General features: G+C 46.4%; 1 protein-coding gene across 1 annotated transcript; it reads right to left on the bottom strand.

Moving 5' to 3' along the window:
* Nucleotides 1–28,275: 28,275 nt before the first annotated feature.
* Nucleotides 28,276–107,103, bottom strand: LOC138285217 (veficolin-1-like). Its single transcript, XM_069224882.1, has 8 exons — nt 106,905–107,103; nt 105,905–106,045; nt 88,154–88,216; nt 78,037–78,093; nt 64,716–64,849; nt 42,871–43,000; nt 35,855–35,989; nt 28,276–31,282 (listed from the first exon to the last, which is right to left on the bottom strand). Exons 1-8 carry the CDS (start codon nt 107,083–107,085, stop codon nt 31,035–31,037), a joined length of 1,089 nt encoding a protein of 362 aa, XP_069080983.1. The 5' UTR covers nt 107,086–107,103; the 3' UTR covers nt 28,276–31,034.
* Nucleotides 107,104–144,179: the final 37,076 nt, after the last annotated feature.

The raw sequence follows: 144,179 nt of genomic DNA, 5'->3' as shown, positions 1-144,179 counted from the left end.
AATTCATCTAATTTCTGGGAGATGGAGGCCAAATCAAATTTCCCACGATCCAAAGATGAGCTGGTCACAGCATTTTCTTCTTTACGAGTTTCAGGATGTAAAAGTGAGTCACAGTCATGGGACCCCCCCAATCTCTATCAAAGGTCCATAGTGGTTAAAACAAGGAATATCAGAGGACACCAAGACCTCAGGACTTAAAGGGAGATGGGGGGGGCGTTCCCCCAGTTGGAGGACACCCTATAGGAGCCAGATCATTACGCGGAGGGATTCTTAATGCAGGAGGAGAGATTGGTCTCAGTACTTGAGGTGCCTTATTTAATTCATTCTCTACAGGAGGATTAGACAATTGTGGCTTTTTCTTGAATATATCGGGAATCTTTTTGGCGGAAGTAACAGCAGTACATGACATGTAGACGGAAAGATGGAATTGCCTCTCAAAATAGCTTCCACCATTTCAAATAAAGAAACAATGTCTTCCAGGGGATTAGTTCCTTTGTTTGGCTGGCCACTAATTTTGCTATTAGACCGCTTTTTAGATTTTTTAATACCACTGGGATGTGCGGGTGCATCCACTGCCTTGCGTTTCCCCATTCCTATTCAGTCAAAATATAAGAAACAAAAGCAAAGCCCGGTCAACCTCCTTAAACAAAGACTTACTTCCCAGGGGTTAGATGGTACGCCCAGCCCAGCCTCTGTTGGGGAGATGACGGGCGTAGATGGGCCCATCTTGGCCCGGTCTTCGCCCAGGCACGTCCCGCCCTGCGTGCAGGTGATGCGCTTAAATGCACCTGGAGGAGCTGGGGAAGCTGGGGGATGTAGTCCCACCCCAGGAATGCCTGTGCCAGTATACAGGTGCCCAGTAAGCAGCGCTTCCTGCACTGCGTGCAGCCAATGCGCTTAAAAGCACCTGGTGGGAGCTGGGGAAGCTGGGGGATGTAGCCCCACCCCAGGAATGCCAGTGCCGGTATGAAGGTGCCCAGTAAGCAGCACGTCCCCAACTGTTAGTCCTTTAGAGTCTACTACTACTCTCCCAGCAATAGATAGGTTTAAAATATATGATGAATACTTACACGAAGAGAAAGAACTTTCTCCTAATGTCTTCTATCGCTTATTATTGTGTGAGTATGTTGATGTAATGGATGCGAAAGATTGTAATGTCTGTACGCAGATTCCAAGCTCTGTTGAGGAGGGAATTGCTTATCATAGTTTACCGCTTACTGATGCTACAAGCTGTCTTTTACTAACAAGATTCTATAACCAGGAATATATTCAATATTACTTTTCTAACTATGATGTAGTATTTTCTTTTGTACCTATAATTAGATGTTTAAGTAGAATAGCGAAGGATAATGACATCGTTTTAGGAAGGGGTTTCTTTCAACCTACATTAACATTTGGAATGGCGTTCACGCACCACAATAATCTTACCTGTTTACTTTCACCTGTAGAAAATAAGTTTATAGGTAACACGAAAGATAGGAGAAGAACAATCAAAGCTAAAATAGATAAGGGAGTAGTTCACTGCAGACCTGGGATTGATCATGCTTTCACTGACATCACTAAACAAGGGAAGTTAGCATTAGATGTACAACATGTAGGAAAGCTTTGTATGTATAGGCTGCAAAGTTACTTTGAAAGAATATATGTGGGTACGAGTGAATGTAGACATGTGTTTATGTTTCAGAGTAAATTAAATTTCATGTTAAATGGTCAGGATCCTATTATATCCTATCCTAGTCAGGAGCATGTTATATTTGTGAGAAGAATGCTTATTATTGTCTTCCTAGAGGATGGTATGGCACATGTTATTTGGGACTAGTCTTTCCGAAAATTTACCAATTGGAAGACTTAAGTAACTTTCCTAAATTTACTGAAATACAAACAAGACACAAGCGAGAATCGGTTTCTAGCATTGTGTGAGACATATTTTGAGCAATAATTTCTTCAGTGGGAGTTGTTCTGAATTCAATAAAAATGCAGAAGTTCTCTACAGTAGTGGATAACATGTTAATGGATTATTCAGGAGCTAGTCTCTTCTTAGATACTGAAATGGCTGCTACAAGAGCTATGGCTCTTCAGAACCGCCTTGCGTTAGACACTCTTTTAGCAAAAGAGGGTGGAGTTTGCAACTTACTTGGTCCGCGTCACTGTTGTTCAGACATACCAGACAATAGTAAATTGGTTAGAGGTTTGATTAACAATTTAACAAAAGATAAAACAGAACTAAAAGAATTAACTGAAACTACTATTTGGGAAAAAAACTGGCAAGGGAATTGCTTCAGTGGGAAATTGGCTTGGCAACTTGAGAGAAGGTATTATATTTAAATTAGTCAAATGGATTTCGATTATGGTGTTTTGTCTAATTGGAATTTGGGGAATATATAAAATATATCAAACAATTAAAGGAGGAAGATTTGAAAAGAATGAGAGGAGGGTCGAAAAATTACGGAGAAAGAAAATTTATAAAAAGGTGAATGAATCAAGATTCTGAATTATGAAATGAAATAAATACATTCATTTGGGTTTTTTGTGTGATGACATATATAGTCATCAGAGGAGGGATTGTGAGAGCTGAGATTTTCTTGATACATTTTTAATATTTACATAATTATACTTACAGATTAATGTGTGAAATAATCTAAAAATAAAATTGTGTTTACGAGAATTGTGACTAACTTAATGGCCATCATCTTATTTAAGGCCTACATTTTGTCCATGCTAACTTAAGCTGATGAAATAATTTTGTCTATACAAGCGAGTGTATTTCTTAACTAAAATAAATGTCAGAATTAAACATGTATTTAGTTGCCTCTGCTGAAGTAGAAGCAGATGCAAGATCACTGTGTAATGCAAGCTGTATAAAATGTTTCTAGTGTGTTCCGTAGTCTGACTGACTTCATTGTTTGTAGTTATGTTTCTAACTCGTATGTCTTTCCTCAAAGGAAACTTAATGATGTGGTAACAATTTGTAATCGTTTTCCTGTGACTTCATATTCCAGTGGAGTGAAAACAAAGGATCCACAGATGAAACTGGAGAAGAGGAAATGCAGGATACAAATGTATCAGTTTAGATTTCATCAATGAAATAACAGCAAATAGAAGAGCTTAGAATAAACAAATTGTATAATTTCGATATCTTTTAATGTTCTGATTGGTCATAACTTTCTCCCTAATGCTTTATCCAATCATTTTCATTTAACAAGTTTAATTTAATGATCAGTCACCATTGACTGTGGGTCATTCGCTCATTCTTCTTTGGTATTTCCGTGTAGCTTGAATTCTAGGGAATTACTTTATGATCTGTCACTTTGACATTTCATGTTTTCCAGATAGATTTTTGACATTGTAATACTTTATTAGTTTATGTCTTTTCAATGCTGAACCTATGCTTAGATGGTTTAGTGTATCTTATAGTCCAAATAAATTCTAAACCATCACCCCTACCCTTATTCCTGTTGCTGACCTGATGTTGGTGCCTTATGTCCCACTGATGAAGTAGACGTTGTTACTGATTACCGTAGTGATTTGGTAAATGTTTGAGCTGTGAATTGTTATTTGTCTTTTGTTTTTCAGGTACCAGCTGCAAATGTGTATTTACTGCTGCTTATTTTTTATAGCGCCACAGTTAGATGTTTTCTAAATTTATGTTACTAAAGCTTTTACATGAAGCCCAACATGTTGATGGTATTTAGTGGTTAGTGAGGCGTTACTCACATGCTCATGAATAGTCATTGATATTTTTGTCTTATTGATTATCAGATGTATTCAATTTCTCTTTCTCAGATTCTGTTACTATGGTTTTGTGTAATAACCATTGAGATTATTTGTTTTTTGCTTTGTTTAAACGTAGATATATCCGGCGTTCGAATCAGCCATTGTTGTTTCTGTATATGTATCATTTATGTTAATTTCCGTGACCTTAGCGTTGTTAGGGAAATAAATTATTAACTTCTTAATAAACTGGTGTGGTTATTGAAGTTGAATTGATTAACATAAGTTATATGTGATGTCTATGAAGTATTTCAAATTACATTATTCTTAAAGCAGATCCGGTTTGATTCATCGACCTAGTGTGTGAAATCCACAATCTAGTCTCTTGTGACTAAAATATAGCTTTCTCCACGTCAACAGTTCCCACCCAAATATATTAGTCATTTTAAGTAAACACGTGGGATGATTAGATCAAGGAAACCCTCATCTGAAGTCGTCCTTGTGGGGGCAGGTCTAACTTCACAAGTGGTAGCTGGAAGTAAACAGCATCACCAGATAAAGGCACCAGAGGCCGACGGGTCACAGGAGGACACCCTGCAATGAAACAAGAAGTGCAGGAGTCCAGGGCAGACCCGACCTGAGCACCACGACCACAGAAGCCACATCTGCAGGAGCACAAGGGTTGATGAGGCATCTCCGAGCACAGCGCAGGGTTTGAACTACAGGCACGGAGAGGAGAAACTATGAGACTCATTTAGCTTTCTAAGATCTAGACCCCATCGATGTTCACACTTCTTGAAAGGAGTAGGGAGAGAGATTACGGGATTTTACTAAAGGAGAAGAACACGTCAAACACGGAGAGGCAGAAGAACCCTTTAAGATATAACCCGAGGGCTATCTGGGCAGACAGAATTATGACAATGAATATTATGACCAAATATAATTTATTTTAAACAACGATTGAGAAAAAAGTAAATTCCAAAATTCATTTGAGAGCACCCCGCCTTCACAGCAGCAGCAGAAGCGGAACCCCTGGGAAAGGAACACTTATGCGACCACAGGGCCTACAGCATGATGTCTGGAGGCTTTGGGTAGGTGCAGAAGCGAGGCCTCCACTGCGGCGGACGGAAGAGGACTTGGTGACATTATGCCGGGTAGCTTGGGGACTTCTCTTTGTGTTCACAGCTGAACCATTTTTAGCAGGGGCGTAGCTTGGTCACAATGACTAGGGGGGCGTCTTAGCTTTAGATTTCCCTACAATTGCACTGTTAAATGAAGTTAAAATGCATTATACAACAAGCAGGGCGCACAAAAGGGGCTTAAGGGGCAGGGGAAAGGTAGAGTAATGTGTATTGGTGGCTGAGAGCGCATTATTTGGTGAAATAACCAAAAAATGTTAAGTCTTTCCAAACAGAGAGAGAGAGTGTGTGCATTTTTGTCTGTGTGTACAAATTCCTGGTGAAATCTGACAGACACCTCACCATACCTGACTGAAATCATCTGTACCCAACTATTTATCACAAAATACATTTATTAGGGGGGTGTTGTAGCCCCACCCCTGAAGATACGCCCCTGATTTTAGTGACACTAGAGGGATGTCAAGAAATCCGATCATAGCGGTTACTTGCCCTGAACCCCTCTCCTCCATAAACATGTAAAACATGGTCTCTCCCATATTGATGATGTGTGATAACATTGAATGGTCTCCATTGTGACGTGTCTTTGGTATAAAGGGCCGGTAACCAGGGAGCAGCTGCAATGTGCACAAGGATACCAGACCAGGGGGACTACTGATGGTGACTGGAACTGGGAGACTGACGAGCCGTAAGCAGCAGGGTCCTGGCAGCCTCCAAAGAGAAAGGGATGGGGGCAGCATGGGTCAAGGGAACAAGGTGAGTAAATGAATCAAATGAAAACTGAACTGAAAACTAAACTGAAATGAAAACCAAACTGACTTGCAATGAACTTGAAATCCCCATTTACATTAATTTCTAACTTCTTCACCCTATTCATCCAATTCTCAGCCAGCCCAATGCTTCCATTCTATTCATCCTATTTTTCAAATCATTCTCTTTCTCTCCTGTTCCCTTTCTCCTCTTCCCTCCACGCCCCCCACTTCCCTTCATTCTCTAACCCTACCCCCTTTCTGATCTCCACCCAGTCTCTCCCCTTCCACCACTCCTTTTCCATTTCTTTCCCCTCCACTTCCCTCATTTCATGTTACTTCCTTGGTCTATTCTTTTCCCTCCCATTTCATCACCAATTTTTGCCCCATACTCTGCCACTCCATTCTCTAAAATGTCCATTCCTTTCTATTCATATTCCCTTCTCTTATAACCACCCCCTGCACACTCTTGCTTTCTTCCCCATCTCTTTCTTCCCAGCCTTTGTCCATGTCCCACCTTTCACTCCTGATTTCTTCCTTCACTTATCTTTTCTTCTGTACAAAAAACATCCCTACCCTACTATATGCACCATTTCCTTCAACTCCCTTGTTCTTTCCACTTACTTTTCCAGCCTTTCACTCTCCCTCACTCCGCTTCATGTTTTTTCCTTTCACCCCCTCTAGTTTTTCTATCCCCATCCCTCTCCTCTTATTATCGATCCCTACCTTTCTCCCTAGTTTCCCTTCCATTTCAATACCTGCATTATTGTTCTCATTCCCTCACATTCATCCATTCCCCCTTCTTTGTTCTTTCCCTTCACTTTCCCTATAATTACTCTCCCCTTCTCAACCCACCCTTCCCATTGCATTCTCCCTAGTAATCCCCTTTTTCTCGTTAACGTCTCTCATTCCCCCATCCTGTTTCCTTCTCTCCCCACTCCTTATACACTCTACTCCCCCATACCGTCCCGTTCCCTCTCCCTTTCTGTTCGATCCTACATTCTCAGCATTCCCTCTGTTCCCTTTGTCGGCCCCTATCCTCTTTTCTAGTTCAATACTCATCCCTTTCATACCCCACGCCTCTCCACCCCTTCATTTCCTGTTAGTTTTCCTCTTAACTACTATGCCATTCCTTTCTCTCATAGAATCTTATCACTTCCCTTCTCTTTTTACTTTCCTGACCTTTTCCCTTCTATTTCCCTAACCCTTTCCTCTCCCTTTTTATATCCCTTACCTCTCTTCTCTGCATTCCCTCTCCTTTAACGTCCCTCTGCTCTTTTTCACCTCTCTTTTCCCCTTTCTCCCCTCTCCTTTCCCATCCCTTCTTCTCTTTTCTCTCCTCTCCCTCTCTTAACCTCTCTTCCCCATTCCCTCTCCTCTCTTCCTCTCCCCTTTCCTCTCCTGTGTCCTCCCTTCTCACCCCCTCTTCCCCTCTTCAATCTACCTCATCCATTCTGTATACTTTTTTCACTTCACCCGTCCCATTTTCCCCTCCGTCCAGCTACGCTTGCTTCCTATTTTTTCCTGTGTCCATTCCTTTTTCTTTTCCCTTATTTCTTGTCTCCCTTCTTATCCCCAATTCCTTTGCCTTTTCTCTCCTCCCTGCCTGCTTATCTCCCCAGTCTTTTCCCCACTCTTCTCTCTCCTTTCCATTTTTCCTTTCTTTCCTGTCCTCCCTTCTTGCCAGTTACTTTCCTTTCTCTTTTCTCACCATTCCCTTCCTTTTCCTCACCTCTCTTTCCTTTCCTTGTATTTTCTACTTGCCTTTCTTCTTCCCTTTCTTTATTTCCTCTCTTCTCCTCTATCCCTACTCTTGTCTTTAGTCTCCCTAAAAGTCCCCCTCCTTCCTTTATGTTCTACTCACTCATTCCATTTCTTTTTTATCCTCCTCCCTCCCTTTGTGTTGCCCTTCCTTGTTATGTTATGTTATATTATTAGATCTTATATAGCGCCAACTACCCGGAGGCCTCGTAGCGCTGATCAGACTGAAAAATTAGACAGACTGGAGGAATCCTAGACTTCTCTACAGAGGGGGGAACTTACTGGAAGTTAGAATAGCCAGGTTTTAATGGCTTTCCGAAATTCAGTATCCTGGGTCATCATACGAATATTCATAGGTAGAGAGTTCCAAAGTCTGGCTCCCTGGTACTTCAGGGATCTTCCTCCCCAAGATATTCTCTTTAATTTGGGAACCACTACAAGGGCTTTAGAGGCCGATCTCAAAACTCTTGTAGGTGTGTATAATGAAATTAATGATTTTAGATGGTGCGGGCCCCTTTATATAGAGCTCTGTGAAAGAAGCAAAGTGCCTTAAACTTTATCCTTTTTGCTACTGGAAGCCAATGCAATTTAGTCAAAGCTTTCTTAGCTGATGTGGTCCTAAGCAGATTAAAGAGCAGCCGCGCTGCAGCATTTGGTACCACCTGTAGTTTGTTAACCACATAACCTGGAGATCCCAGAAAAAGGCTATTTCCATAATCTAACCTGGATAAAATCAGGGCTTGTACGGCCAGTCTTTTGGCCAATGGCAGAAGCAGGCCAATAACCTTCCTAAGTAACTTGAGTATCCCAAAACAGGTGGCTGACGTTCTCTTAGCCTGATATTCCATGGTGAGTTTGGGATCCAACCAAACTCCCAAGGCTTTAATCTGATCTTTAGGAGGGGGTAAGTAATCTAAATGTATTACTGGCCCTATATTTTTAGCAGGGTTGGCCAGTTTTCCCCAAAACATGATTTCTGTCTTTCCTTTGTTGAGTTGCAGCCTGCTTTCTGTCATCCAAGAAGCGACCGCTTGGAGACAGGCAGGCAAGGCCGAGTTGTCCGCCTCCTTATTGGAGGAAAAGGAGACCACCAGCTGCTTGTCGTCTGCATAGGAAACCAGAGATACCCTAAAAGGTTCTATGACCTCTGCTAGGGGGGTCATGTAAATATTAAAAAGAGTAGGACTCAGAGATGAGCCCTGTGGAAGTCCACATAAAGATTTAAACTGAGCTGAGAGGAAAGAGCGATCCAGAACTTGAAAGGTTCTGTTTTGTAAGAACGAGCTTAACCATTTGAACGCCATTACTTTGATCCCACTATTTCCAATTCTTTGAATAAGTAGATCATGATTGACTGTATCAAATGCCGCGCTCAAATCTAGCATTATAATTACAGTTGGCTGACCTTGGTCCATTCGTTTTCTCGCTTCTTCCGTAACCACAATCATGGCTAATTCAGTGCTATGGCCCGGTCTAAATCCCATTTGAGTTATGTGCAAAATCTTGTGTTCCTCCAAAAAGCTCGATAGTTGTATGTTTACATGCTTATCAATAAGTTTTGCCATCTTAGGAAGGAGCGAGATAGGCCTGTAATTTTTAAATACAGCTCCATTTAGATTAGGCTTCTTTAGTAGGGGCTTGACCACTGCATGTTTCCAGGAATCCGGCACCGTCCCACTTTGTAGCGAGATGTTTAATAGATCCGTTATTACCGGATTTAGCGCTACTCTTCCCTGCATAATTATATGGGGAGGTGCAGGATCTAGTGGGGAGCCCGATTTTAATTTACTGAGAAGCCCCCAAGCTTCTTCCTCAGAGATGGGAAGAAAACTCTGTAGCACATTGTCACCTTCCTTCTTCTCAGTCGCCTGCCCTGAGACTCCCCCTTCTTCCCCTAAGAAGTTTTCATAGATATCCTCAATCTTCTTTAGGAAGAAGGAGGCAAAGTTGTTGCTATGTTCTTCTGAAGCTTCCATTGCTTCCGGGCATGTGGGAATATACATTAGCTCCTTCAGCACACCAAAAATTTATTTTGGAGATCCTGCAGCCTTTTCAATTTTGTCACCATAATGGGTCGCTTGGGCTAATCTGATCTCCTTATGGTACGACCTAATTGAACCTCTATACTCTTCTCTATCTTCCTCCTTTAGTGATTTCCTCCATTTCCTTTCGGTCCTCCTACAGTTCCTTTTTAATGTCATTAAGTGATTGTTGAACCAGGGGGCCTTTCCTCCGTTCTTTTGCCCAGAGGAGGGTGTAAAGGGCAGCACTCTGTCCAGACTGTCGGAAATCCAATCATTAAAAGAGGTAGAGTCTATCTGCCGGTCCCTCATAAAATATTTTTTATTTCTAGTTAGTGAATTGACCCATTCTATTGCCTTTAGTCTGTGCCATTTCCTAATCTTACTGTTAGAGGTTTGATGATGTCCATACCTATTGGTTATCTTAGCCTTTAAGGTGATTAAAAAATGATCGGACCATAATACAGGAGTGGGGGGTAGTGCCACCAGCGATGGAAGATTACTAAACACCAGGTCTAAAGTATGCCCTTTCTCCTGTGTGGGACCACTGATCAATTGGTGTAGTCCTAAAGCTTCCAGATCATTCACTAACCACTTAGTTGCCGTCAGTTCTGAATTATCCACTTGGATATTAAAATCTCCTAATATTGTAAAATTCAGTCTATTGCAAATGAGACCCACCATCCGTTCTGGTAATAGGTTCAGGAATTCATCATATGTCCCCGGAGGACGGTAAAGTAGTACTCCTGTAAATGTGAACGTAGGGTTAAAGGTAAGGGAAAAAATAATTCCCTCACACCCTGCGAGGTCAAGAGGACTGTAGTTAAAAAGAAAGCCTTGTTTAAAAATAATAGCTATTCCCCCTCCTTTCCCTTTGTCTCTATCAGTTCTTGCTATAGCATACCCTTTGGGTAGTGCAAGAGCTAGATCCGGCCCTGAGCCCTCATGGAGCCACGTTTCTGTAACGAAGAGGGCATCTGGTGCCCCCTCGCTCAACAAGAGATTTAGGTCAAGTTTATGTGCTGGTGGAGAGCGGCAGTTTATTAGCTGAATACTCACTTTATGTTTGGAGGGTTCTGCATGATCTAAATCAGGACCCATAGGCTTTTCCAGAGTCCAATCACATCTGGGGCAGGTCCATGTCTCCCCCATTGCGCTGGGACATATGTAGCAGCCCTCTCCTAATCTTTTCCTAAGGTCCTTTAAAACCCCTGATGAATAGGTGTAAATCTCCAGACTCACCATACTCAGTCGGTGTAGGGGGGGTGGCCCCTAGCCCCGTCCTGGCGCGGACCGGCACAGACGGGCTTGCCTTTGGCGTGCAGACGGACGCCGGGACCAGTTTTATTACACCTGGGATGCGGTCCTGGGTTACATTGGACTGATATGTGCCATCAGCCAGGACGTAAGGGAGGTCTCACATAAATCTATCTATCTATCTATCTATCTATCTATCTATCTATCTATCTATCTATCTATCTATCTATCTATCTATCTATCTATCTATCTATCTATCTATCTATCTATCAATATAAATATATATACATATATAAATAGATGTAGCTATAAATAGATGTAGATATTTCCCAGTCGCCATTGGGTAGTTCATTGTTAGGACCTTGTTGCCACAGGAAAAACATGGTTTGCTTATAAATTTAGTCCTGTATGATGAATCTTCACAAAACAAAAATAATGTTCTTCCTCCTTAGCTCTCTCTTGGGTGATCCATCAAGAGGGGACCGAGGAAAAAAAAGGGGGGTCCCCAAATTAATTTTCCATTGGAAAATTAGACAAGGATACAGCCCACATGCCTGAAAGGAATCACACCACATTTGGCACAAAGCTAGATCTTGGTCCAGAAACTATGGTTTTTCTGACTTGGTGTGAATCCGTTTATTAGTTTCTGAGAAATGAAGCCTTAGATATGTTTTGTTTTTTTAATAGGCGCTGCAGATTTGCAGGGGATCTGCGACACCAATTTAAAAAAAAGATGGTTTCCCACCTTTTTGATATAAAACACCTAGGGTGGGGAACGCATACTATTTTTATGGGGAAGGTGGCATTTGGATCCCCTTCTTGAGCCTTCATTAGGCCCTGGGACCTCATCCCCTGGGGCCAGTGTTTTATAAATGGGGAGGAGGCTTGCGGCCACCCTCCATAATCCTCAATGAGGAGCCTAGGACCACATCTCCTGAGCCCAATACTTAAATTGGCAGGAGGACATGCAGCTCCCCTCCCCAAGCCTCAGTCAGGCTGTGAGGACCCCATTCTTCAGGGCCACAATTTTCAAAATGGGAAAGGAGGTGCACAGTCTCCCTCCCAGAGCCATTATATGGCTCTGGGGACCCTGTCTGCCAGAGCCAGCTCAAGGACAGTTTGCCAGGGCCCCCAACCCTCGAGACACAGTTTTTTCCCTGCCTGAGAGCGCAGTCAGGGAAGTGTAATGTGCTCCCATCCAGTGAGAACAGTACGCTGCTCCAGTTGGGTGGGAGCACAGAACTTTTTCACTGCCCACATTCTTAGGCAAGTAAACACAGAATTGCTCCTGCCAGGAAAGCTGCTCCCACAGGGTGGGAGCAATGCCTTCTTCCTCCGCTCCAGTTGTCATTGTAATGTGAGATAAGTGGTGAATTTCAATGGTTTTGTTAGTTTAAAATGTTATGCTTAATCTGACATTTTCACCTAACAATAATGTTCCTTTAACCTTTTTTTTTTAGTGAATTTCAAAGAGCAAAGGTCAGCCTGACAGACACTCCTCATGTTTGAGTCAGGCAGCCGGATGTCGAACATGTGCTCAATGCACTGATGCCTAACTCCCCAGCTTAATAGCTTAAATTTGCTGAGCTGATGATTTCAAAGCCCAGAGGCTGTGACCTCCACAGCCCGGCAAACTTTTCTGTGAGCCTCCCTCTCATGATGGGGGGGGGATATCACTTATTGCCACAGACCTGAATACTTAGGTTTTAAGCCCTGAAGTGTCCATGGCTGACTGTCCATCAGTATTGCTAACCACAGAGTGGGGTAGGCTCAGCGACTCTTACTGACCCCATCTAACTTTGTGACGAGCTAAGGAAGGTTCTCCTCTCTGACTGACCCATAACCAGGTCAGCCAATGAGATGAAGCAGTGGGTTCTCCCTTCTGTTCCTTGCTCAAAGCCTCCAGGAAACAACCAAGGCTTTTGCTTCTTCTTCTCGCAATCCGATGTCATTGCTGCGGCAGGCAAGTCCTTAATGCACGTTGAATAGATGTGCATATGTATGCATGTATCTATATGTACTTGAGTGTTCTGTGAGTAGTAGTGTGTGTGTATATGTGTTTGTGAATGGTGGGAGTATATGTGCATGCTTGTGAATGGGTGTGAGTGAGCGTGTATGTAGATATGTGTGTGCGTGTGGAAGAGAGTGTCAGTGGGTGTGCCTGCCCCCCTACTGCTGTACATTACAGGCTGCCACTGATGCTCACCTCAACTCATATCCACTAAGATAAACTACATTTTCCTGTAAAAGAAATTACTGGTGGTCAAAGCAGCATTTTTGTAATGATGGCATTTTTGGAAGAATCGCCTTACAGGATTTCAGTTTATACTGATCATAAGAATCTCCATCCAAGGTTAGTTCGATAGATCATCTTTTTTATGTTTTTATTTTGAGATTCTCTTTAAGCCAGGAAGTAGAATTCTGTGTGCTAATATGCTCTTGATAAACATTTTGAAGATCCTCCTAAAACACAATCTCTATCCATGTTTTGTCAACATTGAATAATTGGATCCCTCTGGAAGGAAAATCTAAAGTGTTGCAAGCCGATGAAAATATATAACTCTTACAACAATGGTATCCATCAGTGCTCTGGATTCCTGATACAAAAAGAAAGTTGATAATTTCACACAGAGATCGGAGAACAAATTAAACACTGGTTTTATGATCTACCCAATGCCATTCATTTTGATCAAAAGCTAACACTATAATTAGTATAAAGATATTTTTGGTGCCCAGCTACAAAGGGCCTTATTTAGATTTTGGCAGGTGGGATACTCTGTCAAAAATGTTCGCAAATGTCCCTTCCACTGTATTACATGTGCATTGTAGCCCATGATACTTGGAGTACGATGGGTAGGATATTCACCACGTTTTGAAAAAAGCGGATCATCCAGAAAACTCTAAATAAGTCCTAAAGACTGAGATATAATGATATGTAATATGTTCTCTCTATGCAGTTTCTAGGAAACGTACACAAACTTCAAGCCAAATCACTTCAATTCCAGTACCAACCGAACCTTGGACACTGCTCTCAACTAGTTTCATTGCTAATTTATTTAGCTCAGAAAAAAATTACAACTACAGCCGCAGTTGTGGAATATACTATGGCACATTTTCTATCTTCATCAAAATACCCAAAGACAATGAATTATTAACCTGTCTTCCCTGCATCAGGTTTACAGATTACTAAGTGTTCCATCGAAAAAATTTCCTGATCAGGGAACACAGGTTACCTCAATGTTTAGAAAATAAGTTACTCTTTTGCAAATGTAGCTGATATCCCTTCCACTATAAGTGCTGTATATACCATGGCAACCTATTCACCAAACTCTAAAGTAGGAGCTAACTCGTTTACTGCAGTTTGAATCACCATATTCTACTGCATACAATCGCCTTGATGTGTTCAAGATCAACAGTAAGGCTGAAATTAATTGCTTCCTCTTGTGGAGTTTGCATGTAATTCCATACATCCTGCACTCTTAGTTGTTATGTCTATTATCTATTTTCTACCAATAGTTTCCTGGTAGCTTAACATCACCTGCTTTTAAATTCATACAAGAGATAAAAAGGACACAATGAACCTATAAACATCTTTAGCAAGCTTTAATTTCAGTATGTTCAATTGGTCAATTCATATACTCGAACAGCAAGTTCAGGTCAATAAGCTGGTCTGGTTATCTACTCACGCTCATGTTTCTCAAACAAGGAAAGTTAAAGCCAGTTTTAATAAGTCCTTTTCATATATGTAGAGCAAAACAAGTTTTAGTAATAACACTCATTACACTATTAAAATTGGGTTACTCAACATTAAAATAATAATATAGGTTATGTGGCATAAGCCTGTTGGGTCCATTTTAACAATAATATGCAAAAAAACTGTTACCTTAGAAAATACAAATTCTAATTCATACTATTGGGTTAGGCAGTTCAGACACTGATCTGCATTCAACTCAAGGGCTTATGAAATTGTTGGGCAACATGATCATCCAAAAAGATAGACATTGGAAAGCAAGCGCAAAGGAAAATCCATGAGAACTCATTATAAGATCTTATTCAAATCCATCAAGAACTGTTGTAGCAGTCAAGGGATTGAACTATTGAGCATTTAGCATAATCCCTCCTGTTGGCACAGAATTTTTTTGAGATTATTATCCGAGCCCTAAAAAACAGTCATAGGCCAATGCCTAATCATTTGAAACATTTAGGGGCATAATTATACTCTGTTTGCGCCGGAATTGAGTCGTTTTTTTGGACGCAATTCCGACGCAAAACTAACTCCATATTTATACTTTGGCGTTAGACGCGTCTAGCGCCAAAGTCCATGGAGTTTGCGTCATTTTTTAGCGTGGACACTTTGCGTTAATGATATGCAAGGTAGGCGTTCCCGTCTAAAAAATTGACTCCGAGGCATGTGCGCCGTATTTACACTCCCGGGCAAAATTCACGCCCGGGAGTGGGCGGGTCAAAAAAAATGACGTACGGCCGCTTTTGCGCCGTTTTTTAGCGCCTGGTCAGGGCAGGCGTTAAGGGACCTGTGGGATCGGAAGGAGCACAGAGGTGCCCTCCCATGCCCCCAGGGACCCCCCTGTCACCCTTGCCCACCCCAGGAGGACGCCTAAGGATGGAGGGACCCATCCCAGGGACATTAAGGTAAGTTCAGGTAAGTGTTTTTTTTTTATTTTTGTGTGGCATAGGGGGGCCTGATTTGTGCCCCCCTACATGCCACTATGCCCAATGACCATGTCCAGGGGACAGAAGTCCCCTGGGCATGGCCATTGGGCAAGGGGGCATGACTCCTGTCTTTCCTAAGACAGGAGTCATTTCAATGGGGGTTGGGAGTCGAAAAAAATGGCGCAAATCGGGTTGAGGCGAAAAATTTGCCTCAGCCTGACTTGCCCCATTTTTTGGTGCCCAAGCTCCATATCCCCCTACGCCGGCGCTGCCTGGTGCACGTCGTTTTTTTTCACGCACACCAGGCAGCGCCGGCGGCTAACGTCATTGAATAAATACGGCGCCCGCATGGCGCTTCAGAATGCCGTTAGCCGGTGCTAATTTTTTTGACGCAAAACTGCGTTAGCGCAGTTTTGCGTCAAAAAGTATAAATATGGCACTTAGGGGCATATTTATACTCTGTTTGCGCCGGAATTGCGTCGTTTTTTATGACGCAATTCCGACGCAAAACTAACTCCATATTTATACTTTGGCGTTAGACGCGTCTAGCGCCAAAGTCCATGGAGTTTGCATCATTTTTTAGCGTGGACACCTACTTTGCGTTAATGATATGCAAGGTAGGCGTTCCCGTCTAAAAAATTGACTCCGAGGCATGTGCGCCGTATTTACACTCCCGGGCAAAATTCACGCCCGGGAGTGGGCGGGTCAAAAAAAATGACGTACGGCCGCTTTTGCGGCGTTTTTTTGCGCCTGGTCAGGGCAGGCGTTAAGGGACCTGTGGGCTCGGAAGGAGCCCAGAGGTGCCCTCCCATGCCCCCAGGGACCCCCCTGTCACCCTTGCCCACCCCAGGAGGACGCCTAAGGATGGAGGGACCCATCCCAGGGACATTAAGGTAAGTTCAGGTAAGTGTTTTTTTTTTTTTTTTTTGTGGCATAGGGGGGCCTGATTTGTGCCCCCCTACATGCCACTATGCCCAATGACCATGCCCAGGGGACAGAAGTCCCCTGGGCATGGCCATTGGGCAAGGGGGCATGACTCCTGTCTTTGCTAAGACAGGAGTCATTTCAATGGGGGTTGGGAGTCGAAAGAAATGGCGCAAATCGGGTTGAGGCGAAAAATTTGCCTCAGCCTGACTTGCCCCATTTTTTGGCGCCGAAGCTCCCCCTACGCCGGCGCTGCCTGGTGTACGTCGTTTTTTTTCACACACACCAGGCAGCGCCGGCGGCTAACGCCGGCTAACGCCATTGAATAAATACGGCGCCCGCATGGTGCTTCAGAATGGCGTTAGCCGGCGCTAATTTTTTTTACGCAAAACTGCGTTAGTGCAGTTTTGCGTCAAAAAGTATAAATATGGCCCTAAGTATAAAGATAAATCTCCTAGTGCATGTGGGACCCTTAAAAAGACCACATGAACCACTTAAATACCACTAAAATAAAGATAAAGGGCCCAATCCACAAAGGTAAACCTAGACCTAAAGTCTAAGATTACCTATGTGAACTGGGCCGTTAGACTTCAGGACTAAGTTTACCTTTGCGAATCGGGCCCAAAGTGCTCTGTGCATGTTAAGACTAATAAATTGTCTCACGCTATTCACTATCTGAGTTATTATCCAGACCTCAGTGTCCAATCAAAAACCAAGCTGCTGACAACTGTAAACATTTGATAAAATGTTAATGATAAGTGCGTGTTAGACCTAGTCAACCTATAATGATCACAGACCTGATTATACAGTAATGTGCCTTTTTCTAAAAGTTCAATGAATACTGATGTCCTTATTCTTAGCCATGATTGTTTTCATAGGCCCCGAAGTTGCTTATACTGCAGTTGGTCACATTCTGTGTGCTCTCCATCAGGTCTTTAGGACTTCAGTGAAGTGGCATGGGTGGCCAGATTCGCTTTCTGCAACTCTACTAAATCCAAATCTTTTAGCAACCTGTACATCAGTTGCAAATCTATGCCGTACAAACATACTGTAATTTCTGCCTTAATTGCCCTGACACCTAATTGATTAAAACATGGTTGTAGAAGCTGTCTTCTTTGGAACAGTAGTAAAGGAACAATGCAGATCACATGCAATAATGCTCCCTTACTGTCACGGTAGCATGTACATAAAGAAGGAGTGTTCCAGGTTTTATATAATTTAAGAGGTAGCAGTAAGAACCTAATCCACATGTATCTGGCTTGCAAGGATTGTTTCCTATAGGATTAGGAGGTATGGTTGAGGAGTCAGCGAGGAGTATGAGGGTGGTAGTAGCTGTGCTCTGGGCAATTTACTCAGTGACCATACATGTTTCAAATAAGAGTACTGCCTAGCCGTCACCATTACTTGATCATTATAGTGATTATACTCCGTCCTATCGGTCCTACTGTCCCAGATTTCCTTGAGCTGCAACCCGCTTAAAACAGTATTCAAATCTGGAATGCTGTTTCTTATATGAAGTTTCAGATATGCTTGCTGCTCTTTCCAGATCAAAGATTTTAATGTTTCCGAAGAGCATCCTCAGTCAAAACAGTACTTAACGAAGTGAGTATCGGCTAGAAGTGATATGTTGAGCAGACTAAATTCCAGTCCAAGCTGGCTGACCGGTGTGCTCTTAGGCAAACCAAACACTGAACTGATAACACCAGAGGAGATTTTTTCCAGATCAATGGAGCTTTGAGCCCCAAGTTTGAGACCCATAATTTGCGTGCGCCCGTTTTGCACCACATACTTCTAGTACACTATGGCCACTCGGGCTATTTAATCTCTTATTAATCTTCCATAGTTGATTTTGTAGATAGTTAGCACTGGTTATCATTTGCTTTTTTCCGTAAAGTCATTAATTTATCTACTGTAACATCAGATCTACCATTGCATTGGAAGATTCATTCAGTATTACATTTTCCGTTAAAACTCGTTCCTGACCTCTTCCCATACTTTACCGTGGCCAAAACGGACAGGAATCATAACAGATTTGTGATTCAAGAAGATGTTAAAAAAAAGTTACAGTACTTAATCCGATGGAAGGAACATTGGGTGAAGATTGAAATCTAGGGAAATGCATCAAATGGCCAATGCTGCTCATCTTCTCAGAATACTTTTCACACTGAATTATAGTACTGCAGATGTAGTAGTGTCTCTGTCAGACACGTCAGATAAACTTTCACCTCTGCACCTACTATATTGTGGAGACACTACTTTTAACCCAGCGTTTACCTTAAAAGGAAGCTGCCAATCACCGATTTTGCTTCAAAGCTGAAAGCCAGTATTTAAAAGTTGCTAAAGTGTTCTTGTGTTTTTCAAGAGTCCAGTACTTGTCCTCTGTTTCAGCACCTGGGTATTTCCTGCATATCCCACCCAGACTATCAGTGTATTTTATTAATTAATTGTTGTTTTCCACTAAGCCCGCCAAATCTTTCCTGTGGCTATTGCATCCTTGCAAGCCAGCCAACGGGTTTCAGCCTACAGTCACACCATTCTTCAACCGGCTTCTGCTTTGCTTGGACAATCAACACAAATCATCTTCGTCCGATTTTGTTTATTTGGTGGAGCTGACCAAGAAACTCTTCCTGACAGTGTATTTCTTTCACTACTCGCTGCAAGGAATAGTCGAGAGCTGCCACTTCCATATCTGTTGGAAGGGAAAGGAAAGCGAAAGAAGACTAAAATAGAAATGGATATGATATGGTAAAGAAGGGAGGGGAGGTAGGAAGAGAAAGGAATGGAAGGTTCCCAATACAAAGGAAGAAAAGATAAGAGAAGAATGGAAAGTGGAGAAAACGAGGACAGGAAAGGTGAGGCGAGAAGAGAGGAGGAAGGGATAGGGGAAAGGAGAGGAAAACAAATGGATGGGGTAGGGTAAGAGAATGCATAGCGCAGAAGGGAAAGGAAAGAGCATATGGCAGAATATAGATACAGTGAAGGAGAGTAGGATTGTGTTGGGGGGAACGGAAATGAAGTGGCAATTAAATAAATAAAAGCGCGGAGGAGTGAGAGAAGAGAAGAGTAGGGGTAGGTAAAGTGCGCAGGGGGTGGTTGCTTAGAAGGGAGTGGGGAGAGGAGACCAGAGAAGAAGGGCGAGGAGGAAAAGAGAAGAAAAGAGAGGAGAAATCAGAAAGGGAAAGTCTGACTAGAGCAGAATAGAAAGTGGTTGGGAAAGAAGAGGAGAGGGACAGAGATTAAAGAAATGGCTGATGTAAAGGAAAGGGATGGGATAGTAGGTTGGGAAGGGAAGGTCACATTAGGAGATGGAGAACGGAGGGATGCAGCAGAACAGGTGTGGAGGGGGAGCACAAGGGAGAGGAGAGGAAAGGGAAGGAGAAGGAAAGGAATGGAAAGATACAGAAGGGAGAGAAGAGTAGACAAGATTAGAGAAGACGAGTTGAAAGGGAAGGGCATGGACAAGAGACGGAAGCGGATGGACAAAAGATTAAAGGGAGAGAGGAGCAGAAGTGAGAGGAAGAGAGAAGAAGGGAGAGGCGAAGAAGGAAGGGAGAAGAGGTGAGAGGAGGGGCAGGCAAGAGATAAGGAAAGGAAATGGAAAAGAGACTGAAGGGAGAGGAATGGATGGGAAGGTGAGAAGAGAGGGAAGAGGAGAGGGAAGAGGAGAGGGAATGGAAAGTGAGAGGAGAGGAAAAAAAAGATGGTAGATGAAAAGGGATGGAGGAGAGAAGAAAGAAAAGGGAAGATGGGTTGTGAAGGGAGAGGAGAGTAGAGAAGAGAGAATGTGAAGAGAGGAGAGAAAGGGGTATGGAAGGGAGAGGAAGGTAAGGGAAAGGGGATGGGAAGAAAAAGGGGAGGATAGATGAGAGAAGGAAGAGGAGAGGACTGGAAGAAAGAAAAGGGAAGAGAAGAGGGGATGGGAATGGAGAGAAGAAGAGAGAAGTGGAAAGGGAAGAGTGGTTGGGACAGGAGAGAAAAGAAAAGGGAAGATAAGATGGGCGAGGGGAGGAGAGTGAAGGAAGGGGGTATTAGAAGGAAAAGGGGAAGAGGGTGGAAAAGGAGAGAAGAGGAAAGGGGCGAACATAAAGAAGGGAGGTGGTCTGGCATGTGTAAGGACAATGACACTGGTTGTCCGACATGCAGGGCCCCAGCTGAGACGGTAGAACACGTGTGGTTTTTTTGTCCGACTTATGTGACTAGTAGGAAGAGCTGGCTTGTTTCACTGCCGGATTCTGGGTGTAAGGGAGCACCAGGTGGCCCTCGTATTCGGGGTCAGACACAGTTAACTGCTGGTGTATGCTCTGACTCGATTCCTACTGGGTATGTGGAGAAGGTCAATGGTATGTGCTGCTTCTGATGCAGTAGGGCCGGGAGCCAGCCACAAGAGAATATATTTCATGGAAATTACGGTTACTGTTCTTAGTATTTGGGTACTCTATACATTCTGTTTCTATTGTGTCTGGATTGTAACTACCTCCATGGAATGTACAGCATCCTTGGATGGGATGCCCCATTGTTATTAATTGACTTTGTCAAGATTGGATAGATAATTACTGTTTTAACTTTCGTATTTATTTATTATCTTATGCTATTGCGTGTGATTTTATTGTGTTATGCACTTTTATGGCCTAGTGCCGAAATAAAGTATGTATTGATTGATAATGTTAAATATGGCACATTCCTGCCCTCTCCTTCTTATGCAGCCAGCAAGGTGTTTGCTGCGTTGTGTTGCGTGAAAGAATTATAAACATGGACGTTAACTTTTTCTCTCAAATGACCTTGACCAGGCCATGTGTCATCGCATTTACTGTTCAAATACCCCATGTATCTGGCAGGTGGTGCCCTGATGCCCCAGGACCCTCATTGGAGCCCATTTCAACGAAAAAAAGCCTTGTTACCAGTGTGTTCTTTTATAGCGCATTTAAAATATCAACATGTCTTTTCTATTTTATTGGCTACATAGGGACAGAGAGAAAATAGCTGAATGAGCGACGTAGAGAAAGGTGAGGATTCGCTTTATTGATCTTCTAGGCCAATGTACCAACTGAGCCTTGAGGGGATTCGAAGTTGTGAGCTCCAGAGTGCCCACAGATATCTCGGCAGCAGGTATTCAACGCGCTGAGCTATCTTGTGCCGCTGCAGGGCAGCAGCCAGCCATATCTTTGCCGGCTGGTTCTCTCGGGAGTTGCTCCCTGGGCAGCAGCGCTCGCCTATCAGTGCCAGAGGCTCGGGCCTCTGGATATCACCACTGCCTGCTGCTGAGGCAGCAGTCCATATTTATAACGGGTTTCACTGGTATTCACGGGATCATCAGACTTCAGACAATGTTACTTGCTTCACATCTCTGAAGAATTCAGCTGAGGCAGGAGACGGATCCATACAAACGCTTGTGCACTATTGCTCAATGTTCTTGGAGCTCTGTTTTTTAAATACACCATCTCCTACTCATTTTGTAAAGTATCACCTGGGGTAAAATTATCATAAAAATGTAAAGTGTACTTAAAATCTTAAAACAGTTCACCATGTCGCCAAAAAGCCTGGTGTGTGAATTTTGCCTAGCAATCTGCTCATCTTGCCATTCAAACATTGTTTCTGGGGGACATGCATCCCAAAGACACATAATCCTGGATAGTGGTGTGACACTAAGCGGCATATTTATGCTTGTTTTGCGCTGAATTTGCATCATTTTTTTATACGCAAATTCAGTGCAAAACTAACTCCATATTTATAGTTTGGCACTAGACCCGTCTAGCGCCAAATTTATGGAGTTAGAGTCCTTTTTTGGACATGGAAACCTACTTTGCTTCAATGAGATGCAAAGTAGTCATTCCCGTGCAAAAAATGACTCTTTGGCCTTAGCGCCATATTTATCCCCCTGTGTTAAAATGACCTACGGGAGGGAGAGGTCCTGAGCTCGCCCCCCACGACCGCAGCACCAACCTGCTGCCTCCTGCCTCTGTCCCCTGACCACGCTGCTGTTTGCGTGTTCGAGGCCCTCCTCCACCCGCAGGCATCCTCCTGCGCCTCATCCCTGGGGTCTAGTGGGCTCTGACTAGCTTCGCTTGACCCGTGTGCCGCTTCCGCCGTCCCGTAAGTGTTTTTTCATTTTTCTCGCTTTTTCAGCGCCTCGCCGCCGGCGCTTCTGCCCCCTTTGTGCCCCCCTGATTGCTGTCTCCCCGATCGTAAATTGTGCCATACTGTTTTTCTGATTGTGTGATTTTTCTTATTGTATCTGCTCGTATTTTGCTCGTTTTTCAGTGTTTCTGCCCCTTGTGCGCTCCTCGTTCCCTGCCGCTGCCTCCCTGTGGCCCCGCCCCCCTCGCGCCCCCATTTGCCGCTCCCTCCCGCCTCCCGCCTCCCAGCTGCTCCTCCCTCCCCCCTCCCTTCTTAATGGCTGGCGCTGCGCGTCGCGAGTGAGCGACCTCTGACCTGTTTCAGGTCCTGAGCTCGCCCCCCACGACCGCAGCACCAACCTGCTGCCTCCTGCCTCTGTCCCCTGACCACGCTGCTGTTTGCGTGTTCGAGGCCCTCCTCCACCCGCAGGCATCCTCCTGCGCCTCATCCCTGGGGTCTAGTGGGCTCTGACTAGCTTCGCTTGACCCGTGTGCCGCTTCCGCCGTCCCGTAAGTGTTTTTTCATTTTTCTCGCTTTTTCAGCGCCTCGCCGCCGGCGCTTCTGCCCCCTTTGTGCCCCCCTGATTGCTGTCTCCCCGATCGTAAATTGTGCCATACTGTTTTTCTGATTGTGTGATTTTTCTTATTGTATCTGCTCGTATTTTGCTCGTTTTTCAGTGTTTCTGCCCCTTGTGCGCTCCTCGTTCCCTGCCGCTGCCTCCCTGCGGCCCCGCCCCCCTCGCGCCCCCATTTGCCGCTCCCTCCCGCCTCCCGCCTCCCAGCTGCTCCTCCCTCCCCCCTCCCTTCTTAATGGCTGGCGCTGCGCGTCGCGAGTGAGCGACCTCTGACCTGTTTCAGGTCCTGAGCTCGCCCCCCACGACCGCAGCACCAACCTGCTGCCTCCTGCCTCTGTCCCCTGACCACGCTGCTGTTTGCGTGTTCGAGGCCCTCCTCCACCCGCAGGCATCCTCCTGCGCCTCATCCCTGGGGTCTAGTGGGCTCTGACTAGCTTCGCTTGACCCGTGTGCCGCTTCCGCCGTCCCGTAAGTGTTTTTTCATTTTTCTCGCTTTTTCAGCGCCTCGCCGCCGGCGCTTCTGCCCCCTTTGTGCCCCCCTGATTGCTGTCTCCCCGATCGTAAATTGTGCCATACTGTTTTTCTGATTGTGTGATTTTTCTTATTGTATCTGCTCGTATTTTGCTCGTTTTTCAGTGTTTCTGCCCCTTGTGCGCTCCTCGTTCCCTGCCGCTGCCTCCCTGCGGCCCCGCCCCCCTCGCGCCCCCATTTGCCGCTCCCTCCCGCCTCCCGCCTCCCAGCTGCTCCTCCCTCCCCCCTCCCTTCTTAATGGCTGGCGCTGCGCGTCGCGAGTGAGCGACCTCTGACCTGTTTCAGGTCCTGAGCTCGCCCCCCACGACCGCAGCACCAACCTGCTGCCTCCTGCCTCTGTCCCCTGACCACGCTGCTGTTTGCGTGTTCGAGGCCCTCCTCCACCCGCAGGCATCCTCCTGCGCCTCATCCCTGGGGTCTAGTGGGCTCTGACTAGCTTCGCTTGACCCGTGTGCCGCTTCCGCCGTCCCGTAAGTGTTTTTTCATTTTTCTCGCTTTTTCAGCGCCTCGCCGCCGGCGCTTCTGCCCCCTTTGTGCCCCCCTGATTGCTGTCTCCCCGATCGTAAATTGTGCCATACTGTTTTTCTGATTGTGTGATTTTTCTTATTGTATCTGCTCGTATTTTGCTCGTTTTTCAGTGTTTCTGCCCCTTGTGCGCTCCTCGTTCCCTGCCGCTGCCTCCCTGCGGCCCCGCCCCCCTCACGCCCCCATTTGCCGCTCCCTCCGGCCTCCCGCCTCCCAGCTGCTCCTCCCTCCCCCCTCCCTTCTTAATGGCTGGCGCTGCGCGTCAGAGGCAAGCCCGTCTGCGCCCGTCCGCGCCTGGACCACGCCCAGCGCCACACTCCCTGGCCCTCGCGCCCCCCGCATCCGCTACTCGATCAACAAACTCCGCGCCTTCAACTCCGGCCCCTCCACTGAATGCTACCGGGCATCCCCGAAGCACACGAAAGGACCTTTTTCCTGCCGTACCTGCAACTTCTCCTGCACCAGAACGACCATTCCAACTACGAAAACATCCAACCCCAACCACCTGAACTGCATCCTCATCAACACCCGCTCCGCACGAAAACACGCCATCGAGCTCTGGGATTTGCTCGACACCACTGCTCCTGACGTGGCTTTCCTGACCGAAACCTGGTGGAACGACTCCTCGTCTCCGGACATCGCCATCGCCATACCGGACGGCTACAAAATCACCAGAAGAGATCGAACCAACGGAATCGGCGGCGGAATAGCCATCGCTCACAAAGCTACCCTCAAAATCCACACCCACTCGGACGACACCCTCAGGACAGCAGAACACCTCCACTTCCAGATCCACACGGACCCCAACACGACCCTCAGAGGAACCCTCATTTACCGCCCACCAGGACCAAGAGCCCCCTTCAACGACACCATCGCCGACCTTGCAAGCACCCACGCCCTCGCTTCCCCGGATTACATCCTCCTGGGAGATCTGAACTACCATCTGGAAAATGCCAACGACGTCAACACCGCGTCACTGACCTCCAACCTCCTCAACCTCGGTCTCCGACAGCTAGTCAACACGCCTACCCACATCGCCGGTCACACCCTTGACCCCCTCTTCACCTCTAGCAACCACATTTCCTTCAACCACACCTCCGAACTCCACTGGACTGACCATCACTGTGTCCATTTCACCTATAAGAAAACCACAGAGCAACACTGCATCCAGCTACCTCCCCACCGCCGCTGGGGCAAAGTCACCCAAGAACAACTGACCAGCACCCTCAGCAACAACCCTCCACCCGACGCAATCGACCAGAGCACAGCCGCCATCAACCTCCATCAATGGATCCTCGACTGCGCCAACACCCTTGCCCCTCTCAAGAAACCCACCACCATCCAAGGAAAGAAAAAACCAGCCTGGTTCACAGACGATCTCACCACCTCCAAAAGCAACTGCCAGAAGCTCAAAAAGAAATGGATCCAAGAACGCACACCCGACAACCTCGCCGCCCTCAAAAACGCCAACCGCGAACACCACCAACGGATCCGCACCGCCAAGCGCGCCCACTTCACCAAACGCATCAACAACAACACCCACGACTGCAAAGAACTCTTCGGCATCGTGAAGGAACTCTCCAATCCGAAAGCCAACTCCAACGACATCCCGCCCTCCCAGAAACTCTGCGACGATCTCTCCACCTTCTTCCACCAGAAAATCACCACCATCCACGACAGCTTCATCACCGGTTCACCGCCAGACCTCACCCCTGACGTCTCCTCCCGCGACTGCCGCCTCACCGCCTGGACCCACGTGGACGAGGCAGAAACCATAGCAACCATGAACACCATCCACTCAGGCTCCCCCACGGACCCCTGCCCCCACCATGTTTTCAACTCAGCCAACGCCACCATCGCCCCCGAACTCCGCAAGATCATCAACCTATCCTTCACTTCTGCCACCTTCCCGGACAGCTGGAAACACGCAGAAATCCAACCCCTCCTCAAAAAACCCAAGGCTGACCCCAACGACCTCAAAAACTTCCGTCCGATCTCTCTCCTCCCTTTTCCAGCGAAAGTCATCGAGAAGATCGTCAACACTCAGCTCACCCACTTCCTCGAAGACAATTCCATCCTGGACCCCTCACAATCCGGATTCAGACGAAACCACAGCACTGAGACTGCCCTCCTCGCCGCCACAGATGACATCAGACATCAAATGGACAACGGCGAAACCTCAGCCCTCATCCTCCTCGACCTATCAGCCGCTTTTGACACCGTCTGCCACCGCACCCTACTGACCCGCCTCCAAGATGCCGGCATCCAAGATAAAGCCCTCCACTGGATCTCATCCTTCCTCTCCGACAGAACGCAGAGAGTCCGTCTCTCCCCTTTCCGCTCCAAAGCCACCAACCTCATCTGCGGCGTCCCCCAAGGATCCTCCCTCAGTCCCACGTTGTTCAACGTCTACATGGCCCCCCTCGCTCAACTGGCCCGCCAACACCACCTCAGCATCATCTCCTACGCCGACGATACCCAGCTCGTCCTCTCCCTGACCAAAGACCCGCTCACCGCCAAAACAAACCTCCACGAGGGACTAAAATCCATCGCCGATTGGATGAACAACAGTCGCCTGAAACTCAACTCCGACAAGACGGAAGTCCTCATCCTCGGACGCACCCCCTCGGCCTGGAACGACTCATGGTGGCCCTCCGTCCTCGGACTCCCACCCACCCCTGCCAGCCACGCAAGAAACCTCGGCTTCATCCTGGACTCCGCCCTCACCATGTCCAAACAGGTCAGCGCCGTCTCCTCCTCCTGTTTCAACACCCTTCGAATGCTCCGCAGAATCTTCAAGTGGATTCCAACAGAAACCAGAAAGACGGTGACCCAGGCCCTCGTCAGCAGCAGACTTGACTACGGCAACGCACTCTACACAGGCATACCAACCAAAGACATCAAACGCCTCCAACGTATCCAAAATGCCTCCGCCCGAATGATCCTCAACATACCTCGCCGAAGTCACATCTCCCCTCACCTAAAGGAACTCCACTGGCTCCCGGTAGACAAGAGGATAACCTTCAAACTCCTGACCCACGCTCACAAGGCACTTCACAACACCGGACCCTCCTACCTCAACACCAGACTCAACTTCTACACTCCAACACGTCAACTCCGATCCGCCAACCTCGCCCTCGCCATCGTACCCCGAATCCAGCGCAAGACATCCGGCGGCAGATCCTTCTCCTTCCTCGCCGCCAAGACCTGGAACTCTCTCCCCACATCTCTTCGCCAGACCCAGGACCTCCTCACATTCAGAAGGCTCCTCAAGACCTGGCTCTTCGACCGCTAATCCAGCAGCGCTTCCCCCCCCCCCCCCCCCTCAGCGCCTCGAAACCCTGACGGGTACATAGCGCGCTTTATAAATACCATGATTGATTGATTGATTGATAGAGGGGGTCAAAAAATTGTGCAAAGTTAGATTTGCACCATTTTTTAACACCTGGGTCAGGGCAAGCGTTAGGGGACCTGTAGGCCTATTTCCATGATGGAACACCATGGAATAAGCCCACAGGTGCCCTCCCCTGGCCCCAGGGACACCCACACCAGAGGGACAGTGGAGGATGGGGGACCCCATCCCAGGTAAGTATAGGTAAGGACAGGTAAGTATATATATATTTTTTTAAGTTTCATTAGGGACCCTGAAATGGGGCCTCCTACATGGCACTGGGTGCAATGGCCAGGACGAGGGGACCCTGGTCCCCTGTGCTGGCCATTGGGGTGGTGGGCATGACTCCTGTCTTGTCTAAGACAGGAGTCATGTGGTATGGATGGTTTTGCGTCAGAAAATGATTCTAGGCAGGTAAGAGTCATTTTTTTTTGTCTAACCTGCCTAATGTCATTTTTTGGTACAAAATCCCCTTTTTCCATACAACCAGCCCCACCGACTAACGTCATTTTTTTAATGCTAGCCGACCCTTTGCACCATTCCATAAATATGGTGCCCGGCTGGTGCACAGAAATGATGCAAGCAGGTACTAAACTTTTTGGTGCAAAACTGCTTTAGTGCAGTTTTGCACCAAAAAGTATAAATCAGGGCCTTAGTGTATGTTAAAGTTTGGATGCAAACGTCCATCTGCAACAGATGAGCTGTCTGTAGTGAGGCCTGAGCGGTGGGACTTTGGGGTACAGCCCACATTGTGAAAAGGGAGGTAGAGATGCAGATGTGAGACATCTGGAGAACTGTAGCTGTGGTGTCCGGTGCATTAATACAAGAAAACAAATCAGGTAAGCAGCGAATGTAGCTTTGGGTCATACAGCATGCAGAAACAACAGAATGAAAATGAAAACATTCAAAATAATTTGTATTGAGCTCACTCAACAAAGTTAAAATCGCCATGATCTAATTAGCAATGATAAATCTGTGAGTATAGACATCTTTATTCATGCACAGGTCAGATAATATATTTTCTTCTGCTAAGCAAACTAACAGGAGGTTTTCACATCCTTGTTGGTGCGGCTGGCGGAGCCGTGTTCACACCACATTTTTACCTACACCACTTTCGTAATTAAAGAACTAGTATTTTCTGTACATCCACACATCTCCCAGGATCAGAATACTGGAGTACAAATACTGGAGTACTCGTCTCTTCCTCTGGCTTTGAGCGGCCTTCAGAATGACCTGGGTATCCTCAGAAATCACGGACGTACTTTTCATCATTCCTGTTATGTTGTTACACCACAAAGAAAACTGCTTCATAAATATTTTTTGTGTATAATGTTATTTAATACTGCTCCATACACCCTATATAGAGTGGCAAGGCACTTCACAGTAGGTACAAGTGTGGTTAAAGGCATTCTGGTTTAAAACGCACAGCAGAGCTCATTTTCCTTTGCTTTTCAACACAGGAGATCCTTTTATTAGACAGAAACGAGGACAAGGATCTGGAACGGTAGTTTGCAGGTATGATAAAGAACTCCAAAGGTCAGACATAGTTGTCAATAGCAAAATAAAGCGAGTACAGACAGCGCATGTCAAAATGTAATAGTAACATTGAATGAAAACTCAGGAGCATATTTATGGAAGATTTGTGTCGCCCTTGCACTAAACAAGGTAGAACAAGGGCAACACTAAAACTAGAATAATATTTGCTAAGACATGCGATGCTACCTTACTTGGCCCTGTGTCAGTGGCATAACAAAACTTAAGGGAGCCCCCCTGTCCCAGTCGGGGCTCTGCCACCCATGCACAGTGCATGACGGCCTTTGTTACGCCACAGCCCTGCGTGGCTTGGTAAATCTGCAGTAACGCAAGACAGCGCATTTCGCTTTCCATGTGTGGAGCGAGGGTGTTATTACGCATCTACCCATGGATTTTGGCACATTCCCAGATTTACTAAGACTGATAAACCTGTGAATGCGTCAAAATGCTGTACCTTCCCAGGAATGGTGTAATAAAGAGAAATATCTTAATTTCTCCTCGTTCTTTCCTCCTTCAACGTGTGCTGCATTCTGTAGCACACATAGAAAAAGGAGAAAGCTTCAGAGGATTTGCCCCTTCCTGCACAAAAACAATCCTGTCTGCAATCCACGATGGTGCAAGAGTGCCTGTGGTTGGCGCTAGGTGGAAGCTTGTGCGCCAGGGCAGGCAGAGAGCAGGAATGTGCCATATCTCACTAGAATTGGCCCATTCATGCCCTCTCCTTTCCATGCAACACAGCAAGGTGTCTTGCTGCATCGTGTTGCATGAAATAATGATCAATATTACCCTAAATTCTTAGGGAGAAATTTACCATCATTTTGCGCTGGCTTAGTGTCACAAAAGTGATACAAACCCAGTGCATCCTGTTATGCTTGGATTTACTGAGTGTTTACTGTGCGTTGGGAAGTTGCCTAAATTATCACAAATATGTGCAATGCACTATTTTGCCTTACTTTGTGTCAAGGTGGCTTTCCTTGGGTGGGATATGGGTGTTCCCATGTAACCACCCATGTTTTCATAACTAGGATTCTGTTTATTGTTAAAACAGGATACAAATAACAGTGCACTATACAATGCATGACAGCCAGAGCTGGGTCAAACATCGTCTTCTTGGTCATTGGCCAGGGGGTAAAAACATGGATACAACAATAATATAGAACCCCCATGAATAGCCAGTCGCCACAGGAAGATCTGGAGGGCACAACATGTGGAGGGCACAACATGCGGAGCGCTCATTTAGTCATCCTTTGAGAATGAGATTAACATATATAAATGTAAACAATTAACTATAAACAAACAGTAACATAATAAGAGCTCTGCACGGAGTCCCTCAAGGACGAGGGCATTCAAGGGCTGAATGTTGAAAGAGAGTCCAGGAGTTCAGGGAGCGTGAGGTAGACAAGGGGGACAGAAGGGAAATAGGTGCACAGGGCATAAAGGAGGTAGGGGCACCCATGGCTTTTGATGCAAAAGCCTATCGCTAAAATCAGCTAGACATAACTTTGCGGAAAACAACTCAAGGCAGGCAAAAGTCTTGAGAAAAAAATGTTCCTCAAACTTTTCAAAGTTTGTATGTGTGCTGCACCCTATGACAGACATACAAAGTGGGAAAAGTGTAACACTATGTCAGATTATAGTTTTTGTACTGGAAGGGGACAAAGCCATTGTGTTGGCACAAGACAACCAAAATCCGCCAGCGCGGGGACAGAGAAAGTAGAAGATAGTGCAATTTTTCCTTCCCTTTGAGCAAAGCAGAGTATCTCAGCTACTTTGGTTGCTGTGCTGCGTTGTATCAGATCTGAGTAAAGGTCCCCCTTAGTTTTATTAAAGAGAGAAAGAGAGGGTATAATTGCTGCCACATAAACTCTAAGCCATAAAAGAGGAGCCACCACTGACAGTTTTTCCTCTGTGGATAGCAGAAATAAAGAGATGTGGTATGTGGAAATAAACAGCCTGAGATAGGTGAAACAAAACTTGGGAAAGGAAATGGTAGCATTGAGTTATAAAGATAGTGCTGCTAGTAATGGTCAACAAGCTCCTTTTCACCTATGTAATCAGGTTGAGTTGGGCCACTTACATGGATTGGCATTTGCCGGTACCAGAGGGGTTGAAGGCCGCTCTATCTTTCCTCACCTTTTACAAAGGCCTAACCTTCATATCTACATATTTATAAGAGTAATGGTGACCTTTCCCACTGGACCAGTTGATACCGTCAGCGTATGAGGTGTGGTTTCCCCTGTGGTACTTCCCGTTGAGGTTCGAGGTGTGACAGGAAGTGTACCACCAGGCTCCCTTGTACTGAGAGGCGCAGTTATGGCCAGACCGGTCGTTGTCACTGTCCATCGTTGAAAAGGGTGCATTTCTGTGGCCATTCAAAGAGTCTCCTGAGAAAAAGAGTTGCAATTCAGCTGTCATTCTTATGTTTGTCTAGTCTCAAACACGTCACAAAACAAGCATTACCTTATTTAAAGTGCATTTTGATATGACTGTGGTGACATGAATTTGCTTATTATTGTAGTTAACTGTAGACATCAACGGCTATATTTATAACGGGCTGCGTCGTTCCTGCACCCCAAAATGTGGTGCATGTGCAATGGACATTCAAAATGCAACTTATAAAGCCACACAAAGCCACCTTGCGTGGCCCTGAGTGGCTTCAAAAATCTGGGGTAATGCAAGGCAGTGCAAATCGCTGCATTGCGTTACTCTTCCCCAGGGAGGTGTTCCATGGGCGTTGCATGCGTGTTCCCAAGCAAAACCCATGGATTAAGTCACATTCCCGGATTTACCAGAAGTGGTAAACCTGGGAATGCCCCAACATGCTACACCTTCACATGTGTGGCATAATAAGGAGAAATATCTTTAGTTCTCCCTGTTACTTTCTCATTCTGCAGCAAACATAAAAAGAGGAAAATGCCTCATGGGATTGTTTTTGTGCAGGAAGTTGCCCCTTCCTGCACAAAAACAATCCTCTTTATAATTCAGGCACCCATGCACCACGGTGCAAAGGTGCCCTCGTTGGCACCAGGCAGCAAAAACAGTGGCAGCCCAGGGACAAAGTCAGGAATGCACCACATTCTTTTAAATACAGCACATTCCTGCCCATTCTTTGTGATGCAGCGCAGCAAGGTGACTTGCTGCGTCACACTCCTATATATATGCCCCTAAATTTGAATCCTGGTATCGTTTCATCCTTCCAAGTTCCGTTAATTCAACACCATTAAATTTGGTAACAGTAATACTTGTTATTAAAGTGTCTAGTTTTTTGAGAAGCTTTAAAAAAGCATGTTATTGTTTATTATTATTTCTACAGTCCACATTCTGCATCATCCCACTGTAATTACAATTTAAGTGCTTTTCATTTTGTAGATTGCCAGTACAGAATGTGACGTAGGACTGCCATCAGCTAAATGCACACAAGGCAGAGACCGACTAGAATGCCAGATGCTAATGTGGCACCAGCATAATGGGCACTCTCCTTCCATGCTGTCAAACTGAGGCTGGAGGCCAGGTGTTGTGCTGGCCCTTTGAGCATTCTTACCTTGGGCCCCCTGCCTCGTGTTGCTGGCCCTGACCAGAAGCAATGTCATCCCCTGCCGGCCATCACTTTCAGGCCATGGTGAGCATGGTGGGAGGGTGGAAGTATGCACGGGCCTCGCGGGGGATTCTGAGCTAAGCCTCCTAACCCATAAATCCTAAAGCTGTAACTGTAAATCTAAACCTCAGATGAGTAACTCTGTACCCAAGGCCACTGGAATTATGTGACTGTGCAACTGCGGTGATTTTCGCATAATTATAAAGTTGCCACATTTGCCACATAATTAATTATTTGCTGCATAATCTGCAGATCTCAACAAAAAAATGGTTTCTAGCTCAAACGGTTCAATAGTTACTACAAATGCAGCAACGCATAGTGAAGGCCATTTGAAAAGGTTGTCTTGTCACCTTTCTGTAGCTTATTTCTATATTTGGTACTAATGTGGTGCAATTAATACCCAGACAAGTTTACAAATGTCAAAATAATAAAGTAATACTATCACAAAATGTGCTGCATAATTTGTATTTTCTTGATGCATAATTTACTTAACCTTACCACATAATTTGACCCTCCCCTGCCACATAATTCCAGTGCCCTACCTATACCCAAACCTTCCCTCTTATCCCATACCTTTAAGCCCTATTTTTCAAACCGTAACCCTCTACCCATAACGCCTCCTCTTTAAACCTTATTCACTGTAATGCTTTTCCGTAAACCTAAAATCCCTACACTTAATCCTACCACCCAAACCCTCAATCCTACACTTGTAACCTAGCATCCTCAACTTCTGTTCCTTGTACTCATTACCCTAAGCCTCAAACCCTTAACCTTATACACAAAACCCTTAAATGAATACCTTTGTTCTTACACCTTTAACCCATAATCATACTTAAATTCTGTACTTTTAACCCAATACCATGGACTCATAAACCAATACCATTAATAATACTTCATCAATCTCTAGCCCCTTAATCCTGTACCCTTAACCATACAGGGAGTGCAGAATTATTAGGCAAATGAGTATTTTGACCACATCATCCTCTTTATGCATGTTGTCTTACTCCAAGCTGTATAGGCTCGAAAGCCTACTACCAATTAAGCATATTAGGTGATGTGCATCTCTGTAATGAGAAGGGGTGTGGTCTAATGACATCAACACCCTATATCAGGTGTGCATAATTATTAGGCAACTTCCTTTCCTTTGGCAAAATGGGTCAAAAGAAGGACTTGACAGGCTCAGAAAAGTCAAAAATAGTGAGATATCTTGCAGAGGGATGCAGCACTCTTAAAATTGCAAAGCTTCTGAAGCGTGATCATTGAACAATCAAGCGTTTCATTCAAAATAGTCAACAGGGTCGCAAGAAGCGTGTGGAAAAACCAAGGCGCAAAATAACTGCCCATGAACTGAGAAAAGTCAAGCGTGCAGCTGCCACGATGCCACTTGCCACCAGTTTGGCCATATTTCAGAGCTGCAACATCACTGGAGTGCCCAAAAGCACAAGGTGTGCAATACTCAGAGATATGGCCAAGGTAAGAAAGGCTGAAAGACGACCACCACTGAACAAGACACACAAGCTGAAACGTCAAGACTGGGCCAAGAAATATCTCAAGACTGATTTTTCTAAGGTTTTATGGACTGATGAAATGAGAGTGAGTCTTGATGGGCCAGATGGATGGGCCCGTGGCTGGATTGGTAATGGGCAGAGAGCTCCAGTCCGACTCAGACGCCAGCAAGGTGGAGGTGGAGTACTGGTTTGGGCTGGTATCATCAAAGATGAGCTTGTGGGGCCTTTTCGGGTTGAGGATGGAGTCAAGCTCAACTCCCAGTCCTACTGCCAGTTCCTGGAAGACACCTTCTCCAAGCAGTGGTACAGGAAGAAGTCTGCATCCTTCAAGAAAAACATGGTTTTCATGCAGGACAATGCTCCATCACACGCGTCCAAGTACTCCACAGCGTGGCTGGCAAGAAAGGGTATAAAAGAAGGAAATCTAATGACATGGCCTCCTTGTTCACCTGATCTGAACCCCATTGAGAACCTGTGGTCCATCATCAAATGTGAGATTTACAAGGAGGGAAAACAGTACACCTCTCTGAACAGTGTCTGGGAGGCTGTGGTTGCTGCTGCACGCAATGTTGATGGTGAACAGATCAAAACACTGACAGAATCCATGGATGGCAGGCTTTTGAGTGCCCTTGCAAAGTAAGGTGGCTATATTGGTCACTGATTTGTTTTTGTTTTGTTTTTGAATGTCAGAAATGTATATTTGTGAATGTTGAGATGTTATATTGGTTTCACTGGTATTAATAAATAATTGAAATGGGTATATATTTGTTTTTTGTTAAGTTGCCTAATAATTATGCACAGTAATAGTCACCTGCACACACAGATATCCCCCTAACATAGCTAAAACTAAAAACAAACTAAAAACTACTTCCAAAAATATTCAGCTTTGATATTAATGAGTTTTTTGGGTTCATTGAGAACATGGTTGTTGTTCAATAATAAAATTAATCCTCAAAAATACAACTTGCCTAATAATTCTGCACTCCCTGTACATCTCTAGCCCTTTACTTCTAAGCCATGACCCGTTAATGCATAACTCCTGTAAATCAAAACCTTAACTGTAACCCAATCCCTATACTCTTAATGCCTATCCCCATACGTAGCTTCAAATTCTTAACCCCAATACCCTTACCGAAACCCTTAACATCTGAAACCCTTTTACTTAGTCTTTACTTCAATATATTTTGGAAATCTTTTCGAATTTTATATTTTTAGAACTAATAATTGAGAGAGATTATTTTTAGAGCTGTTGATTTGGAATACTTAAGCAATACAGTTGTGGAGATGACCAGTATGACCGGAAGGCCACCTAAGCTCTCATCTATAGTACCTAGGGTATTGTCTAGGCCTACAAACCAAATATAAAAGGGAAACTCATTTACTACTTTTGAGATGTAGTGTCACAGGTGTACCAGTATTACTACTGTATTTTCACGATTTGTTTTTATTGTTTTTGGCCCTTATATAGCATAAGCTTGTGGTGAGCCATGATGCATGCTGTTTCAGAAGCCAACTCTGGAGCATGGTCAACAGTCAACTACTGGATATTTGGGATCGTAGGAAGGTTTTCCATGATGAGTACAGTAGTGCACCTGGGAACAAAAAAACTTACCTGAGGCTGCACTGTGTCCAACATACTAGTTTTGGAATCTGACAGAGGAGATGACTAATACGTGTTCATAGAATGTTAAAACTGTGATCCACTAGACTATCAGAGACACAAATTCATGTGAAGATGCCAGAAAGGACTGAAGGTGTTATAAATGGAAAATGTCACAATATGGCCAAAGACATAGACAATAATACATTCCTATTGCATCTGTCCTCCCCATTTCCTCCATACACAAGCTTACCCATGGTCCCAGCAGAGTAGGCCCCCAAAATCAATTTATACAGTTCTGAAGCACCCAGGATTTTGAAGGTGCTGTATGTTACGAACCCAGACTGTCCCTCAAAGTCTTTGGTGTCGATACGAAGCTGGTACGTTCCTATGAAAAGGCAGAGAGAAAAGAGGGAGACAAGTAAATTGAGACTGTTAGCAACTAAATGTACTAGATGATCTCATGCTTGCTAATTTCACTATTCAAATGTGTGGATAAAACACAAGAAGATAGATTTGTAAGATAGAATACATGCAGGAAAAAAACTGGAAGAATTTCCTACTCTTGGCAACAGTTTTCATCCATCCATCAAATTTGACTGCAGGATTACACCCATTACCATTTTGTTATTGTACTGTTCTGCATGTATGAGCTGAAAATTGTAATAGACTTGAACAAAAAGCCAGCAGAGACTTATCTGCATTTAAGCAGGACTTTATGTCATCCACATCACATCAGAGTAAGAATCATCTACAGCCTCATGATAAGTGACCTGGTGTAATAGGGCGGTAATTCTACACCTGTTGTTACTGATACCAGACGTATCAATAATTCCTGGTAACAGAATTACTGGGGATCACAAGTTAATCTGTTGCTACCTCTGCCAAGATGAAGAAGACCAGGATGTATTTCTTTAAAAACAAAAGCCATTTGTTGTTCCATCTGTTCTCAGTCATTTTCACCCTTTATTTCTTTTTCCTCTTCCCTCCAAAATACTGGAGAAGCATATTAACAGTTTGCTGATCATATCCTTCAACAACTGCTCAACCCTTCCCAGTCTAGATTCCAGCCTCTGCATAGTACAGGAATAGCTCTGTTTCTGGACAACCTAAGGATGGTGGTGGATCAGGGCAAAAGTACCATCCTGACCCTCCTTAGTCTGTCCGCAGCATTCAATACAGTAGCTCATCTTATTTTGCTGTCCAAATTGTTGCCGGTGGTATCCAGGCAAATGCTCTTGCCTAGATCTCATGTCTTCTCACTTATGATACCCAGGCCTCAATCTTCCTTCTTTTCCGTTCAGATTATTGCTCTCTACCTTGTGGGGTTCCTCAGTGCTCTTCTTTGAGCCCCAACTTCTTCCATATTTATGTCACTCCTCTAGCTCAAATTGTTTGGTTCTTGTGAGAAAACAGGGCTGATTGCAGAGGCCCCCTGACATTTTGGCCCCAATTTTCACTTTTTGCTGGTGTTTTCCTGACTCTTATGGTGCCCTGGGTACTGCTGACCAGTCCCAGGGCCAGTTCTCTGTGTAAAATCAGTATGGAAATTAAGCTAATTATAATTGGCTAAGTCAGCCTACATATAAGTCCCTAGTATATGGTAGGGCATGTAGGTTTAGGGACCCCAGCATAGGTGGTGCACTCATAGGTGCACTGCTGAGGTGCCCAGTGTCATTTTAAAGGCAGGCCTTCCTTGTTGGCTCCTTTTAAATTAAAGTTACATGCAAATTCGACTTTGGAATTATAAGTAGTTCCAAAGTCTTAAACTACCTCCTTTTTACATATAAGTCACCCTTAAGGTATGCTGTATGTGTCGCTAGGGCTGAGTGCCATGTAACTATAAGCAGGGACCTTATAAAAATAGCTTTTATAAGCCCTGGTGAGATTAAACAGCCACATTTATTTTTCCCTCATTGTAGTGAATGGCTAAAATGTGGAGACTTTATTTTAATTTATAAAGTTTCCTTAAGTGTCAGATACCTTAAGTTTGGTATCAAATTAATTGTTATAATAAATCCCACAATTTACAATTGTTGGAGTTATTATAACTTGCTCAGGTAAAGAGTTTTAAACTTTACCTGAAAAGTTGCCAACTTCAGCCCTCCAGTGTTTTGCTGCTTTGCTCTGATTGGCCAGCCTCTTCCAGCCTGGCTAGGCTGCCTTGATGAGGTGTGAAGTGCCCTGGCTCAACATAAAGAGATGTTACTGGGGGGAGGAGATCTTCCCTCAGCAGATGGGGAAGCAAGAAGGGGGAGGGCAGCCAAACTAATCTTCAAAGGCAGGGAAAGACCTTTGGAGCAACCCAGCATCTCCCTCACATCCTGCAAACTCAGACAATTGGGTGCCCCCGATTAGATTAGGAGAGGGCAGGAGAAGGGGTTGTTTAAGATTCTTAGCCACACCAGTGGGTGGGCTTAGCCAGATGTAACCTCCAAAAATCACCTTCAGCCATGATGGATTTTTGAGGAATGTTGCTCCCTGGGATTAATTTTTGCCACACTTCCCAGGAAGTGGTGTTCACAGGGGGAAGGACCTTGCATCTGATTGGAGAACCAGGACCCCTCTGTTTGTCACCCAGGAGCAAGGATAAAACTGGCAGACCTGCACCCACACCTCAGATCCCTACCAGATTCCAACAAGTAAGAACTATAGAAGAAGAAGGACTGCCCTGCTGGACCCCTGACCTGCACCTGGACGCTGCACTCAAGAGGACTGCCCCAGCTGCACACTTGGGCTACACCACAAGAAGGACTTGGCCTGGCTTCAACTGGTTCAAGGAGAGACTCCCAGTTTGCTACAGGTGAACAATTGCAAAACAGAGTCCCCTGCACCAACTCCTGAAGAAACTGACCAGCTGACCACTGTCCAGTGGCCGTTTTGGAGTTTGCGCCAGGTGCATTCTGGGAGTTGTAGTCTGCACCCTCAAGGAGCATCTCAGAGCTTCTGGAACCTTGGGATGAGCTGTGGACCTCAAAAGACCCTAAAAAGAACATCTGGAAGAAGATCGAGAAGTTTGGAGATGTTTGGAGAACTTTTGGAAAAAAGCTCCATAAGGGGACTGACACGCCTCGGAAACTCTAGCCGGCTTGCATCAACCATGACCTGGCCTCACTTGCAGGTTCGTTCAGGTGAAGAAAATCTCGAAAAAAGTGACTACGTCTGAACGTAGAAAGTTGACCGGGACCTCCCAGGCAGTGTATCCAAAAAAACCTCGAAAAAATGACTAAGTCCCAAGGTTAAAATCTCCACAGAGTGCTCCCGCAACGCGTATCCGAGGAAGAGTTCCAGAAGGTCGGATTAGAATGGCGACTTGGTCCCACTGAAGAAAATCTCCAGAAAAACGACTAAGTACTAAGGTAAACTTTTGACCGAGGGCTCCATCACGGTCAGCCTTAAACTTTGACTTTGCCCCGATCGAGGTGCGACCAGATGACCAGATTTGCGCTGTCTGTTCCTAAGTGCTAAAAAGCCATAATTCTTTAAAAGTTCATATCTCCGGTTCCCTTTATTCGATTTTATTAGTTGTGGTATCATTTTAAAGCTAAAAATATTTCCTATTTTCATTAATTGGTTATGGATTTTTAAACTGTTTCCAGTGTTTTATTTAATTACTGTTTTGTGATATTTGAATGCTTTACACTTTGGGGGTCATTCTGACCCTGGCGGTCATTGACCGCCAGGGCCAACGACCGCGGGAGCACCGCCAACAGGCTGGCGGTGCTCCCTTGGGCATTCAGACCGCGGCGGTACAGCCGCGGTCAGAAACGGAAAACCGGCGGTGTACCGCCGGTTTCCCGCTGCCCTGAGGAATCCGCCATGGCCGCCATGGGGATTCCGACCCCCTTACCGCCATCCTGTTCCTGGCGGTTTTGGCCGCCAGGAACAGGATGGCGGTAAGGGGTGTCGTGAGGCCCCTGGGGGCCCCACCAAGATTTTCAGTGTCTGCCTTGCAGACACTGAAAATCGCGACGGGTGCAACTGCACCCGTCGCACCCTTCCCACTCCGCCGGCTCCATTCGGAGCCGGCATCCTCGTGGGAAGGGGTTTCCCGCTGGGCGGGCGGGCGGCCTTCTGGCAGTCGCCCACCCGCCCAGCGGGAAACTCAGAATAACCGTGGCGGTCTTCTGACCGCGCAGCGGTATTCTGGCGGCTCCCGCCGGGCCTGCGGTTACCGCGGCCGGCGGGAGTCAGAATGACCCCCTTTGTCTCCTAAGTTAAGCCTTGTCGCTCATTGCCAAGCTACCAAGGGTTGAGCTGGGTTTAATTTATTGAGACCTAACTGGACCTAAGTGGAGGTTAGTTGCCTACTGCTAAGTGTAGGTGCTTACCACCCCCTTATTAATAACCAATTTTCCAACAGTCCTCATACCTCACGCTGATGTCATATGATGATGGCACCCAACACGTCTTTACACTTGATGGTAGTGTTATTTCTTCCCAAGCCCCATTTTACAGTTACCTGCCCAAAGTAGCCTCCTGGATGAATAAAATGGTGAAAACAACTCAGACAAAACATAGGCACTAATCATATGCAGTGTGACTTCTGTTTGGACCTCGGCCAGGTGGTCTTCTAATTTGACAAGATTGCTGCTGCCAATTGTTTGCTATTGCAATTTTGTGCCTTCTCTCTAAAGACTGTTGGAGGAAAGTAGTTCACACCTTCATTCTCTTCAGCTTCAAAACTTTGTGAAAAGCAATAACATCCTTGCCTTGGCCAAAAGTGATTTCAGACAGGGCTGAAGCACAGGGCTCACAGTTCTTTCACCTTGGACGATCTCTGCAGAGGAGCTGATCATGAGGATGTAGGAGTACTTATTCTCCTTGATCTGTCTGCTGCCTTTGATACCATCAACAATCAGCTCCTCTTCCAGAGACTCCACGACATTCTCTGCCGTGGCACATTTTTGTATTTGCTCGCCACCGTTCTGCAGGATCACTCACAGTGATGTACTGTCTAAAGTCTCTTCTCAGATCACAATCTTAAGTGAGGCATCCACAAGGAGCAACTCTCTCCCATTGGCTTTTCAAAATGTATTTGCAGCCCATTGCTTCTCTCCTACACTCCTTAGGCTTTGGGTTCTACAGGTAAACTGACGTTACTCAGCTCTTTTTCAACCTTTCTAAAAATGCTTCCTCTTTTTACATGTTCTCATCTGTCTCAACATGGTTCACTGGTGGATGTCAACAAATCTTTTGATACTGGGTCTATCTAAAACACGTTTTAACCAGCCTTTCTTACCATCTCTAGACGGACCTAAACCAGCCAACTTCACTGGACCTCTAACCTTATCCCGTTCAACCTTGCTATTATATTGGATGAGAAGTTAACCCTAGAACCCCAGATCTCTGCTGATAAGTTCCATATCAAAATCATCAATGCTTTAGTGCAGTCTAGGCTGTATGATAGTACTAGTATCTATTGACAGAGAAATCCTTGAATCATCTTCAGTTTGTTTAAAATGTGACTGCCAGACTTATCATGGCTGCAAGAAGTGGGAACAAATATCCCCTATCTTACATCAACTTCACTGGCTCCCATCAGGAAACATATTTTTTTAAATCTGTACCCATCATTCTTTAAGCTCTATATTCTTCTTCTCCCTTTTCCTTCATTCTAAATCCAGCTGGTTTCACCCTCCTCACTCTTTAAGACCAGCAGGCCATTACTTCTCCAAGTACGGTTACACATAAAGTACCACCGGGGGAAGGCTGATCCCCATAGCAGCAACAAAACTTCGGAGCATACTGCCAAAACTTGTGTTCCTGTGCTTCACAAATAACAAATGTAATGAGCTTTCTCGGTTGTGCTACAGGAATTCCTTATATCTTTTCTTCTCACAGTTCTTGAATAAAGAACTCCAAATGGTCCAAACACAGCTACTTGCCTTCTTTTGAAGGTCCACATCATGCACCTGTTTCATATCTTTTGCCTATACTTTACTGGCTATCTGTTGGGAAGTAAACGGTGTTCAAATCTCTTTGTTCATGCAAAAAAAAAACAGCCTATGGGTTTGGTCCTTACTTACTCCAGTTAAGGTAAAAATGTATGAACTTCTCCACTTTTTGCATTCAGTGCACATTTTTTTGAAGTTCCTGAAATGTACAAAGCCTGGGCAAGAGGCTAGTCTTGAGTCTATGTATTGGAATAAGGAATCTGACCCTCTTTAAAAGGAACAATATTTTTTCTGTATTCGCACGATGTTAAACCCTCACCATTTCCCTATTTCTGTTACTTTTCCCTTTGAGTCTATTGTATGAATAGCACGAGAGCACCCTTCTGGGGTAACCATGCACTCTATAAAACACTCAACCAAATATTTAGTATATGTTGAGGGTGGCAGGAGGTGCTGCTAACTATTTCTGATAAGGTCTTTTCCTTTTGGGAAGGATTTAGAAGATTACTTTGCCAATTTATATTCCCATCAGATCAGGGCAGCTGCAATAAGAACATTCAGAAGATTGACTCTAGGTGATGGTCTCACCAGGAGTCACTGAACCCACCTCGGGCCACGTGGCTGCTAGTGCTTCCAGATACAAGGTAAGAAGTTGCACCATCTGTCCAGGCTATACATGTTCAGAACCAGGGAACTGAGCAAGGCGAGTAGGGGGCGACTGCCATGTTTATGTTTGTGAGAAGAGGACAGCACTGTGCTGGGCCAGAGGCATGCACAACCCTTACCTAGAGAAAGAAGGGGATGTCAACTGTGCATCAGTGGATAGAGCTTTGAGAGATTCCTCACCTCTGCCTATCAGGAGGGGGTGGCATTACATTTGGATCCAAACCCAATGCTAGTGATGTATCACCTGTCAGTGTGAGCAAGAAGGATCACATTGTCTAGAGAAGAAGCAATAGAACCTGGCATGCAACACCACCTGTTAGTCTTTGAGAAGGTGCATTGTGAGTAGGTGCAAAGTACTTGGGATCAGGTCACAGTGTTTGGTGGTGGAACAGCTGGCCTGTGTGTGAGAGGAGGGGACTGTGAGCCAGAACATACTGTCTGAGCGTCAGGGTACAGTCCTTGGCAGTAGAGCACTACAAAAGAGAACTGTGGAAACAGGCACACTGCATGCAGATCTGGGTACAGGGCGTGGCTGTAGCGCGCTTCACCTCTGATAATGAGGCGAATTTTATGTTTCCACATTACTACCTGGACATGCATGGACAGGTTTTGGTAGATGAATAGTCCACCTGTGTCTGTGATGAGGCGAATCGTGAGTAGTGTGGATGTGCACGAAGAGATAGGCCCTGGCAGTGGGAGGCCTCACCTGTACTGGTGATGAGGTGAATGTTGTCATTGCCAAGCCAGAACTCAGACTCCTGTCGACCGAAACCTTTCTTGTAGGCCTCCCAGTCACGGAAGAAATCCACAGATCCATCATGTCGCCTCTGGAACACCTGCAGAAAAGGGAAAACCCAGGAAGCAGCGAATGAGCCTTATTTGCTTTACATGGTACTCCATCATTACATGGAGAAATGTCCTGTCCCGTGTATTTGAAGTTTCATTGGCTGTAATATACTTATAATTCTGTGAGCAGGACAACTGCTTTGTTTTCATCAAAGTAACCAGTCCCCAAACCTCGAAATGAGGCCCTAGATTGGTTCGGTTAGGTCTGGGCCATCTTGTTGACAATCTTGGAATCCTTCACTCAGAATAGAGGCAACTAATTTTGTGCCGTTCATGGGAGGAGCAACAAAGCCATCATGGCCAACTAACGAGAGCCACAATTGGACCGGAAATTCACCAGTCACAGATTTCGAATACAAATCCTTTTTATTGGGGTCACATTTGAAGTAGATAGCTATCATCCATGTTTGAATGAGTGGGAGGTAGGTTTTTACCCACTTGATGTCTTAGCTGATAAAACTTTGAGGTGAAGTTGCACGTCATCAGCCAAATCATGTATGCGGGTATCCTAATTTGTGAGGCATGCCTTAGAAGTTCATAAACAGGTAAAGGATTACTAGTAAGGAGATGGTAGCCTGGTGGATGCCACCAGTGACAGAGAATAGTGGGAATGTGATTGCCTTGGTCTGTATAAATTACTCTCTGTTTCCAGAAAGGAAGTGAACCATTTGAGCGATCAAGGTGAATTTGCAATATTAGGTGATTGGGGTGGTTACAATGGTCATTTGTGGTGAATGTTGCTGACAATTCACGGTAGAGTAGTTGAGATGTCTGTAGCTGTGGATGGAAAATTCAGCTCCGCTGCTGGAGTTCGTGGAGTTTTGCCCACTCTGCCCTCCGCTTGGATTGAAGAGTTCCTGCAAAACTCCACCACCTACTGCATGACAGAACTTTTTCTTGTGCGTGTCTCGTCAATGTTAAGTTGCCAAGCACAAGCGAGAATTTGCAACTCCTAGCATGATTTTGGGGCACTAGAATGCTTCCTGGGGTGATTTCTTTCACAACCGTTCACGTTGAGAAATCTGCGCTCGAGTAGAAAATCTACTTGAGCCGCAGAAAGAAACACCGTCCTCTGGTGCATCGTGTCGTGCCATTTACACTGATTTTACAAAGCAAGGACGCTTCCGGAACTAAAAATGAGTGCACGCAGGTCGAAATGCCCAATTATGCCTGCTCGCAGAATCTTGCTGAGTTTTTGTGCAACTCCTTTAGCTTTGCCGTGGCCTAGGTGTCAGTGATTCTAATCCAAATCCTTATTGGGCAAGGGAATTGATGGGCTTTACCATATTGCAGCATGAATAGATGAGCTTGGAGAGACATTGCTATTGCTCTTCTTTAAGTATTTTTCCAGGATTGCGGTGAATGATTGGGGTGTACTTGGATAGCAACAGTCATGAAGCTACCAAGTTTTAACCGTTACTGGAATGATCCAGTTAACATTGCTGATAATAAGATGTGAGTTCAGAGTGGAGCGATAGTAAATTAGGAGGGGATTATGTCTTTATTTATGAAATAAGAATTTGATGACGTTGTTGATGTCTTCTAAAGATAGTGATTGAAATGAATGCATTGGGACATGTTTCAGTTGGAGACGATGGGATTGTAAGGTCTTTGGTTGGATGCAGGTGGGCTTGATCAATTAGTTATGGGAGGATGAAGAGTTCTGCTGTGAGCGTTAAAGAGGGGGAAGAGGCAGGGCATTTATGGGATGGTGGAGCATCTTAACCAGTGGTTAAGATGGCTAAGTGGGAAAAAAAATTTGTCACCCTGTGGATGAGATACAGATGCATGCAGTGGCGTGGCGTGGGGGGTGCAGGGGGGGCCGGCCGCACCGGGCGCAACATCTTGGAAGAGACTAAATCCACGGGTTAGGGGGCGCAAATTACTTGCCTTGCCCCGGGTTAGGGGGCCCAAATTACTTGCCTTGCCCCGGGTGCTGACAACCCACGCTACGCCACTGGATGCATGTAGTCAGGGCAGAAACGTTGGAACATTGACTGGCAAAATAGCAAATAGAGAAAAGAAGGCAGAGATGCTATTTGTGTGAAATGGATGTGTCACATGGTGTAGGCTTCCTTGTAATTATATGAGGCACTTGATCAGTGAATAGTCAGACCCTGCTGCAAGATCTGACTGCAGAGGATGCAACAGAAAGGGCCAGTTTACATGCATTTGCAAAGCAATGACCAAGTCTGCTGTTAGGTCAGTATGATCTGATGAAACTGAAGACTGGAAAGAGGGTGGTCTTCTGCAGACATGGGCATTGTCAGTAAAACATGTGCTGTGCTGGTCTTCTGCAGTAAAACATGTGCTGTGCTGGTCTTCTGCAGAGATGGGCATTGTCAGTAAAACATGTGCTGTGCAGAAACAGTTAGTAGTTAGCCTTCAACCACTTGCTGTAAGGAGTATATATGGTATACTCTGATGTTTTTAAAACTGAGCTAAGGCAGTCATCAGAACTGGACGGTATGAGGAGAAAACATTATGAGTTATGGGAATTTAATAGGTAACTTTGGAGTTCAAAGAGCGGTAAATCGATGGTAAAGTAAGAATCAATAAAACGGGTAGTTAATGCAGCCCATACCAAATGTTTTATGTCTCTTATTAGCTTTTTCTGAAACTATTTACTCTATTTTTAGACTGTCTGTATGCTGTGAGAGAGAACAGTTAACAAATTATGTTTTGTATACATGAGGAATGCATGAAGTTCTAGTTTGAAAACATCTGAAACTGTGTATTTAACATTCAATTGACTTTGTGTTTTAAATAAAAACCTAAATGGTATACAAGTGTTGTATTAATCAAAACATGGATTTAAGAGTAGTCCATTATTTTGATGTATATGTACCCTGGATCATTGAAACTGTAAATGCACGAGCAGCCCTTATTGACCAGGCATCTGCCACTCAACTAAACAAAATAGACTTCCCATTGAGAACCAAAAACCTGCAAGCACACACTCCTCAATACAAGTGCTATGTAAAAGAATAAATATCACACACATGGCATGCAACTAGACTTGCTATTCCTAACTGAAACTTAGTGGTAGATGACACACCCCCATCATACATGTAGCAGTATCACCTGGATACAAGATTGTGATGCAAAGTCGCCCCAGCAAAGGGTGGTAAGAGCTGCCACCATGCATAGGGAATAAATAAACAATTTTTACCTATGAGAAAATTTGGCACCAGATTGCGGAGCACCTACTGAAACCCTACCAATTGCCCATTGACTCAATTTCGTTCTCGCTTGTCTACTGCCCATCACCACAGAGCACCTGATATGCAAACAATGTCTGTGATTCTGTTGCCAGTCTCAATCTATGCAAGCCAAATCTTATAGTTCAGACTATTTCAAAGCATGACTCAAGAAACTAGCTCAGCTCTCAACAGAACTTCCTTCGGGTCTTTAGACATGACATAGATCTTCAATGAGCCACCACAATCTGCAGAACAGACAACTAGTAGAATTTTCAAGAACAGAAGCATCGTATTAATATGCAGTCCTATTGCAGTAACATGGAGCGACCATCATGTCGTTCATTTCAATATCACGATTCCAGAATATTGCAACCCCAAAAAGGTAACTTCATTCAAGAACTCTAGAATGTACCACTCCTCAAGCATTTAGGTGAAGGTATTAGACGCCCAGTGACTGAGAATATGCATGTGAGAGAATAAAATCTGTGCTGGTTGAGTTGTTGAGACACTAAGTAGAATGAGGCTTTCAGGAATCATTATTGACTAGGGCCCACAGTGCCCTCCATCAAAGGGAAAGGGCAGGAGTGTGCAGTGTCTATGACATACGACACATTCCTGTCCTTTCCCCCTGCAATGATGCACTTTTAGCTGCCTATCACCAATGCAAGGGAGCCTGTGTTTCATGCAGGATTGTTTTTGTGCAGGAAGGGGTACCTTCCTGCCTAAAAACAATCCTGGGAGGCTTTGCCTCTTTCTATAGGCGCTGCAGAAAGAGGAAAAAATGAGGAGATATAGTGATATTTCTTCTTGTTGTGTCTCCCCTGAGGTTTTGGCATACCCCCAGGTTTACAAAGTCTTGTAAATCTGGGGATGCATCAAAATCCATGGGTACTGCGTGGCAACCAGGGCCAGCTCCTACTCCTCCTCAGAGCACATGTATGTTTGGCCAGCCGTCTCGGGCTGGCCAAAAATACATGCGCAGTAGGCTGTCTTAGGCCTGGCAACTGTATTGTTGGGCAGGAGAGAGCCTGCACAGGCTCCCAGTCTGCCTGGGAGCGCCCTGCCTGGTTGCTCCCAGCCAATCCTGTGCCTGCAGCAAGACGGGAGACGAGCAGCGCAGGAGCAGTGAGGAACGAGTTAAGTGTTTTATTTTTTTAATTTATTTTAATGTTTATTATACTCCCCCACCCTGCGTTCCACCCTGCCCCTTCCAAGACCCGCGAGACGCTCCTGGTGGGAACACCCACCTCGATGCTCATGGAACACCTCCTAAGCGCAGAGTAAGGCAACACATCTTACTTATAATGCACTCTGAGCTGTGGTTTCCTCTATAAGTCTTTCGCAATAATGTGGTTCTTACTTTTATTCGGCTTACATTTGCTTATCTTGGGCACTGCCACAAAGGTTTTTCCTTTACTCCTTTTATTATAATGAGTTAGTATTATAAGACTAGTAGGTATGCTATAATTGTGTGTCATTATAACCCAGAAGAAGTAATCGGACGAAACATGTTGGATGTAACAGCAATGCTCAATAAATTTACAAAACATTATCCAGCGCTAATGTGGTTCTAAGCAGTGTATTTTTGGGAAAGTCTCAAGACACAACATTAATTCTGTCTTCTGTTCTCTGTGTGAAGTTATTTTTGATGTGGCATTACAAGTGTCAGTCTGTATCTAAATTAAAATCTTTACATTTTTTGAACTCCATGTACATTATTCTCAACCTTAGGTTGTTGTGTGCTCCAGACTATTTGGGATTTATATTGTTAACAGTTCCTTAGGTAATCATCTTAGTTACACGTTGTGGTAGCAGGGGTGTAGTCTGCTGTAGCACTATTCTTAATTCAAATTTATTAAAAAGGGATTAATTGTATTGGGGATTGTGCAGATGTGTCTCTCTACTGCTACTGTTGTGATGGTATGTGTATCGATTATGGATGAGGCACTTAGGGTGTGGTGATAAGAGGTGCCACACTTGTTTCATAGTCACAACCTAATAAATCAAAGCACTTCCAATGCTGTTGATCATTGTGTCTTCCTGTATTTTGAAAATTGAGACTAAAGAGACTGGTTCCTATGCGACTCCTTGGCTTTCTGTCTCTGTATATTTTGATTGCTGTTGGTTACTACTCAAACCAAATCAAAATAAATTAAGTGTCTGAGGTACTGTGAGGTACAATTACATTTCTTGTAGAATCAATGCATGCATCTTCCAACTGGCAATAGAGTTCAGTGTTGTTCCAAGAGATGCCAATTTATTGAATCAATATTGAGCTGTGTCACAAGACCTTCCCAGCTGTTTTCAATGAGTAATCTGGAGTGTGAAAGATATGGGCGAAGGGATGTTTTGCTCTCAATCTCCTTTTTAGGTGATGAGGTCAAAGGTGAAAAAGAATAAGGTCAGCTTTGCACTGATGGACCATAGAGAAGTAGAAAATGTGGCTTATAAAAAGTATTTTGTTTTGTTGCAGGCAAGCAAGGCCCATTATAAGACCAAAATATGCAGCTGAGGGAAAGGTAGCCACTAGAGTTCTTGGTTCAGTTTGTGATACTGGCTGTGCCATGGAAATGATTTGTTTGTACATACGTGTGGAGTTGATCGGTGGATTTAGGTGAAATATCAGATGGGTGGTACATGATGCTATGTGCCTGAGGAAGGCATCAAACACAGGGGATGTCTAGGCTTGTGAAAAGCTGTAATTTGAATATTGGGTATTCCCGGTTTGGAAAGTACTTTGACGCATTTGCCCCCTCATCGGCATGAACATAAGCTAGGTATGTGTTTGTGCAATAGGAGCATAATAAAAACACTAAGACAAACATTCAGAACACATTACAGAAAACACATACATTCAACACAGCTCATGTGTCGTAGTTGGCTCTCTCTGCACGGTCAACCCTTAACTTTTCTGCCTTCACCTCTCCTATTTTCTGAACTTGCTTTTGTTGGCTTTAGGACCCTGCACACTATTACTGCTAATCAGTGCTAAAGTGTTTTGCTAACTCCCTAAAACATGGTAAAATGTGCTTACACTCAATTGCACATTTAATTTACTTACACATGCATAGTAAAGTGATACTACATGTACCCAGGGCCTATAAATTAAACGCTACTAGTGGGCTTGCATACAGGTATATATATATATATATATATATATATATATATATATATAAAGACCCAGCTGGTGCCGGTCAAATCGTCCTAGCGAGGCCGGTGCACCAAGTGGGAAGCCAGGATCCCGCATAAATCAACAAACAGCTCCGTTATTTCTCATGGACAGCAAAGTGCACTCCAGGACCAGGAATGTTTGAAAGCAAAAGTTTTATTGGCAACGCATTTTGATCATTGAGGTACTTCTCACAGCCATTTTTGAAACCGTGCCAAAGTGCACTCCAGGACCGGGAATGTTTGAAAGCAAACGTTTTACTGGCAGCGCATTTTGATCATTGCAATCTTTCTCACAGCCATTTTGGAAACGGTGCACCACACCCTATTAAAAACTATTTTGCAACCAATAATAAAGTAAGAAAATAGACTTTCACATTCACAGTGATTGAAGAAAGGAGATTTAGGTCCCCATAAACAATTTGCCTTACAATTGGAAACAAACGTAGAACAATCAATGCCAACATTTTTCAATATCCATATTCATGGCATCATCAAAATTAAAAAAGAAATGAAAAATGAGTACATGAATTCATAATCTCAATTGCATTAATTTGAAAACTTATACATACAAATAATTAGAAATAAATAAATTACGGCCAAGTGGTACCAGTTCCTTATTATGCCATCATTAACATCTATCCTTGGCCACTGAATGTTTGTCAGACTATGTTATGATTGATACAAACATTATTAATAACTCCAAAAAATACACACCACAAAGGAGTGGTAAACACCAGCCCTACCACACAAAAGAAATCAATCAAATCCAGATTATACTTTCCCTCATACTTTCTGTGCATCTTCTTATTATGGGACACTTACTATCTCTCAACCAATATAAACAAAAAGTTCCTCATCTGAATTTAATCCTGCAGACGGATAACATATTCTGACTCCAAAATCCTGAGTTTCTTCTACCTGACTCCTCGTTTATTAAGGATGACTGTTCGACCTAGTCCTTTTTACAGGGTTTTCGCCAAACTTTTTGCCTTCCTCCTCCTAATTTTTCTGACCCTTTTTGTTGATGTTAGAACTCTGGGCACTTTACCACTGCTGATCAGTGTTAAAGTACATGTGCTCTCCCTTCTTAACTTGGTATGATTGGCACATTTAATTTACTTGTAAGTCCCTTGTGCAGTGGTATCCTTAAACCCAGGGCCTGTAAATTAAATGCTAGTAGTGGGCCTGCAGCACAGCTTGCACCACCCACGGAAGTATCCTTTCAAACTTGTTTCAGGCTTGCCACCTCAGGGCCTTCATTAGCCGTTTATTGCCACAGGAACCTGGCATCTAAATTTACTTGCCAGACCTGGAACTCCCCTTTACTAAATATAAGTCACCCCTAAGGTAGGCCCTATGGGCAAGGTGCTGTGTGGGTAAGAGTTAGGACATGTGCTTCGTTGTGTGGCCTGTCCTAGTAGTGACAAACAGCCTATTTTGGGTTTATCGCCACTGTAAGTGCTGCCTCCCTCATAGGATAGCATTGGAAATGCCCTAACATATGTCTCATTGGCATTGTCTAATCTATGAAGGATGGGGTAGGCATGTTTGGCATGGTTGTAATGGTAGTGAGAAATGCTGCTTACTGATGTAGGTGGATTTTTTATTACCATTATAGAAATACCACTTTTAGAAAGTGAGCATTTCTCCGTGCTTATGACTCTGGTGGAATGTATGATGGAACAACTAATCTGAGAACCACGTATGCTTGAACAATGCGGTCAGAACTACGACCGAGTTCTTACCATGAATATCTTTACCACGCATGACTTTACAACAATTTTTTGTTGTAAAACCATGGCAAGTAAAGGCATGTGTGGGAACGGCATGTGTGGCTCTAGCATGCCACCCCCCACACCCGCCCTAAGGCCCAAAAGTACCTTGCCCCTAATACTAAAACTACCCCAAACCTCAACGCCAGCCCCTAAAAACAATAATACCCCAACACCCCCACCCACCTTGAGCCCTAAAACTTCCCCCGACCCCCCTCCCCGCCCTAAAAACAATCGACCACCCTCCCCACCCCTAAAAATCAAACTTCCCTGACCTTCCCACCCTGCCCCTAAAAACAAAACTACCTCGACCCCCATCCCTAAAAACAAAACTATCCCACCCGCTCCTAAAATTAAAACTACCCAACCGCCCACCCCTAAAAACAAAACTAACCCCGACCCCACCACCCCACCCCTAAAAACAAACTTCCCCCCACCCTGCCCCTAAAAACCAAACTACCCCGATCCCTCCACTCCCGCCTCTAAAAAACAAAATACCCTGACCCCCCAACCCTGCCCCAAGCCCTTGATCCACCCCACCACTAAAAACTTCCCCCAACCCCACTTACCTAACCAAACTGCCCTGATCCCCCACCCCGACCCTAAAAAACAAAATACCCCAAAACCCCCACACCACCCCTAAAAACCAAACTACCCCAAACCCCCACCCTTTACCCCAAGCCTTTAATCCACCCCACCCCTAAAAACTACCCCCAATCCCACTTTCCTGACCAAACTACCCCGATCCCCCACCCCACCCCTAAAAACGAAACAACCCTGATTCCCCCACCCGCTCCTAATAACAAAACTACCTCGATCCCCCTACCCCGCCCCTGAAAACAAAACTACGCTGATCCCCCATGCCACTCCTAAAAATGAAACTACCACGATCTCCCCACCCCTAAAACCAAACTACTCCAATCCCCCCTCCCCACCCTAAAAATGAAACTACCCCGATCCTCCACCCCGCCCCTAAAAAACAAACTACCCGACCCCCCTGCCCCCACCCAAGCCCTTAATCCCCTCACCCCTAAAAACAACCCCAAACCCAGCCCCAATCCCACTTACCTGACAAAACTACCCTGATCCCCCTCCCCTAAAAACCAAACTACCCCAATCCCCTCACCCCACCCCACCCCTAAAAACAAAACTACCCGACCCCCCAAGCCCTTAATCCATCCCCTAACACTGCCCCACCCCTCACTTACCTGACTGCGTCCTCTCTGCCTTACCCACACATATGTGTAGTCTTACGCTTGCGTTGTAGACTACTTCGTTGTTCTGGAGTCATGGTTCAGGACGTTTCCCCTCTTGTGTTTTGCATCTTGACTCAATCCACATCTGGGGCTTTGAGCATATTTCTCAGACAGTCTGTCACATGGAGGGTGGAGGTGGCACAGAAGGGCATCTGCATACTGAATGGTCTTCCTGGGCTGGGAGAGATAGAGGCGGGGCACGCCTGTAATCATAAGGGCTGTGCCTTGGCCTCACACGAAGGGCTTGTTTACCACCAACTGATGTCTGGAGCCATTTCTGGAGGAGAGAGGGGAAATTCCAAAAACCAGTAAGTTCTGTTTAGAACCCCCTTTCCCACTTTTGTGAAGGCTGCGCAAAATGAGTATAAGTACAGGGACCTGTCCCTAACATTTTTTGCGCACTTCTGGACTTGGGACCAAACCTCTGCCAGAGGGACTACCTGGCTGCACAAAGGACTCATATTGGGACAGATCTTCTTTTGTTGGCCTGCTGCCTGGTGTTTGCTGGGTGTCCTAGCAGCCAGTCTGTTTCTTGATTTAGGGGTTGCCAAAGAACTGTTGCTTTGCCAGGAACCCCCATTAGGATTGACCTTTTTGGCTGGGCTGCAGGAAGGACTGCCCCCTTATTACCAGGACCCTGATGTGCTGGCCTGCCTGCTACCCCTTCTACGACCTGTGCCCAGTGTCCTCCTGGGGCAGTGGGCCTGCCCCCACACCATTCTTGTAAACTCAGGGCCCCAAAAGATTACCTGGACACAACTCTGCTGTGGGACCTTACCCCTTGCGGGTCTGGCAGCAGCATGCTAATTTTGGAGTTGTAGTTCCCTGCTACTCACTATAATTCCCCAGGTCAGCACAGGGCAAGCGCTGCTTCACCGTACTAGATAGGGCGTGTCGAGTGCTTCTAGCTTCAGAGACAGTGGCTGGTGTTTCCCCCAGGGAGGCCCCTCCTGCAAAGGAAATTGCGAAGTGCAGCAATCCTGGGCAGGGTGTTGTGCGGGACACCCACCCCCTGCAAGCATTGCTGTCACCTGACAAGGAGTTGACAGGAAGTTGCCTGGGCCACAACACAATGCCTCCAGCCTGGCGGATCAGTATGAGAGACCGTCACCTCGGATCACTGAAGTCACTGGCCTCCTCTCCCGAGGACTTCCCCTCCAATGAGGCACATTAAGCAGTGCAGCTGCATCCCCCTGGGAGCGGAGGAGGAGAGCTCCGATTCCAAGGTCATTGGAGTTCCTACCGGAGCCTTCCCCTTGCAGGTGCACCGGGTTCTGTGGGCAGTTGCCCTTCCTCGCGTAGCACATTAACCCCCACTCCCCTCCGTTGGCATACTTTTGGCAAGCGGAGGCGCTACCGAAGTGAGCAGCTGCCCTGCGTGTACATGGACTGCTGCTGGGTGATCATCCCACATGCAAGGGACCCAGGGAGGCTTCCCCCATTAGAGGAAACTGTGTGTGAGCCCTCAGGGGGTGGCACACTTTCATGAGCCTCTCTCTCTGATGTGGGGAGGAGGGGTTTGGCCTCCTTTTCCCTCGCAGGATGGGTTGGATGCCCCGTCCTGCTGAGGACAATTTACCATATTTACAGGTGTAGGAGCCCAGAAGCTCCTGTACTCAACATTGGGGATCGGTAATTACTGTATATCCTCTGACGCAAGCACTACTGCACTGCACCCTTTGTGAAGAAGAAGCCTGTTGAGGACACTTCTAGATGTTGCAGTTCACCACAGTTATTCTGCCCCTATTATTTCTCCTCTGTGATGTTTTATGACATTTGAAAATATTTTCCTGTCAGGCGCATCCATGAGGATGTCTTGGCATCCCTGATAATGTGTTTACTACTAAAATAGAAAGGTACACTGTTCCAAAACGGATATATAGTGTGATAAGAATGCAGGGTCGAAAGTAGTCAATGATACCATATTTTGACAGGATTAGGGACACTACCTTTTTCTTCTATGTAGAGTATAGTGGGACATCATTCCAGCATTTACTCTCTATGGTTTTTAATTTTGGCCTGAACCTTTTCCTGATTCATTAAAGTGATGTTTAAGGCTCAGAGCTAATTTTAAATCTCCCTATCTCTCCTACATATATCCACTTATATCCTTTCATAGTCAGTACTTGTTTCAGACCCCAAAAATTTGGCAAACCTCCTACGGTTTAGTACCATCCCGATATCAGGGGTGGTCCGCCAGACATTGCAGCATCGGTCTGACGAGGAGATTGCCCGGTGATGAAGCTTGTCATCCGATTGGGTGCTTGAGGGCTCTCCTCATATCACTGACTACTTTCGACCCTGCATTCTTATCACACTATATATCTTTTTTGGAACAGTGTACCTTTATATTTTAGAGGTTAGTCTCGGGAGACTGTACACTGGACCACTAACCTCCCAGTCCCTCCTCTCGTATTAATGTGTTTACTACACCATGTGCATTGTTGGTAACAGTGGTGATCTGTTTCGAGGAGAGTATTGTTCTATGACATATGCCATAGGGAGATGTTTCCCTTTCATGGGCTTTCAGCGGAATGTTTAATTGTTTGTGCATTCACGTGGATGCCCTCACTCCTGATAATATGTTTATTCTGACTTGTGCATTTTTGAGATAATGACAACCTGACTACTGCTTGTGTTGCAGAATACCAGTAACCTGGATGTTTACTAGACTACTGCTTATTGTTGCAGAGTACTAGTAACCTGTGTGATGGTCTGACAACTGCTTGTTTAGCATGGTATTACTGATACATGTTGTGTTTGGTCTAATGATGTTTTATGCAATACAATTCATTTTTTATATAACTTGTTGTGTTTCCTTTGTGGTGTAGTTATTGTGTCACATGTGTTGTGTGTGTTGTGCAAACGCTTTACACAGTGCCTCTGGGATAAGCCTGACTGCTTGTGCCAAGCTACCAAGGGGTGAGCAGGGTTTATCTTAGGTGTGTACCTCTCTCTTCCTGACTAGAGTGGTGGGTTCAGCCTGGCTTAGGTGCATACCCCAGCCAACCAGAAGCCCCATTTCTAACAATGACCCTGTCGACACCATAAAAAGACAAATCATCAGTATTCCTGTTGTGAACCTGGGATCAATGCCTCGAAACACAGTAGCTTTGGTCAACATTTATGATCACCCACATGTGTCCCAATACCCTCTTCAAAACCAGAAAAATTGTGCTTCCTACATATCAAAAGCCACAAGCGCATACTAGTACATAGATACAAAAGTCACTTCTACAAGTAATAAACTTGTTAATGTATCTGACTTTTCCAGTTGGTAGGGAGTAAGTCTTAGTGTTTTTGCTTGCTCTACACACTTTCAAATGGCCACATTTATAGAAACCATGTTGTTCTGTCAGCCACTCTCCCACATCCTTCCTAAGAGTCAAGCTACTATGCACTATCATGCCCCTCAGGCAGTGGTCTCCAACCTTTTGAATGCTGCACCCCCCAGTTGAAAAAAAAAATCATTGGGGCCCCCCTCAGAATTTTTCACAATTCTTTAATAAAAATGGCAATGTTTAAATATATCTAGACGTATTTAAACATTGCAGTTAAGTACTGTTACCTTTTTAAAAATGCAATAACAAGCTTCTGCTTAAAACAAAGGTACGTTATCTGTGTAATGCTTCTTTTGGCCAGTGTCTGGCACCGCCCTGGGATCAGTTGAGGCCCCCCTAGGTGGGCCCAGCCCCCAGTATGAAGACCACTGCCTTAAGAGAAGGTGATTTCCTGTATGTGACTGAAGGATCTGATGATAGATCACTGCCAATCACTGGGTCGGATTTAACCAAATGCCAATGTTTGTGAATCACCCTTCTAATCAGGTGTGGTTTCACATAATAAGTGCTCATCATATGAATTTGATTAGACACTTTCTTTTTAGCTCTGGGAAAGAGAAGTTCATCTCTAGTGCTCAGCTTCACCTTCTCCTTGGCATCATGCAGAACTTTCCTGGAGTAACACATCGTCCTGAATCTGTCTTCCATCTTATTTTCTTTTTCCTGGTACATGTGAGGGCTACTACAGTTACGCTTTGACCTCAGGATCTCCCCATAGGGGATGCTCCATTTATGCCGGATGGGATGGTGGCTTTAGCCATGTAAAATACTGTTGCCAACCATGGGCTTACGGTACAAGGAGGTATGTATCTCTCCATTTTTAATCTGGATAAAAATATCAAAAAATTCCATTGCCTTATCATCTATCTTTTATGTAAATGCCAAGTTTACATCATTGGAGGAAATATATGTGAAAAAGTAAAAAAAAAAAAGCATGTCTGGTACCTTCCCAAATGATGAACAAATCATCAATATATCTAGTCCACAGGACTATGGGGGTCATTCCGAGCTTGGCGGGCGGCGGGAGCCGCCCGCCAAGCGGGAACCGCCAGAAGACCGTCCCGCGGTCAAAAGACCGCGGCGGTCATTCTGGGTTTCCCACTGGGCTGGCGGGCGACCGCCAAAACGCCGCCCGCCAGCCCAGTGGGAAACACCCTTCTACGAGGAAGCCGGCTCCGAATGGAGCCGGCGGAGTGGAAGGTGTGCGATGGGTGCAGTAGCACCTGTCGCGAATTTCAGTGTCTGCTAAGCAGACACTGAAATTCAAAGTGGGGCCCTCTTACGGGGGCCCCTGCAGTGCCCATGCCATTGGCATGGGCACTGCAGGGGCCCCCAGGGGCCCCACGACACCCCTCACCGCCATCCTGTTCCTGGCAGTCGAAACCGCCAGGAACAGGATGGCGGTGAGGAGGTCGGAATCCCCCATGGCGGCGCAGCAAGCTGCGCCGCCATGGGGGATTCCTCAGGGCAGCGGAAAACCGGCGGGACACCGCCGGTTTTCCGGTTCTGACCGCGGCCATACCGCCGCGGTCAGAATGCCCTCAGGAGCACCGCCAGCCTGTTGGCGGTGCTCCCGCCGACCCCGGCCCCGGCGGTCAAGGACCGCCGGGGTCGGAATGACCCCCTATATGTTTTGTCCAGGGTTCATTGGTGTCAGTTCAGATAACCTGTTCTTTCCACCAACCCATGAAAATGCAGACAAATCTTGGGGCAAAGCAACCGCTCATCACAGCTCAGACCCTTTATCGGTATAATGTCTCATTAAACAAAAATATGTTATTATCATGGCGTTACCTGAGCATCTCAAAAAGCATCATTGAGTGATCATAAAAATGTATTGGCTTGTCTCTAAAAAAATGTTTGCATACAAAAATACCTTATTAATGGTTGATACACGTATAAAGAAAGCAACATCTATCATAACTAGCTAACTGATTGTACCTATCTTTGTATATCTTAGGAAGCAAATAAAAACAAGGAGCTACTTGTTTCTTGACATATAGAAATTGGTATCCCAAAAGGCCGCTATCCCTCCATCAATCGAGCAATGTATGATATTCTACAATAGGCTGTTTGTATGCCTCAAATGTTGTTTACTCATTATCAACTGATCTAACCAGTTGTCTCTCAGCTTCATCAACATATTTCCTGAGGTCCCACAATACAACATTTCCCCCTTAGTCTGAGGGCTTAATCACAATATTAGAAAATTGGAATGTTGGGCGCTCCATTGGAGACAATGGGGTGCTCAGGGCTTTTACTGGCTGGTAAAAGCACGAGCACCAATATTCCAATCTTCTTTGTTCACAGCAACAGCTGTGAACAGAGACTCACGGAGCCGGAGGGGATTTTAATCCCCTCAGGCTCTATGAAGTCTTTGTTTTATTTATGAGAACATTCTTCTTTCTAGTGGCAGAATGTTCTAATAGCCTTAGAACCTGCCGTAGCATGCTCTACCGGCCATTAAAGGCCCTCTCCTTTGTTAAAGGCCCTCACCTTCAGCTCAGGCCTTTAACGCGGGAGCGGGCTTTTGTTGGCCGGTAGAGCCTGCTACGGTTGGTTCTAAGGCTATATTGGGATCCTGCATTAATGTCTTAATTGCTTGCCTTTGTTTCTGTGTCAAATTATCACGTTGGCTGGCCCTGGAATTCTTCCAATTGTAAAAAAGATCCTTCACCACTACATCATGAAAAGTATCAATATTATCATGAGACGTCAAGGGATTAAATATTGACTTTGGTTTGAAAGGATATGGTGAAGTTCTATCAAGTTCTAAATTCAAATCAAATAAAAAATCCATCTCAGTTGCCCAATCCACCCCACCCAATTCAAGTTCCCTCAGAACAGCCAAACCGTCTATGTCACCCAAACATAGGTTATCACATGTTTGTGTCAATATGTCACAAGAAATAGTGTCTTTCCTCCATGTGTTGTCTTGCTGTTTAAAAACCTTCATAAGTTTCAGTTTACGTACTGACAGGACAAAAAGACAGGCCTAATTCCAGAAGAGATTGCTCATCCTCTGTCAAAGTATGTTCAGATAGATTCATAACTGGCAACGATCTTTCTCACCCATTATTTCTGCTTTTGTCTGCCGAGTTGTCCTCCCATGCGGCGTCCTGTTTGTATCTTGACCTCCGGCGTGTCTTTTTCCTTTTCCGTTGGTGTCTACTGTTCCTCTTGGAGGCCTTCTCTGGGGGCCTTTGCTGTAAAAAATGATATTCATCTGCAGCGGTAAGAGGTACAGAATCCTTCTCTGATGTTCGTGGGTGCTCATTCATATCCGAATAGACATTTGAACCAGACTCCGAGATTAGTAGTTCAGGTTGTTTTAAGGCACCCATCTGTTTAAATTGTTTAATGGCTCCATCTAATTTCCTGTCAAAAGTGAGTATCCTACCACACGCATAATCCTGTTTGTCCTGAAGGAACTTGTGTCGCTTTTTCAAATGAATCTCACCCTCATATTTCGAAACTCTGGCCTCCATTTCAGAAATTAATTTCACAATTTCTGCCTGATCTGGATGTTGATCCAAGAAAGCCTTTATCTTAGTAAATTCCTCACAGGTCCTCTCCAATACAATTTTGGCATATTTTGAAAGCATACCCATCATCTGTTTACAAGTTGTGGCCATGAGAGCTGACCATTCCTCCAAAAGCTTTGGTTTAGGGTTTTGGTAGGTGGGGGTGATGAGTAGCATTTCTAATTATTTGTATGTATGGTTTTTCAAATTAATGCATTTTTGTGATTATGAATTATTGTACTCATTTTTCCTTTAGTTTTTAACTTTGATAATACCATGAATATGTATTTTGAAAAATGTTGGAATTGGTTGCTCTAGTATTGTTTCCAATTGTCAGGCAAATAGTTTATGTGGACGTGAGTTTTCTTCCTTCAGTCACTGTGAATGTGAAAATCTGTTTTCTTTCTTTATTGTTGGTTGCAAAATTATTTTTAAAGGGGAGTAGGGCACGGTTTCCAAAATAGCTGTAAGAAGGATCACAATGATCGAGATGCATTGTTAATAAAACTTTTGCTTTCAAACATTCCCGGTGCTGGAGTGCGCTTTGCTGTCCGTGAGAAATAACAGAGCTGTTTGTTGATATATATATATATATATATATATATATAAATATATATATATATATCACTTTAAAAAACTGAGGTTACAGGGACAATATAGTTAGGTTCTGAATTTACTCGTACAAAACCATAGAAATTCAGCAATTATAGAGTTCTTTCAAGTAACTATAACTCGCGTCCTAATGTAACTATAATTCGCGCCTTTACTAGCAGCAGTTGCCAGTTGGTAGCTGTAGTTAGGACCATGTTTCCATAGAAAAAGCTTTTTTTTATTTGCCTATATCTTTGCCACCGTTTGACACATTTTCCCAAAATGTCCCAAACAAAGTGCCCCGGTGATTATTGTTGCATACGGAAAGTTGCAGGGTGATCCATCAAGTGTGGGCCGAGAAACGTGTGGGCAAGAGGTTAAAAAAAGTGCTTAAACCCATATTAATTGCCATAGGAGTTTTGAACACGACTACAGCCCGAACCACTGGATAGAATTACACCAAATTTGGCAGAAAGCTAGCTTTGGGTATGCAGATTACTCTTATTTTGTGTAAATATGTTCAGTAATTTTCAAAACATTAAAGGAAATCCAAATTTGTACATCTGTGGCTGCGATGACATCGTGAATAATGACGAGCTCGTACAGGGAAATGCAGAGCTCTGACTGGCTGTCAACACTTCAAACCAGGAAGTGTTGGCAGCCATCTTGGGACTCAGAAGCCACATCCCAGAAAAAAAGATTAGAAAATAAAACAAGGGGCCAGGGTAGGGACACCCAGACCACTTTGCTCTGGTGTGGGGTCCCAGAGGGATTCCCCCCCAGGAAAAAAAACAAAAAAACAAGTTCAGTCTCCTCGCTTGTTCATTCTGAAGTCCCCGGGTGGGCAATGTCCCGGGGGCATTGCCATTTTGAATGCCTGGGCCCCCCATCCCCCATATCCCAGTGAACGCCATCTCCCCAGGGATACAATCTCATTAAAGGCGGAGGGGTGCCCAGCCCCCCTGCAGCCTCTGGGGCCACTACCTAATTGGGGAACATCTTTTAAAACAGATAGAGGGTCTATTGCTGACCCCCCATCCCTGGAGACCACTAACTCCCCAGGGCTATTCTTGTTGGCGGGAGCTGCACGGCCCCTCATGAGGAACCATTGATGGTCCTGGGGACCGCAACCCCCCCGCCACCCCCGCCATGGCCAGCTCCTGCTGTGTCCTGGGGTCCCCACCCCGTGACATAAGCCACCATGTAAGAGCAAACACTCCGCTTGCAGTGAGGGAGAGCTGTCAAACAGCTCTCTCTCACTGCGGGAAATGGAGGAAACATTGCTCCCACAGAGAGGGTGCTGCTTTAGCAGTGCCCTCTCTGTGACAGCAATGATGACTCCCAAAGGAGGTGGGGAGCCGGATGGGACCACTGGGACCTTCAGGCTCCCCTCCAGGTCCCCAACATTGTGCCTCGATGCCCTGGGGGCACCTAGGTGACATGGCCGGGCCCCAGGGGATGGGGTCTCTGGGTCCCTCCAGTGCACATGTATGTGTGTGTGGCTGGCTGGCTCGGGCTGGCCAAGCATACATGCGCAGTAGGCTCTCCAGCCCAACAGAGTTGCCAGCTTGGGGAGAGCATGCACAGGTTTCCATTCTGCCTGGGAGCACTCTGGCTGGGTGCTCCCAGCCAGTCTGAATGCTGCTTTGAGCAGCATCAGGATTGGCTGAAGGGTAAGCTGGTAGCCTGTGCCTGCAGTGCAGGAAAGGAGCGGCGAGACGGCTGCAGCGGAGAAGCAGGTAAGTGATTTGAATTTTTTTTTAAGCACCCCCATGCTGCCCCATCCCAACAAAGCTCTACAAGCCTGTTGATAATATCATTGATATTGTGACTGTAACATCTGCTGTAAAAGTATTGATCAGATAACTGTGCATGGCGGGGGCGCAATCATACATGCACTCAGACTCATGCGCCCACTCACACGCCCACTCACACACCCACTCAGACACTCATGCACCCACTCAGACCCACTCATAGGCTCACACTCGACTTTCAGACCCACTCAGACACTCACGCACCCACTCACAGAGACAGGCCCTGCGGCCAACCTCCACTGCGCATGGCGCTGGAGATTTTCAACTTCCAAAATAGTGACAAAGTCTGAATGTAGAAATCTTCACCATGACTTCATCCAGCAGCTCCCTGATGATGATGATGATGATGCCTCCTCCCCGGACACCACCAGCTACCTCAGCCCGATGAACTGTTCCATACTCAGACATTTTCTTATAAGTCCAAAGGGAAGCTGAGACCAGGCTCAATCCACCTCCACCTAGTGTTTCCAATTTGCACTCCTTCGTGGTTGTTCATAACTTTCGACTTTAACCTTGTCTTGTGCGACTAGATTGTCATTGTTGGCACTTTTATCTTTTAGGAGCTAGTTTTTACTAAAGACTTCCAAAAATCATAATTCCGGTTCTACAGATTGGAATTATTGATGTTTTGGTGTTCAATAATTCATTATAATGTACCCTTAGGGGCATATTTATACTCTGTTTGCGCCGGAATTTCGTCGTTTTTTTTTTACGCAAAGCTAACTCCATATTTATACTTTGGCGTTAGACCCGTCTAGCGCCAAAGATCTTGGAGTTAGCGTCATTTTTTAGCGTGGACACCTACCTTGCGTTAATGATATGGAAGGTAGGCGTTCCCGTCTAAAAAATTACTCCAAGGCATGTGCGCCTTATTTAAACTCCTGTGCAAAAATGGCGCACGGGAGTGGGCGAGTCAAAAAAAATGACGTCCAGCCACTTTTGCGTCATTTTTTAGCGCCTGGTCAGGGCAGGCGTTAAGGGACCTGTGGGCTCGGAAGGAGCCCAGAGGTGCCCTCCCATGCCCCAGGGACACCCCCTGCCACCCTTGCCCACCCCAGGAGGACACCCAAGGATGGAGGGACCCATCCCAGGGAACTTAAGGTAAGTTCAGGTAAGTAATTTTTTTTTTTTTTTTTTGTGGCATAGGGGGGCCTGATTTGTGCCCCCCTACATGCCACTATGCCCAATGACCATGCCCAGGGGACAGAAGTCCCCTGGGCATGGCCATTGGGCAAGGGGGCAAGACTCCTGTCTTTGCTAAGACAGGAGTCATGTCAATGGAGGGTGGGAGTAAAAAAAAATGGCGCAAATCGGGTTGAGGCAGATTTTTTCCCTCAGACCGACTTGCCCCATTTTTTGACGCCCAAGCTTCATTTTCCCCTACGCCGGCGCTGCCTGGTGTGGGTCATTTTTTTTACGCACACCAGTCAGCTCCGCCGGCTAACGTAATTCCATAAATAAGGCGCCCGCATGGCGCTTTGGAATGGCGTTAGCCGGCGTTAACATTTTTGACGCACAACTGCGTTGGCGCAGTTGTGCGTCATAAAGTATAAATATGGCCCTATGTTTCTAAATTGGTGTGGGATTTTTCTTGTGTTGTGTTTGCACTTTATTACTGTTTGTGTGCTGCAGAAATCCTTTACATGTTGCCTCTAAGTTAAGGTTAACTGCTTTTGTTTCAAGCTACTAGAGGGTTAATCACAAGTTAATTTAGTGATTTGTTGTGCTTTACCCTGGCAAGGATTGTGATTGTTGCTGGAGAACAGCTCACACCCCCTCAACCAGCAATCCAAATTCTCACACTGTTTGTGCCATGAATCCAGCTATTGTGGCTCAACACAGCAGTTGTCAATAGGAAACAATACACACAATTCCAAAAGGACACTTTAGATAGAAATCCATCCATACACTGAACACATGCCAAAATTCTAGTTAGTCAGCTGTTATATGATTCACAACACTGATTAAAGTATACACATTTCTTTCGGGACAGATTAGAAAGAATAATTCACACATACCCAACACAGTCCAGATATCTGACATAGTTAGCTGTCACAGTGTCCACAGCAGTGCATCCTACCATGAACCAGCAGACATTAACTTAGACCCACAGCTCAATGGATAGAACACAGCCACCTAATCAAAAATATAAATACATTACACATAACACGTTAACACAAGCTAAATCAGACTCCAGTCTGCAATGGAAACACCAGATTCAAGTGGAAAGTCACTGGACTTCCATGTGCACTATGAGGTCACACCCCTGGCATATGCACTTTACAAATGCAAATAGCATAACGTAACATAGTTGTAGATCTATATCATGATTCTTATTTTAGGGAGAAGGTGGGTTAATTCATGGATTATAGCTGGGTCTGGTGACTCCGTGGACTAATTCATCCAATGCATGGATCTATGTTTGACCTCATTGTCACAGGTTCAAATCTTTCTAAGGTTGATCAAATTAGTACTATTTAGTTTAATAACAATAGCTATCTGTTATTTTGCAGCCACCCCTTCAGGGCGAAGTGCGTTTATAAACATACATTATGTTATGACATATTCTGGTTGTGTTTTGAGTATGGAATATGTGACATATTTTGTAAATCATTTCGTAGCTTCCCTTTATGGCACTTGCTCCTATATTCACAATTATTTTGTGAATTTGACTACTACTTTCTACTTAAAAATTGTTATACTACATTTCCAAAACGTTAAAGCATCATTTGGAGTTCAGTAAGATAAGAAATTATTAACTTATTTAAATCTGTAAATTGGGGGAGAAATGTTCATTACATGACATCATTCGAGGGACATGTAGTATTCGAGGAATGTTAATGAAATAACACTTGTGTGTGCACAGACAATCATTCCTTTATAAGTACGTGATAACGATTGGGTTGTGTTTAGAGGATGGAGGGTCCCAAATTTCTGGTCCTTATCTACCCTTGAGGCCTTCCATGTTTTGACACCTGGCCCTTACGTTGATCATCTGCACATGTTGAGCAAGTCCCACCCCGCCTCTCTCACCAGCCAACCTCCTCCATCGGTCTCCATGTCACAGAAGACGGTCATCCCTCGCCCACCGACTGGGTACACTGTGTACCATCCACTGAGGGTGTGTCCGCTCGATAACAGCTCCTTACAATTTGCCGGCCCGGAACCTGCCCAAAAGCACACAACAAGAAAAGCAAAATGATGAGTGTTTCTCTTGCCCGTTGGAGACAGTACCATCCCACACAGGGGTTCTATACCACATATGCCTACTTCCTTCATTCGCACTATTAATAGATATATTTTTGCCAAAGAAAATTATGAATCCAACAAATCTGAAGAAATTACATACACTTCTAATGGGTATACCTGCCTCAAAGGTGCTGTATTCATAACAGATACAGTTCATCAGAGAGGCACATACAGACGGCTACGTGGTGTGAAGTACCTTCATACTCTTATTCATATCCCATGTACTTGGTGCCCCAGTCCCCATCGATCATGTGCCTTATTCCTCTTTTGTTCTTCCTGTGTCTCGGTCCACTGTCGTGTCCATCATGAGCCTGCCTCCTCCCTTATCCAGCTTCTGTCTTATCCCACCTGACTGGGACCACCTTCTCACAATTCCACTTGTTCCCTGGAATTGTACCTCAGTCCCATCTTTAATCCTCTATGTGCATTGGTCTCCTCTGGCATCCATCTTGTGTTTTGGTTCCCTCCCCTTTTGTCTGATGATTTGAGGCCCATGCTCATTAATCTTGCCCTTCACTCCATTCACTCATCTGTTGTATCTCCCTCTCAGCCTTTTGTATCTTGATGCCCTCTCATCCACCTTCTGCTATAGTCACGAGCCTCTTCTGTCCATATGCCATATGACTCCTTCGCCTCTGTCAGATGTTGTGGTCTCCTCTCTCATCTGTGGTATGCCCCATCTCAATATTCACCTACCTTTTTCCACAGTCAAGGATTTGCACCCATAAGTATTTGGGTGTCAGGTAGCTACATGTATAGAGATAGAGCGTCTCAAGGCGCTACAGGTGTGGACCTATGACATAACACAGAATTCCATGCCACTGAATTATCTTCACAGCAAATACCTTGAGCTAAAATATTTGTTTGTTTTACCTGCAATGTCTGTGAAAATGATTTTCTCTCTCATATGACGCCCATGGCTAAAAACAATTCTTCTGCCTCAACTCTTACCTTAACCCTTGCGCTAAACCTCTTTGTAACCATTATTACCACTGGACCCAGCTCTAACCTTAAGACATGCCCCAAGCTGTCCTTTTGCCTGACCTTCGGCTAACCGCTTTCCAACCCTGACTCCTAGTGTTAGTCCTTTGCTAATAAACTAAGGCTGACCTTTCTCTAACTCTTGTAGCTAAAGTAATCATTGACTTAAAAAACAAACACACGTGTTCTCACCCTGAACCTAATTTGCCGTACAGCTTAATCCAAACCTTCTGAATGAAAATGTCCCATTGAATACACTGCGAAATCATTCTGTGTGGACGTTTCTTTGTTTTGGCTGTTCATGGTGCAGAATTCTGTTATGGTATTCTCTGTTGCGACAGTCGTCGGAATGACATTATACCAGAACAAAGGAATACGGTGTATCAAACAGCTACATAAATGAATGGATATGACCTCACAGAACTACACATTGTGAGGCAACTGCCTATTAACCTCAGGAAAAAGGATACCAAGGAGCTATGTGGAGAGACACACATGTTGTAAAGAAGCTGTGTAGTTATGTAGGGATTCATGGTATCGACAAGCTACATATACAAGTATGCAAGACTTGAGGTAGATTCTGGGAGAAAAACACTGACATTGGGACAAGAAGACACACACTAGGGCAAATAGTCATTCTGGGACAGGGGACACTAATAATTAAACAGGAACACACTGGCACTGAGGAAGGACACTGTCGTTGGGACAGCAAGACTGGGACAGGGAGGCACTGCATGGAAAAGCAAGTCGCCAATATGAACAGCTGGGCAGGGCAACACCAACCCTTCAAGAAAGCACTGAGACTTGACAAGAAGCCACTAACATTGAGAGCTGGAGCCATGGGCTTAAACAGACATTCTAAGCGAAGACAACATCAACAAATCAGGCTGCTGCCTACAGGCCTCAATGCTAAAATGCACTAGAGTCATCCCCCTATTGACAAGGCTACAGGCGTGTCAGAACAGTGCCAGACAAATACATAATAAGCAACAGATTCTCAGCACCCAGAGCAGTGCAGCAGGAAGGAGGGGATAGGCTTTCTATTGTAGATGTTTTCAAATGAACAGGTAGGGAGTCCAGGAAGCAGAGAGGTTCTAGTGGTCGATCAGGCATAAGTTATTTTACATTAAGGGGCACTTTATCAATATTTCAAGCAGCACGGCAAGCCACCTTGCCCGCTGCGTCAAAGAGAAAGGGCAGGAATGTCCCATATTTAACATAATATGGCACAATCCTGTCTTTTGCTTGCACTAGCGCTCTTTTGGCAGCCAGCGCCACCACAGGCACCCTTGCACTGTGGTACAAGGGTGCCAGTGTTGCATGCAGATTGTTTTTGTGTAGGAAGGGGCACCATCCTGCACAAAAACAATCCTCACAGGCATATTCCTCCTTCTATGTATGCTGCAAATGCAGCACACATAGAAAGAGGAAAAAACGAATATAAATAAAGATATTTTATTACCAGGTGAGGCATAGCGTTTTGACGCATTTCTAGGTCTACCACTAAAGATAAACGTGGGAATGGGCCAAAATCCATGGAGGGAAGCCTGGGCACACCCATGATCCACTGATGGAATGCCTAACTGGCTCAGTAATGTAATGCAGCAATTTGCACTGCTTTGATCTAGATTTATCAAGCCACGCAAGATGGACCCATGTGGCCTGATAAATCTTACTTAGTAGCTGCATTACCATTGTACCCCTCTCTGTGGTGCAAGGGTTACACAACTACTTGATAAATATGCCCCATAGACCCGGATTTAAGAAGCACTAGCGCCTCATTAGTGTCATTTTTTTTAACGATAATGTGGCGTTAGTCTTCGAAAATCGCAGCACCACATTTACAAAGCGGCGCAATCCATGCATTGGACCACTTAGTAACCCTTTGTGCCATTTTATGCATGCACCAGGCATAATGTATGCAAAGGGGTGCGGGGTCCACCATTAGGTGGACCGCACAAATAGTGCAGTGGAGTCTAAAAGATTCTACTGCGTCATTCTTGTCGCTACTTTTATCACTTGCTCAGTGCAGGCCTTAAAAGGGGGCACACCATTGGTTACAATGGGTCTCTATGTACTGTTCAGGGATAGCACCAAAATGTTGTTGCTAACCCTGAACAGTACATCACTACGTCAAAATGTTGACGCTAATGCCCTCTACCCTGTGCCGTACCATATTTTAAATACATTGCACACATTATGGCAGAAGGGGAGCGCTAAGGGACGCAAGTAAAGTGGCACTGCACTGGGTGCAGCGCCACTTTTCTTAAATCTGGCCCTAAATGTGCACATTTAACTATATGTGAGTGATAGATCTAAAAGCTCAGCAGTGGGCTCAAGTAGGATTCATATTTGAAAATAATTATGATGAATTTCTCGCAGGGGCTCCAGACAGTTTTGCAGCACCTCCATATATTGTGCAGTATTGGCAGTGAGCAGGCTGGACCAGCCTATGATGATGTGTTGTATACAGCTTCAGCAAATGAACCTTTTGTTATATCAGCTCAGGTTACATGGTTGCAACTTTTCCACAGAACCATGGGAAAGCAGTGGTACGGCCTGAACCCGAGGGTGACAGTTGCATACCTAACAATGTCCGCTGAAGCACATAACAATAATAAAATAGCACTGAGGAGATGTTCAAAGGACTATTATTTTCCAGTATTGTCACCTTGTCTGTATGTATAATACTAAGTGAAAAAAGCAGCATAGTATCCTGACCATATCTATATAGCTGTAACTCTACAACTAGTGTGAACATATTTAAAAGGCCACTACAAGGTATGAACATATCTACAAAGCCTTGAAAATTAAAAAATGAATGCAAATTTGAATACTTCTGAATTGCCTAAAACAAGTTAGATTTCTAGCAGAAAATAGCCTAAATGTCAACAAGGACTGTGACCACTGGGAAAACACGCCCAGGGTCATTGAATTTTATTGTCTCTTGGGCTTCTACCCTAAATCATCAGCCCTAAGGTCCCTGGTGCTGTTTCTGCTGAGTTAGGCACTATTCCAGAGCTCCGGGGGGCCAGGTTCCCGTCTGTGGGTCAACCACCTGCCAAAAACCAAGTGCTCTGTTGCAGGAAGCTATCCCCTCTGTTGTGCTCACTCATCTCAATTAACAGGATCTACAGGTCTTCCACTGTCTTTTCTCCTGTGCTGATTGCTCAGGATGCACCCTAAGCACAAAAGGGTCCAACGCTGCTTTTTTGTAGGGTACACTCTCTTTTCCAAAGAACTCTGAGGCGGTGTGAGCTCACGTTCTTACTTTGTAATATCCACTGCTTAATTTGAGCTGGTGGTTGCAGGTGAAGCCCCACAAGACTCATATTTTTTTGAAGACTGGTTGATTTTTTCCTCCGCACACTTTGAACCACAGCAAGACAACAAAAAACACACAAGGGAGCAAAAAACACAGAAAGGAAAAGACGGGCAAAGAAAAAGACAAAAAAAATGTGACAAACATAGAAGGCTAGAATCTGCAACAGTAAGATAAGAGTGGCAGGAAGTATCTGGTGGTGGACTTAAGAGGTGGAAAAGAGCCACTTGCGCAACATTAGCGCCACCCTAGCATCATTTTTTTTACACTAAGGTGCCTTTTTCCCCCTCGCCACTTTGTAACCCCTTACACCACATTATCCCTGCACCAAGCATAATGTATGCAAGGGGGGTGTTCCCCCGTTAGGAGGTCCGAAAAATGGCGCAGTCAAATTTAAAAGATTTCACTGCTCTATTTTGTCTGTCATTTTTAACGCCTGCTCAAAGCAGGTGTTAAAATGATACACCCATTTAAATCAATGGGCCTCATTGCACTTTGCTACACTAGCGTCAACATTTTTGAAGCTATTATTCTAACTACCACCATGGTGTACTGTATCTTAAATATGGCGCACATATGGTGATGATAGGGAGGTGCAAGGAAAGTGGCCCTAAGTATATGCTGGTGACGAGTAGAAGCCAAAATGGCGCCCGGGACGGTCGCTTGATCTGAGCGCTCCGTCCCGGGCTACATCAAATCATCCTGAAGGGCGCCCCTCGGGACCCCGCGGCTGCGCTCGGGGCGGGGGTCTGCCCAGGGCAGTCCGGTGCACTCGTTGGGGGCCGGACTCGGGGCGCGCCGTGTGAGCGGAGCCAGGAACCGGCCACGAAGGACTCGCCCCGACCAAGGCGATCGGCGCGTGGAGCTGCTACGGCAGTTCCACCCACGCCTTCATTCGGAGCGGCTGGCGCCGGCTTGCCCCTGGTTCAATCGTGGGTGCCGGAGCACCACGAGCGCGCCTATTGACTCCGGGCTGCCGACCGGGCCCAGATCATTGCTGGCTGGGACCCGGGGGCGGCGCCCTGGGCCCTCGCGGTGCGGCAGGTGGCCGGCGCGAGGTCGGCGCAGGTACCCGAGACTGGTCCAGGGCAGCAGGACATTGAGGCGCCATCTTGGATATTGCCGCGGTGGCCCAGGAAAGGCTCATCCTGCTGGGCAGTAAGGGCACTCCTGCCCTGGATTAAAAAACACTGCAGCTGGAGGACTGCGGGGAAGCTAAGGAGCACATCTACAGGCCAGTACATTGTGGTAAGGGGGTGATCCAGAGGGGGTAGCTTCATCTACGTGGCCGGGACATTACTGGACCTCTGGCCCCCCCATCCACCCACTGCCTCATTATTCCCACAACAGTCCTGTGCCCCTCATAGTGGAGGCAAGCAGCATTGGAGGGCTCATGCCCAGTGCGTGCCGCAGACCCCTGCAGACTTCGCCTAAGTAGCCCGCACGGCGCCGTCGGCCGGTGCGCGCCATGGGGGCTTGGACCGTGCCTGGACCCCACGGACTGTATATGAACAGCAAGCATCTAACTTCCCGGCGCCAGCGCAGTGACTGCCCGTGGCCCCGGGCATCGGCTCCCCTTCTCGAACTCTCCGGGCTGCGCTGCCCGCCTCGGTTGTCAACTGCGCCCCCCCTCTCCATCGGGGACGCCCCTGATACCGGGCCCCCTGCCACCCCTGAGGGTGAGAGCACTTTATTCCGGCTGACACGCTACATTTCCCCCTCCAGGTGCACCACGTATAGTTACATGGGGTCTCCAGGTTGGACTGACGCGGGGCTCGGCGGCAGTAGCATCTACCACTGACCACGCCACCACAGACACCAGTCACGCAACAACAAGAATAACTTTTCCTCGTTCCTGTCGGACAATCTCACACTCCCAGCGCCAACGCGCACACCATATTGGGGACACAAAGCAAAAGGCTAAGTTGCCGAATCGTAAGCGCCAAACAGTGTCAAACAATTGCATGCAAGGTAACCCCGGGTCAGCCAAAATGGCCGGCAGAGCCAAGTCAGCCAAGAACCAGGACCGTAGCACCCATGGATCAACACCTATAGACCAGCAGCCTAGCCCGTCCCTACAGTCACTGGAAAACACTCTCATGTCGCACTCTGCTCCGTTCGAGAAAGTATTAGAGGCGATTATGGACACTAAATCATCTCTAGAAAACAGAATCAACGCAGTTGCACAAGACTTAAATCTCCTGCGCGTAGACCATCGAAATTTAGCCGAGCGAGTGAAAACGACTGAGGACGAAATATCCGAATTAACCCCAATGGCCCAAGGTAACCAAAAACAGATTCAGCGCATGGACGCGGAGCTGAAAGTGCTCTGGAGGAGATCGGAAGAAATGGAGAGCAGGGCGCGCCGCAATAACGTACGATTCCTGGGTTTCCCAGAAAGCATGCGGCAAACAGAATCGGAAATCCCCCTTCAGCAGTGGCTAATCAAGATTGTGTTAAATGGGCTCCATCCAAGTTTTTCTCAGTGGAAAGGGCATATAGAATTCCGGGCAGACCCCCGGCTCCTGGCCAGCCACCCAGACCGCTCATCGCCAGATTCCTGAATCATAGAGGCCGGGATGCAATACTTCAACAATTTCGCAATAAAGGCCCATTCAAGTACGAAGACTCGACTATTAACGCATACCCAGACTACACACAGGAGGTGCAGAACCAACGCAACTCCTACGTTAAAATTAAACGACGCTTGCGAGAACACAACATAAAATTTGCCTTGCTCTTCCCGGCGAAACTAAGGGTAGTAGCGGAGGACCGCACCCACATATTCACCAATCCTGAAGATGCTTGGACATGGCTGCATGCCAAGGGCCTAGCTCGCCCACGGGAAGAGGCGGAAGTGGATGAGGAATGGCAAACTTCTGCTTCAAGGAAGCGTTCCAAGAGATGCGCTAGGGGCCAGCCCAATGACTGGCAGGCGGCAGAAGACAGAGCAAGAGTGCTGAAAGAGACGCCTCTACACATGCAAAGCAACTTTGCAACTGTCAGGACACCCCCAGAGCAGGGCTCGGAATCCGACATGGCCAGTTCCACATCTACAATAACTGGAGAGCTGGATGGGCCAAGGGTCACCCCCAGGTCCACAGATGAACTTTAATTCGCATATACCTACTCCGCTGGCCCGCCGGCTTCAAAGATGCTCGAAGTTCAAAGGCCTCCAGGGACTTTGTGGCGCTGTTGTGGACCGGAGTGAACGCTCCCCCGACATTGTGTATCTTTGATATAGCAGCAAAGCTAAGTTATAGGGATTGCACAGGGGATAGACTGCGGGCGGCGGGGCGGTGCTGGAGGGAGTGGTCTCACGTCCCGGGGGGCGCCCAATGGTATTAGCAGACTAAGGGGGTCATTACGACCTCGGCGGTCTTTTGAAAAGACCGCCGAGTCCGCAGGAGACAGAATACCGCCATTGCCGGCAGTATTCCTGTCTCCCTATTATGACATTTCCACTGGGCCAGCGGACGGTAACATTGTTACCGTCCGCTGGCCCAGCGGAAATGTCACATCAACATTGCAGCCGGCTCGTAATAGAGCCGGCGGCAATGCTGATGTGCAGCGGGTGCAGTAGCAGTGAAATGCGCGATGGGGCTATGCCTGGGGGCCCCTGCGCTGCCCATGTCAAGTGCATGGGCGGTGCAGGGGCCCCCAGGGGCACCCCAAGTCCCCTTACCGCCGGCCTTTCAATCGCAGTGTGTACCGCCATGGACAGGCCGGCGGTCGGGGACTCATAATCCCCAGGGCAGCGGTGCTTGCACCGCTGCCCTGGGGATTATGACCGCCAGGCGGAATCCTGGAGGGAAAATGGAGGGGCCGGCGGTATGGCCGTGGCAATTCCACCACGGTCATAATTGCTGGCGGAACACCGCCAGCCTGTTGGCGGTTTTACCGCCAACATACCGCCGGCCGCCAGGGTCGTAATGACCCCCTAAGTCTGCGGAAAGATGTGAGCCCCTTGTAAGAGCCACATCTGGAAGATATGAGAATCCCAATATGCAAATCCAACCGGATATGGGTTAGTTCATGTGTGTTTAGGTTTAGTCGTTTTATGCTAGTTGTAGGCAGTAACGGGGATCCATCGAGGGGAGTTGGGGTTTGTAGTTTAGCGGTAATGCATGTATCGGAATCACTCAAAACACAAAATAAACAGCTGCACTTGCTATATCTAACAAATAGTAGCTGCAGAAGGGTAGTGACCAGGTGGGCCAATACCAAAGCTCAGATCTTAAGCGCAGAGACTTATCCCCCAAACTATGTGTGATGCCTCCTGGTATAAACAATAAAAAACAGTATATTATAGTGACATGGAATGTTAGGGGCCTGGGGGCACTGAGCAAGCGGACCAGAGTACATGCACGGCTAAAGCGACTACGAGTGCACATTGCCATACTACAAGAGACACATATGCTAGAAGGGGACTTACGTGACCTGCGCACGAAATGGGGAGGCCTACTGATAGGTAAAACGTACTCAGCCTACGCGAGAGGGGTGCTGGTCTGGATAGCGGCGGGAGTCCCATTCCTATTAACAGCACATAAAATAGACCAAGGAGGAAGGTACGTAGTAGCGGAGGGCAGATTAGATGGCAGGCAAATAGCAGTGGTTGGCATATACGCTCCAAACAGTGGTACTATGGGATTTCTCAGCACCCTCACTCCAACATTATTGTCTCACCCCATGGCCCTGGCCCTCTGGGGCGGCGACTTCAACAGCACACCTTCTGCAACATTGGATAGATCCTGTACCCAAGCGAGCACACCAGCAAACAGGAAACCCACAGGCCCCCTACAGGACTGGGCGAGCGTAATGAGTCTACACAACATATGGCGACTAGGTCACCCAAAGCAAAGGGAATACTCATTCTACTCAGCACCACACAACATCCACACCAGAATAGATATAATATGGGGCACCCGAGATATAGGGGCAGTGGTCAGCGAGTCGGAATATTTAGCAAAAACTCTGTCGGATCACGCCCACTGAGAGTAACACTGAACTGGGGTAGATCACGCCAGGCGATTCCCACCTGGCGGTTCCAGGCGGAAGCACTTCAGGACCAGGCATTCGCCGAAACATTGAAAGAATCCATAAGCCAATACTGGGATATAAATGCCATGTCTGCAACAACGTGCGCGACAGAGTGGGACGCCCATAAAGTAGTAGTACGCGGAGTATGCATATCCTCCATGTGGGGAGTGAGATGCTCTTTACAGGCGGAGATCGGCAAACTAGAGAAGGAACTCAGAGCAGCAGAAATAGCGGTAGCACTAGGGGAAGTCCCTCACACTGTCCACAAAGAAAGGCGCTCAAAATATAATGACGCCGACAGCAAACTCCGTTGTCATGACTACAACTATCACCTAATAAGGCTGCAAACAGAAGGGGACAGATCAAGTAGAATGTTAGCTTGGCTGCTCCGCGAGGACAGACAACAATCTCCAATAGGGGCCATACGCGTGAGTGCTCACGCTATGGCCACCACGCAGGCAGAGATAAACAAGGCGTTTAGGAAATATTACTCAAACTTATACACCAAACGCACCTCTTGCACTGCTCCACAACTTGAGGCTTTTCTCGCTGACTCCTTACTGCCGCAATTATCACAAATAGATAGAGAAAAAATGGAAGCCCCCATGACAATGGATGAAATAGAATTAGCCCTTGCACAGCTGCCTAGAAATAAAGCGCCTGGCGCAAATGGCCTCCCGTCGGGATACTACAAAGCCCACCTATCTTGCCTGAAACCTCATCTTTTAAGGGTGTTTGTAGAGGCGTGGACTAATGAATGCCTGCCCACATCCCAAAGAGAAGCTATGATAGTGGTACTCCCTAAACAAGGTCGTGATCCCACAGATTTCAAATCCTATAGACCACTATCACTCCTAAACGTAGACTGTAAAATACTAGGCAAAATATTAGCTAACAGATTAGCCCCCCTCATGCACTCATTGATACACACAGACCAAAATGTCTTCATTCCAAGGCGCAACACCTTTCTAAATATTCGCAGACTACTGAGCATAATGGGGGATACTCCCCGTGACACACAAGAGGAAATAGTGCTTTCATTAGATATCGAAAAAACCTTCGATACGTTCGAGTGGGATTACCTTTTGTCTACAATGGCCCGCATGGGATTAGGACCCAACTATATCCGCTGGGTCCGGACACTGTATTCCAGCCGAAGTGCAAGGGTGAAGACGGGTGGGGTGATTTCCGATAGCTTTTCGATTTTCCGGGGCACAAGGCAGGGCTGCCCCTTATCCCCGTTACTGTTTGCTATAGCAATGGAACCTCTAGCGGCAAGAGTACTCCTCATGGAACACGAATGGGGAATAACCAGGTACGGACTCTATCACACGATCTCGCTATACGCAGACGATGCCTTAACATATATCCGAAATGGCTGTGCACTCGTTCACTCAGTGATATCCTTATTGGCTGAGTTTGGAGACCTGTCAGGCCTAGTGGTAAATTGGGAAAAGTCGTGCGCGTTTCCTCTGGCAAAGCGGTCAACTGTGAATCAGGATGCTCCTCAGATAGGGTATCTAAAGTGGTGTCCGGAAACGTTCAAATACCTCGGGATAAACATATACCACAACACAGAAGACCTGAGAGATGGAAACTTGGGGAGGGCGCTGACCTCCATAAAAGGCTCATTGCAGTTCTTGAACAAGCTCCCGCTCTCGCGGTGGCGATTGCAAACATATTGATCCTACCTAGACTGCTATACTGCTTCGTGGCCCTACCGATAACCATTCCCAAAAGCTTTTTCCGAAACTTGAACACAGCGCTGCTGCAGCTCATTTGGGGAGGAGGCAGAGCACGTGTGACCCTAGCCACGCTACAACGGCCGGTAGATGTGGGCGGGCTGGGAGCCCCCAACTTCGAACGCTATTATGCAGCTGCACAGCTGCAGTGGGTTCAAAATTGGATCCACAGCCCAGCGCAGGCAGAATCCACGTGTTTGGAGTCCTGGTTGAAGGGGACCCCCTGATAGGGTGGCTGACATCTAAACACCCTAAGTCGGAACACGTTAGCCCACTGCTTGCGGTGGTGCACACGTGCTGGGCTAAATTTGTGCAAAGTGGAGCGGACAAGCTCCCCTATTCCCCACATATACCATTGGACTACCTAATGGGGGGGATTACAGCTGGAATGCGGGCGTCGCGGTCATGGATGGAGGCGGGAATACAGACAGTGGGCGACTGCTTCGAAGATGGCAGGCTTATGTCATTTGAGGCTCTTCAGGCCCTCACTGAGATGTGCCCTGGCCAGTTCCTGACATACCACGCCATATGCCACGCAATAAAAAAGACGTGGGGGACAGGCACCTCGGAACCAGTGATCTCCCCTGTGATACATCATCTCTTACAATACAATGACCAAATAAAAATAGTATCCAATTTGTACAAAATCCTAAACAAATCTCCCGAGCCACAAGCGGAGAAAGCCCGGGAGAGATGAAATGCTGTACTTCCCGCCCCAGTCCTACAGGCGGACTGGCAAAAAGCCTTGTATCACGCCCGTGGTGTCTCAAGAAATCCAAGATTCAGGTACACTCAATTTAACTACACGCACCAAACATACTTATCCCCTGCCAGGATAAAGCGAATGTTCCCTGGCTCTGAGCCAGTATGCCCCAGATGCAAAGCACCATCAGCATCCTTCTACCACATGGTATGGGACTGCCCCAACGTACAAACAGCCTGGTTGGAGGTGGTACAGGAGATTTCCGAGTTAACGGGGCTTGAACTGATAGCAGACCCTGGGTCTTGTTTATTGGGTTTAAGGGAGAGACCTAAAAAACAAAAACACCTGCACAAATTCATAGATCTTGCCTGTTTAATGTATAAAAGATTGATAGCGATGCATTGGAAAGCCTCCAATGCCCCTGATCGTAAATCTTGGTACACTCTAATACTGCGGTGGGCCCTCGCTGAACACCAGGTACTAAGGAAACTGACGCGTGAGGGGCGGTACCATACAGGTTGTACCACCTGGGACACCCTGGTAACTAAACTTGAAGCCAAAAACGATGATATGCCCCCATGAATCAGTGAATACATACCTGTAACAGGCGCGATATAAATCTCCCCACATCTCCCACAATAGAGGCACAGCCCGCAGGGTGGCCAGCCACAACAGCACCAATATCTCCCTCCCCCCCTTCCTCCTGTATTAATGCCCCACCAGCTCTCTAACGCAGGATCACCAACAATGCACGGGGCGTGGTACCACCTCGGGAGCCTCCCGCGCCCACTAGCCTAAACGGGGCCCTTGGCAGAAGGCTAAGCACACAGGCCCGGTAACATATGCTCCACGCTGGTCACGCACGAACACCCCCAAAGATAGTCAACACACGTTAAGCTTCAGGCAATTGCAGCAAGAAATGATACTGTAGGATTGGTAGTGTTTCGAGATGTGTCCAAAGGGGGGGGGGTTTGTGGTTGTTAAATGGTTTTAATACTGGATAATGCTTTAAGTGATCCTGCTGCTGATAATTGAACAGTTTGTATCGCATACTTGAAATATAAAACCAATAAAAATATTATTTTTTTAAAGTATATGCTGGTGACACACATTAACCCTCAGGTTCATCACCTGTGAAGGTGGCTTCCATTGATGGCCGCCCGGAAGAGGTCTCTGCATGATTTTTATGGTTCAAGGCCACATGGTGACCCATGTAGCCCGTCCCATGGGACCCTCTGACTGCTCATCATTTTGCCATTAACCTTCCTCATTGAAATGGGGCACATTTCTGATTTCATGTGATTTGTACGGACTTACCTGACTCTCCAGTTCCTTGAGAACAGGTGACAGGTGCCTCTGAGCTGCAGGGGTCACCTGACGGAAGAGAACATGCTGGAATTAGGAGGATGCTCCGTTTGTGACCATGTTTTCCTCCCTGCATTACCCTTTGTCTTCCCATGTTTGAACTGCATCTTTTTTCAACGTCAAAATGGTGCATGTTCCAACTAATGATTGCAACTCATAATAATAAATCAGGACGTGCTGGAGGTGTTGATAGTGTGACTGACAGGGACATTTTAAGGATTTTGGTGGCCCTGGGGCAAAGGTATTTTGGAGGCCCGAGTTCATAACAGCTTTGAACTTATGATTCAGTTTCAGCTCTTTCATGCTCTCTTTGGTCAGGTTACTGACAGTGCACAGGCACACTGGTCCAAATTCAAAATGTGTTTACATCTAATATTCAGGGGTAGTGGGGTGTGTTTTCAATATCGTAACATAGCATCAGTTCAATAACATTATTGCAAATAATCTCTCTGACACCCTCCCATTTCTTATGTGAGGTCCTGTTTTGACCAAAAAGAACTATAATCACAGCATTTCTCTGCAAAATGTCTGAGAACAGACTTCTACATATCACCCACATTAAAAATAAATTAAAGTGAAAAAGGTATTTAAACACTGTTTAAGAAACGCTCAAGGTCATCAGGGAAGTCTCTGCAGAACAGAGGTGGCTCTATCAGGAGGGACCCAGAAAGGCTGCGGTCCTGGGCCAGAGCCCACTTTGCCAAATGTTGCGCTGACCATCACAAGGGTAGCGTACCCTAATTGCCCCACAATTGTCCCAAAGAGAGATCTGGGTTTTCATCAAGACTTTGAAAAATAATGTTTCACAATGTACAGCGTGAGTTTCAAAACAATAATCATTTTACAATTAGTTTTCAAAACAATTAATTAAATGCATTCCAGTCGTTATCTATCCAATATAAACATGCTCACATTGTGTACTTCAAAGAATCCCAATGAATTTCGAGCTAATGCAATTTATCAGGGGATCTATTACCCTGCAAAAAAGTAGGAAATGCGATATGAGAACAAAAATTTGAGTAAATCCTCTGGGATAATTCACCAAGCCTTCATTACTCAAGGGTTGTGCCGATATATTGTAACATACTAGTAAAATTGTATGGGGCACATGTAGTATGCAGTAAATTGTGCTATCCCATGTCCAATAACTTCTCGATGGTGTCAGTTATGTAGACTGGTTAATGTCGTGAACAGCAAAAAATCTTCAAGATGCAATAAAGTGGTGCTCTGGTGAACATTTCGTAAGAAGTGAATAAAGAATCCAACTGTGCAAAATCGAAATATTGTGTACTCATGGTTCTTAACAAAACACAGATATCTATACTACGCCTGACTCGATAATAAAAGAAGTTGTGAGGGAAGTGTGACATCAGTGGCAGGTTAGGTCCCTGAGTGCCATGCATAAATTCTAATAGCAAAGAAAATATCGGGTAGCACATCAAGGTGGCGGTTTTCAATTCTATATCAGGACCGGAGGCTCGGATTATGCTATCTCTTTCCTTACTGAAATATTCACAGCAGCCAATGAAATCACAACAAACAAAAAAACTACATTTCCCAAGATGCCCAAGTCCTTGCATCACATGTACCAATCACCTAATGTGACCTTAGTCCTTATAAGTCTTTACCTCAAACGTCATATCCTTTTTCTTTGCTGCTTCGCAGCAGATAAGTAACATTTATCTTTTGTTATGTCTTATATTGTATGCATTTATTCAATCTATACTTGTATTCGCTGAATTTTCAAGTGACACGATTCCGCTCGCTTTTCCGATTTAGATTAAGGTGCTATCAGCTTCCCGCCGAGTTTTGACACTGATTTATGACCCCGGTTCTGGTGGAGTGAAGCAGGAGTGCTCTACGCGCCGAGCGCGTAGTCTGTTTTCTATGGCAACAAAGGTTGCCATGCGCGCGCGATCCTGATGAGCCGATCTCCTTTCCCTATGCTCTTCAAGGAGATCGGTTCGTTTCTGAGGGGCACGCTGGGCATCGAAGTTTGCATTTTTGAAAAACAGAGAGTTACGGCACCTCCCTGACGCCCAGCTTAAACTCCTTCCTGGGTTGTAAAATTGAAATAAGGCTTTGCCTTTGCTAGAGTGTTGATTACAGGCAGCTTCCTCCACATTTTCATTTGCATTTGCATTTGCTTTGTATATATATATATATATATATATATATATATATACTTATGTTTATATGTTTGTATATATTTATATATATATTTATATACATTCTAAAGTGCCTGTAAGGGGTTTTTCACTCCCCCCTTTATTTTTTCTGACTGTGTTGTGAGTCTATTAATAATACCTATGGCTCAGTGGAGTGACCAGGATGCAGGGTACTACCCTGACGATACTGACAACCAATTGGAGGTGAATTTGGTTGAGGCACTAGATTCCAGAGTGCAACAGTCTGTTAATGATGCCTTGGTGAGAGCGCTTGGCCCATTCTCAGGGCAATTGTTAGAATATGCCCAATCGCAGGGTTGGATGGCTGGCAATGCAATCCCCCTCTCTGAAGAAACTACTCCTAAGGTACCCTCAAAGTCCAAGGCTAATTCTAAGAACCTGGTAAGGGATGATTCTCCTGGAGATTTACATGCAGATATGTTTGAAAAATTCCGTAAGAAAAGGAGTGCGGAGCATAATTATAGCACTCAACAGGATTCTTCCTCTTCTGGGGATTCTGACGATCCTGATTCGGAAGACTTAACCAAACCAGCTCCCAGTAGAAAAGCCAAAAAACAGCCTACGACCCTTCATTTGTTAGACTTTGACCCTTCTGATATTATGCACCCTAGGTCCTCTAATTGGGTTCCATCTTCGGAGGTTGCTCAATTTGTGCATGCAAACTTAAGAAACAGTTTTGATAAGGAGGTTCGCTCTCGACTTAAGGCGGAATGCCCTAGACCTGATCTGGACAATAATGTGACGGACACTCCAGAAATGGACCCAACTATGGTAACATTTTTGAAAAAATACGCAGAGGATCCCAAAAAAGGTTTAGACAGATCGTGGCGCCTCTGTCAAGATAAATTACTTGATATGTCAGGCCCGTTAACAAAAATCTTAGATTTGGCTGTCACTTCCAAGGAGTCGGACACCCCTGATAACACAGACGTCCTCTTAGGCTGGGCTCAGAGAGCGGTGTGCCTGTTGGGTAACACTAATTGTGCTATTTCCACCGAGCGCTATACTCATGCGAATGGACCCTAAATTAATAAACTTGGCACCGTCAGAAGCGGGTCCGGAGGCCGAAGGTCACCTTTTTGGCTCGTCCTTCATTAAAGAACTGACAAAATGTTGCCCTACCTTCTCCACCCTTGATAAGGCTCAGTTGTCCCTCCCTTTAGGAGAGGCCTTTTTATCAGGGCTGGGCGTTATGGCGGACAAATGCCCGGCTGAGGTAGTTTTGTCAGTCCCCAAAACTATTACCCGAGAGGTAGAGGTAACTGGTCCGGAGACCAAGCAGATGCCACGTTCTATCCTTCCCGCCCCCGAGGAGGGAGGTCCAGATTCCGCAGGGGACACCGCAGAGGTCAACAAGGAGCTATTCAAGACTCCTCCTTTACCGGTAAGCATTATTCACCAATCACAAGTTATGCTTGGAGGAAGAGTGAGACTGTTTGTGGGCAAATGGAAAGAGATCTCTGGGGATCCTTGGGTTATTCAGACTGTGACAGGTTTTCACCTGGAATTTATCAGCACCCCGATCCAATTATCCCCTCCTGTAAATATGAGTTTTTCCCAAAAAAAATCAGAATTTTATAGATTTAGAGGTGCAAGCTTTATTAAACAAAGGAGCAGTAATTTTTACAATCCCTCACCCTTCCGGGTTCTGCAATCACATCTTTGTAGTAGACAAGAAGGGAGGAGGTCATCAACTGGTGCTGAATTTAAAAGACTTCAATTCTTGGATAGTGTACAGACACTTCAAGATGGAAGGGATTCACATGTTGAGAGATATCCTTTTAGAAGGAGGCTGGATGGTTCGGTTAGATCTAAAGGATGCATACCTCTCAATTCTGATTTTTGCCCCTCACAGGAGATTCCTTCAATTTCAGTGAAAGGGTCATTGGATGGAGTTGACGGCTCTCCTATTCGGTCTGTCTTCGGCCCCATGGTGTTTCACAAAACTGTTGAGACCAGTGGTGGAATGGTTGAGAACCAAGGGTGTTCGTCTTATCATATATCTGGACGACATCTTATTGATGGCGCAAGACTCCCTGACTTTGTTGACGCATTTGAATTGGACAATCAGTCTGTTACAGGATTTAGGTTTCCTTATCAATGCGCAGAAGTCATTGTTGAAACGATACCAAGTGATAGAGTTTTTGGGTTTCAAGATCGATTCGATTCACTCGCAATTGATTCTTCCTGCTTTAAAAATTCGCAACATCAAGAGGGAGTTGAAATCGGCTTTACTCAGTCCGACAATTTCTCTAAGGAACATTGCTCGTCTGGTGGGCCTGTTAGCCTCCTCTATTCAGGCAATTTTTCCTGTCCCCTTGCATTATCGAGCTCTCCAGAGACTGAAGATTCAATACTTGAGACAGGGTTTGAGTTACTCAGCTTTGATTCATCTGACCCCAGAGGTCAAGGAAGAGATTCAATGGTGGCTTCACCACATGGAAGCATGGAATGGCAGGGCCATATTCGGATCTCATCCAGAAATTGTCATAGAATCAGACGCCAGCCAGTGGGGTTGGGGAGCCCGCTGAGGCTCGGTAGTGACAGGGGGCCGTTGGTCAATGAAGGAACAAGATCTTCACATCAACTGCTTAGAACTTCTAGCGGGGTCCTTTGCGATAAAGAGCTTATCCCCACTCAAGACAGTCTGCTGCATTCTTCTGAGAATGGACAATATTTCGGCAGTACGTTATGTCAACAAGTTGGGGGGAACGAAATCCAGAGTTCTTGCTGAGATAGCCAAAGAGTTTTGGCATTACTGTTTGAGTCACAGGTTAGTAGTACTGGCAGAATATCTTCCGGGAGATCAGAACACAGTAGCAGATTGGAACTCCAGATACCTGACGGATCCCAGCGATTGGAGACTGGATCCAATGATTTACCAACAGATAGTCCAGGAATGGGGTTGTTGCGAGATAGATCTCTTTGCGTCTCGCCTCAACACTCAGATCCCGAAGTTCTACAGCTGGAGACCAGATCCACAGGCTATAGCGACAGATGCCTTTTTACAGAATTGGTACCCTGTTCTGAGTTATGCATTCCCTCCATTTCTCTTGATCCCCAGAGTCCTGTCTCAAGTTCGGAAGCAGAAGGCAGATCTGATCCTGGTGACTCCATTGTGGAGGTCTCAGCCTTGGTTCCCTATTGCACTTCAATTAGCATGTGCTCTGCCATTGCTCATTCCTCCTCGTCAGAACCTGTTGTTGAGTCCGGAGGGCCTTCAACATCCCTTGATTGTATTGGGGACTCTAACGTTGATGGCATGGAGGGTTTCAGGTCAAGATGGAAAACCCCAGGACTCTCGCAACAAGAGGTATGCTTCTGCATGGCGTAGATGGGATAGTTGGTGCAATGGAAGGGGTATTAATCCCTTGGAGTCAAGTATTGATTTAATTATCAATTTTGTGGCTGAATTAGCTTCTTCAGGTCTGGCCTATAGGACGATTAATAATTTTAGATCGGCAATTTCCTCGGGACATATACACATTGATGGTAAACCGGTAGGTGAACATCCACTGGTGTGCAAGCTGTTGAGAGGTATTCGTTTTTCGAACCCCCACAAGCCAAATATTCTGTTCTTTGGGATGTGAACATTGTGTTAAAATTTTTAGATTCTTGGCCCAGTAACAAATATTTATCCTGCAAACAGCTTTCAGCCAAGCTAACTATGTTGCTATGTTTAGTCTCATGTAAGAGGGTTTCAGATGTTAGAGCATTAGACTTATCTGGTAGGATTTACTCTCTGGAAGGTGTTACCTTCAATATTTCCAGGAGAACTAAGACTAATTGCAGGTCAGTATCCTATCCTTGGTTTCCAGGCAATTCAAAGTTATGTGTGGTACAGTGTCTTAAAGATTATGAAGTGGTTACAGAGGAGTTTAGACAAAACATGAATGGGCAAGTCTTAATTTCTTTACAGAAGCCATTTAAGCCAGTTTCCTCTGCCACTCTTGCGAGATGGATAAAGTGGCTAATGAATGAAGCAGGTATTGATACCAGTCATTTCGGTGCTCATTCAGTTAGAGGAGCCATGGCGTCAAAATCATTTACTCTAGGTTCTAGTCTGGAGGACATCATGAAAACTGCAGACTGGTCGTCTGAGCGCACTTTTCGTAAGTTTTATTTTAAGCCTGTGCTAGATGTGGCCTCTGTTGTTATGGGTCAGCTTTGAACTAGCATAATCCGAGCCTCCGGTCCTGATATAGAATAAAAACATTTCTAGCTTACGCGTCAAGAATTTTCAATTCTATTAAGGACACGGAGGCGAGGATTATCCCACCCTATAATGAATAAAGGTATTGGTATTTATATGTTTATGAACCCTATTCATTTATACCCTCCCAGTGTGATATATTGGGGATTGAAGTGGGAAAGTTTTGTGGTTACTGTTTTTCTACCATTGTGAGATATTATCGTCCTGTATTTATCACTTATTTCAGGTTCGGATCAGAAGAATTCCTGATGGTTTCATCCCGGTATTTGCATTTTAAAAGTTAATTCCTTCCATGAGTAAGAAGCCGACTTGAGGAACAGTCTGGTTTATCTTTCGTTGGACGTTCCATTCCAGGATGAGGTTCCGTATCATCCATTGCAGAAGAAGGGCGTTGGAAAAAAGTTTAAAGTTATTGGTTTGATCAAAGAAAGAGGATATGACGTTTGAGGTTAAGACTTATAAGGACTAAGGTCACATTAAGTGATTGGTACATGTGATGCAAGGACTTGGGCATCTTGGGAAATGTAGTTTTTTTTGTTTGTTGTGATTTAATTGGCTGCTGTGAATATTTCAGTAAAGAAAGAGATAGCATAATCCTCGCCTCCGTGTCCTTAATAGAATTGAAAATTCTTGACACATAAGCTAGAAAATATTTTACTCACTGTGTGATTCATGTAGAACCGTGATGAAAACCGAGTGAACTTTCTTGGGGCGGTGTTTTTATGCATATTTCCAGTGGAGAACTTTAACTAAGGACTGAGTGTGAATGCGCAGAAGGGCAACGCAACGTAATATACAATTACCATCGCGTGAATCGGCGAGCGTGCCTGACAGGAGTTTGTAACTGAACCTAACTGAAACTAGATGCCACGATAAAATACGCCATGAAGTAGCGTGAACAGTTGTGTCAAAGCAGATAAAGGATGTGCCCTAGTGACTGTGGATTATTCATTGTACATCCAAAATGTAATGGGTCGTGTGTCTGATTCCTCCACGTGCATCATATTGGATCATAAACCCACAAGGGATTTCAGCCAAATTTTGAACAACATCCTCACCTCGGAATACCATAATAACAAAAAAAATACATGTTACATTTCATATTTATTTCCAGCCGTTGCGAGGCTTTTTGAAGTGATAACAATTAATTTCACACTGCTTTTGACAGAGGGTCTCTGATAAACTTGAACTGAAGCTCTGGGAACTGGCATAAGTAACTTGAGGCTATTGGTCTGGGTTTGCGGCCAGTATGCAACTAAGGTAACATAAAAATTGTCAAATCGAGGATGCCCGCCCCCACAACCACCCTCACCAGCTTGAAACTTAGCTGATGCACTTGCTCCCTCTAGTGGTAATATTTAATAAATTCAGAGGATGGTCATGTAAAGTGTACTCACTGGAGAATCAATCGGTCAAAAACAAATGAGAGGCCTGACAGCCAGTAAAAAAGCTACCGGGCGTCCAGAATGGGAGTTGCAAACCGGCCTGGCCAGAAATGGCAACTGGAAGTTTACATTTGTCCTTGGTAGTCACTGTCCCTGCTCTGTTTGGCGACTTTCTGCACTAATTTATGCTGATAAATGTAAACATCCGCGAAAGGACTGGAGCTGGTCCTAACCCTGAGAAACAGCCTATGGAATCCATACTTCAAGGAGGTATCCGAACAAGTAAATGACTTAGGGGACTAACCCAAAGCCCCTCTATATATTTCAAACTGTCTGTTGTGGGTTGTGGCGGCCTGAGGAATGCCAAGGCTCAAGCTGCCCAAGGGCATGCCTAAAACTGAAATACAAGTGTGTGTTAACACGATTGGGCACATTTACAAGCCTCTTGCGCCGCCGGGACATCACTTTTTATGGGCGAGCACAAAGTGCTCTGTCCATTCTGTAATCTTTCTTTGGGCTTGAAACCACGCCCATGCCACGTCAGTAACTTCCATTGGTTTGTGGGCTTGCCGTTTAAAATCCACTTGCTTTCATTTGTGAAAGGCATGCATACATCATGAGATTTCCGGTGTTTAGCCCACCTACACAGCACCCTAAAGTACCAAAAACATACGAGGCTCGATGTTTTCAGCCTGCAGTACAGACTACTTTATCTGTTTATTTTCCACGCAACGCGATGGCGCTGCATTTTACATAGCGCGATCGCGCTACGTTGATTTTTGCTTTACAATGCTAATAGCTCTAACTCGAACAAATGCGAGACCCGTTGCATTGAAAATGTTTATTTTTGATGCTCTGGCAGAGCAGAATGCAAACATATATCTACAAGGGCATGCAAACCGACTTTTCGTGGCTTCTCACGGCGCTCCACTGCCTTAAACTAAGTCAGGGGCCATTCCATGTGTGTTGTGGTGGGTTTTTGCATGCAACACCCATGGGGTTTGACACATTCCAAGATTTACCAGGCAGTGCAAACCTGGGAATATGTCAGAACCTTACGTCCCCCCCCAGGGCAGGCACAACGAGGAGAAATATCTTTATTTTTCTTCGTTTTTTTCCTCTTTTATGTGTGCTGCATTCTGCAAAAGACTTAAAAAGAGGAAGACACCTCCATGGGTTGTTTTGTGCAGGAAGGTATTCCTTGCTGCACAAAAACAGTCCAACACGCAACGCAGGCACCCTTGCACCATGGTGCAAGGGTGCCTGTGTTGGCGCTAGGCAGGAAATTGTGCACCAATGCAGGTGGAAGGGAAAGAAATGCACAGTATTTCATAAATACAGTGCATTTCTGCCCTTTCCCTGTGGCGCAGGGCAAAGCAGAAAGGTCACCTGCTGCGCTTCTGTGTGCCACTGTGTTATAAATATGCCCCTTAGCATGTGGCTTGCCCGCTGCTAATGTTCTCATATTTTATCTCTCCTAAAAATGTCAAACTGATAAAAATCATATGCAAATAGCATGTTTATATAGTTTGATTTGAGATACTTACATAGATTGAAATAGCCCTAAACAGGTCTCTGGGAGCAGAGAAGCACCTTGCAGTGTCCGTTAGATGTGCCGAAGGTGTGAATGGTTACTCCATGCACACAATGGTGTTTATGGCACGCAACACAATGGGCACTTTTTAAGGGGGAGGTTACTACAAGGCTACCTGGTACAAGGTTACACGGTGTAGAGTTGCTCATTAGGAGGAAATGAGTGTGCCATCCTATTTGCACAGAGCACAACCAGAGTTTCTAGGACAGAAACAGCTCTGGGCCCACTGGGACAGAGGGGGAGGGTTGGAGCAGAGAATGGTGGTCAGCTATAGTACAGATGAGCCGTGTTTGCCTGGGCATCTTGTGGCGTGTGGCTGCCCAAGTAAGCCAGAGAGATGTTGAGGGCAAACCATGTCTAGAAATTATACTCTGCCTGGCGAAGGGCAGAAGCCAAAATGTGTCCATTGGAATGTCTGCATCAGTTCTACTCCTATTACTGGATGCATCCGTTGGAAACTGGGCATCTACCTCCTATGCAGAGTGCTCCCTGGCCCCAGTGAAGGATATCACAGTATCTCTCAAATCCAAAAATTCACCATCATACATATTCCGGAGTCTTGGTTAGTGCTGCTGTAGAATTGAGCAAGGGAAAACAGTTTTTTCTCTTTCAATGGATGTCCCCTTTAATAAATATTAAATAATGAATGCAACATGGTTAGGCATCTACTGTATGGACATGTACTGACCTTTATCTCCTTTGGGTCCTTGTGGGCCAAATTTTCCAGGAACCCCGGCAATACCTTGTTCGCCTGTGAAAGAAAGAACAATAGAATTTCAAAACACTATGTAATGTCCTCTTTTAATGATCCCGCCCTGCAGCTCTCAAGGGACCAGACAGTCTAAAATGCATATGGACAAACTCCTACCCTCCACAAGTTGAGTGACTGATCCCGCCTGCATCAAAATAACTGCTTCTATGTACCTCAGAATCCCCTGAGGAGATGCTGCAATCATGTTGTTACGAAACACAGTCACACACAAGTTGAATAACTAGTGTCAGCACCTTCTAAAACCACTGTCCAGCACCTTGAGCCTCTGCACCCTTACCACCGCTTCCAGGCGACCACTCTGGTACTGTGACCAAACCCAACCACACTAATTCCCGTGCGACAGAACAGCCACAAAACCAAAAGATTGCCCCGGGCATTCATAAGCCATCCTAACCAGTCACCCCAGTTCTTCATTTGTCTGCCACTCTTCTCTGTGGGGAGTTTTGCCTATTCTAGGGATGCTTCCTCAAAGTACTCAGCAATAAAAGGGAGCTAGGGGGTTGTGGGGAAAGAGTGGTGGTCTGGCAGGGGCTGCTTTGTACGCATCTTTTCCTTGAGACCCATGCCCTCAAGGACAAAGCGGTGGCGTGGTCTGTAGTCAGAGCACGCCCCAGTGCTAACATTCGGGTTCAGCACTCTCTCTGCCTTGTCCGACTGAGGGACCTTATGTGGGTCTTGACTTCCACCATACTTGTCAAGGTACCCTGGCCTGTTGGATCAAACCCGATTAGAGTGGCGTAGAGTGCAGTGGCATAGAGTAGATGCTTTCAGAGAACAGTGAAGCGGCGTAGATTATAGTGCAGCAGGGTAGAGCAGAGTGTCGCAGGGTAGATTGCAGTGGCATAGAGCAGTGTAGTATAGTTCATTGGCGTAGAGTGTAGTGGCATAGAGTGTTGCAGAGTAATGTGGCATGCAGTGGTGTAGAGTGAAGTGGTGCAGAGCAGAGTAGAGTGGCTTAAACTTGAGTGCAGTAGCGAAGAATGCGGTGGCAAAGAATGCAGTGTTACAGTAGAGAGGAGTGGAGTGAAATGGCGTTGAGTGCAGTGATGCACAGTAGATTAGAGTTCCTTGGAGTATAGTGGTGTACAGTGCACTGACAGAGAGTGCACTGGTGTGGAGTGTAGTAGAGTGGTGTAGAGTGGATTGGGGCATAGTAAAGTGCAGTGGCGTGAATTGCAGTGGTGCAGAGTAGAGTGGCATAGAGTTCAGCGACACAGAGTTCAGTGTTTCAGAGTAGAGTGTTGTAGAGTGTAGTGGTGTACAGTATAGTGGCATAGAGTGCATTTGTGTAGAGAGCAGTAGAGTAGAGTGGTGCAGTGCAAAGTGGCATAGAGTGCACTTGTGTAGATTAGAGTGGTGTAGTGTGCAGTGCCGTAAAGCAGAGTGTTGCGGAGTAGAGTATAGTGGCATACAGTGCAATGGTGCCGAGTAGACTGATGTGGAGAGCAGTGGCAGAGTGTATTGATTTTGAGTAAGGTGTAGAGAGTACATTGACGTTGAGTGCAGTGGCATAGAGTGCAGGAGTGTAGAATAAAGTGCAAAGGAGTGACAGGGTAGATTACAGTAGCGTTGTGTGGAGTCGTGTAGAGTAGAATTGAGAGTAGTGGCGTACAGTAGATTGTTTCAGAGTAGAGTGCAGTGGTGTAGAGGGCAGTGGCATAGAGTGCAGTGTGGTAGAGTACAGTATTGCAGAATAAAGTAGAATTTCTTAGAGCGGACTGGTGTAGATTGCAGTGGCGTGGCATTCAGCGATACAGAGTAGAGTGGCATAGAGTGGAGAGGTGCAGAGTGGTGTGGTGTGGAATGCAGCAGCATAGAACAGAATGGTGTAGAGCAGTGGTGTAGAGTAGAGAGGCCTAGAGTGAAGTGGTGTAGATTGGAGTGATGCAGAGTAGAGTGCAGTGATGCGTGGAGTAGCGTGGATTGGAGTGGTATAGCATGGAATGGTGCTGAGTAGACTGCAGTTGTGTGGATTGTTGTAGAGTGGGGTAAAGTGAAGTAAGCATTGTGTAGCAGCGTACTGTTATTACAGACAACACATCTTCAATTGAACTGACCAATACATTTGCACAGTCATACACTTTTATTGATAAAAGTATACAATGCACAAACAATAATGTGTGGACATGTCATCACTTAGCGCATTGATTCGGTTTGATTGGATTCAAATATTTGTTTCCACCACACTTCAGAATTACCAAAAAATGTGCTTCATTTGTGTTTTTCAAATCTGATATATTCTGAAATATCTGCACAGTTCATTTACAGACTGTTAGAAAATGGGTTTCTGGTTGGCAGAGGTAAGCGCCCTGTCCAACCAGGAACCACAGTCACCAACACAGCCTAAATTAACCCATGCTCACTCCCTGGTATCTTGGCATAGAGCAGTCAGGCTTAACCTTAGGCCTCTTAGAGGCAATGTGCTAAGAATTTGTGGAACACTTCAAATATTAAAACAGTGATAACAAAAACATATCACCTATAGTTAGAATAATATAGCTGAGTTTAATGAACACAAGAAAACCAAAATGTCAAAAATCCAATAAGAAGAAGTTGAGATATAAATGTTTAAAGAATAAACTGAAATGTAGTGCTTAAAAGCATAATGTGCCAACCAGGGCTATCTGGTCGTTCTACACCAGGTTAAATCCAAAAGTTCAGGCTAGCTGTGATGGAGTGTGGGTTGGATACAGCCACAAACAAGTCCAGCTGAAGTTTTACTTCTCAAGAATTGAGCCAAGAGCTCCTTTGATGGGGAAGAAATTCACTCAGAGCAAGGAGAGCGTCACTGGCTGTAGTATGTGGGTGTAAAGAGTTGGCCTGACGTTGTGGTCAGGCGGACTGCAGCTTTTCAGTTGCAAGTGGTGGTGCGTGCTGTGCGAAAAAATAAACCTGGGGCAGCTTGTGCTGATTCTTCAGATGAGCAGCGTGGTTTCAGAATGAATGGGTCCATTCACGGTTGTGAAGAGCCCAAAAACTTGATTTCAGGAGCCATAAAACCCCTTCCAATGGCCCAGGACATGAGAGATGCCTCTTGGAGGTCAGGTGCTGTTTGAAGACGGATACAGGAGCTGGGGCTGATGATTTGGAAGTTTTTTCTGTCCCTGAGACTTCAGAAGACTAGGAGGCAAGCCAGCAAGCCCTTGGGATCACTATGGGGTCCTGGGTTCAAGATTAAGTTGTAGGTCAAGTACTTCTTCCTCAGATCAGGAGGGCAGCAGACAGCACAGCAGAAAAGCAGTTTTTTAGAGGAGCAGTTCGGCAGACTATCAGTCCTTGTAGCAGCACAGAAGTCATTCTTTCTTGTAAAGTATTCTCAGGTCTTGAGGTGTACTGAGTCAGTAGGGTCATAGGTCCAGTACTTATACCTAGTTGTGCCTTTGAAATTGGGGATACTTCAAAGAAAGGTCTTTGAAAGTGTACAAAGGTATTTTCTTCATGCCCCGTCTCCAGACTCACTAAAGGGTGTTATGCAGCCCTGTGTGTTGGAGCAGAACACTCCATTTTCAGGTGTAAGTGTCAGCTCCTTCCTCCTGCCCAGGATGGCCCAACAGGATATTGATGGCCTATCAGTCAAACCTAGGCTCCCATTGTGTGTGGCTGTCTAGATGGAATTCCCAAAGTCCAGCTGTCACCCAGCCCAGATGTGTATTGGAGACAGAGCTAAAAGAAGGAAAATGCCAACTTTTTAAAAGTGGCATTTTCAAAATTGTAACTAAAAATCAGTCTTTACCATTGAAGATGATTTTTTACTACAGTTCCATAGGTACTAAACATGATAAACCTACTCCTTCTCAATTAGGAATTACAGCTTACTAATGTAATAAGGAATCCCAATGTTAACCTATCAGAGGGGTGGGCCTCACAGTAGTGAAAAATGAATTTGGGATTTTTTCACTTCCAGGACATGTAAAACTTAAAGTATATGTCCTGCCTCTTAATTACATATGACTCTGCCCTAGGACCTACCTTAGGGGTGGAATATATGCAATGAAAGGGGAGTTTAAGACTTGGCAAGAGGTTTTAAATGCCAAGTTGACCTGGCAGTGTAACTGCACATTCAGGCTCTGCAGTGGCAGGCCCGAGACATGTTTAAGGGCTACTTGAGTGGGTGGCACAAGCAGTGCTGCAGTCCCACTAGTAACATGTAATTTATAGGCCTTGGGCACATGTAGTGCACTTTACTAGGGAATTATAGGTAAACACAGATGTCCTGAAATCCTTTAGCTTCCCAGTACGCACACCCTATACCTCTCACATGATGCCTAGTGCAATGTGGGAGATAAAGTGCCAGTATTCTTTACACAAGTTGGCCATAAGCCAACATCTTAATAGTCTTTGATTGAAGACAAAGGCAAGACAAGTGTCTCATACTCCCCCCCAATGTCCCTCTATGCTGAGGAAACTGGACTCAGATAACTTTTGACACCACAGATACTGCCAGTTCAGCAGGCCACTAAGCTGCAGAAGCTAGTTGCTTGAACCTGTTGCCACTTCCACTGCAACCTCGTGATTCTTTCCATTTCCTGCATAGTGCCATTCCCCCAAAACAGATCTGCACAAACGCAGCACCTGTTCTCTGTACACATAACTGGTAGATCTTGTGACCATCCCTTTGATGGAGGATAGTGTTTTAAAACAGGTAATATCCCCAGCCTGTGTTTCAGGAATTGTTCCTTGGCCCAGTTTCTTTTGGGTTCTACCAAGTTACACTGTGATTTGAGCTTAGTATAGCCACATAATGTCATCTATCCATGGCAGTGCTTGGACAGACTTGCTTTTTCCTCTGCAACTGATACCGTTTGAGTGCTCAATTTTGTCTGTTTTTAAAATTCTAAATGGCTACACGATAGATCCCAGGCAGCAGACAAACCAAGGATGCATAAGCCCTGTTGCAAGTAACCTTGTGCAGGGGAACTAGGCCTCTCTTTAATTTCGATCAAAAGATGGTGGCCCAATAAACCCTCCAGAGCAAGTTTTAGCTTCTGGCAGCAGTTTGTGAAAACTGCTTTCCGCGCTAAAAATTGTTTGGCAATGCTGAACTCAAGCCTAATTTGGGTCGGTGATGTGTATGCAGGGAGGTTGAAGATTGACATATACACTTTGAGTATTGTTTTATCCAGGAGGGCACTATCCCAGCACTTCAGGGCCTCACTTCCATAGGTCAATATTGGGAGAACCTTTGCTTAGGTGTTTTATTGTGCATCGTATTGCAATGGTTTTAATTAATCAGGCTATACAATATATTTGATTTAATTTGACATTGTTAAATAAACTCTGACCCCCATAAAGGGTCATACAAACACATCAGGTATATATATTGACTTGGTCAAAGGTTCAAGATCAACAAACCACATTCCAAATCATCATTTTAGGAGTAAGTGCAATAGCCAACAATAGCCATGTGTGAATGTGCTTATTATTGTTAAGAAATCATATGTACTTTTAGCAATAGTCACAGTAACCATTATTATTTCAATAAAACATTTACAAACAAATGTACTTCCCATGGGTCTATGTGCTTTCTATACACTTTTAACCACTGGAAATACAATAATAAAAATAGAACCCTCTAGAGCATGGGTACTCACAAACATTTTCCCAGGGGCCACAAAGTTTGGTCTGTGGTGTGACCGAGGGCCGTACTGATGCTAGCAGCTTGGCGATCAAAGGGAGGAGGGGGCTCTGGAGGGGGAGGGGTTGTGGCTTTATGGTGGGTGTAGGGAGTAGCAAAGCATATAGATTTAGTGGCTGAATTGCTCAAGGTGAAACCAGAAAACGTGGCATTAATTCCAGCTTCCTCACTTTACCAAATTATGTGATCCTAGGCAATTGCTTTATTTCATGTTCCTTTCATTTTCTTCTTTATTGTATGTAGGGGGACTTCACAATGCATGACTTTGGTATGTGCGCTGTGTGAACCCTTCTGTGTTTGATTTCATAAACTATGAAGCTGTTCATGTATAATAGCAAATCAAGCCAATCAAAGAGTGCAGATAACTGACTTGCCTCTTAATTCCCCATTGGCATTGCTATCAAGGTGGGGGTAAAAATGAATGTTTCTGAACATATGTTTGAAATCTATTGCTCTTAAAAAAATACTTCTCCATGCATAGATATAATCTGATGTAGTAAAATCAAATGGTCCTGCTTACAAATGAAATACAGTTTTTGAATTTTTAAGAACCCTTATCATAGTTGCAGACCTTTGCTGCAAGCTTTATTAAAAAATGAATGCGTTCCTGCAATTAAGCGGTTCAGGGCAAATTCCTTACTTCCTTTCTTTATCTTTAATAGTGTTTAAATAAAGTATTGCCTGTTAAGTCGAGTAAACAGCAGACTAGTGCTACTGCTGCCCTGAGGGCCGCATATAAAGGTCAAAAGGGCTGCATGCGGCCCCCGGGCCGTACTTTGAGTATCACTGCTCTAGAGGGCATCAAACTTTGGTCACAAAACATGTAACCATAAAGTTCACACTTTGAAGACGTTTCTTTAGACACCTTGAGGGCACAATGACTACAGCCATGGACTTGTCTCATCGACAGCGCAGTACTCCCAACTGCAGAGCACATTCTCCAGGCTGAGGAGTGCTTAAAATACTGGTAAAGCCTGGGGTTACCTTTCTAATTTAGGGTCAGTACTTTAAAACAAATATTTTGGGCCCTTGGTAGGTAGGTAAAAAAGGTTTACTGGGGCACTTGTCGATAAAACATTATAAAACAATAAAGCAGTTACATCATGTCAGCTTAAAACATAGAGACCCCCCAAAAGCAATGCAGCTTACTCAAACACATCCTAAAATTCTACTTAGCAGTAGATATAAAATGTACAATTCCTCAAAACATCAGAAAAGCACATTTCAGATAGGAGCCCCAATGCCACCAACCATGAGAGTGTTTGGTACTTTAAAATTAAAGGTCTTAAAAACTTGATACAAGCGAAAATATAAAAGACACAGTCCATGAGGACATGAGACAAGTTGCATTTTACATTAAATGAGCATGTGAAAAACAGCATTACATCTCACTTTTAAAATTTAATTTGTAGCCTAGGGTCGGGAACCTGGGCCAAATAGGGGAAAACCGTATGATGGCCGAGAGTGTTTATTGAGATGCTAATGGAAGGTTTCTCCCTCAGATGACCCAGTTCCAAGGAACCGCCAGCTTTTCCCAGTGATTATCTTAAAGCTTGTTTACTGGGAAAGGGAGACCATGTTTCAATTGTACCCCAAAGAGAATGCATTTTTTGAAGACACTTATTCTGGCTCTAGCTTCCCTGGCCCACCTCCTTTCACTCCCAGGAACGTCTTCCCAACATAGTCTACAGACCTTTGAAACTTCGCTATCGAACAATAGCGTATTCAGAAATCTCGTAAAACCGTAGTTCACCAGCAGATTTCAGAATACCAGATTCAGTTCCCTCCTTACAACCTGAATCATGGTTTCAGGCGGGAGTGGTAGTAACCTCCTAAAGACGGCCCCCTCCAACCAATCCCAATTATAAGAGGGGTCAAATGCAAGGACCTTGGCTCCGTACAGTCCCAGTGGGGGTGAGGCGATTTTACCTTCATAGGCCTTTATTAGAAGAGTACTGTCCAAGCCCCCATGTCTCTGGTTTAATTTAACCAGACAACCTGCTCGCAGCATGGAACCCCCTTTTAAGCTCCTATAGGAGGTTACACCTAGGTATTTATAATAGTTCACCACTTCCACCTCTCTGGATTGCAGAGACCATTTAAAATTATTCTCTTTCTTCCCAAAGATCACCACTTTTGTTTATGCTAAGTTGATTTCCAGTTAATTCTATTTGCTTTAAGCCTGAATGGAATCCAATTTTCTTTGCAGACCAATGGGAGTACAGTCCAGCAGAACCAGATCATCTGCATTTATCAGACAGGGTATATGCCTTTTCCCCACTTGGAGGAGAATTAATTGTATACATTTATGGCTGCTGGTAGGTCTGCCAAGAACAAGCTAAAAAGCATGGGAGCTAACACACACCCCTTTCGTAGGCCATTCTGGACTGGGATCTTTTGTGATAGTCCACCAGATGTGTCATGTTCAATCTGTGCCAAATTATAAGTATGTGGTGCTTGTATTGCACTGAGGATGTCAATCAGGATCCTCAAAGAGCAGAGCTTCCCCAATAGAAGTCCCCTCTCTACTGTATCTAAGGTGGTATGAAAATCGATAAACAACATAAAAGCCTTTGGTTCACTTCCAGGGATTTCCAAATGATGGCCCAAAGGGCAAAAACATGATGTATGGAAGGGCCCCCTGCCAGAATCCTGCTTGACCTTGTGCTCTTGTACCCAATCACCAAAACAAGACAGTACCAGTTTTGAGAAAACCTTTTCCAAAATGTCCAGGAGACTGATCAATCTACAATTTGATGGAAGGGATCCACTCCCCTCTTTAATATGGGTTTCTCTATTGCCCCCCCCCCATGATAAGGGATATTGGTCCATTCCAGCTATCCAACAGAACAAAATAAAATACTCCTTCACCCACTAGCCACTGTTTTACTTAATTATAACTACTTGGCCCTTGGAGGGAGCTGTGACATCTCTGCAGCTCCCCTGCACTTTTCGTTATGTTTTTGGTGGTGGCTCTGCCATCCTGGGGCCACCACAATAGCGGGGCCACCACAGCAGCCGAAAATGTTTTTGTACAATACAGGCCCTGCAGGGCATTATTGGGCGCTCCCTCAGGAGAGTGCATATTTGATGTGTGGCACTCCTGCTGCTATGGGAAGAGCTGCTGCCTTTGTTTCTTGATGCGCAGCTTTTTCTTTTTGTTGGGGGATGCCTGTTCCCACCCAGGCAACCCCATTCTCCCCAGACTTTGGGGACAACCAAGGTAGCACACCCTTCACTTCCCTGCCAGCTCCCTTTACAAGCATCACTTCTCTGGGCTGCCATGGGAGCCAGCAGGTCTGTATTGCCCTGCTAGCTTCTGCTGGCAGGGCATGGCTCATCGTGGTGGCCTTCTGCTCCTTCTGCACATGAAGACGGGGAGAGGAACAGGCCTGTCACTAAAGGGGGCATGCATTGCCCTCCCCCTGCACCTACCTGGTGCCAGGGCACAGGAATGAGGTCCAGGGCTTTTCGTCCTCCATTTGTGGAGGACACCATGACCCTCCCCCAATTTACTTTGGGTTGGGGTCCCAGCCCCTTACCTGTAGCACGGGCTGGTGGTTGGGATGCCCAGGCTTACAAGTCTCTGGGGTGGGGTCTCAATGCACACCCCATCTCAGGGATAAAATGTAAAAGGACTGCTTGCGGCAACTCCACCCCCCCTGAGGGGGTTTGCCTCAGCCATCAGTGGAACTTCACGCGCTCTAACGGCTATGGGATCAATGGTCAAATTCTTCTCCAACCGACATCTTGGGCCCATTGGCCTGTTTTACCACACCTTGGGTGTAGTTTGTTCCTGCCGGTCAGCCCTAGCCACCTGGAGCACTTTCCCCAGGCCTCCTGGCCTCTAAGATAACAAACTTTGCAGAGAGCTGGTTTCACTGGGCCCCTGTGCCAGCCTTTTTCCTGTTTTTACTCTGGAGCTTCTCTCCTCCATGGCTTATTCCTTGGCCCACAAGACCAGTCTTTCCCCCACCTTGTCCTTAGGAGGTGTAAAGGGACTAGCTTCACTGTCCTGTGAAGGAGCAACTGCAAGCAGAGTCCTTAATCCAGATGGATATTAGGGGCTTCCTTCTTCCAGATGTCCATGGCTGCTGCTTCTAGTTCCAATGTTCAGCAGAGAATCACAACCAAAAGAGAGGTCTTCCCCTTGTCCAAGACCTTTTAAGTGGAGATGGAAGGTTCCGTAAACGAGGCACCTCTGGCTTACCCTGGGGTACCAAATTACATCACCTCTTCCCCCCTTGCCCCACCCTCCTGTACATCATGCTGCAGCATTTCAAAATGGCATCACCCAGGGGTTACTAGCCACATCTGCTATCGGGGCTTCAGCTCTGCCACTCACTTACATCGCTCCCAGGGTCCCTCCCACCCAATCTTTAAAGGGAACCCCCCTCCTGTATTGGCTCCAGAGGTCTGGGCTCCCTTCTTTTCTCAGGGGCTTGACAAAATTATGACAATCCTGGATGATCCATAAACTGCAGAGATACCATTTTGGAAGTTGCAGATTTAATTTTTTTCGCACAGGTTTCACTCCAGTATGTCACTGGACTTTGTAGGGGAAGCAAAGCTGAGCTCTAAGGCAGTCTTCCCCATAGGTGTATAATGGAGTGTCACTGCAGACAAGACAGTAAACCACACTGACTTTCCTTATGAGTGTACACTAACATTATGAGGCCTACCCCAGGCCAATTTCCAGTCTGGCAGAGTCCCCTCTGTGCCAGTCTACCTGTGGGCAGTTACCAGGCAAGCCCTCACACGTTTACATGTGTGCATACATGTTCACGTGTAACCAGGCAAGTGACCCTTACCCGTGCTGTGTTGCAGCCGCCTTATCAAAAAAGGTGGACACTGGCAGTAAACACATGCAGTCCATTTACCACAAGCTTACTATGGGTGGGTCACATTGTGAGGCTCGCCCACAGTAAAAATGTCTCATACCAGGTGATCAAAAAGCAAAGAACCCAGGTAGATTTGATGGTCAAAGCCCATTTCCTTACACCTGTTTCCTCACTAAAGATATTGGCCCTCATTCTGACCTTGGCGGTCGGCGGAGAGACGGCGGTCGGACCGCGAACAGAGCGGCGGTATTAAAAATGGCATTCTGACCGCGGCGGTCACCGCCGCGACCGACCGCCACTTCCCCACTCCGACAGCCACGGCGGTCATGACCGACGGGCTGGAGTCTGCGCACTCCGGTCCGGCGGTCGACCCAAGACCGCCAACGGTATCATGACCGTGCTTACCGCCGCGGTTTCTGGCGGTCGGGAACCGCCATGCGAACCATGGCGGTAGGCACTATCGGGGCCAGGGAATTCCTTCCCTGGCACTGATAGGGGTCTCCCCCACCCCCCACTGCCCCCCCGAGTCCTCCCCCCACACCCTCCACCCCCCTGCCACCCCCCAGAGGTGGTACGAACCCCCTCCCCACCCCCACCCCGACATGCACATACACGCACCCCGACATGCACACACCCCCTACATGCACATATACACACCCCCTACACACACACATACACAACGGGGACACATACCCGCACACATACATGCCGACATGCGCACCCGCCGAACTACACACATTGCCCATAGGCACAGCCGCACTCCCCGCCCGCATGCACGCACTCACACACCCCCTCTACACACTCCCACGCACACCCCCATGCACGCACACATCGCACAACACCCCCCCACCCCCTCCCCTCACGGACGATCAACTTACCTTGTGCGTTGGTCCTCCGGGAGGTGACAGGAGCCATGGGGAGGTGACCGCCAACAGAAGACCGCCAACAGAAGACCGCCACACAGAAATGTGGGTCGTAATTCTGTGGGCGGTGTTCTGCTGGCGTGGCGGTGGAGGTTGACCAGTCTCCACTTTCCCGCCGACCGCCAGTGTGGCTGCTGGCGGTTTTCCGGCGGAACGCTCCCAGCGGTCAGAATGCGCACAGCGGCATACCGCCGCGGTCGGCGGTCTTCACAGCGGCGGGAACTCGGCGGTCTTGCGAAAAGACCGCCAACGTCAGAATGAGGGCCATTGTGTTGACTTGAACAGGTATCTGTGCAGATATCAAGTGTAACAGGGCTTCTTCATGATGAAGTCATGTAAAAAATGAACTGAGGAGCATGTGTTAAATTTGCACCTGACAGTAAAATAATTATGGGCTGTATACCACACATCACCAAGGAGTACTGCATACTCTTACAGTTGTGCTGCCTGCTTCTCCTATGGGTTCGGCAGCATTAAGTGCTTTTAGGGAAGAGTAGTGTTAAGAGTGGTTAGGGTTTTTGGGGTCTGGGGAAGAGTAGCAAAAAGAGAACTAAGGGGTTTTAGGGTTCAGGGAAGAGTAGCATTGAGAGGGAGTTTGGTGTTTTTTAAGGTTGATATATGGGTAGAGTTAAAGTGTAGCAAGGGTTTTTTAGGGTTCAGGGAATGGTAGCAATAAGCGATAATAAGGAGTTTTCTGGGTTCCGGGAAGGGTATCATTAAGGAGTAGTTAACGGTTGTTTACTTTCAGGGAAGGGTAGTAGTAAGGGAAAGTAAGGGGTTTCTAGGGATTAGTGAAGCGGAGTGTTAAGGAGTAGCAAAGAGTTTCTAAGGTTCTGGAAAGGGTGGTGTTAAGGAGTAGTAAGCATTTTCTATGGTTCAGCGATTGGTAACACTAGGTGTAGCTTTGGATTTTTGGGTTTAGGGAAGTGTAGCATTAAGGCATTGTAAGGGTTTTTTATGGTTAAGGGAAGGATAGCATTAAGGGGTAGTTCAGGTTTTAAGAGTTCAGGAATGAGTACTATGGGCTGATGGGGGTACAGTTAGATAAATTCAAGAATGCATGTAATTCAACAATTTTGGAATTGTAATAGGTATTAATGAAGAATGCAACATTACTGACTACAACACTGTTGACTACAATTTAAGGTAGTGAACATTTTAAAGTCATCTTCATTAGACTCAACCATTACCAGCATCATAAAGTCCCATTATGTATAAAAGCTGAATACTGGTGGGGCAGGTAGGGAGAAAATAAGACAATAATTCTCAGGTGATGGAACGTTGGGAAGAATGGAGACTGCTCTCTACCTGGCAGCCGCTTAGGTATGTAACGATAGGTGGTCGGAGGAGTGGGGTTCAGCCTGGACCTTGGGTCATTGGGATGTATTTTGTATTCATTGGCACCTGTATGATGTTCCCTGAAGGGCTATATTGGGAATGCTGTAAAACACTACATGTTATTAGATAGCACTATTTCTATATTTCAAGGTTAGGGTGGAGTAACAAATCTTTAGTTTATGTCCAGTTTCTGCCAGGGACATTGAGTGTGATCTTAGACAAATCACGGATACTCAACGTAGAAACATTTGCATCAGTGGGTCATTATCAGGGCCAATTAAATTATGCGGCAGGAGGGGGCCAAATTATGCAGCAGGGTTGATTAAATCATGCAGCAAGAAAAGGCAAATTATGTGCATAATGCGGCGCATCTTGTAATAGTATTACTTAATTATTTTGACATTTTTAGGGTCGAGACTGCAGGCGCACGTGCTAGCGCATGCATCGTTACTGTGAGGCTCTGTTGTGTACAGTAAAGGACTTGGATCCTGCCTGCCGCTTACCATTTGTTGACTTGCGTAGCACTCTTCTTTCAGCCTCTTAATTCGTCACTGCAGGCCAAGCATCATTTCTGTTCCTCTGTCTACAGCAGGGACCAAGCACTGATTGTTTCAACTTAATCAGTGAACATCTGCTGCTCCCAAGGTGATTGAGTTTTTATTGTATTCTTTTTATTTCTTTCGAACTTCTAGTGTCCTGCAAATAGAAGGCTTGTGCCTCGCAAAAACGTGCCCAGAAGGACAATCAAAATTGTAAAGTTTTATTTTTTTATAGCTAACCTTCCTTTATTTTGGCAAGTCGTGTTTTCTCGCTTTGCGCTCATGTTTTATTTTGTTTCTGCTTGTAGGCGATGTTGTCAAAAGATTATGATTATTTTGTTCTATATATTGCAAAGCAGCATTATTTCCTTATTCTGTGTAATTTCTGAAACGATGCTTTAACACATAGTCACGCAGTACACCACAATCTAGCCCACTCCAATTCGCCACACTAAAATCCACCTCAATCCACCCCACCTCATGGCACACCAATCCACCCCACTCCAACCCAAACCACTCACCCCAATCCAATCCACTCCAAAACCACCTCTCTCTAACCCTCCCAACCCATTCCAATCTAATCTGCCCCACTCCAATTCACCCCACTCCAATCCAAAACAATACGCACCACTCCAAAACAATCTGCTCCACTCCAATCAAAAACAATACGCACCACTCCAAAACAATCTTCTCCACTCCAATCAAAAACAATCTGCCCCACTTCAATCCAAAACAATATTCCCCACTCCAACCCAAAACAATATGCCCCACTCCCATTTACCCCACTCCAATCAGCCCTACTCCAGTCCAAAACAATCTGCCCCACTCCAATCTGCCCCAATCCAAAACAATCTGCTGAACTGCAATCTGCTGCATTCCAATCCAAAACAATCTGCCCCACTGCAATCCAAAAAATCTGTCCCACTCCAATCCACAACAATCTGCTGCACTTCAATCCGCTTCACTCCAATCTGCCCACTATAATCCAAAACAATCTGCCCCACTCCAATCTGACCCACTCCAATCCAAAACAATCTGCCCCACTCCAATCTGCCCCATTCCAGTCTGCCCCACTCCAATCCAAAACTGTCACACTCCAATCTGATGCATTCTAATCTGCCCTACTCCAATCCAAAACAATACGCCTCACTACAGTCCAATCCACCGCACCTCACCCCAATCCAGTTCACCCAACTCCATCCCAATCACTGCACGCCAATCCACCCCACTCCGATCCAAGCCACCCCACACCACACCAACTCAATCCCCCACTGCAATACAATCCATCTAATACAATCTGCCCCAATCCATTCCACCCTAATACCTACAATCAGACCCACTCCAGTCCAAAACAGTCGGCCCCACTCTAGTCTGCCTCACACTAATTCAAAACAACCTGACCCACTCTAATCCAATCCCCCTCACCCCAATCCACCCCACTACAATCCACCCCACTACAATCCACCTCACTTCCATCCAGTCCACCCCACAGCAACCCAATCCATCCCACTCCAATCCAGTCCACCCACTTCAATCCAATCCTCCAAACTCCAATCCACCATAATACAATCTGCCTCACTCCAAAACAATCTGCCCCATTTCAGTCTGCCCTACGCCAATACAAAACAATCTCACCGACTCCAATCCACCCCACTCCAATACAAAACAATCTGTCCCACTCCAATCTAAAACAATCTGCCTCACTCCAATCTGCCCCACTTCAACCCAAAAGAAGCTGCCCCACTCCAGTCTGTCCTACTCCAGTCTGCCCCACTTTAATCCACAGCATGCTGCCCCACTCCAATCCAAATAACCCACTCCCATCCAAAACAATGCTTCACTCCAATTCGCCTCACTCCTATCCACCTCACCTCACCCCAATCCAATCCAACACAGTCCATTTCACTAAAACCCACCACAATCCACCCCACTCCAATCTAGTTCACCCCACACCAGTCCAATCCAACCCACACTAATCAAATCCACTCCAATTCGGCACGTCCATTCTACCTCACTCCAATCCAATAACCTCACCTCAATCCAATCCACCTCACCCCAACCCAATCCACTTCACTCCAATCCACACCACTGCAGTCCGATCCACCTCACTTCAATACAACCCACACCAATACAATCCACTTTTATCCACCCCACTCAAATCCAGTCCATATGAATCCACCCTACTGCAGTCCAGCCCACCCCACTCTAAACCACCTTAATCTACCTCACTCCAATCCAGTCCACCCTTCTCCAATCAATTCACCCCAAACGAATCCAATACATTGCATTCCAGTACAATCCAATCCACCCCACTCCGGTCCAATCCACCACAATCCACTCCATTCCAATCCACCTCACCCCAATCCAATCCACCCCACCCCAATCCAGTCCATTACACTCAATCCAATCCATCCCAACACACCCCACCCTAATCCACCCCACTCAATCCAATCCCCCACACTCAATCCGATCCTCCCCACTCAATCCAATCCTCCTCAGTAAATCCACTCCACCTCACCCAACGCAATCTATGCCACTTTAATCGAATCTACCTCACTTCACTCCACTCCACTCCACCCCAATCCGGTCCACCTCACTCCAGTCTACGCCACCCCACTCCAATCCACCCCACTTCAATCCAATTTCCCCACACCAATCCATTTCACCTTACTTCAATGCAGTCCACCCAACTCCAATCTACCCCACCCCACTCCAGCCCACCCCAATCCAATCCACCCTACTCCTATCCAATTTACTCCATCCCACTCCACTCCTATCCACCCACTCTATTGCAATCAACCCCACTCTGCCTCAGTCCGACCCACCCCATCCCAGACCATCCCAATTTGGTCCACCACAGTCCAATCCAATCCATCCAGTTTACCCTACTCCAGTCCACCACACTCCAATCCAATCCACCCACACCACCTCAATGCAATCCATACCACCTTGATGCAATCCACCCCACTCCAATCCAATCCAACACACCCCACTCCATTCCCATCCAGCCCACCCACTCCAATCCAATCCATTCCAACCCAATCCAATCCAATCCATCCCACTGCAGCCCACTACACCCCAATCCACCCCACCCCATTTAAATCCACCCCACCCCACTCCAATCCACCCTACTCCACCCCACTGCAATCCACCCCAATCACTCAAGTCCACCACATTCTACTCCAGTTTATCACCCTGTATCCCAATTCAATCCATCCCACCCCAGTTCAGTCCATCCCACTCCAATCCACCCCACTTCAATCCAATCCACCCCACTGTAACCCATTCCACCCTACTCCAATCCATCCCACCCCGCTCCAATCCAGTGAATCAAAACCACCCCACTCCAATCCATTCCACCTCACTCCAATCCATTCCACCCCATCCAATCCATTCCAGCCTTATCACTCCAATTCAAACCACCCACCCCAATCCAATCTAATCCGCCTCACTCGAGTCCACCCCAATCCAATCCACCTCATCCGATTTCAATCCACCCCACTTTAATCTAATCCACCCACTCCCATAAATCCACCTCACTCCCCTCAATCCATTAAACTGCACCCCAATCCACTGTACTCCACTTCAATCCAATCCACCCCACTCCAAACTACTCTGCATAATTTCATTCCACTCCAGTCTACGACACTCTGCACTGAATCAATGAACTCTACTCCCCTATACTCAACTCTATGACAGTCTACTCCCCTACTCCAACCTACGACACTCTAACAAATCCACTCTATGACACTCTACTCCCCCACTCCACACCACTAACTTTTAGCCTCACTGAACAGCAGCCACACTGGTGTGCAACATGGCAAAACCCATTGCCAAACCCAATAGCTCTTTTATAGGCACGACCTATTGGCTTTGCCAATGCTTGTTAAATTTAGTATTGCTCTCTTGGCGTTGGTTGCACCTCTTTAGTACCAATTTAGCACAGAAATTCGGCAATAAACAACAGATTGGTGACCAGTCCAGCTTTGCAAAGAGCCTTCCACTATGTGGCAGGACTGTTGCATTTTTAGTAACTTTTGAATCGTTTGAGCTAGAAACAATTTTTTTGTTAAAATCTGAGGATTATGCGCCAGATGATGGATTATGTGGGAATATGGAAAATCTATAATTATGCAAAAATTGCTGCGGCCGCAGAATCGCCTAAATCAAGGCGCTCTAGTCATTATTTATCATTTTAAAAACTGTTATTTATTAACATGCTGACATTATGTCGAGTTGTTTCGAATCTATCAACCTGCCTCTCAAAAGAATGCCATCTAATACTTCTCTTACACCCCATGCAACCCCGCTTCCTGTAGCCATTTCATGCTCTCTCCCTCTCCCACCTAAATAGTCCCAACCCATACATAGATTTCCAACTTTCTTCTCACCTTTGGGGCCTGTGGTTCCAGGTTCACCCTTGACACCAGCATTCCCGTTGGTTCCTGGAACTCCAGGGACACCAGGCATTCCTGGATGTCCCTGGAAAAAGATATTCTTGTCCGTGCCGCACAGGGAAACTCCCTTCAGCTCTGCACAAGAAACAAACGAAAAGGGAGGAGGTTACACCGCAGAAATACAGGTAAATTGTTTTGGCTTAATTTTTCCACGCAGCACACGTCTTCAGTCTTGGATTTTTAATTACCAAACCGGTAAATTCAACAAGGGACAAACGTCAATGACTGTGCAACCAGTTTCATAAAAAAAAAAACGTAAATGTGTTTGCAGAAGGAAAGACAAAGGCTGTATCCTTAGGGCCATGCAACTCTTAGCTGGGAGCCAAGAATCAGGTCTTCCTTTTTCTCCCGACCCCCACCAGCTTCAATGGCATATGGAAAACACTTTTAGAACAAACAGGACAGAAACTACCTTGACAAGAAGGTGACAAATAGGAATTCACACAAACGTAGAAATCCAGGAGGAACGAAGAGTCCAGAGATACAGGAACCGTATGGAGACTCTCCAAGAACTGAAAGAAATGATGAGACAACGACATACCCCCAGTTGAAAGGGGTCAGTTTGAAAATAAAGAGCGAACAACATACTGCTAGAGCCAGTAGAGGTAGATGAAACCACAGCCACCCAAAGAAAAATGAAGAATATGGTGGTCCTGCTAAAGTCAGAGAGAGACAGAGGCCACCCTGTTAAAACAGACTTCCGTCCAGTTGAGTAGAGTGAAGTTTAATGAATCTCCAGGAGGTGTTAGAAAAAGAAGAGATCCCAGAATTGGAAAAAGAGAGGGCCTACCAGTCTAAGAAACAGACCCTAGTGAGGTTGAAACAAAATTGTGGCTGCCTTGAAGAGAACACATTGGGGCATTTTCACAGAGAACCTGGCAAGTCTGAGGTGAGGTGAACATCCAGCAGGAAAGACAATGAAAAGGGCACTTACTAGCACAGCAATCTGACTCAGACTGTTCTGAAGAAAATCCTCCTGGAATAAAAATTATAACGAAGATCGCCAACAGGCAGGACATTCTTCTGCAAGGTGCCATTTTGTGCTCCTTCAAGTGGAACCTGAGAGCCTTCGAGTTCTGTCCAAACGAAGGTGCCTCGGGACACCATGCTGCCATACTTATATATAGATATGTAAAGAAAAGTTGCACAACGGGGCACAAAGAGGAAATCAGAAGAGTCAGTCCCAGTTTCACTTCTTCATGCTAATCCTCCACCCTGGCATACGATCTCGAAATCTAAGCGATTGTGTAAATTCTTCCGATGGTGGAGTAGGACTTCCGAGGGGGAGGAAATACATCAATGGTGTCCTGATGTTACTGTGCGACCGCACGATATCAGAAAAGCACATGATGCGCTCGGCTATAGCGAAATATGTCTCATTGGGCAACTCGCTTACTGTTAGGCTGGGGCAGGTTCATCATGTTTCATGTGTTCTCCTGAATGCATGATTTTAGGCTCATGAGAATCCCCCCAAAGAACTCGTAATTTAACAAGCCACCACTTGGGTCACTGCCTTTGGACTGTCGCCAGCTCGTTTTTATGACACTGGAGGAGTAGCCCCGGGAAGCTAGAATACTGACCTCAGACCTAGACACAGGTCCATACGTTTTAGCCTAAGGTCAGCAGCACACGATGTACCCGAAGCAATGCTCAGAAAAAGATACACACACCTCCAGGCATCCCCCTCCTGACACAACCCATCAGTTCCCGGCCTCAGTTCAGTTCCTCCTTTTGTTTTCACTTGCTCAGCTGGAAGTAGCAAGAATCCAGCATTTGACTCCGATCATTGAGCTTGCGAAACAAGTGACTTGAGAATTACAAAAGCAAGTGACAGACCCTATTAAAACTTCCAAACTGTTGTAAAGTCAGCTTTTTAATAGGTCATTTAAAGTTGGTACAGAGCCAGCAAACTGGAAGGGCGCACCTTCTTTGGCAATTAAAAATATAAATTGAATCCTAACAATCTGGGGAGCCTATTTATAACGTGGTTTGCAGCGCAAGTACAGACCTTACAAGTGATCAGTGGCGGCCCGTCCTTTAGGGTGGAGGGGCCACGCCCCCCCCCCACCTTTTGCCCCTTCTGAAGAATCATTTTCAGCTCAGACAGCCAGGAGTGAGACATGCGCGATTTGCACAGACTCCTGGCTGCTAGAGCTGAACTTTGCTGGGCTGAGGAGGTCACCTATGGGCGTGACCTCCTCGGCTCAGCAAAGGTGTCTTGAGGCCCTCCCCTGGGTGACGAAGAAAGCGTCACCCATTGACTTCGACCTGGGCGCTTCAGGTTTAAGGCCTGAAGTACTCAGGGCGAGTGTCAATCAGTGACACTTCGTCACAGAGTGGGGTGGGGTCAGCAGTCTCACTGACCCCATCCCACTCTGTGACGAGGCTGGGTCTGCTGCCTTCCCAGGTCAGCCAATGAGGGAAGGCAGCAGTCCCAACCCTCCTGGGACCTGGAGGCTGAAGGTAAGTGTGTGTGTGTGTGATGTTTTAAACTGAATGTTTGGTGCGAGCGTGCATGTTTGAGTGTTATGAGTGTTGTTAATGGGTGTGCGCATGCGTGTGTGAAAGAATGAGTGTGTGTGATCTTTTAAAATGAATGTTTGGTGCATGCATGCCTGTTTGAATGTTATGAGTGTTAATGGATGTGCGTGCGTGCATGTGTGAAAGAATGAGTGTGTGTGTGATGTTTTAAAATGAATGTTTGGGTCATGCGTGCATGTTTGAATGGTATGAGTGTTGTTAATGGATGTGCGTGCGTGCGTGTCTGTGTGTGAAAGAATGAGTGTGTGTGTGCTTCCTGCCCGCCCCCTTCCCTCCTAAAGCTGCCGGCTGCCACTGCAAGTGATTTATGAAGCCACACAAGGCCACTTTGCTGGCCCTCAGTGGCTCCATAAATCTGGAGTAAGACAAGGCAGCCCAAATCGATGTGTTTCCTTACTCAGCCCTTAGAAGGTGTTCCCATGGAACTCCCCTGGTTTTTGACACATTCTCAGATTTACCAGAACTGGCAGACCTAGGAATGCGTCAAAAAGACACACCTTCTCAGGTGAGACGTAACGAGGAGAAATAACTTTATTTCTTCTTGTTACTTCCTCTGTGTCTGCTTCATTCTGCAGCACACATAGAAAGATGGATATGCCTTTCAGGGTTGTTTCTGTGCAGGAAGGTGCCCTTCCTGCACACAAACCACTCCTGCATGCAACACAGGCACGGTGCAAGGGTGCCTCCGTTGCTGCTAGTTTGCCAAAAGGGCACCAGCGCAGAGGTAAAGACAAGAATGTGCAATATTGTCTTATATACTGCACATTCCCGCCCTTTTCCAGTCACACAGTGCAGGGCAGCAAGGTGACATTCTCATAAGTAGGCCCCCAGGTATTTATCAACTTCTGTCAATGCTGTGTCTTCCTGTCAAGTTATTTTCTAAGACCATACAGAATAAATAGCAAAATTGGATTAACAGTAACATCATTCCTATCATTCAAATTGGTATTAACCGGTTATTTTCTGTTGTCCATAGAGGAGCAGTTTTAAGTCTTCTAGCTGGTCGATCACTAGTTCCAGATGCTGTACAATTTGATTTCGCTTTAATTGATATTTCCAAGGCAATCATTTGCATCCAGCCTTATTCTTGGAAACGTTACGAGGTTTCATATGTATTTTATCTAATTTACAATTACAACCATGGATAAACAAATTTAATATCGATACATCTATTGCTTCTTCTCGGGTAATCCGCAATCCAGGGGTCAAACGAGTTTGCATACCCTCTCCAACATGATGAACACTTCAATTTAGCACAATTAAACCTTGCTTTATTAGTTCTATGTGTCTTCCCACTGGACCCTGGTGGACTTAAAGTTGGAAATTTATACTGCACAGATGATTTACTGTGCGATCAGACTGTAATCAGATTGCAGTTTATGTTGGATATGCTTTTGAAATATGCTGAAGGTGCTGTAAAAAATGAACATAAGAAAATGTCTAATCTTTTTTTTGGATAAGAGCATCTTTCGAGGGGGCTGTTTTATTGAAGGTAGCCCATTGAACCATGCCAACTCTGACAACTATTTGGGCACTGCCTTTGACAATACTTGATATTAAGATAAATTCAGACCAATCATTAACAAATGCTTAATGCTACTTTACTATATAGGTGGCATTCTTTGCAACTATTGTTGGATCTATAACATTCTAAACTTACTCTTACTTTTGACCTAAAGTGCCCCGATTTGATTTTAATCTATAAAGGTCCATTCGGTGTATTAAAGGACCCAATACAGAGGAAGGTTTTTGAGCTGTGGAGAAACACATTTTCAGAGATAATGAGACTAGAATATATCTTTAAAACCATTCATAGTGGGCTATACCAGCAATTAAAGACCCACTCCAGTGTTAAATGCCAGAGTTCAATGTAATGAGTAATAGACTAGTCATCAGGAACTGCCCGATTAGTCTTTCATTCCCCTATGGAGGTCATTTGACTGCATTGTTGCACTTGTGCTAGAGGAAGAAGAATCCTGTGCCTACGCTTTGAGGGAAGACCACATGAGCAGATCCTCTCTGCTGAACTGAACTGCTCTGTCCATCAGGAGGGAGGGAAGTCCTTCTACATTCTGGTAATAAAAGTCAGGAATTTATTACCTGTTGATTTTGACAAAGACACGTGTCCTTGCTTTTCGGACAGCAATCCGCGTGCCCAGTGGGACTGGCCAGTCAATGTAATGTTGGATTTCAGTCAGATCCTGAAAGTCCCTGGGGGTGTCAAGAGTCTCTGACATCCAGAATTCCTTCTTTAAGAAGGACCAGATGGTAAGGGGTACGTGGGAATAGAAGAGAGGTAAATCAGTAATACATGGATATGAGACATACCAAGGTGACATAGAAAAATGAGAAAAGGGGTAGACCAACAGGATTAAGTGATAGACAGTAGACCATGAGTAGAAGGGATAGGAAAGGAGGAGGTATGTGTGGTGGAGGTGTGGGCCTTGTCAGTGGTGATAGCCTTTGGGCATTGGTACTTAGTATTTCACAAATTACCCACTGCACATATCACATTTTCCACATCTGCAGAGCCTTCTTAAAGGGGATAAACCCAGCAACGTGGATATTGTTCTCTTTGCTGTACGCCAAGGGCTGTGGATCTTTAATATTAGTAACCCCCTTAAGTGCAAACCATGGCTGATGGAATCATACACCCCTACACTGAGGATATTCATATTCCTTTTAGTGATTGTTTTAATCTGGTTTGGTAATACTGGGCAAATAATCAAAATACATTATTGTGTAATCCGTAATCTTTTCTTTCGGCTCCAACAGTGCTTCCCTATTGCTATCAAGGGCTCCAAAGAAGATTTTCTGATGATCTTCATAGGGTTTGCTCAATTATACTGCTGTTTTTTCATACCAGTGGCTTGGTTGGTATATCTCTCAAATGAATTGTAGATCTGCTTAATTTTTACAAAATTGGTCCATGTGGATGTTCTTCTGTGGGGATCCCGGATGGTCAGTGGTTGCCTAAATACAGTTGTTTCAAAGATAGATAGCTTTGATCTTCAGATATGGAAAGGTTACATTTTTCTTTGCTGTGTGCCTTGTGAAACACACATGATCACCCTGGCTGTTGATCCAGGTCAAGAAGTTCAATAATTATTTTTTAGTACCAGTCCAAACACATAGAACGTCATCTTTATTGGGCTTTTACATTTGCTCCTAAAATCTGTGTGCTTTATCATCACTAGAGATGAATGAAAACTCAAATTGAGCAACTTGTATATTGGCTAAGCGTTGCACTAAGGTGGCACATATTGAGGTGCCACTAACTTGTCAATAGTGCTGCTACTGGTATTCAAATTATGTTTTAGCATTGTTCTCTCTATGCAATGCATTGAAATATAGACCAGATTATCATAAATCCATTCTCTATCCGCTGAGGTCCTCCTTACTGCAAGATCATCGCAAAGCCTCAGAATTAGTATACGTTTTGGAGCCTTTGTCCCAATTTAGTGATTCTTGCCATAAATTCTCCTACATAGGGCTTTGATTGTGAGATTCTAGTGTAACTGCACCAAGGCTATGGAATTTATCAAACAAACCACCTGCCTAAAAAACTCGTGACAATAAGCATACCCTAAGAATATAATAATTTGAAAGGCTTACAAATGAGTTCTGAATAGTAACAGAGAATCACCATTTGAACTGAAAGAAAACGGATAGTATGATGACCACTGTGACTACATACATGCTAATTTGAACTCAAATTAAACAAAATAATAAAAAGAGCTGCAAAATACTCGATGCAGGGAAGGTGCCATTGGAACAGCCTAGATTTGAATTCAAGCAGGGTACTTATATTAAAGATAAATTAATCCACTGCTAATTGCATTCTGTATCAAAACCGGCATATACTATGAAGGGGTTACATCCTAAGAGAAATCATTTCTCCTGTGACAAATATAATTTATGCCATTTACTGACAAATCCCAAAACTGCTGCATTACGCACTGGGAAAATCTGGACACTTATGTGATCAAGTAGGGATTTTAGAGCGGGATAGGCTAAGATTTCCCATCATGTCTGAGACAAAGTTGACCTTTTGATGATAACTATGCTCTGGCTTTCAGGGATTTCCTAAAGACAACAAAATACCCAGGGTGTGTTTTCTAGGAAATGGTGAAATAAGGATTACAGCGTTGTTTGATTGTTATTGCTGCACGATTCTATAATTTTATTGTGAAATAGCATATCAATTTGTCAATCAATCAATCAATCAATCATTAAATTTATAAAGCGCACTATGTACCCGTTAGGGTTTCAAGGCGCTGGGGGGGGGCAGCTGCTATCGGTCGAAGAGCCATGTCTTGAGGAGTCTCCTGAAGGTGAGGAGGTCCTGGTTCTGGCGCAGGGGGGTCGGGAGTGAGTTCCAGGTCTTGGCGGCAAGGTAGGAGAAGGATCTGCCGCCGCCGGTCTTGCGTTGAATTCGGGGAACGATGGCGAGGGAGAGGTTGGCAGAGCGGAGTTGGCGGGAGGGGGCGTAGAAGTTGAGTCTGTTGTTCAGGTAGGCGGGTCTGGCGTTGTGTAGTGCTTTGTGCGCGTGGGTGAGAAGTTTAAAGGTGATCCTCTTGTCCACGGGGAGCCAGTGGAGGTCCTTCAGGTGGTGGGAGATGTGGCATCGGCGGGGTATGTCGAGGATCAGACGGGCGGATGCGTTCTGGTTGCGTTGGAGTCGTTGGATGTCTTTTGCTGGGATGCCTGTGTAGAGTACGTTGCCGTAGTCTAGTCTGCTACTGATGAGGGCCTGGGTCACCGTTTTTCTGGTTTCCGTCGGGATCCACTTGTAGATTCTACGGAGCATGCAGAGGGTGTTGAAGCAGGAGGAGGACACTGCGTTGACCTGTTTGGACATGGTGAGGGCGGAGTCGAGGATGAAGCCGAGGTTGCGTGCGTGGTTGGTTGGAGTAGGTGGGGGTCCCAGTGCAGTGGGCCACCAGGAGTCGTCCCAGGCCGAGGGGGAGCGTCCGAGGATGAGGACTTCCGTCTTATCTGAGTTTAGCTTCAGGCAGCTGTTTCTCATCCATTCGGCGATGGATTTTAGTCCCTCGTGGAGGTTGGCTTTGGCGGTGTATGGATCTTTAGTAAGGGAGAGGATGAGCTGGGTGTCGTCGGCGTAGGAGAGGATACTGAGGTTGTGCTGCCGGGCCAGTTGAGCGAGGGGTGCCATGTAGACGTTGAATAGCGTTGGGCTTAGCGAGGAGCCTTGGGGGACTCAGCAGATGAGGTTGGTGGCTTCGGAGCGGAAGGATGAGAGTCGGACTCTCTGGGTTCTGCCGGAGAGAAAAGAGGAGATCCAGTTGAGGGCTTTGTTTTGTATTCCGGCTTCGTGGAGACGAGTTAGTAGGGTGCGGTGGCAGACAGTATCGAAGGTGGCGGATAGGTCTAGGAGGATGAGGGCTGAAGTTTCACCGTTGTCCATCCGGATTGGGAGGGGTCTAGGATGGAGTTGTCTTCGTGGTAGTGGGTGAGCTGGGCGTTGACGATCTTCTCGATGACCTTCGCTGGGAAGGGGAGGAGGGAGATCGGGAGGAAGTTTTTGAGGTCGTTGAGGTCAGCCTTTGGTTTCTTGAGGAGGGCTTGGATGTCGGCGTGCTTCCAGCTGTCCGGGACGGTGGCGGTGTCGAAGGAAAGGTTGATGATTTTACGAAGTTGGGGGGCGATGGTGGAGCAGGCTTTGTTGTAGACGTGGTGTGGGCAGGGGTCTGATGGGGATCCTGAGTGGATGGAGTTCATGGTCTTTCAGGTTTCGGCGTCATCTACGTGGGTCCAGGTGGTGAGGCGGTTGGCGTAGGAGGAGTTGTCGGGGTGGGGTCTGGCGGAGGTGTGGAGTTGAGGCTGTCGTGGATGGCGGCAATTTTCTGGTAGAAAAAAGTAGAGAGTGCGTCGTAGAGTTTCTGGGTTGGTGGGATGTCGTTGACGTTGGCGCTGGGGTTGGAGAGCTCCTTCACGATGCAGAAGAGTTCCTTGCTGTCGTGCGCGTTGTTGTTAAGGCGTTGTGAGAAGTGGGAGCGTTTGGCGAGTCGGATAAGTTGGTGGTGCTTGCGGGTGACTTCCTTGTGGGCTGCTAGGCTGTCGGGTGCGCGTTCGAGCAGCCATTTTTTCTTGAGTTTCTGGCAGGAGTGTTTGGAGGTGATGAGTTTGTCTGTGAACCATGCTGCTTTTTTCTTTTCTTGGTTGACGGTGGGCCTCTTGAGTGGTGCGAGGGTGTTGGCGCAGTTGAGGAGCCACTGTTGGAGGTTGATGGCGGCGGAGTCCGGGTTGGTGGGGTCGGTCGGCGGGTTCTTGGCGAGGGTGCTGGTTAGTTGGTCTGTGGTGACTTTTCCCCAGCGGCGGTGTGGTGGTAGTGGGGTGCGGTGATGTTCGGTGTTTTTCTTGAATGTGAAATGGACGCAGTGGTGGTCGGTCCAGTGGAGTTCGGTGGTGTGGTTGAAAGAGATGTGGTTGCTTGCAGTGAAGAGTGGGTCTAGGGTGTGACCGGCGATGTGGGTGGGTGTGTTGACCAGTTGTCTGAGTCCGAGGTTGGAGAGGTTGGTGGTCAGTGATGCGGTGTTGGCGTTGTTGTTGTTCTCCAGATGGAAGTTGAGGTCTCCAAGGAGGATGTAGTCCGTTGAGGCGAGGGCGTGGGTGCTGGCGAGGTCGGAAATGGTGTCACTGAAGGGGGGACTTGGTCCTGGTGGTCGGTATATGAGAGTTCCTCTGAGGGTAGTGTTGGGGTCCGTGTGGATCTGGAAGTGAAGGTGTTCAGCTGTCTTGAGGGTGTCGTCAGTGTGGGTGTGGATGTTGAGGGTGGATTTGTGGACGATGGCTATTCCTCCACCGGTTCCGTTGGTGCGATCTCTTCTGGTGATCTTGTAGCCGTCAGGGATGGCGATGGCGATGTCTGCGGCCGAGGAGTCGTTCCACCAGGTTTCGGTAAGGAAGGCTACGTCTGGGGCGGTGGTGTCGAGCAGGTCCCAGAGCTCGATTGCGTGCTTTCGTGCGGAGCGTGTGTTGAGGAGGATGCAGTGCGGGTGGTTGGTGTCAGTTGTTGTAGGCTTCGTTGTTCTGTTGCAGGTGAAATTGCAAGTGCTGCAGGAGAAGGGTCCTTTGGTGTGCTTCGGGGTGGCCTGGAAGTAGGTTGTGGAGGAGCCAGGGTTAAGGGCGAGTAGTTCGCTGGCAGAGTAGCGAAGGCTGGTTGTGCGGGGGGCGTGCGGTCCAGGGGGTGGGCGCTGGGTGCAGTCCAGGCGCGGACGGGCGCAGATGGGCTTGCCTCTGGCGCTCCTCCGGCGCCCCAGCGGCGTGCCCGCTGCGCAGACGCGCAGCGCCAGCCATTAAGAAGGGAAGGGGGAGGGGGGAGGGAGGAGCAGCTGGGAGGCGGGAGGCGGGAGGGAGCGGCGAATGGGGGCGCGAGGGGGGCGGGTCGCAGGGAGGCAGCGGCAGGGAGAGAACTGCAAGGGGGAGCGCACAAGGGGCGAAAACCAGGAAAACAATGCACAGAAAAGTCGGGCACAATTTAAAAACAGTCACAAAATACAGTAATGGCACAAAATACAATCGGAGTACAGCAATCAGAAGGGGCACAAATGGGGGCAAGAGCGCAAGGAGGCAATGCGCTGAAAAGTTGAAAAACACTTATAAATACGGCGAAAAGTGGCAGAGAGCACACGGGTCTAGCGTTGCTTAGCAGAGCCCACTAGACACGCTCTGGGGGCTCGAACACGCTAGCAGCAGCGTGGGCGGGGGTCAGGGGCATGAGACAGCAAGGTGGTGCTGCAGACGTGGGGGGCGAGCTCTAGACCTAAAACAGGTCAGAGGTCGCTCACTCGCAACGCGCAGCGCCAGCCATTAAGAAGGGACGGGGGAGGGAGGAGCAGCTGGGAGGCGGGAGGCAGGAGGGAGCGGCGAATGGGGGCGCGAGGGGGGCGGGGCCACAGGGAGGCAGCGGCAGGGAGAGAACTGCAAGGGGGAGCGCAGAAGGGGCGAAAACCAGGAAAACAAGGCACAGTAAAGTCGGGCACAATTTAAAAACAGTCACAAAATACAGTAATGGCACAAAATACAATCGGAGTACAGCAATCAGAAGGGGCACAAATGGGGGCAAGAGCGCAAGGAGGCATTGCGCTGAAAAGTTGAAAAACACTTACAAATACGGCGAAAAGCGGCAGAGAGCACACGGGTCTAGCGAAGCTTAGCAGAGCCCACTAGACACGCTCTGGGGGCTCGAACATGCTAGCAGCAGCGTGGGTGGGGGTCAGGGGCAAGAGACAGCAAGGTGGTGCTGCGGACGTGGGGGGCGAGCTCTAGACCTAAAACAGGTCAGAGGTCGCTCACTCGCGACGTGCAGCGCCAGCCATTAAGAAGGGAGGGGGGAGGGAGGAGCAGCTGGGAGGCGGGAGGCGGGAGGGAGCGGCGAATAGGGGCCTGAGGGGGGCGGGGCCGCAGGGAGGCAGCGGCAGGGAGAGAACTGCAAGGGGGAGCGCACAAGGGGCGAAAACCAGGAAAACAAGGCACAGAAAAGTCGGGCACAATTTAAAAATAGTCACAAAATACAGTAATGGCACAAAATAGAATCGGAGTACAGCAATCAGAAGGGGCACAAATGGGGGAAAGAGCGCAAGGAGGCAATGCGCTGAAAAGTTGAAAAACACTTACAAATATGGCGAAAAGCGGCAGAGAGCACACAGGTCTAGCGAAGCTTAGCAGAGCCCACTAGACACGCTCTGGGGACTCGAACACACTAGCAGCAGCGTCGGCGGGGGTCAGGGGCACGAGACAGCAAGGTGGTGCTGCGGATGTGGGGGGCGAGCTCTAGACCTAAAACAGGTCAGAGGTCGCTCACTCGCGACGCGCAGCGCAGCGCCAGCCATTAAGAAGGGAGGGGGAGGGAGGAGCAGCTGGGAGGCGGGAGGGAGCGGCGAATGGGGGCACGAGGGGGGCGGGGCCGCAGGGAGGCAGCGGCAGGGAGAGAACTGCAAGGGGGAGCGCACAAGGGGCGAAAACCAGGAAAACAAGGCACAGAAAAGTCGGGCACAATTTAAAAACAGTCACAAAATACAGTAATGGCACAAAATACAATCGGAGTACAGCAATCAGAAGGGGCACAAATGGGGGCAAGAGCGCAAGGAGGCAATGCGCTGAAAAGTTGAAAAACACTTACAAATACGGTGAAAAGCGGCAGAGAGCACACGGGTCTAGCGAAGCTTAGCAGAGCCCACTAGACACGCTCTGGGGGCTCGAACACGCTAGCAGCAGTGTGGGCGGGGGTCAGGGGCACGAGACAGCAAGGTGGTGCTGCGGACGTGGGGGGCGAGCTCTAGACCTAAAACAGGTCAGAGGTCGCTCACTTACGACGCGCAGCGCCAGCCATTAAGAAGGGAGGGGGGAGGGAGGAGCAGCTGGGAGGCGGGAGGCGGGAGGGTGCGGCGAATGGGGGCGCGAGGGGGGCGGGCCGCAGGGAGGCAGCGGCAGGGAGAGAACTGCAAGGGGGAGCGCACAAGGGGCGAAAACCAGGAAAACAAGGCACAGAAAAGTCGGGCACAATTTAAAAACAGTCACAAAATACAGTAATGGCACAAAATACAATTGGAGTACAGCAATCAGAAGGGGCACAAATGGGGGCAAGAGCGCAAGGAGGCAATGCGCTGAAAAGTTGAAAAACACTTACAAATACGGCAAAAAGCGGCAGAGAGCACACGGGTCTAGCGAAGCTTAGCAGAGCCCACTAGACACGCTCTGGGGGCTCGAACACGCTAGCAGCAGCGTGGGCGGGGGTAAGGGGCACGAGACAGCAAGGTGGTGCTGCGGACGTGGGGGGGGAGCTCTAGACCTAAAAACAGGATATGTCAATATGGAATGGAATAAAATGTTGAGTAACGTTACAGGGTCCGGACATTTGTTACTGATCGTTATGGCATATGCCTTGTAGAAGGTGGCTGAAGGCAACATAAACCAGTTCTATTGAGATAAGTATGTATTACTACAAAAGGACTTTAAAACTCAAACGCACGGGGAACAGTAAAATGCCCCGGTATTGGTCCAGACAAAAGATTCAGAGGAATTTAAAAGGGGTGAAACATGTTGACCATAGCATAATAAAAAAGTTTTTTTTCAATATATTTTCAATTTGTTGAGTTCTGGAGAAGGAAATATTGAGCATATTTATCATAGTGATTCATAGCCCAAGCCACACGGAAGGTGGCGAAAGGGCCATGCAACACTAAAGTCAGATTTATCAAGCCATGCAAGGCCACCTTGCATGGCCCTGAGTGGCTTGGTAAATCTGGAGTAACAAAGGGCAATGGAAATCTCTGCCTTGCGTTACTCTGCCCAAAAGAGGCATTCCATGGGTGGAGCGTGGGTGTTCCTAAGCATCCACTCATGGATTTTGGCACATCAAAATGCTATGCCTCCCTAGAAGAGGCATGACAAGGAGAAATATCTTTATCCCTCCTTGTTTTTTTCCACTTTCTTTAAGCGCTGCATTCTGCAGCACACATAAAAAGGTGAAAATATCTCTGAAAATTATTTTTGTGCAGGAAAGTGTCCCTTCCTGCACAAAACAATCCTGGCTGCCTGCTTTGGCACTAAACAGCCAAAAGGGCACTAGCACAAGGAAAGGACAGGAATGCTCCATATTATGTTAAATACAGTGCATTCCTGCCCTTTCACACAGCGCAGCAAGGTGGATTGCTGTGTTGCACTGTATGCAAGTTTAATCAATCTGACCCTAACTGTTTTGAAAGTTTAGAACACTTTTACGTTACAACCTGGGAGGTAGAAGGACTAGAGCTCTTTTTTACCCATAATGAAGGAAAATGCAGTTGATGGACAAAGTATAAGGTGTCACCACTGCTAACGCGTCCCTTCCTAGATAATTTTAGTTAGTCTGGGACTCGTTTTAGGCCAATGAATCTTTTGACCCTGATTGAAGACACCTTAGGACGAGACAATCCGCATAGCAATCAACAGATCAATAACATCATCAATATTCACCATAACAAATCGATTCAATTTGGATAATGGCATTTATGGAAGCGAAACATACCATGACCTTTCAGTCATAAATAACCACACAAAATTTGTAAGAGTTATGATATTTATTCCCAATTGATTACACTTTACTAGCAAGTTTATTAGTCTCAAAACAATAAAACACATTAGCACTGTTATAATATGGCAACTCGAATAAGATTACATCAAAGTAAAGATCATGAACATTAGGACAAAGCACGATGTCAACATGGATTAATTTTAGCAGAGTATCATTAGCGCATTATTCAACAAAGCATTGATTCAGTCATTTGTCTATTTGCGTCCGCTTTAGTGAATTCCTTAACTAACCTCGAATTAGCATTAGCATGTTGGGCTTCATGCAAAACGATTTAGTAACACAAATTTAGAAAAAAATCTAACTATGGTCTCTATCAAAGAAGCAGTTCGTACCTAGAAAGGAAAGGCAAACAGACAATTACAATTTCATTATGATATAGTTACCCTCCGTAATGGGTCAGCATACAGAGTCAGTCTTCGTCCTCAGAACATCAGTTGATTCGCCATCAGCCAGGAAACACAGCAAAGTTCAGCAAGATCGGGCAACAAAGAATATCTCCCTCTTAGGGAGGAAAAGTATAGAACGGGCAAGGCAAGGGTGAGGATGGTTTGAAGAGTCAAACAGCAAAGTCTTAAAGCAGAGTAACAAAGTGGCTGGGTGATAGCAAAAAGGCATGTAATGGCTGATTTCTCCTTGTGTCAAAGGGTGATATAATTCTCGTCGTACAGTCCCCTAAATTCCAATTGGGCAATTTTTGATGCATCATTATCTCCAACCAATGGTCAGGTAATCACCTCATTCAGATTGTCACTTTAGAACAGTTCTCACGTAGTTTATTGGTTCCTGTAATTGACGTCCCCAACGGGTAGAATGTCAGGTACAAGTTTTTACTCTCCCAGACTCAGTAAGTAGTTCCATTGTCTTTATCAGTTCAAGCGACCTTGTACCTTTGCAAGTTTACACTGTTGCATTCAGCAAGAATGTCTCCTTGAGCAAGTCGAGTCTCATGAGAAAGAATTTACTACGGTTACTCACATCTTCTAGCTTCTGGAAAAGTACGGCTTCATGTCCTTCAGCAAGTCAGCACATTGCACGTTAGAAAAACACATTTAACACGAGACCGTAATTAATTTCAGCAAACCCTTAACATATAGGGGGTCATTACAACCCTGGCGGACGGTGCTAAATCGGCGGTAAGACCGCCAACAGGCTGGCGGAAAAAAAATGGGAATTATGACCGTGGCGGAAACCGCCAACAAAGACAGCCACTTTAACACTCCGACCGCCACAGCGGTACAAACAAACAGCGCGGCGGTCACCGCCAACAGACAGGCGGAAGAAAAAGTACCGCCCACAGTATCACAACCTACCAATCCGCCACCTTTTCTGGGGCGGAATCACCGTGGATAAAAACACGGCAGAAACAGGAATTTCAAAGGGAAAATGCTCACCTCTACACACTCTCGAGGAACAACGACACCATGGAGACGGAACTCCATATTCTTCCTGCACTAGTCTTCCTGCTCCTATACGACGATCATCAATGCCGGCGGCGAAGACAACGGTGAGTACTGCACCTATGACATAGGGGAGGGGGAGGCAAAAGACAGGGACACACACACGCAACACCCCCACCCCCACCCTCACCCACTACAATACACACACCAATGCATATCCAAACATTACAGTAACAACCCCCAACCCCCCTGGAAGAATGCAAAGACAAAAGGAAATGAGTGGAACCATTGTAATATATCAAAATACAGTAACCAAATAAATCCATATATATATATATATATATATATATATATATACACACAATAAACAAAATATACACCACGATTAGTAGTGCAGGTAATGCACCATCCATTGTCTGTGGACCACTGGGCCCAAAATGCATGGGCGAGGCCCACACTAGATACCTGATCAAAACGGAGAGAACAACGCTGGGGCATCAGATAGAAATACAACAGGCACCTCAGGGGGAAGGGAAGGGGGGGCACCTCAGCCGGATGAGTGCACCACGCCAGATCCATGAGGGGGCTCCATGCCCATTTATGTATCCTGGGGAGTGCAAAGCCACAGTCTCTCAAGTCTCTCCAGTGGGTGGTTTGCCCACTGTGTTATCCTGGGGAGTGCAAAGCCACAGACTCACAAGTCTCTCAAGTGGGTGGTTTGCCCACTGCTTCATCCTGGGGAGTGCAAATCCACAGTCTCACAAGTCTCTCAAGTGGGTGGTTTGTCCACTGTTTTATCCTGGGGAGTGCAAAGCCACAGTCTCTCAAGTCTCTCAAGTGGGTGGTTTGCCCACTGTTTTATCCTGGGGAGTGTAAGGCCACAGTCTCTCAAGTCTCTACAGTGGGAGGTTTGCCCACTGCTTCATCCTGGGGAGTGCAAAGCCACAGTCTCACAAGTCTCTCAAGTGGGTGGTTTGCCCACTGTTTTATCCTGGGGAGTGCAAAGCCACAGTCTCTCAAGTCTCTACAGTGGGTGGTTTGCCCACTGCTTCATCCTGGGGAGTGCAAAGCCACAGTCTCTCAAGACTCTACAGTGGGTGGTTTGCCCACTGTACCACCCTGGGGAGTGCAAAGCCACAGTCTCTCAAGTCTCTACAGTGGGTGGTTTGCCCACTGTGCCATCCTGGGGAGTGCAAAGCCACAGTCTCTCAAGTGGATAACAGTCTCCATTGGTTCTGGAGGGGGACTGGTGCCCAGAGTGCTTCATCCTGCCAAGGACTGAGGTAGTGGATGCATGTCTCCACTGGTTTTGGAGGGGGACTGGTGCCCAGAGTGCTTCATCCTGTGAAGGACAGAGGTAGTGGATGCATGTCTCCAATGGTTCTGGAGGGGGACTGGTGCCCAGAGTGCTTCATCCTGCCAAGGACTGAAGTAGTGGATGAATGTCTCCACTGGTTCTGGAAGGGGACTGGTGCCCAGAGTGCTTCATCCTGTGAAGGACAGAGGTAGTGGATGCATGTCTCCACTGGTTCTGGAGGGGGACTGGTGCCCAGAGTGCATCACTCACCCCTTGACGGTCCCAGTTGCGTCACTGCCCCTGCCGCCCATGGTCTAGCGGGGCTTGAGTTGGCGGTCTTTGCCCTGTTCAGCGGTGCTTGAGTTTGCAGGTTCTGACCTGTTCAGCAGTGCTTGCCCTGTTCAGCGGTGCTTGCCATGGCGGTCTTTGCCCTGTTCAGCGGTGCCTGAGTTTGCAGTTTCTGACCTGTTCAGCGGTGCTTGCCCTGTTCAGCGGTGCTTGCCATGGCGGTCTTTGCCCTGTTCAGCGGTGCTTGCCATGGAGGTCCTTCATTGCCCAGCTGGGCTGGGGCTTGCAGTCCTTCACTGGGCAGCTGGGCTGTGGCTGCCGGGGCCCTCCTGGGCAGCTGGGCTGTGGCTGGTGGTGGCCTCCTGGGCACTGACTGTGGCGGTGGCCTCATGGCCAGTGACGATCGGGCTGCCCTCCTGGGCACTGACTCTGGCGGTGGCCTCCTGGCCAGTGACAATTGGGCTGGCGGTGGCCTCCTGGGCAGCGGGGATGATGATGGTCTTCTCCGCCGTGCTGGTCCTCCTAGACTTTGCCGTTTTCTTCTGCCCGTTCCCCACCTTGGGAGGAGTCACACCCGAGTCGACACTCCCCCGGGACCCTTGTGAGCGGCTTTGCTGGCTGGAGTCTTCACCCTCTCCCGCCGGGCACTGTCCAACTTCTGGTGCTTCACAAGGGGGGAGGACTGGCTGTGCTGTGGCTCCGTGTCACACTGGCTACCCTGGCGCCCAGTGCACTCCACATACCTGTAACAACAGGCACCACTGGTCCCGGAGATTTTTTGGCTGAGGTGCTAGTACGGGACCTATGAATTGGAGGGGGGGGTGGGAAAGAGGTCAAGCTTGGTCAGGAAAAGTTTCTTAGGAACACTGGAGGGGGTTTGGGAGTGGAGGAAGAGGTAGTGGTTGTAGGAGGTGTACGTTTGGTGACTTTGGGTGAAGGTGCATGCGCTGGAGGCTGTTGTGAGGTGGATGGCTGTTGGCTGGGTGTGTGCCTGCGTTTGTGTACTTTGGGAGGGGGTGTCACAGACACACTGGGAGAGGACACAGGGGACGTGTAAATGGCAATGGGGGTGGTGAGTGCACGTGAGCGGGGTGTGGTGGTGGGTGTGCTGATGCGGGACGTAGTGGCTGTAGTGGTAGTGCATGTAGGTGAGAGTGTAGACGAGACTGGGAGGGTGGAGGGAGATGACGAGGAGGGGGACACAGTGGAGGCAGTGGATGTTGCTGTGTCTGTATGTGTGTGATGCTTGCGTGAGTGCCTGTGGGATGTATGTTGCTTATGTTTGCCAGAGCTTCCCTTGTGTGTTGACGTGTGTGCAGGCTGGTCTGATGGTGTGATTGGGATAGGCTGGGGTACAAGGGATTGGGTCTGGGTGGAGGAAGTTGGAGGGGGGAGGCTAGAGACAGGGACAATGGCTGCCATCAGTGCTGAGGCCAGAGTTTGCAGGGTTCGATGAAGGGCAGCCTGACCACAATGAATGCCCTCCAGGAATGCATTTGTGTGTTGCAATTCCCTTTCTACACCCTGGATGGCATTCAAAATGGTAGACTGCCCAACAGTGAGTGACCTGAGGAGGTCAATGGCCTCCTCACTGAGGGCAGCAGAGGTGCCTGGAGCGAAGGTGATGCCCACCCTCCTGGGTGAGCGGGCACGGGGCGAAGGCTGAGGGGCTGCTGGGAGGGCGGTGCTGGTAGGGGGGGTGGCGGCTGCACCTGTAGAAGTGGGGGGCACAGATTTTGCCACCACCACAAGGGAGCTCCCATCGGAGGACGAGTCTGTGTCGCTGGTTGCAGATCCTGTGACCTCCGTGAAGCTCCCCTCGCCCTCCGTCCCACTGGTGTATTCCGAGTCTGTGGTGTGGCCCTCCATGGCCATGTGGGATGCAGCTCCCTCGTGCTCTGTACCTCTGCCTGATGATGCTAATGCACACGAGAACAGGGAAACCACAAAAAGGGGGGGGACGACAGAAGAAAGACATGTTGAGTGCATGGCTTACCGCTACAGTTGGCGGACAATACAGACACAGCAGCCCCCTGCACTACGCCGCACTGTTGGGGTCTACAGATGCAATTCCTGGGATATGGCCTACATGGCTATGGTCAACATCTGCACATATAGATGACACAGGGGCATGTATACCTGTACTTGGCACTCTACAGAGGTGGGGAGGGGTGCCACATGGCCTGCATTACGGAGGGGCCTAGCCTATGGAACTCGCCCTGGCCTAGGGAAACCCACAGCCCTCCTCCCCCACCCAGACACCTTCACTGCGCGCAAAGTCCATTGAATGATGTTGTACTCACCCCCTTGTGTCTGCTGTGATGCCCTCAAGCGCCCATCCAAATCAGGGTAGGCCACCGCCAGGATGCGGAACATCAGGGGGGTCATGGTTCGACCTGCACCCCTCCCACGTTGGGAGGCCATCCCCCAGCTGAGCCTCCGCCGTCTTCTTGCTCCAGCGGCGAATGTCCTCCCATCTTTTCTGGCAGTGGGTGCTCCATCTGTGGTGGACCCCCAGGGTCCGGACGTCCTTGGCGATGGCACGCCAAATATCCTTCTTCTGGTGGGCGCTGACCTACATGAAATGTACAGGGGAAGAAGAGAAGTCATTAGCAACTGCACCGTCTTAGTGAGTGGCCCACATCCCTAGCCTTGCCATGTGGCACATGCATTCACAGTCCTTCATGCAGGCAGAACTGTGCCCCCTTCCTTCTCACAACCAGCCCTCTCCACACAGGCATAGCCCATACAACGTGCTCCCTGTTTACTTACCTGTTGGTCTGGAGGACAGTAGAGTAGCATGTACTGGGGGAGGACCCCGTCCACGAGCTTCTCCAACTCCTCTGCAGTGAAGGCAGGGGCCCTTTCCCCAGACGCACGAGCCATTGTCTCTTCCAGACCGAGGTCACAGCAGCACTTGCAGTGTAGGTCCTCTCCTGTCGAAGATCAGGTATCGAGTGATTCAACAGATAGAAAATGGCGGTCACGTCCGCGGTGGTACGTAGCATCACCGCCGGCGTACATCGTCATTGGCTCCTGGGACCCATAGGGTCCAATGTTAACCAATGCAGCATTGCGCCGTGGTCTTCGACCGCCTACCGCGACGGTGTACAACGCCAGCGCAGTTACCTCACATCCCATTGTCCCTCTTTAGAGGTCAGGCAGCCCCCATTTCAGGGGCCCACATGGCCTAATTACCAACTACGTCACACAGACCTAGGCCTTGTCGCACAACACAAATACAGGCCAGATTCTGTGTATGAATGGTGTTCTGTGTAGACTGTGGGTACATACCTCTGAGTTGTTTGACTCTGTGGTTGCTGTTGTCCTTCCTAGGCACCGTCCGCTGGGACATGTGAGGATATGGCGGAACTCTCCGGTGTACCGACCACTGGTGGACCTGTTGACAATGGAGTAGCGACATTTGATCATCACCTACAGGTTTGACCGTGCCACAATCCAGGAACTGTGTACCCAGTTGGAGCCAGACCTGATGTCAGCAATCCGCCATCCCACAGGGATCCCCCCTCAAGTGCAGGTGCTATCAGTGCTCCATTTCCTTGCAAGTGGGTCATTTCAAACAACAGTGGCCATGGCATCAGGGATGTCCCAGCCTATGTTTTCCAACATGTTGTCCAGAGTGTTGTCTGCCCTGCTGAAACACATGCGGAGCTACATCGTTTTCCCTCAGGTGGAGGATTTGCCAACAGTGAAAGGTGACTTCTATGCCCTTGGACATATCCCCAACATCATAGGTGCCATTGATGGGACCCATGTAGCTCTGGTCCCCCCCACAGGAGTGAACAGGTGTACAGGAACCGGAAGAGTTATCATTCGATGAATGTGCAGATGGTATGTTTGGCAGACCAGTACATCTCCCACGTAAATGCTATGTTCCCTGGCTCTGTCCATGACGCCTACATCCTGCGGTATAGCAGCATCCCTTATGTGATGGGTCAACTCCAGAGGCACCGGGTGTGGCTATTAGGGGACTCTGGTTACCCCAACCTGTCATGGCTACTGACCCCAGTGAGGAATCCCAGGACCAGGGCAGAGGAACGCTACAATGAGGTCCATGGGCGGACTAGGAGAGTGATAGAACGCACCTTCGGCCTCCTGAAGGCCAAGTTCAGGTGCCTCCATATGACAGGTGGTTCCCTAATCTACTCACCAAGGAAGGTGTGCCAGATCATCGTGGCCTGCTGAATGCTTCACAATTTGGCTTTGCGACGACAGGTGCCTTTTCTGCAGGAGGATGGTCCAGATGACGGTGTTGTGGCAGCTGTGGAGCCTGTGGACAGTGATGATGAGGAAGCAGAGGAAGAAGACAATGACAACAGGGACTCATTTATCCAGCAATATTTCCAGTGACACACAGGTGAGAATACATTCCTGCCTACTACAAGTACTTTCACACTTCTACCTCTATCCTGTCTGTCGATTTCAACCACTATATGGTAACTCAGTTGTACATTTCCATTACGGTTTCACAGGTGTGGTTTCCAACGTGTGTCATCTGCTTAGATTCCTCATGGACTTGAGATGTGTGACATAGGTATGTTGACATTACATTTGAGAACGCATTTTGTCACTGTCATTGCTAATACACATTTTCAAAATCACAGACTGACTCCAGATTGTTTTGTGCTTCAAGGGTGTTTATTGCAGTGCTAAATATTGGAGGGGGGTTGTAAAATGGTGAGGGGTGATGGTGGAGGAATGTCCATGGCAGAGTCCAGTCTATTAGTCTCACAGGCGCATTGCCCATATGGGCATAGGAAGTGGAGCTGGGGCAGTTCCATTATGGACAGGGTTACAAAGTGGGACAGTAGGATGACAATCAGGGTGGTCTCATTTCTTGGCGGGGGTCTTGGCATCGTGCTCTGTCTTGTTCCTGGATCTCAGGGACCATTTGCGGTTTGGTTCTCCATCTGCAGGGGGTGGGGTGCTGGTGTGGTGGTCCTGTGGTGGTGCCTCCTGTCCACTAGCGCCAGCGGAGGTGGTGGGCAGTTTATCGTCCATGCTGGTGTCAGGGGCCCCTTGGAGTGCCACAGTGTCCCTCCTGGTGTTAAGTATCTCCTTCAGCACCCCTACGATGGTGCCCAGTGCGGTGCTGATGGTTCTGAGTTCCTCCCTGAACCCCATATACTGTTCCTCCTGCAGCTGCTGGGTCTCCTGAAACTTGGCCAGGACCGTTGCCATCCTCTCCTGGGAGTGGTGGTATGCTCCCATGATGGAGGAGAGGGCCTCGTGGAGAGTGGGTTCCCTAGGCCTGTCCGCCCCCTGTCGCACAGCAGCCCTCCTAGTTCCCCTGTGTTCCTGGGCCTTCGTCCCCTGGACCGTGTGCCCACTACCACTGCCCCCAGGTCCCTGTTGTTGTTGGAGTGGTGGGTTATCCTGGGTTCCCTGTAGTGGTGGACACACAGCTGATTGACGTGTCCTGGGGACGGAGGTATGGGCCAGCTGGGTGGGTGCTGTGCTGGTGTTACCAGAGGGTGGAAGGTCTGTGGTGGGCTGTGCCTGTGTGAGGGGAACCGACTATCCCAAGGCCCACGATGGTCCGGGCTGGTCATCTGGATCCAGTAGGACAGAGCTGCTGTCATCACTGTGGGCCTCTTCTGTGGGTGGGGTGGAGATGTCCGGACCCTCCTGTCTGGTGACATTGGGTAGTGGTCCTGCAGGGGTGGAAAGGCATGATTATTGCATCTGTGTGTATCATGGTGTGCAATGGGTGGGTGAGCGTGTACCCCAGTGCTAGCATTCCTGTGTGGGGGCTTGTCTGATGATGGTTGAGGGGGGTGTTATGGGTATGTGCAGTGGGCATGCTTTAGTGATGGATGTCCATGCTTTGTTGTGTCATGCAGGGCTTGGTGTTGGGATGGGTGGTTTGTGTTATTAGTACGTTAGTGAGGAGTTGGAGTGATAGGGGAGGGGGCGAGGGTGGGATTCTGTGATAGCATGCAGGTAGGGTGGGGGATATGATAGTTAAGATTTGACTTACCAGAGTCCATTCCTCCACCGACTCCTGCGAGGCCCTCAGGATGCAGAATAGTCAAGACCTGCTCCTCCGATGTTGTTAGTTGGTGAGGGGGAAGAGATCTCTGGGCAAATCAGAATGCCTTATGTTTTTTTAAATTTGCATGACTGTGGGACTTCTGCGAGAACCCCACAAACTCTACCGTCCAGATAGCTACAAATGTTCAACATTAACTTCTCCAAAACTACCGAACAGATTTACACCAAATAACAAAAAGCATTACTTTTATAGATAAAGATCTAGCTTTCTGTGAAATTTTGTGTCATTCTGTTCAGTAGTTTTGGCTGTGGATCTGTCCAAATTTCCCTACGGAAATTATGTGGAGGCATTGCATTTCAGAACTCTCCCTTTTTTTTTGCCCCTTTCTTCACGGATCATCCCAAAACGTTCCAGGAAGAGGCCGAGGTGGAAGAATGTTTTTCTTTGGAACGGTTTGTGAAGGTTTGTCAAATGATGCCAAAGTTATTGGCAAAACAAAAGAAAACGTCCTATGGAAAACATCTCTTAATTATAACTGCACGGTGGCGACCTATCCTTACCTGGTCGATACTTTGGTCCTCAGTATTGTGTCCACGATATTCTGATTCAATTTTAAAGTGGAATAGAATATGTATGTCAAGGTTCTTTGATCTGTGCTCTTCAGAATCCGTCCCCATCAACCAATCAGCTTACATAGTGCTGAAAACAGAGACGTGGCGCCAAACTTCTGCGGTCCTTGCTAAATGATGATGATGAACAGATTTCCACGAAGTAAGAAAATACATGTTTTTATGGGTATAGATCTAGCTTTCTGCGAAATGCGGTATAATTCTGTTTAGTAGTTTTGGCTGTAGCGCTGTTCAAAATTCCCTATGCAAATTACATTGCGATTTTGCATTTTAGAACTCCCCCTTTATTCTGCCCCTTGTTTCACAGATCATCCCAAAACATTCCAGGAAGAGGCTATGCATTCAAAGATAGAGGTCAAATGTCAGGCGCTGTCTTCCAGGGAGCTTGGTGTTTACTTTTGTTTCACTGATTTCATAGTGAGAGGATTTATGTGACAATCGAACGGGCTATTGCAGGTGTGCTTGAGGAAGGCTGTACAATGTTTTTTTTAGGTTTTTTTTTTAGCACACAACAAAATGTAAAAGTCTATAAATGATATATGCAGATATTTCAGAATATATCAGAATTAGAAAAGCACAAATGAAGCACATTTTGGATAATAAATCAATACTAGATGATGGAATTTCCACACATTATCGTTTGTGTGCTCTGTACTTCTATCAATACAACTGTATGTCTCTGCAAATATAATGGCCATTTCAATTGAAGATGTGTTGTCTGTAACGGAAGTGCGCTCCCACACCATGTATACTCCACCTTACCCCACTCCACACTACACCACTCCAGGTCACCCCACATTGCGTCACTACACTCTACTATGCACCACTGTACGCCTCTACTCTATGCCAGTGCACTCTGCCCCCACACTGCTCCACTATGAATCACAGCACTCTTCACCACTGCACTCTACACCAGCTGACTCTGCACCACTCCACTCTATGACACTCTACTCTGTAACACTACATGCTATGGCACTGAACTCTATGGCACAGCACTCTGCTCTGTACTACTCCACTCTGTGCCAGTGGACTCTATGCCAATCCTCTATATGGCACTCTAATCAACTCTGCGCAGCTCTACTCTACGCCACTGTAGTCTACCATGCACCACTCCACTCTAATCTGAAACAGTCTACTTTATGCCACTGCACTCAGTACCACTGTACTCAGAGTCACTGCACTGTATTCTGTGCCACTCCACTCTACCCCTACATCACTGCACTCTACGCCAATTCACTATACACCGCTTTACTCAAAACCAATGCACTCTATGCCACTGAACTCTACCCAGTCTACTCTTCACCACTGCACTCTACGCCACTGCACTTTACTCTGCAAAACTTTACTCCAATTGCACTCTATGCCATTGTACTGTATGTCACTGCACTCTATGCCATTCTGTTCTACTTTGTACCACTGTACTCTACGGCACTGCTCTGTGTGCCACTCTACTCTGCACCACTCTATGCCACTGCCCTCCACTCCAATGTACTCTGTGTCACTCTACTATACCCAACTGCACTCTATGAAAGTCTGCTCTGCAACATTGCACTCTCTGCCACTGAACTCTATGCCACTGCACTGTACACCACTACACTACACCACTGAGCTCTACTCTGCACCACTCTACCCACTCTATTCCAATGCACTCTATATTATGATACTCTACACCACTACACTCTGCATCACTCTACTCTATGCCACTGCACTCTACCCTTCACTACTCCACTTTATTGAGCCCCTCTACACTACTTTACTCTACCCCACTCTACTCTGCAACACTGCACTCTCCACCACTGAACTGTATGTCACTCCTCTCTGCACCACAGCACTCTATGCCAATGTACTCTGTACCACTGTAATCTACTGCACTCTGCACCAACACACTGTATTCCACTACACTCTTCACCTCTCTACTCTGCATTGCTCCACTCCACATCACTGCACTCTATGCAAATCCACTCCAGGCCACTCAAATCTACCATGCATCACTGTATTCTGTGACACTGTGCTCGCTGCTCTATGACACACCACTCCACTCTATGCCACTGAATTCCACTCTGCACCATTCCACGCTATGCTGCTGTAATCTACCCGGCACCCCTCCACTCCATGCCATTATTCTTCTACACCACTGCACTCTACACCATGGCACTCAATGCCAATGCACTCTACCCTGCACCACATCACTCTACTGTGCACCACTCCACTCTAAGCCACTTCACTTAACTCTTAAAAAAACTACTCTACACCACAGCACTCTAAGCAACTGAACTTCCATCTGAGGCAACTCCACTGTATGCCACTCCACTCTTCTCTGCACCACTTTACTCTAGGCCACTGCAGTCTATGCCACTCCACTCTATGCCAATGCACTAAACACCACTCTACTCTGTACCACTCTACTCTACTGCACTCTATGCTTCTACTCAATGCCACTGAAGTCTACCCTACACCACTACACTCTACACACGATGCCACTTTACTCTACTGTGAACAATCTACTCTTTGCCACTGCACTCTCTGCCACTCTACTCCACTCTGTACCACTCCGCTCTATGCCACTGTACTCTATCCCACTCTGCTGCACTCTAATGTACAGTGGAGCAGAGTGCAGTTGCGTGGAGTGCTGCAGAGTAGATTAGAGTCACATACAGTAGATTGTTGTAGAGTGTAGGGGCATTCAGTTAAGTGTTTCAGAGTAAAGTGCATTGGCACAGAGTATGTTGGCATAGAGTGCAGTGACGTAGAGTGAAGTGTTGCAGAGTGGCATAGAGTTCAGTGGCATAGAGTGGAGCTGTGAACAGTAGATTGGGGTGGCTTTACTGGAATGGTGTGGAGTGCAGTGCCATTCAATTTAGTGGCAGAGAAGACTAGCACAGAATAGAGTGGCACAGAGTAGTGGCGTAGAGTGGAGTGGCGCAGAGTGGAGTGGCACAGAATACAGTGGCTCGGAGTATAGTGGCACAGGGTACAGTGGTACAGAGTAGAGTGGTGCACTCTGCACCACTCTATTCTATGCTACTGCACTCCACTCCACTCTTCTTTGTACCACTCTACGCTGACACTGTGCTCTACACCACTACTCTTTGACACTGCATTCTACCCTGCACCACTCCACTCTATTCTGCACCACTCTACATCACTTCATTCTACTCTGAAACAATCTACTCTATGCCACTGCACTCTATGCAACTTTACTCACTCTTCGTCACTCTATGCCAATGCACTAAACAACACTCTACTCTGGACCACTCTACTCTAAGCCAATGCACTCTACGCCACTATGCAATGCCACTGGACTCTACACTGCACCACTCCACACCACTTCACTCTACTGTGAAGCAATCTACTCTACATCACTGTGCTTTATGCCACTCTACTCCACTTTGTGCCATCCACTCTTCACCATTGCACTCTACTCCACTCAATACCACTGCACTCTACTCCACTCTACTCTGTAGCACTTCACTCTATACCACTACTCTATGCCACTGCACTCTGCCCTGCACAACTCCACTCTATATCACTTCACGCTACTCTGAAAGAATCTACTCTGTGGCGTTGCACCCATGCCACTGCACTCTACACCACTCCAGTCTAAGCTACTGTATTGTATGCCACTGCACTCTACACTGCACCACTCTATGCCACTGCACTCCGCACCACTCTACTCTAAGCCACTACCCTCCATGCCACTTTAATCTAAACCAATGCACTCAACATCACTTTACTCAAAACCAATGCACTCTACATCACTGCACTTTACGGCGACTATTCTGAACCACTGCTCTCTAGACCACAATTCTCTAATCTGCAACCCTCTATGCCATTGCAGTCTATACCACTGCATGTTACACCGCTCTATTCTACTATGCACCTCTATACTTTACATCACTGATTTCTGCACCACTCCACTCTGCATCACTCTACTCTGCACCATTCTACTCTACGCCACTCTACTCTGCAAGACTGTACTCTGCCACTGAACTCAGTTCTACTCTGCACCACTGCACTCTACACCACTGCACGATATTCCACTGCTTACTATGCCACTCTAGCGCTCTGGCACTCTATGTCACTGCACTCTATGCCCCTCTCTACTACTCTGCAGCACTGTACTTTGTGCCACTGATCTCAGCACCACTCTACTCTGCAACACTCCACTCTTCACCTCTCTACTCTGTGCCACTATACTCTTTGCACTGCACTCTACAACCCGCTACTCTGAAAGACTGCATTCTTCTCCACTGAACTCATCGCCATTGTACTAAGCATCACTGCACTCTATGTCACTGCATGGTATTCCACTACACGTTACACCATTGCGCTACGTCACTGCACTCTATGCAATACTATTCTACTCTTCACCACTGTACTCTGTGCCACTGCTCTCTGCACCACTCTACGCTATGCCTCTGTGATCTATGCCAATGCGCTCTAAGCTATTGCACTCTATTCTGCATCACTCAACACTACACCATTTCATTGCATTCTACACCAATGCACTCTATGCTACTACACTCTGCATCACTCCACGCCACTGTGATATATTCTGCAACACAGCACTCCAAACCACTGCACTCTGCGACACTCAACTGTATACCACTGCACTCCACTTCACTACTCTACAACTTTGCACTCTATCCTGAACCGCTCCACTCTACAGCACTTCATACTACTCTTAAACTAAACTATCTACTCCACACCACTGCACCCTACGCCACTGCATTCTACTCTGTACAACTCGACTCTATGCCATTGTACTTTACATAATTTCACTCTATCCCAGTGCAGTCTACACCACTGTACTTAAAGTCAGTGCACTCTACGCCACTGCACTCTACACCAACCTACTTAGCACCACTGTAATTTACGCCACTCCAATCAGCTCCACTCTATGACACAAAACTCTATGCCTCTGTACTTCATTAAACGCTACTGTTCTCTATGACACTCTACTTCACTCCATGCCACTTCACTCTACAACACTCTGCTCTACTCCATGCCACTCCACAACACTACTCCACTCTACAATGCTCTATGCAACTCCCTATATGCCACTTTACTTGTCTATTCCACTACACACTACTCTATTCTACTGTTTTCCACTACTTCGATGTAGCCACTCCACTCTTTCACACTCTATGCCACTCCACTCTACACCACTCAATGCTTTACTCCCCTCTAGTCTCCTACACTACTCCACTCTATGTCATTCCACTTTACAATGTATTCCACTCTACACCACTCTTCTCTACAACACTCTACTCTACACAAAATCCCTCTATGCCACTCCACTCTGCTCTACACCACTCCACGACATTCTATGCCACTGTAGGACACTCTCGCTTTATTGCTAGAGATTTGCAGACCTGCATGTTTACCTACTACAAATAGCTGTTTCTTGTAGTCTAGATTCTTGGAATAAATAAACAATCTTTCATATTTTGGAAATGTTCTTCTCCTGATCAGTTTTTTGGGAACAGAATAATTTATTCTTATGTCCCATAATGGAAATAATGGAAGGCTTGAATGTGTCCCACTTGATCATGTTAGGGGTATCATTGTCTAAGTTAAGGGAGAAAAATTGTGTAATAGAATTGAACAATTTTTGTTTTATGTTGTCTTTAAGAAGAATTTTAGTGTTAATTTTCTAACAAGGTCTAAGGAGTGTAAGTGCTTCAGCTTTATTGAGAAATTATATTATGGCCTGGGCAGAAATGCCAGTTGCATGTATCTTAGGGGAGACAACGAGACAACTGATGGGCAGAAATGTCTCGAGGTCAGTAGATAATCTATGCTGGAATATGATGCGTGGGAATTTGAGAGAAAAGGTAAATTCTTTACTACTTGGAAAGTGAAGTCTCCAAATAGCAAGTCATTTAGTGATTTTGATAAATGATTTAAAACTGTGGAACATTCAAGGATGTTTAAACTTGGATGTAGAAAACCTATCAAGTAAAGGATCTGTAATAAGGTCAAAAGCTCTTTCAACAATTAAAGTAACATTTCCTTATTTAATAATTTCTGTACCAATAGTGTCCCAGAATAGTGGGTCATCTGGTGTATGACCATAATAATTAACCAAATGTAATATAACTTTTTTGGTGTGTACATTAACAATTTGGAATCTGCTATTAGTGCAGCTATGCTCCTGCAGAACCTATAAAATAGTTTATTAAAACAGGATAACAACACCATTCTTCTTATCGCTGGAGATTTAAGAATACTTTCAAACTATTCCTTTACTATTGAGGATAGAATTTTATCATTCATATGAGTGTCTTGAATCAGACAAATATCATTCTTGTGTTGAAAGAGATATTCTTGATCTTTTTACTTTTGACTGGGGGTTCAAGGCCTTTAGCAGTTGGTGACCTAGAGACATATAGCTGAGAAAAAGAGACTTGGTACATGGATCAGAGGAAAATGAGAAGGAGGTAGTAGCTTACAACATGGAACAAAACAAACAAAAAAAACGGGACAAACTACGTGGAAGAGACAGACTGAGAAAATGATCTGACAGCAATATTGAGGCCCAGTGGCCGAGAACCAGATGGCTAGGTTGCACAGCATTGTATGCAGCCTAAAATTACGAGAATCTGATAAAGAACTGAACATATCAATGCAAAAGGTTAGAAAGCATGCATTTCTTGTTCTTCCAAACTAGCAGTGTAATGTTGACCAGGAAAGTTTATTTAGTCCAGGAGAGCGGTAAAGGATGTTGTCATACCAGTGTTCCAAATTCTCATAATTGAGGAGCCATATAATCCATATTTGTAGCTCAGTTGTTTAAGTCAAGGTTGAAGGTAAGCAAATTCCTTGAGGATAGTTACAGTCTCGTTCACGAAGTCTTGAAGTATGTATAATTTTGTCATCACCTGCCATTAAGGTTGGAATTTCATGAATGGTTTTCTGAATCATGAAAAGATCGTGATGATGTAGAACCTTGAAATTAATTTTTCGAAGTTTAGCGTTACTTATCTTCAAATGTTAACAAATGTGATGTGCTCGGTCAGCATCAAATTTCAATCTAGGCATGACAATGTTGACCCTCAATATTTCCCCGGAGGTTCAATATGCAAAGATTATTTTGCCCGTTATGATTTTCTAGATCAAGATGTTGTTTGTTTAATGAAAGAATTTGTGAAACCAAGGTGTAAATTAACTAACTTTAGGGTGATTATCTCTGATTTTGATCTGGTTGTCAGAGTCTTTCATTTATAGTGCACAATATTCCTTTGAATATGCTTAATATCTAGACTTATGGCATCAGGATTAGTGTATATCATGCATATACCTCCAATATTTTGTTGAGTGAAGATGCTAGTGCCTCCATTACTTAAAATTTATTTAGTAGAGGTGACATAACCTGTTTCCTTGTATAGGAGGAAGTATACATTGTGTTATCTTGTGACATAATAAGTCTACAATATAGTGCTCAATTATGACAGAAATTGTGGATAAAAAGATTAAATAATTTGTTAAGAGTTGCAAATATATAAACTAGGAACCATAGTGACCAGACATAAGGAACACATAACAATTTTTGTATGCCAAAAGTAGGCCATAAATGGGAGAAAACAAGTAAAACTGTAAGTCTGTCGGTATTGTGGAGAACGTTTCACAGTAAAACGAAAGGTTTAGCTGTTGCAGGCTAAAATTGTTCCTGTTTTGACGAATCTCTGTGCTGGTTGCAATCATGAGAAGAAGGGGGCCAGCTTATACACAGCCAAGAACCTTACTGAAAAAGTTGCCGCCCCTCTGACTGAAATCGGGACATACTTACAGTGACACCATTTGTTAGTGTAAAAGGTCATTTATTTAGGACAGGATTTAAACCGGATTACATCATTTAACTTTCAACATTTACCCCTACTTTAACAGAGCCCCAACCCTTTCAGATTTCCTTGCTCATCTTTTTCACTTCCAAATCCGCATTTTGCTTCCACTCCCCTAGACTCTCCCCTTTTCCTTTCATGCCCTACTTGCTTCATACATCCCCCCCCGGTCTGATCCTTCACCTGCTTGTTATTTCCCCTTGGAAGGGGGGCCAAGCCCGCATCTGGCTCTCCCCCATCTACTGCCTTACCCTTATGACACCACCTGCCCTAACTTACACTCAGTCACCTTAACTAGCCCCCTTTGTCCTAGTGCTTCGCGCAGCTAGCTCTCCTCACTACCTTTGCCAAATGCCGGGTGGGCGGCCAAATTCCACCCGCTTGCAAGTCGGCGTGGAAAGAAGCCACTCCCTCCCCCTACACCCTTTTTAACCCCTACCTCTAGTCCCTCCCCCACTTACCTGCAGCCTATCCATTCCCACGGCGCCACTTCCTGTCCTCCCGGATGTGCCCGCGGAGAGACTAGAGCGAGTCTCTCTCTCCACGGGCCCCTCCATTCTGCATCAGAGAGCCAAGCACTGCTGGTAGGATAATCGTTTCAGTAAGCAACACTACATTAAACAGAAATGCTGGTTTCTACAATACCCAGAGACAGAGGGTAGTCTCCACGAACTCCACATGGTAAGGGGCATGTTTGAAGCGTCCTTATTGCCATTTAAAAGATTGTTGTTTTGCTACAAAGAGAAGAGCTCAAAGCGCTGCTTCCATCTTTGATCGGAATCCCTAAATGTAATTTAAAACATTTTGATTAGCGCATGTAGTGCCAGGGGTAAGCTTTGATTCACATTAACTGGATCCAGAGGCTTCTTAGAATCAACAAATATCTTACTGTCTGTGGAAGGTTTGTCTCAGAAGTGCAGAAGACAAGTGACAAAGTTAGTACAAATTCAGAACAATTAAGAATAGCTTAATTTGAAAACTGCAGATCAAATTAAACATGTGGGCTCACTAGGAACTGGAATGTCCACTGCTTGGTAAGTGGGTAGGCACTTCTGCCCTGAGTGACCTAACTGCATGTGAAACCGGTGTTTTGATTTGTTGGCCTACTGTGTGTGGTGAGGCCTTGGCTTGTCCATGGTGACTTTAAGGGCCAGACTGAGGGGGTCATTATGAGTTTGGTGGTCTCAGGACTGCCATGTCGGAGGTGATGGTTGTACCGCCAACAAGCTGGTGAAGAAGACCGCCAAGTTACGACCATGGCAGTATTCACAACAGAATACAGCCAAAGCACTGCCACTGCGGTCTAGACACCACAGACAACGGTTGCCACCTGCAAAGATCATGTTTCAGCCAGAAAGATTACGACTTGCACACTGCCAAGGTTTCTGCTGCGGTCGCACCACCATGGAAACCCAGGCGGAAACCAACTACCTAAAAGGAGACAGTCACCTTCATGAAGACATACTTGTCTGGAGCTGCCATGGAACCAGAACTACATGTCTTTCCTCTGATCCTGCTCATCCAAAGACTTCGGAATTTGTGACGACGACGGAAACTGTAAGTACGCACTCTTCCCTGTTACTGTTGTAGATTGTCAATTGTTGTACACTCAGACAACTGACATTCGGGAATGGGGTGTGAGTGTGACACCCAAACGTAACTGTACACATTCGCATATACACAAAAAACAGGCCAGGGACACCAAACACACACACACACACACACACACATCACAAACACACACAGGTACACACAGAAACACTGCACAGGCCCACACTCACACAGTACCACACAACACGTCACAAACACAACCCAACTGCACCAACTACAATCACTTGGCAGGAACCCCCAGGGGACACTACTAAAGTACACATCACACATACATCACAACGTAACACCAACAGGCATAAAATACATACAAATGCACAATCATACTACTTACCAATCGACTTATAAATAACACCATATCTAACATTCCAAACAGATAACACACACAAGGTGAAAGCACACAGCGCCACAGAGCACACCAACAAACACAAACAACACATAATACCAACACAACATTACTACTTAGACACACAAATGTTCATCACACAACACATACCCGGCCACTTTCAGACAAAAGCCATGTACACAACCTCACATACTGCCTAAACAACACACATAGCCCAAGCAGAACACACACACATATACAGGCCCACAACTAATGTCGGCCAGGAACAACTCCATACTAGGGAAAGAAATGCATGACAAAGATGTAACCAGGAAACCAACAACTGGTTGGTTCAAATAATTATTAGAAACATAACATTTGTAAAACAAAGGACATAAACCAGTCCATCAAAAAAAGTCTCAATGCACACAGTGCACATCTATGTTCTCCGAACTTGATTCCTAACTGCCATGTAACCTCCACAGGTAGGGGCAAGGGGGGGGTTTTGGTCTTCGAGGGGGGCCTTTGAGATCTGGCTTGGGAGAGGGGGGGTGGGCTTGGTCCTAGGTTTAGGGGAGGGTTGTCATTTAGATGGAGGGGTTGGCTTTTTGGCAGGGGGAGGGGAATGTGAACTTGCAGGGGTAGCAGGGGAGGTCTTGGAGGTGGAAGGACCAGACTTGGGGAGGGACACAGACTGTTTAATGGTATCACATGGTGGGAGAGGAGTAGGGAAAAGGGCAAACTCCAGTAGATACGTTTTGTTGACACACAAGGACGATCTTAGCGAAAGGGTTTGGGTGTGGTGGGAGAGAAAATTGTTGTCTGAGGTGCTGTTGTGGATATCTTGGGTGCATGTTTGTGCAAAGTAGGTTTGTGGTTATTGGGTGTCTGTTGGGTGAATGAGTGAGGGCTTTTATGTGTCTGGAGGGGTGGAGGTGCTGGGGGATGCTGTGGTGGGTGGGTGAGTGTCTGTTGGAGTGGTGACTGCAAGTATGGTGGATGTACTGCATGTAGGTGTGTCTATGGTTGTGGTGTCTGCGGTGTGGTGACTGGGGTGGATGTCTGGGGGTCTGCTGTGGTGCTCTCTGTGGGTAGGATAGGTGTGCTGGCTGGATCTGTGAATATGTTGTGGTGTCTGCAGGTGTGCTCTCAGTGATGCCAGGGGTGGTGGTAGTGTCAGGGCAGGTTGTGACTGTTGCTGTGGATGCAAGTGTATGTTGCTTGTGTGCATGCTGGTGGTGTGTCTTGTGGTGCTTGTTTTTGTCTGAGCAACTCTTGGATGTTAAGGTGTAGGCATGCTTGTCTGTCTGTGTGGTTTGGCTGGGTCGGGGTATAGGGGTTTGTGAAGAGGAAGGTCGAGGGGAGATGGGAGACAGGAGACAAAGGATGACTGATTGCCGTCAGCATGGAGGCCAGAGCCTGAAAGGATCCCTATAGGCCAGTCAGTGCACAGTGAATGCATTACTCTGTTGGACTTGAGTTGCAAGTCCCTGGATCACATTCACAATGGTCGACTGACCCATCACTTTAGTAATTAATTTGCACATGTGAGTAGTGAAAGCTGTGTAACAGAGGGATTTGTGCTGATAGAAATGTACACCTATTGTCAACATCCTATGTGCGTCTGTAATGTAGACTAGGTGGTACAAAATGTGTTTCACATGTAAAGTCGATTGGGCTAACAAACACTGACAGTCACATTTAAAAATGCATGTGCAGTACATTAGATAATTGATGGAATGTGCACCAAGGGGAGTGGAATAGGATGCTTAGCAATATGCTGTACTGCAGATGTTGTAACCAACCTCGGCTACAGATATGTGAGTTGTATTTGTACATGTTTATTATGTGTGCATTTTTTCTTGTCACATACAAAATGTGTATATTTCCACTTAGTTATCCTAGCATGAGGAGAGGAAGACAACCTCCAGTGTACCTCCCCCTAGTAGACCTGCACACCATGAAGGAGAGACATACTATCCAGATATATCGTCTGAATAGGCATCTCTGTGATCAGTTGGAGCTAGATCTGATGTCTGCCATTCGCAATCCCTAAAGCATACCTCCCATCGTTCAAGTAATGTCAGTGCTACACTTCCTAGCCACTGGGTCCTTTCAGAATACAGTGGCCCTAACTGCAGGAATGTCTCAGCCCATGTTCAGTCTGGTTTTGAAGGATGTACTGTCAGCATTGTTGAAACACCTGGACAGCTACATTAGGTTTCGCCAGCGTTCAGATTTGGCCTATGTGAAGGTAGAGTTTTATGCAATGGGACACATTCCACATGTGGTTGGAGCCATAGACGGCACCCATGTAGCCTTGGTTACCCACAGTGCCAACGAACAGGCACATAGGAACAGGAAACACTACCACTCCATTAACGTTCAAGCTGTGTGTTTGGCAGACCTGTACATTTCACAAGTCAGTGCAAAGTATCCAGGATCACTCCATGATTCCTTCATCATGTGGAACAGCAATATCCCACTGATGATGATAAGACTAAACACAGAGAGGGCCTGGCTGGTTGGTAAGTCAGATTTGACATGTGTGTTTTCAAAGTTTATCTCCAGCTATCACAATTGTGCATGTCTTCCATATATGTTGGTCTATTTCTACGTATTTGCTTACAGGTGACTCTGGCTATCCAAACCGTCCTTGGATGTTGACACCAGTGACCAATCACGCCAGGGGAAGTCCACCACAACGAGGCCCACAGAAGGACCAGGCATGTTGTGGAGCAGACTTTTGGGTTCCTGAGGACAAGATATTGCTGCCTGGACAGACCAGGAGGAGCCCTCCTCTACTTACCCAACAAGGTATGTCAAATAATTGTTGCCTGCTGAGTGTGCCACAATCTTGCCCTGAGACGTCAAACCATTCCTACCAGATGAGGGGTACCCAGCAGAACCTGTGGGTGGAAATGCAGATTTGCCAAGTGAAGATGAGCCAGATGAGGCTGAAGCAGGAGATTTCAGGGTAGTTCTCGTCAATCAATCAAATGACTAAAGGTATGTGATGCATTCTTGATGCAGTGATTTAAATTTGTAACCTAGAGTTGATGGGTAGCATGTCACCTCCTTTTTACCATCAGCTATGAGGTTTTAGGTAGCTCGAATGCCTATGAGTGAGTTGTGCATGCAGACTGTACTTTTGCATTGTGGACAGAACAGAGTGGTCTACAGTTTCATGTTTTGTTAATGCACATGCAACATCACTCTTGTGAATATGACTTGTCTTAATTGAGGAAAGTTTTCTGCTATGTCCTATCTCGTATCTATCTCAATCAGAGATTTGCCAAGTTCCAGTTTGGCTCCTCATCCTTGGCAAGTCACAGACAGTGTCAAAAGCAGATGGGAATTGCAGCAGGCATGAAAAGTGGACATGGCTGAAACCAGGTAATAATTGCAATGAGTATGTGGAGTGTAACTAACATGGCCAGACACCAGGGTGGAATTGTGTTTTCCCATCAAGATAACTGTAGGGTACTGAAAGTGGTCAAATTGTGTCATTTGTGTGTCCATATGTGTCTGGCACATGTGAAAATTTAGAACCATACCTCATACCAACACAATGGTGTTTGTTTAATGTAACCTACCTTGAACCTAGCTGTCAGTGTTTTCCTACTTTGCAGACCAATGTGTGTGTCTCTACGGACTGACATAGGTGAGTGGCAAGGCTACAGGTATGTGACCAATGTAAGTGAAAGATCCCTGGACTGGAGACATCAGTACTAATATCTGTCTGTACCATGGGGTATGAATATTAGCGAGCTAAGGCATTGTTATGTGATAAAGCTTTACCAGGTGATGCAAAGGACCAATCTGTATGCCCTCTAGCTTGTAGGAAGACTGACATATCCTGTGGTTTAGCAGTATCTGACATCTTAGCAAACATCCTGATGTTATTATCAATTATACTCTACGTGCTGTTTGCATGTCTACCAGTAATTGTTTGTAAATATAGCATAGAAAAGTTTTTAAATCTGTCAATATTGGAATCCTAATGTAATGAGCCTCCTGCTGATAGAGTCAGCGTGTGATGTCATAACATAGGTTGTACAATACAGAGGGACATATTGATAGCAGAGTCGGCGTGCATTACAGTTGTACATTGTATTGTAATTGTATTGTAATAGTATTTATATAGCGCTTACTACCTCTGACGAGGCATCAAAGCGCTTTTCAGCGAGTAGCACGCTACTCCAGAACCCAAAAGGAATTAGTGGTGGATTAGTATAGGGAAATATGAGTACAGTTTTAGCATCATTATGAGTTAATTTGAGCAGCGGATATGTGAGTTGTTAGTTGGATCGACTGGAGTAATGGAGGTGTGGAGGAGGGAAGAATCCAGAAGTGTTAATTGGGAATTTATGGTTGTAGGATTTAGGCTTGGGATGAGTAAAGGGTGGATGGAGGAGAGAAGAGTCTGTGGAAAGGGTTAGGGATATCATAGTAGCAGGAGGAGTTTTGGATGAGGTAAAGGTGAGATAAGTGAGGGAGAATTTAGTAGGGTTGTTTGGGAGATCATGGTAGTAAAGTGAGGTTTTGGGTGAGCTAGATGTGGAAGAGCGTAGGCAGGGTTATTTAGGAGATTAAAGTAGTAGAATGGACTTGGGATGAGTCAGAGTGGGAATGGAGGATAGATTGTTAGAGATATGAAAAGAGCGCCCGCCGGCCCAGCGGAAATGCCCCTGCAACGAGGACGCCGGCTCAGAATTGAGCCGGCGTAGTTGCAGGGGTGCGACGGGTGCAGTTGCACCCGTCGCGTATTTCAGTGTCTGCAAAGCAGACACTGAAATACTTTGTGGGGCCCTCTTACGGGGGCCCCTGCAGTGCCCATGCCATTGGCATGGGCACTGCAGGGGCCCCCAGGGGCCCCGCGGCACCCCCTACCGCCATCCTGTTCATGGCGGGTTTCCCGCCATGAACAGGATGGCGGTAGGGGGTGTCTGAATCCCCATGGCGGCGGAGCGCGCTCCGCTGCCATGGAGGATTCAATGGGGCAGCGGTAAACCGGCGGGAGACCGCCGGTTTACCCTTTCTGACCGCGGCTGAACCGCTGTGGTCAGAATGCCCTTGGGAGCACCGCCAGCCTGTTGGCGGTGCTCCCGTGGTCGGTGACCCTGGCGGTCACCGGCCGCCAGGGTCAGAATGACCCCCATGGTG

The sequence above is a fragment of the Pleurodeles waltl genome, chromosome 3_1 (assembly GCF_031143425.1).
Source record: "Pleurodeles waltl isolate 20211129_DDA chromosome 3_1, aPleWal1.hap1.20221129, whole genome shotgun sequence".
Taxonomy (NCBI): Eukaryota; Metazoa; Chordata; class Amphibia; order Caudata; family Salamandridae; genus Pleurodeles; species Pleurodeles waltl.
This window is presented reverse-complemented; position numbering and strand designations above follow the sequence as displayed.

Bases quoted from the DNA above. Each gene is read 5' to 3' on its own strand.
- LOC138285217 (XM_069224882.1), bottom strand. From the start codon at position 107,085: ATGGCAGCATGGTGTCCCGAGGCACCTTCGTTTGGACAGAACTCGAAG. The intron at 43,001-64,715 runs GTGAGAGAGGCG...CCTTTTCTGCAG, and splicing joins CCGATGGAGGAGGTTGGCTG to GTGTTCCAGAGGCGACATGA. The intron at 31,283-35,854 runs GTAAGCTTGTGT...TCTTTTTCTCAG, and splicing joins CTACTCTGCTGGGACCATGG to GAGACTCTTTGAATGGCCAC.